We start from the raw sequence: 144,179 nt of genomic DNA on the forward strand, positions 1-144,179 counted from the left end.
GTTGGACTTTAACCTGTGTTGTGAGACTTCTTACTGTGCCCAACACAGTCATAGTTAGGGTGTAGAGAAAGATCACCTTAATATATGGTTAGTCCATTAACCGGTCAAATAACTTAGGTTAACAATAATGCTAAAGACAGGAATAAGAAATAACATGGTCACGTCAGGAACAGGCTTGTAAATTCCAGGATGTGACGTGCTTTGGGCTGTGGGAGTGGTTTAATGGGAGCGGTGGGTGACAGATTGCTTGCGAGTTGAAGGCTAGCGGGTGGAGAGTGAAGGATGTGGGTGCACTGTGTGGCTGCGCTGCTGCTGGCTTTGAGCGGAGTCTCGGCTGCCCAGAGCCGCAGCGACAGCAGCGCTTGGACCCAGGCTCACAGTGCCGCTGTAGGTGAGCATGTTGAAGGCTACAGTGGGTGGATTGCAGTTCTTTCTGGGCATCTCTTCCGCTTTGGTTGGCGTACAGCTTCCCCCTCGCCACCAACTCCTCCTCCTTAACTGCTCAAATTTGTTTTGTATTTTAAGTCGAGTCAAAAGGGATACCACTTTGTCAGCCCTCTTTATATCTGCCCCCCAATTAATTATTGATAAGTTTGTCAACTTTTTAACTTGGGGTTTGAACTTTTTGTGACTTGTTGTTTACTTTATGTAGTCTTCGTTGTTTACTTTCCACTTTATTCTTTAATCGACTGTCGTGCCTTTTGCTACACTTTTTTAAAAAGAACATGTCAGGGACTCGAGAAGAAATAACTTCTGAGCTAATTTGTAGTGAGTTTTACAACACCTGCTTTGGTAAATCTGCCCGAAGCTCAAACCTGGCAAGTTCCCATCAGGTTTTTTTTTTGTGTTAATGCCGTCAGTTCAGTCTCTGTGAACTTCCTGGGCTGGTGTAGCACACGAAGGCGAGTAATTTTGAATGTAAATTACGTGGGACGTGAATTGAATTTTTTTTTGTGAGCTCTCCTGCTTGTTTTAAAAAAGAATTGACCCTAAGCTGGTCCTACTGACAAATGTGGCTGTGATTGAAATAATGGGGAGTTGGTGGGACTTTTTTTTTTGCCGACTACTTTTGTATATCAATAGTTGCACCATTTCAGTTTTTGCATATTAAATGTTTAATAAAATAGAGTCTTGGGCACCAGTGTAACCATTCAATGGTTCATTTAGTTTAAGCCATTTTCTGCAATTAAAATTAGGCTGCAGGTGGCAGCTTATTTTTTAATGTGAACCCTGTTTTCAGGTGGATTAACAAAACTATGCTACTTTGCACAGTGCAGTGAGATCATTTGCCTGAGAGGGCAGAAGTGGCTTAGCTCAATGTGATACTGCTTCTTTGATTTGATTTATTATTGTCACATGTATTGGGTTACAGTTAAAAGTATTGTTTCTTTCAAAGTATTTTTTAAACTTTGTTTATTAGTCACAAGTAAGGCTTACATTAACATTGCAATGAAGTTATTGTGAAATTTCCCTAGTGAGCTCTTGCGCGCCATACAGACAAAACATCCTGTGCATTGATGAAAGGAGAGGGTGCAGAATGTAGTGTTACAGTCACAGCTGGGGTGTAGAGAAAGATCAACTTGATATATGGTAGGCCCATTCAAAAGTCTGATGGCAGCAGGGAAGAAGTTGTTCTTGAGTTGGTTGGTACGTGATCTCAGACTTTTGTATCTTTTTCCCAACGGAAGAAGGTGGAAGAGATTGGGTGGGATTTTATAGCCTCGCTTATCCCAAAACCGTACAATCCTGCCGGAAGTCAATGGACCTTTCCATGTTCCGCCCCTCTCCTGCTCCGATTCCTGTGGTGGGCGGGCTGGTAAAATTCCAGCTGGGATGCCTGGGGTCCCTGTTTTTCCGAGGCAGCAGGAAACAGAGATGGAGTCAATGGATGGGAGGCTGGTTTGCATGATGGACTGGGTTACGTTCACAACCTTTTGTAGTTTTTTGCGGTCTTGGACAGAGCAGGAGCCATTCCAAGCTGTGATACATCTGGAAAGGATGCTTTCTATGGTGTTTCTGTAAAAATTGGTGAGAGTCGTAGTGGATGTGCCAAATCTTCTAAGCCTCCTGAGCAAGTAAAAGCATTGCTGGGCTTTCTTAACTATAGTGTCAGCGTAGAGGAACCAGTATAATTGAGGAGTTAACCTAGATTGTGTGCTGAAATTTGGGGAGTAGTGTTTGAACCCATGGTCTTTGTCTTTGCGAGTGCTACTAATAAACCTTCCAGATTGTGAAAAGTACTTCTGCAGCCATTCTTATGAATGTAATACTGTTTAAAGCTTTGCTGTTGTCTATTTTTGTTTACTTGTGTTGGGATTTGAGATGAGAATTCCAAATTGCATTATGAAGCCAGACTAGACCATAGCAATTTTTCTATTTTAGCACAAATGTGAGGAAAGGGTGCTTCGCTCCAGGGGTGATTCCACTGACTAACTAGGGATCTTTTATCAAAACAAGCTTTTTATTCTTAACACAGTTCATGTATAACTCTAACAACATGAAGCAGCTTAACTTTTAACTGTTGTTATGGTCCAAGTCAGAAACTGCAAACTATTGTATGGAGCCCACCTGGATCATAAGTTTTGCATCTTGAATTTGGCGAGGATAGGCATGATAGGTTTCACTTCAGGTATGATTTCAAATAACGGCACTTGGGAGCATTTATCAAAGAAAGTTTATTTAAGAATATAGTTAACATGCGTAGTAAGAAAATTAGCAAGAACTTTTATCAATTACAAACAATCATAATGTATAACCTTTAACAAAGGTATCTACGATGTTCCAATCAAACCAATCCCATAGGCATAAGACCATTTTCACAGGTTTAACACAGCATAGACTTGTGCTCAAGTGATACTGGAAACTCAGAACTTTGGTTGAAGTCTGTAGTTCTCTGGATTCACTCCGAACAGTTTGAAGACAAGACAGCTTCCCAAAACACCAGAGACACTCTGGTTCTGCCCCCAACAACAGCAGATTTTCACCCTTCAGGAAAACAAGATCTAGCTAACCAACAGAATTTTTAAAACTGGGAGAGAGGGAAAACATTTTTTTAGCTTGCTGTCCCTTCTAAAACTAAAATTCAAACCTGCAGCTCCAAACTGAAATGGAAAAAACTGTCCAAAAACACACGACCGTCCTCCTAACAATGCAGGATCGTAAAACTAATCCCAGAGTAAACACAAACAACCCATTTAAGCCACTTAAGTAGCAATAAAAGGACATTTCCAGTCAAATCGGCAACAATTACATCACTGAAGCTGTGAGAGCTGCAGAAATCATGCTTTCTTCAAAAAAACCTTTGTTAAAGTTACACTGACATCACGCTGTTGAACAATGTGTCTAAAACTGAAAAGAAACAACTCTAATTTTTAATTCATCATTATTTCAATTCCAAATGAGCATTCATTTTGAAGACTTATGGTTAGCAATCACTAATATACTTCCAAAATTAATTCAGGCAGCGTTGGAGTTTTCAGAGAGAGAAAAAGCTTTCACAAGCCTGCAATGTTCTCCTAACTCAAAATAGCCAAACTCCAACTAAAAGCCCTTTTTTTTGCTACAGATCCAGGACTGTGCATAAATCACTATCACATGACCCTGTCAATCAGTCATTTGAAGTCCTAGGGGAACTTAAGTAAACAAAAGTCTATTATCACCATTTAACATAACCACTTGCAAGGTGAAATGAGTAATTATTCTGCTCTCCCAGCATCTGAGCTGCATTCCTTTCAGACATAGACTACGTATAGAAAAAAATGAACTTTCTCCTGAAACATATAAAACATTACAGCCTGATCCTTGTACGTTCTTCGATAAAGACTTGGACCAAAATAAAAGCAACTCTTAACAGTGCTGCTCGCAGTATACTCAGGTCCTGTAGCAATAATTCTTCTCTTCTTTGGTTCATGGGATACAGGCATTCCTGGCTAGATCAGCATTTATTGCCCAACCCTAAGTGCCCTCGAAGGTGGCGGTGAGCCACCACCTTGACCACCTTCATAAATCCTACACAAAATACCCTCTTATCACCAGCGCTTTTCTCATAGACTCAAATTTACCCTTCTAAACACTCTTAAATTATATTTTCAAAGACTATAGTCACTTGTCACACCATGTAATATTATCAGTAATAATTCTTACCCACAAAAGACTCGAACAACCTTTAAAATCACGTTGTGAAGACTATTTTGTGCTGTTATGTTTTGTGGTTCTAAGCTGTTATCTGCTGTGAACTATTATTACCACCCCCCCATATTTATTTTCAGATATATTTATGATTTCAACCATGTTTTCATGACTGATTCTTCCTTATTCTGGGGCAGGCAGTCATCGGTCATGTCTGCTATATTCAGCTGTTGTATGGCAAAAATTAACTTTAGCACCACCTTCTAAGAAGAAAATGTAAGTGTGTTCTACTTGTTGGCAATGTGGCAAAATAGGAAGTTTAAGTTTATTTATCAGCATCACAAGCAGGCTTACATTAACACTGCAATGAAGCTACTGTGAAAATCCCGTAGCCGCCATACTCCAGTGCCTGTTCGGGTACACTGAGGGAGAATTTAGCATTACCAATGCACCCCAATTCTCACCGTTTCTGCGTGAGTTTCCTCCGGGTGCTCCGGTTTCCTCCCACAGTTCGAAAGACGTGCTGGTTAGGTGCATTGGCCATGCTAAATTCTCCTTTAGTGTACCCGAACTGGCACCGCTGTGTGGCGACGCGGGGATTTTCACAGTAACCTCATTGCAGTGTTAATGTAAGCCTACTTGTGATACTAATAAATAAATAAACTTTATAAATCTAAGCAGCATGTCTTTCAAACCCACGCAGACACGGGGAGAATGTGCAGACTCCACACAGACAGTGACCCAAGCTGGGAATCAAACCTGGGTCCCAGGTGCTGTGAGGCAGCAGTGCTAACCACTGTGCCGCCATGCCTCCACAATCCAAGTTGTGACTAGCCTGTATAAGGAAATTAACATTGTTTACCATTGAAATACATCTTGAGAAAATATCACAACTAAAGGAATAGCGGTGATATGTTTTTCTTTTAATTCTCTCTCTGCAGGTTACGTTGGAATTCCTCTTTTGGAGCCAGTTTCAATTCTACTGGAACCTAACGAATGTAAACGCATTGTGATTACAAACATTAGTAGCCTGACCGCTTTTGTGGTTGCCGAAGTATACACTCATGCGCAGAATGTGACCGTATCCCTCTCTAAGGTAAGAAAGCATCTCTCCTAAGGGATTGGCCTCATCTGTTTGAACACCCTAAAGTGTTCACTCGCCAAGTTGAGATGGCATGAATTATCTGATGCATGTAGATTTTGGATTCACTTTTTTTAAGTAAAATAAAAGTTTTTATACTGTTCTGATACTCCAGTGAACCTTCGGAAAGTGTATGGGAGATGATCTATTGAGGGCGATCTCAATTTCCTTATTGAATTTGTGAGCAAAATACAAGTGGAACTTTTGAACCAGTTGCAATGTAAGCCAATTTGCTCAGGTTGGAGTCAGGCCTACACTGTGAATGAGTTCTCCAAACATGTGGACATCAAAATAAAATTACCAACCAACATATTCTGAAGGTTAAAGGCAAAATCCCGCGGATGCTGGAACCTGAAACAGAAACAGAACATGCTGAAGAAACTCAGCAGGTCTGACAGCATCTGTATGGAGAAAATTGGAGAGAGAATAGAGCCAAGGTTTTGAGTCAGGATCCCGACTACTCGAAACATTGGCTCTATTCTCTTTCCACAGATGCTGTCAGACCTGTTGAGTTTCTCCAGCATTAGGGGTGGCACGGTAGCACAGTGATTAGCGCTGCTGCTTCACAGCGCCAGGGACCCGGGTTCGATTCCTGGCTTGGGTCACTGTCTGTGTGGAGTTTGTACGTTCTCCCCGTGTCTCTGTGGGTTTCCTCTGGGTGCTCCGGTTTCCTCCCTCATTCTGAAAGACGTGCTGGTTAGATGCATTGACCCAAATGGGTGCCGGACTGTGGCAACGAGGGGAATTTCACGGTAACTTCATTGCAGTGTTAATGTAAACCTTACTTGTGACTAAATAAACTTTACTTTTACTTTACTTTTTCATATTCTGAAGGTTTTTGTTTGATGTCCACATCTGATGGCTGGGGACAGTTTGAATTGTATGAAGCATTCAAATTTAAGAATATTTAAATTTAATAGTGGTAGTTAATGGGGTTGTGAATCCTGCATCGCTAATTGATATTTAAGGCAGACATGTAGGGTGGAATTTTCCCGTTCTGCCGACCACGGGAATTGTAGCGGCTGGAAAATCCCTCCCGTAATGCCTACCTATCAGTTACGTATTTTAAGTTGACTTGTTTCTTTTTGTGTCTCAGTCCTTTCCTGCAGATGCATCGTATAGGAGTTCCAGTGCAGGTGTAGTGCTGATGTTGACGCCCGCATCATTCTACATTCGAGCTGGAAACGAAGTGGTGTCAGCAGTATTGCTTGCTCTCTCCTACACAGCTCCCGGTATATAAACTGGTATAACTTTCTTGTCTTCATTGTAGAAAACTGTTCAAGACTGTCCAAGCTTCTGTCTTCTTTTGAGTGTAGTTCGGACAAGTATAGAGTTACGGGCCTCATGTGGAACAGTGATGAGAGCAGCCTTTACCTTTTGAAGAAACTTCATTACACCAAATTCAGAACTGGACAAAATTGCAAGGAAGAGGGAGAAATTCACCACCTGGGCTTTTGTTTTGAGTTTGGAAAATAGCTGGTTTACTGTAGGAACCAGATGACTTTGTTCCCTCTCTGACTCGCAAGCTGCAGCAGGTCAGCTCTTCAAGCCTGACAGTGTTTTTATTTGGTTTGACTTAGTGGTATATAGTGAACAGTATTGTTTCTTGTGCATTATACAGACAAAGCATACCTTTCACAGAGAAGGAAAGGAGAGAGTGCAGAATGTGGTGTTGCAGTCATAGCTAGGGTGTAGAGAAAGATCAACTTAACGTGAGGTAGGTCCATTCAAAAGTCTGACAGCAGCAGGGAAGAAGCTGTTCTTGAGTTGGTTGGTACATGTCCTTAGACTTTTGTATCTTTTTCCCGATGGAAGAAGGTGGAAGAGAGAATGTCCGGGATGCATGGGGTCCTTAATTATGCTGGCTGCTTTTCCGAGGCAGCGGGAAGTGTAGACAGAGTCAATGGATGTGAGGCTGGTTTGAGTGATGGACTGGGCTTTGTCCACGAATGGAGTTTAAGGTACTGTTCTTGTTCTGTTCTGCAGCCTGAATTGCCATATCAGTAAGTCATTATGGGTGCATGGCTGTGCGCAAAACCCAGAAAAGGGACCCGTCGCCCATGTTCACCTAAATTCACTCTTTGCCCAATAACACGTAGAATTTCTTTTTTTTAAATCTCTGGTTTGGCTTTCTCTCTCGCTGCTTTTTAAAATACTCAAAATCTATTCCAGTGCAACATCTTATGACATTTCACGATATTAAAGGCACAAGATAAAAGTTGCTCTTTTTGAGGCTGTTTTTCCTCCAACAAAGGTGGCACAGTGGTTATCATTGCTGCCTCAGTGCCAGGGACCCAGGTTCAATTCCTGGCTTGTGAGGAGAAGTGGAGATGCCGGCGTTGGACTGGGGTAAACACAGTAAGAATCTGTGTCGATATGCGCGATCTTCTTGGAGATCCTCTCCACTTCTTATTGTGAGGAGAATATATGTCTCTCTCTCTCTCCGAAGTTGCATTGTCACCTCTGATGAGTGTGATATTTAGTCAGGGTGACTCAGGAGGGGGGGGAAAAGTCAAAGCAGCAAATCTCACAACTGTCTATTACTCACAGCAGCAGATCCTCCCAATGTCTTGGGCTGTTACCAGCAGGTAAGTGTCTCTTTAAATCCATCCTCTTGTCATGTCTCCTTCAGTTTGTGAAGCCGATGCCATTGTGTTATCTTCAGATGATTGGCTCCTAACTAAAATAATCCTGTGATGTAAGCTCCCAATTTCGATTTGTTAATGTTTCCAGTCGGCATGTTCGTCACCTCGATCAGCTATGGAGTTAAAAGGTTCTTGATTAAAAAGGGGATCAGGGGTTTATTGGGAAAAAACAGGAGAATGGGAATGAGAAAAATATCAGCCATGATTGAATGGTGGAGCAGACTCGATGGGCCGAGTGGCCTAATTCTATTCCTATATCTTATGGTCTTATGGCATTCAGTGAGTTTTCAGTGTGAAAGTGACAGCAGTTCCATGTTTAACCTCTAACCCTGGTGAGTTGGGGTAATATTGGAGCCGCGGTCTGAAATTGGCTGTAAATTTATTTTACTGTTCATGCATGTCAGTTTTATTACTGGTAACTTTTGTGCAGCTGAGTTGAGCAATGATTGCGCAAGAGCACATGAAGATATTGGCTGGGTTTTGCAGTCGGTGTAATGGTGAGGCTATCTATGCTGTTATTTATTTAATCACTGGACAGCAACTTCCAGTAACTGCATACAGTTTAAAAACCGAATTCAAGAGGTTGTTATCTGCATGTACTGCTCCTCCAAAAATCGTGCTTGAACCATGTTGTTCAACTCTTTTTTTTCAAAAACATTGATGTGGAGCACTTGCCAGAACAAGTTAGTATTTGCCCATTCCATATGCTTTAAAAGATGTGACAAGTTTTAATTAGCGCCAATCAACCTCTCTGGCACAGAAAAGTGGAGTCTCATTCCTTCAAATTTTAATTATTCATGGAGAATTTGTTACCTTTTTCCTTTTTAAAAAAATTCCGTTGATACAATCTTTCCCTTGTTTTATTTTACTTTCTATACTTAATTTGACATTGAATTCACTATTGTGTCATTTCCTGGTTTAGATACGGTGGAAAATGTCATCGATGTATCTAGTGTATAGCATCGGTTGAAGGTCCCGTGCGGTGAAGAAGTCCAACGCCAGCATCTCCACATCATTAGATACAGTGGCACAGTGGTTAGCAAAATTGCCCCTCAGCGCCAGGGATCCAGGTTCAATTCTGGTCTTGGGTGTCTGTGTGGAGTTTACGTGTTTTTCTCGTGTCTGCGTGGGTTTCCTCCAGGTGCTCTGGTTTCCTCCCACAGTCTAAAGTGTTCAACCGGCAATAAGGATACTTCAGTTGCAAGCAATATAATAACTTATTTCACAATGTAAATCAAAGAAAAAGGTTTAATAAAAGAACTTCATTACACCAACACTCAGGCCACACCCTGGGCCACCTCACAAGCTCCTCACACACCCCACCTGCTTTCTCTTTATACTGGGTCAGTTGACCATCACATCATTTTGCCATTGGTTACATTGTCTACCTGGTCTGCTGGCCTGCTGATTCTCAGCATGTTGCCATTGGTTACATTATAACAGATTCCAATATAATCATTGGTTACATTATAGCACAAAAGATGTGCAAGTTAGGTTGATTGGCTGTGACAGAGGGTGGTGGTGGATGGAAAATTTTCGGACTGGAGGCAGGTTGCTAGCGGAGTGCCGCAGGGATCGGTGCTTGGTCCTCTGCTCTTTGTGATTTTTATTAATGACTTAGAGGAGGGGGCTGAAGGGTGGATCAGTAAATTTGCTGATGACACCAAGATTGGTGGAGTAGTGGATGAGGTGGAGGGGTGTTGTAGGCTGCAAAGAGACATAGATAGGATGCAAAGCTGGGCTGAAAAATGGCAAATGGAGTTTAACCCTGATAAATGTGAGGTGATTCATTTTGGTAGGACTAATTTAAATGTGGATTACAGGGTCAAAGGTAGGGTTCTGAAGACTGTGGAGGAACAGAGAGATCTTGGGGTCCATATCCACAGATCTCCAAAGGTTGCCACTCAAGTGGATAGAGCTGTGAAGAAGGCATATAGTGTGTTAGCTTTTATTAACGGGGTTGGAGTTTAAGAGCCGTGGGGTTATGCTGCAACTGTACAGGACCTTGGTGAGACCGCATTTGGAATATTGCGTGCAGTTCTGGTCACCTCACTATAAGAAGGATGTGGAAGCGCTGGAAAGAGTGCAGAGGAGATTTACCAGGATGCTGCCTGGTTTGGAGTGTCGGTCTTATGAGGAAAGGTTGAGGGAGCTGGGGCTGTTCTCTCTGGAGCGGAGGAGATTGAGGGGAGACTTAATAGAGGTTTATAAAATGATGAAGGGGATAGATCGAGTGAACGTTCAAAGACTATTTCCTTGGGTGGATGGAGCTATTACGAGGGGGCATAACTATAGGGTTCATGGTGGGAGATATAGGAAGGATATCAGAGGTAGGTTCTTCACGCAGAGAGTGGTTGGGGTGTGGAATGGACTGCCTGCAGTGATAGTGGAGTCAGACACTTTAGGAACATTTAAGCGGTTATTGGGTAGGAACATGGAGCACACCAGGATGGTAGGGAGTGGGGTAGCTTGATCTTGGTTTCAGATGAAGGTCGGCACAACATCGTGGGCCGAAGGGCCTGTTCTGTGCTGTACTGTTCTATGTTCTATGTTCTATGTTAAATTGCTCCTTAATGTCCAAAGATGTGTAGATTAGATGGATTAGCCATGGTAATTGTGTTGTTACTGCAATAGGGTGGGGGAAAGGGCCTAGATAAGGTACTCTGTCAGAGAGAGTCAGTGCAGACTCGATGGGCCAAATGGCCTCCTCCTGCACTATAGGGATTCTGTGATTCTATGATCATTAACACTTCCTTAGTCTGGTTATAGAGTCATAGAGGTTTACAGTATGGAAACAGACCTCCGGCCCAACTTGTCCATGCCGCCCAATTGCCCACACTTGGCCCATATCCCTCTAATACCCATCTTACCCATGTATCTATCTAAATGCTTTTTAAAAGACAAAATTGTACCCACCTCTAATACTGCCTCTGGCACCTCATTCCAGACACTCACCACTCTGAGTGAAAACATTGCTGCTCTGGACACTTTTGTATCTCTCCCCTTTCACCTTAAACGTATGTCCTTTAGTTTTAGACTCCCCCACCTTTGGGAAAAGATGGTGACTATGTACCTCATCTATGCCCCTCATTATTTTATAGACCTCTATAAGATCACTCCAAAGCCTTCTACGCTCCAGGGAAAAAAAGTCCCGGTCTATCCAGTCTCTTGTAATTCAAACTATCAAGTCCCGGTAGCATCCTAGTAATTTTTTTCTGCACTCTTTCTAGTTTAATAATACCTTTCTATAATAGGGTGACCAGAACTGTACACAGTATTCCAAATGTGGTCTTACTAATGTCTTGTACAACTTCAACAAGACGTCCCAACTAATGTTCTGACCAATGAAACCAAGCATGCCGAATACCTCCTTCACCACACTGTTGCTTTTCCTGTTCACACAAGCCCCTGATTCTCTTTGGAGAGTTCTCTGCTTTTTGAACAGTTGGTTTACAGCAAGTTCCGTATTGCAAAAGCCAGTAGACAGTCTGTGAGCAAATACAAGTGTAATGAATGGTGTTAGCAGTGAACAATATATGACACTCCCTCAACTACAGTTTAAGCAGTTAAACTCAAGAGTTGCAATTAAGATTTTTTTTATTCACCCCTCACATTCCGAGTATTTTTTACGTTTGGGCAGTTAAATTGTGTTTACATTTTTATTGCTCTCTCTACTTTCCCTTTCCCCAACTGTGATAACTAATGGATGGTTCCTTGCAGGGTGTAGGATTTACTGTCAGGTTCGACCGTGCTACAATGGTTTCTTGATGGGTGATAAAACATGGTGTCTTGCTTCTGATTAGCTTCCCGATCTCGTGCTGCACAATGCAGGAATCTTTGAAGTTCTCACCCTTTTTCATATCCCTCCATGGTCTTGCTCCATCCTACATCTCCTGCACAATATCCACTTTTGTACCTTTTTTAGTCTGCTGAATGTTCTGAATTCTTTCTATTCCACTGATGGCAACTGAATTAACTTGTTCACACTCTTCAAATCTCTCTGGAATGCAACATCGACTCCACCTTTAAAAACCTCCTTGAACATCTTGGATGATACCTTTGGTCACTTCCTCTAATTTCCTCAGTAGAGTCATGGAAGTTTACAGCATGGAAACAGGCCCTTCAGAGCAACTCATACATGCCGCCCAGTTTTTACCACTAAGCTAGTCCCAATTGCCCACATTTGGCCCATATCCCTCCATATCCATCTTACCCATGTAACTATCTAAATGCTTTTCAAAAGACAAAATTGTACCCGCCTCTTGTTCCAGACACTCGCCACCCTCTGAGTGAAAAAATGCTCCTCTGGACCTTTGTATCTCTCCCCTCTCACCTTAAACCTATGCCCTCTAGTTTTAGACTCCCCTACCTTTGGGAAAAGATGTTGACTCTCTCCCTCATCTATACCCCTTATCTATTCCCTATATTAGGATGTTTTGCTACATTTAAGGTGCAGTTATAAATATAAACTTTTTTTGTCTTGCACATACTGTAATATAAGTTACTCACATTGTAACTTCAAATGGAAATGCTTGGAAGCTGATGCACTGTACAGTGAGATAAAATAGGCCTTTGGTTTACTTGTAAACTTGTTGTTCTTTGTGAGCAAAACATGATTTGGGCGACATGGTGGCACAGTGGTTAGCACTGCTGCCTCACAGCGCCAGCGACCCGGGTTCCATTCCGGTCTCGGGTGACTCTGTGTGGAGTTTGCACGTTCTCCCCGTGTCTGTGTGGGTTTCCACCAGTTTCCTCCCACACTCCAAAGATGTGCGGGTTAGGTGGATTAGCCATGCCCCTTAGTGTCAGGGGGATTAGCAGGGTCAATACGTAGGATTATAGGGATAGGGCCTGGGTGGGATTGTTGTTGGTGCAGGCTCGATGGGTTGAATGGCCGCCTTCTGCAGTGTGAAGATTCTATGACTTGTGCAATTCAACTTTGAAATATCATAAACAGCTCGTTATGCACCCTTGTCTGAAGCCATTGGAAAACAAATTTGGGTGGGGTGTATAATGAGTGTTAACAATGGCTGTTTTGCACCACGCCACAGCTGAATTTCATATCCAGTGTTGGGATTATAATTTACAAATATTCTATTTGTAGGATAATAGTGCTGATTTATCATTTTTCCCCCCCTCTGTCAGATCCTGTACCTGGTGCCTGCAACACAGAGTTTGCCCTAGAAAATGACGCAAACCTGCACTTGACGTACAATAAATATGAAACTGCTATTATGTTTGCACCAGCAAACTTGGGCTCAGTGAGGTAAGTCAGCAAGTAGGATAGATATGGATTTGTGTCTACTGAAAATGACCATTTGCTGATTATCGGTCAGTGTAGTTTTTTGCAGTACCCTTTTTCCTTTTAATGTGACTGAATTATCTTTTTGGTTTTACCAATGGGAGTGAGAAAATATTGTTGCGTTCCCTGTTAGCTACAGACTTGAGCAGTTGTGTTATGCTTCACAACTGCGTAAACGTGTTTATTCTAACCGACCTTTTCACTTGTGTAATTTTAAACTATTCTGATTATTTGGAAAGAGGTTTTGTCACATTATGTGGACTTTCTGGATTCTTCATTAGTAGATTTTAACCAAAAAAATGATTGTTCAGATATGGTTATCGCTGCCGGCCAGCTTTACTGTCCGTTCCTCATTGACTGTCTTCTCCGGACTCTGAGTTCGAATTAGTCACCTCACGGAATAAGGACTAGGAAAAGCCAGGGTGGATATCTAGAGGGGAAATCATGTTTAACTAACTTGCTGGAGTTTTTTTGAGGAGGTAACGAAGGGTTGATGAGGGGAATGGAGTTGATGTGTTGCGCATGGACTTTCAGAAGACATTCAGTACAGTGCCACACCACAGACGAGAGAACTTATAGCTCTTGGAATAAAAGGGAGAGTAGCAACATGGACATAAAATTGGCTGAATAATTGGAAGCTGTTAAGTGAAAATGTACCCTCACTAATCTAAACCAATTTGCAGTAACACTTTTTAACTTGGACGTGTTACACGCTGAGATAAACAAGGGGGAGAAGAGTCAGGTGAAGGTCCAACACAACGTTATTGAAGGCGTTATCAAAGGAAAAACAATATTCAATCTCTTTACAACACACTGCCACTCTTCCAACTTCTCTATATCTTCTTGAAGTTCTGCAATCTCCTCTTCTTTGAAGCATGTAGTAACTTGCTGTTCATATCTATTTTTACTTGCATCTGATAGGCAATTACCACCGCCTGCTTGTGATGTTAGGACAGACGTTCACACCAGATGGAGACTGACCTATGATATTTACCAGTATTTTCTACCTGAGAATGACCTCACCATGGAAAGTCTATCAAAAGGAATGAATAAAATGTCATCTGTACAAGAAATAGAAAGGAATGGAATAAAGGTAATTTAAATATAATTAACATAGGATGAAATAAACCTCAGCTTTGCAACTTCTGACTTGGCCGAAAACCACAAGTGACATGGAAGATAATTGTCACTTTTGAGCTCGATTTATCCAAAGTTATGTTTCCTTTAAAAAAATTTTTACTATCAAGACTTTAACTGGTCGCTTACACACCATCCTGTTTGTGGAACCTTGCTATGTGCAAATTAACTGTCATGTTTGCAGACAAAGATGTGCAGATTAGGTGGATTGGCCATGCTAAATTGCCCTCTAGTGTCAGGGGGACTAGCTAGGGTAAATGCATGGGGTTATGGGGATAGGGCCTGGGTGGGATTGTGGTTGGTGCAGACTCGATGGGCTGAATGGCCTCCTTCTGCACTGTAGGATTCTATGAAAATAAGTGAAAGCATTTCAAAAAGTAAATATTTATATGAAAAGTACTTGGGAGCATTCTGAGGATATGCACGGTGCTATATGAATTCAAGTCCCGAGGGGACACAAGTTAAAAGTGAGCGGTGGGAGGTTTAGGGGAGATGTGAGGAAAAACATTTTTACTCAAAGGGCGGTGACGGTCTGGAATTCACTGCCTGGGAGGGCGGTGGAGGCGAGATGCCTCACATCCTTTAAAAAGTACCTGGATGAGTACTTGGCACGCCATAACATTCAAGACTATGGGCTAAGTGCTGGCAAGTGGGATGAGGTGGGCAGGTCTGGGTCTTTCGTGCATTGGTACAGACTCAATGGGCCGAAGGACCTCTTCTGCATTGTAATATTCTGTGAAGGTATTTGCTGGTGGCAAGGGCGGACAAATGGAACACCGAGAAGTGTGCAGTGATTGATTTTGACAAGGAGAGGCAGCATGAGAGTACAATTCTAAAACGTGGTGCAGGAGTAGAGCCACAATGTATTGAAGGGATCACAGCAGGTTGAGAAAGTGGTTAATAAAACATGAGGGATCCTGTGCATAGCTAGTAGGGGCATACAGTACAAAAGCAAGGAATTTATGATGGGGGAAGCAATGGCCTTATGGTATTATCTCCAGACTATGAACCCAGAAACTCAGCTAATGTTATGGGGCCTCGGGTTCAAATCCCGCCATGGCAGATGGTGGAATTTGAATTCAATTTAAAACTGGAATTCAGAATCTGCTGATGACCATGAATCCATTGTCGATTGTTGGAAAAACCCATCTAGTTCACTAATGTCCTTTAGGGAAGGAAATCTGCTGTCCTTACCTGGTCTGGCCTATATTTGACTTCAGAGCCACAGCATTGTGGTTGACTCTCAACTGCCCTCTGAACTAGGGCAACTAGGGATGGGCAATAAATGCTGATCCCATGTCCCATGAATGATTTTTTTTTTAAAAAAACCTGTAGTAAGCACTGACCTGGGGCCTTAGTTGGAGTATTGCGTCCAGTTCTGGACACTGCACTTCAGGGTGGTGCTGAAAGAATTTGAGAGAAATTGCAGTAATTATTTATAAGAACAGTTCAAGGAATAAGGAGCTTTTTTTAACATTCATTCAAGAGATGAGGAGTTCACTGGCTAGGCCAGCATTTATTGCCCATCCCTAGTTGCCTTTGAGAAGGTGTTTGTGAGCTGCCACCTTGAATCACTGTAATCTATGTGGTGTAAGTACAACCACAGTGCTGTTAAGGAGGGAGTTCCAAGATTTTGACCCAGCAACATTGAAGGAATGGTGATATATTCCCAAATCGGGATGGTAGGTGGATTGGAGGGGAACTTCCAGGAGGTGATGTTCTCAATATCTGCTGCCCTTGTCCTTCTAGATAGTAGTGGTCATGGCTTTGGAAGATGCTGTCTCAGGAGTTCCAACAGTGAATCTTGTAGATGGTACACGTGGCTGCTACTGTGCATCAGTGTACAGTGCATCAGTGGTGGAGGGAGTAAATGTTTTGGATAAGATGCCAATCAAGCAGGCTGTTTTTTCTTGAATGGTGTTGAGCTTCTTTGGTGTTGTTGGAGCTGCAGTCATCCAGCAAGTGGCGAATACGCCATCACACTCCTGACTTGTGCCCTGTAGGTTGTGGACAGACCTTGGGCAGTCAGGAGGTAAGTTTTTTACCATAGGATTGCAGCCTTTGACCTGCGCTTGTATCCACAGTATTTATATGGTTAGTCCAATTCAGTTTCTGATCAGTGGCAACTTCCAGGATGTGGATAGAGGGGGCATTCAACAATGGTAATGCCATTGAATGTCAAGGGGTGCTGATTAGATTCTCTCTAATTGGAAATGGTCATTGCTGGGCACTTGTGTGATGTGAATGTGACTTGCCACTTAGCCCGAGCCTGGATATTGTCCAGGTCTTGCTGCGTTTGGGCATGGGCTGCTTCAGTATCTGAGGAGTTGTGAATGGTACAGTCACCCGCAAACATCCCCAGTTCTGATCTTGTGAAAGGAAGGTCGCATGTTAAGCAGCTTGAGATGGCAAATTTCTTTCCCTAAGAGATATGAGTGAACCAGATGAGTTTTTATGACAATCGATAATGGCTTCATGGGCATCAATGGACTTTTAATTCAAGATTTCTTTCTCTTGAATTCAAATTCCACCATCTGGCATGGTGGAATTCTAACCTGGGTCAGCAGAGCGTTACCCTGGATCCCTGGGTTGCTAATCCAATGATAAGATCATTGTCCCATTGCCTCCCCTGAGTTATGTAGAATATTTGAAGGAATTGGGACTCATCTTCTTGCAGATGAGAAGGTTAAGAGGAGATTTGATCGGGGTTTTCAAAATCACGAGGGGACTGGGTAGGGTAGAAAGAGAGAAATTGTTCCTATTAGTGGGAGGATTCGGAGCCAAACGGCTCAAATTTAAAGTAATTAGTAAAAGAAGCATAACGACATCAGAAAAAAAACAACCTTTTCACACAGCAAGTCATTGTGGTCTAGTGCACACTGTCTGAAAGTGTGGTGGAGATGGGTTCAACTGAGGCCTTCCAAAGAGAATTGGATAATTATCTGGAGAGCGTTTGCATGGGTAAAAGATGGGGGGAGAAGGATGGTTCTGGGACTAGATGAGAATCCTTTTTGTTTCTCTTGATAGACAAGAAGTGAAGTTTTAATGAGCAAGCAATGTGATTGAAAATGAATAGTAAAATTGTCTGCAGGTTTATTTACCCTAAACAGATCTATTGCCTACTATTCAGCATTTACATTGCAGACTGAGGCAACCTTACTGTCAAATGCAGTCCAACACCAACTTGGGGTGCTTCTTCTTAGACTTGGCACTAACCGCAGTTGGCACTGAACCCCATCCTGAACACAGTTTGAAAACAGAACTAACACCTATTTTCGAGGCAAGATAAGAAAACGTCTCTTGTATATTTATTTATTGGTATACTTGTAGACTTTAATGTACTTGCTCTTACCGCAACAGATCACCACAATAAATTCGTTCCGGCAGACAATAATCTATGGAAACTCATATATCGGCACTGGTGTGATATACAATGTTATTGTCAGGGATCCTCATTGGAAAACCTCGGCGTCTTATGTTCCTGTATCCACATATGCCTGCAGTTTGTCTTCTGAAGGAAACCTGTGTAAGAATTCAGGTAAGGGAAATACATAGTTTCAAACATAACTTTGTGCAGATAATTATTTTATCAAAAATAGTTTATGAATTGTGTAAGAATGACAAATTAAAAGGTGAATTGGTGGGAGGAGTTTGAAAGGGTAGATGGCTGGGCACGGGCCGTCTGCTCGGCTGCCCGGGTCTGGGCACGGGCCGTCTGCTCGGCTGCCCGGGTCTGGGCACGGGCCGTCTGCTCGGCTGCCCGGGTCTGGGCACGGGTCGTCTGCTCGCCTGGCCGGACAGGGGATGGGTTGTCTGTTTTGACCAGGGAATTAATCAGGATGTGGATGTTGCATGTTTCTGAGGCTGATTTCATGACCTATCCTTCGCTGTATCAAAATCCCTTGCAATAATTATACATCACCTTGTTCAGAAAGCTAATATTCTATCTGAAGTAACCTTTTATAACCTCTTTTCCCCCTTCTCACCCACTGAAGTGGCAATTTGACATCCTGGCCAATACAGCCAGTAGCAAATAGATGCTTCCATTTAACAAATTATATTTTATAACATTCCTCTCAGAATGAAAACATTTTAGTCATTCCTCACTCTTTTCATTCTGAGAGGAAAGTTATAAAATATAACTTGTTAATGGAAGAGTCTATTTGCTACTGGCTGTATTGGCCAGGATGTCAAATTGCCACTTCAGTGGTGAAGCACATCTTCTGGTATTAATTTTATTTTTCATTTGATGTTTCATGCTGATGTTAAACAGCATTATTGAAAATCTTTGACTAATTGTGGAATAACAGATTCAATCTAAAATGCATGATTATTTTTCTGTTTTACAGATAGAAATTTCATCTACATCCAGGTTTTGTGCACAGTATTAGGAGTGTATGGCTTAACTCTTTGCTTGATTGGTCACAGGATTTTCGAAGCAGGTAAAATGTTGAATAATATCTTAAAATATTCCTTCCGGCCAAATGTCATTTTTTATTTGTGTGAATTGAAGATCTTTTGCCTCCTTCCTCGAAGGGCAGCACAGTGACTAACACTGCTGCTTCACAGCTCCAAGGACCCAGGTTCAATTCTGGTCTTGGGTGACTGTGCGTGGAAATCATCATAGAAATCATAGAAACCCTACAGTACAGAAAGAGGCCATTCGGCCCATCGAGTCTGCACCGACCACAATCCCACCCAGGCCCTACCCCCATATCCCTACATATTTACCCACTAATCCCTCCAACCTATGCATCTCAGGACACTAAGGGGCAATTTTTAGCATGGCCAATCAACCTAACCCGCACATCTTTGGACTGTGGGAGGAAACCGGAGCACCCGGAGGAAACCCACGCAGACACGAGGAGAATGTGCAAACTCCACACAGACAGTGACCCAAGCCAGGAATCGAACCCAGGTCCCTGAAGCTGTAAAGCAGCAGTGCTAACCACTGTGCTACTGTGCCGCCCCGAGTTTGTATGTGGAGTTTATATGTTCTCCCCATGTCCGTGTTGGTTTCCTGCGGGTGCTCTGGTTTCCTCCCGCAGTCAAAAGATGTGCAGGTGAAGTGAATTGGCCATGCTAAATTGCCCCATGGTGTCCCAAGGTGTGTAGGTGCGATGGGCTAACCTTGGTAAATGTGTGGGGTGGTGGGGAGAGGGCCTGGGTAAGTTACTCTGTCAGCAAGTCAGTGCAATCTGCACTGTAAGGATTCTATGAAACCTATTCCTTCCTCATGATTTAAAAATCCTGTAGATTTTAAACAGTGGATTTAGTTTCAGGAAGTGTTTCCCTTGAGTTTTAAGTATAAAAGAGGATACTTGATATTCTCTGAGCAAGAAGTCTCTTGTGTGCTTGTTCACTCGCTTGCACTCCCACTCCCCCTATTGCCCAAAGGGCTAAGAGAGGTCTCTATGGTCCTGATTTTACCATTGCCCGTTTCTGGCGCGCATACGTGGTAAAGTCAGACGTGAGGCCATTAATGCGATCCGTGCCCATGCAGATGCCCACTTTACCAAGGCCTGAAAATGGCCGCAATCCGATTCGCACCCAAAACGGGCCTCTGCATGCATTTAAACTGAATTAATGGGCTGCCCGCCCAACTTTACCAGCATTTCCCCCTTTACCATCACGTTCGCGCATCCAGATTTGGCACGAAACAGACCTGGTCGGCAAAGGTCTGTTTCGGGTGCTCCAGCTTCTGAAGAGATAAGTTCAGAGCTTCCAACGGCTCTGTGACTCAGATAGGTGGTGGAGGACGGGGGGGGCAGGTCCGATCATTCTCTGGTGAGGGGGGGGTGGTGGGAGAAGAGAGACCCAATCATTTTCTGGTGGTGGGGGGTGGAGGAGGACGCGGGTCAGATGTATCTCTGGGGGTGGGGGAATGAGACCAGATTGTTGTCTGGTGGTGGGTGGGGGGGGTTGGATGGCGGTGAGGAGGGAGGCCCAATCATTCTCTGGTGGCCCGGGGGTGGGGGGGGAGGTGGAGACACACACACCGCTGCCACTCTGCGGACGATCGGTGGGGGCGAAGCGGGGGCAGAGGGTTGCGATCGGTCTGGGTAGCGGGGGAGGTGGGTGGATAAGGGGGACAGTTACGTTGTGGGGGTGGGGCAATGTCTGTGAGGGCCATCACTCCCGCTTTTTGCTCCAGGGCCGCTTTATCTGTGTTTTGTGGCGCAGGAGCGATGTGACAGGGGCATTTTTTCAAACTTTTTCTCTCACTGCGGATGAGCAGTTCAGAGCTCCGACCATTTCGGGCGAGATAAGCCCCACCCACAGCATGATTCAGACCCACGATTTTTTTTCAGGCTAAGTGCGTATGGGGGCGTCTGGGAGCAGATCTCCAAGTCCGATCTGAACTGCGCCCAATTCGTCACTTAGAATGAAAATGGTAAAATCGGGCTCTACATGTATCCTACTTATTGAGTTGAGTTGAGATTTTAAAGCTGCATTCATTAAGATTCAAGAATAATAGAAAAATGTTGGAATTACAAATAATCCACTAGCCTTTAAAAGGATAGAAAAATAAATGCTTTTTGTTGTACACTTGAAATCCTCCATGCAAAGCGCCTGCTGACATGATGATAAAGTTACTGTTTATTTCTAGCATTTTTTCTGTATTGTTTCTGCTGCGCTTGCTATTGGGTAAATGTTTAGGCCCCACATAAGCTGGTTTTGATGGTATTGCAGACTGGGTTTAGCACTGTGCGCTCTGCACCAGCTCACATTACCGTTCCTGTGATATCGTCAGTGGGTGAAATTTCCTCCACTGGATTGGATTTGTAATCATGATGTGGAGATGCCGGCGTTGGACTGGGGTAAGCACAGTAAGAAGTCTCACAACACCAGGTTAAAGTCCAACAGGTTTATTCGGTAGCAAAGGTATTTGCTACCAAATAAACCAGTTGGACTTTAACCTGGTGTTGTGAGACTTCTTATTGGATTTGTAAACCAGACTAACTTGTTTTTTTTTCAACTCTTTTGTAGAGTTTCTCTTCTTTGGATTCTTGATCTTTGGATTCATAAGCTTTGTGTTGGCAACACGGTTCTCTGCACTCAACTTTGTCCGTAAGTGTGGATTAGGAAATTTGACGTTCAGAATATTCTTTAGTTTCCAGTTTGTTCAACTAAATCCTTGATAGTACTTCTGCCTTTTTCTTCTTTGCCATATGAACTTATTGGCTAACTAATAGTAGGGAGGCTTGGGATAAGAACCTATGTTGTTGGGGGTTGTATGTTAGCATAGATAAAGGATTGGTGAGTTGGGATAAGAGGGACATTTTCAAGACGGCAACCTGTAAGTAGCGGAGTGCCACAGGGATCATAAAACATAGGAGCAGAATTAGGCCACTCGGCCCATCGAGTCTGCTCTGCCATTCAATGATGGCTGATATTTTTCTCCTCGCCGTTCTCCTGCCTTTTCCCCATAACCCCTGATCCCCTTATTAATCAAGAACCTATCTATCTCTGTCTTAAAGACACTCAATGACCTGGCCTCCACAGGCTTCTGCAGCAAAGAGTTCCACAGATTCACCACTCTCTGGCTGAAGAAATTCCTCCTCATCTCTGTTTTAAAAGATCGTCCCCTTAGCCTGAGGTTGTGCCCTCTGGTTCTAGTTTTTCCTACTAGTGGAAACATCCCCTCCATGTCCACTCTATCCAGGCCCTGCAGTATCCTGTAAGTTTCAATAAGATCCCCCCCCTCCTCCTAAACTCCAACAAGTGCAGACCCAGAGTCCTCAGCCGTTCCTCATACGACAAGCTCTTTCCAGGGATCATTCTTGTGAACCTCCTCTGGACCTTTTCTGAGGCCAGCACATCCTTCCTTAGATATGGGGCCCAAAACTGCTCACAATACTCCAAATGGGGTCTGACCAGAGCCTTATACAGCCTCAGGAGTACATCCATGCTCTTGTATTCTCGCCCTCTCGACATGAATGCTAACATTGCATTAGCGCTGGAGTCACAATTGTTTCTAAAGACTTTAATGACTTGGATGAAAGAAGTGAATGTACTGTGCCAAGTTTTTGCTGACACAAAAATAGATGGAAAGCCAAGTGGTAAGAATGACAGTATATAGAGAAGGATAGACAGGTTAAGTGAGTGGGCAAAAGTTAACAGATGGAATATAATGTAGGAAAATGTGAAGTTATGAACTTGGTAGTAAGTATAAAGGAGCTAAATATTATTTCAATGGAGAAAGGCTGCAGAAAACTGCAGAAGGATTTGGGGATCCTTGTGCATGAATCGCAAAAGGGCTAGCATGCAAATTCAGTAGGTAATAGCGAAGCTAAATGGAATGTTGTCCTTTAGTTCAAAAGAAATGGAGTATAAAAATAAGAAAATCTTGCTGAAACTTCACAAAGTACTAGTTAGACCACCCGGGTACACTGAACAGATTTGGTCCATTTATCTAAGGAAGGATATACTGGCATTGGAGTCAGCCTGGAGAAGGTTCACTAGGTTAATCCTGGGTATGGAGGGATTTCTTTTTGAGCAGAGGTTGAGTAGGTTGGGCCCGTACTCATTGGAGTTGAAAAGAATGGGAGGCGAATTTGTTGAGACATTTAGGATTCTCAAATTGCTTGACAGTGTAGTCACTGAGAGGCTTAGGTAAGGGGTCACCCAATTAAGACAGAGATGAAGAGGAATTTCTTCTGAGGGTAGTAAATCTGTGGAATTCTTTAGTGCAGTGGGCTTTAGATGTGGGTCATTAAGTATGTTCAAGGCTGAGATAGACAGATTTTTAATCAGTAAGGAAATCAAGGGTTATGGAGATAAGGTGAGAAAGTGGAGTTGGTGATATCAGATCAATTATGATATTGAATGGCTCGATGGGCTGAATGGCCTCCTGCTCCTACGTCGTGTGGCATTGCAGCAAATTTTACCTGATCGGAGAAGGGAATGCTGCATTTGCTTAAATGAACTGAAGCTGATGATGGGAAAGATGATATGTCAAATGCATGTTTTACCCTGTGAATGGATTTTTTTTGCTGCTTTCAGTGATACAACTTTGTGCCACCCCTTGATTTATCAGGCTGTTAGCAGGGGCATCTTTACATAATACCACTAACGGGTGAATGGCCAACCCCATTCTGCAAACAAATATTCATACTGTTACAACTATCTTACAGAATGTACATATTCATCAGATTTTCATTGTATGAGCAACTCTGACTTTGAAACTTACACACCAGAGACTACTGATAACATTTTTTTCCGATTTTAAATAAGGCATATATTTCAGTCATTCCCATGTGTTGTCATTTGGAATAGCAGCCTGTTAACCTTGCACTTGCTGAGGACACCACAGTCCTGTGTTTGCTATGTCTATCTACTGAAGTAGTCTCACAACAAGCAAGCTAAAAAAATATCTCATGACTAACTCGGACCAACATGGTTGAAGCATAGCCAGCTGTGACCTTTTATTTACCAACTTAATTTGAGTTGGTTTCCTTTTTATTGTCATGGGATGCAAGTGTGTCCGTGGCAAGGCCAGCATTTGTTGTCCATCCTTAGTTAATGTTAAAGATGTGGTGAGTGTCTTCCTGAAATTCTAACGGTTCACCTGGTGTGCATACGCGCGCACACACACAAACACACATGCTGTTATGGAGGGAGATCTAGGATTCTGACATGTCAAAACGTGAAGGGGCATCAATCATAAAAACCCTTCGGTGTAGAAGGTGGCCATTCGGCCCATCGAGCTTGCACTTTCAACAATCCCACCTGGGCCCTATCCCCTTAATGCCACATTTACTCTGCTAGTACCCACCATCACTAAGGGGAAATTTAGCTTGGCCAATCAACCCAACCCGCACATCTCTGGAGTGTGGGAGAAAAACCGGATCACCCGGAGGAAACCCAGAGTGACAAGTTCAATTTAATAACACACTTAAAATGAGAAGCTTGCAGAAAGCAAGTACAAGTTTAAATATCTGTTGATGTACCAAATTTAAAATGTTGTCCTAACGACTAATTTTGCACCTCATTAAACGTATTCCTATTATGACAGTTTTATGAAATAATTTGATCTGTTCCATGTTTGCTATTTTCCCCCCACAGATCGGTTAACTATTACAGTAATAGCAGGACTGCTAGGTGGTGTGGTGGTGACACTGATTAGGTGCATCTTTGGTATTCCTGTACCCTGTGTAGCATTTGTGGCAATAGTGCTGGGGTTTTTGGTGGCAGCGATCGTCTTCTTCACTCCTCTTGGTAAGTCAAAGGAGAAAATCAATAAACCTAAAAGCAAAACACTGCAGTTGCTGGAATCTGAAACAAAAATAGAAAATGCTGGAAAATCTCAGCAGGTCTGACAGCATCTGAGGAGAGAGAATAGAGCCAATGTTTCAAGTCAGGATGAGCTGATGAAGAGTCACTCTGACTCAAAACATTGACTCTCTTCTCAGAAAAAGGGCCATCCTGACTCAATGTTGGCTCTGTTCTCTCTCCACAGATGCTGTCAGACCTGCTGAGATTCTTTAGCATTTTCTGAAATCAATAAACCTGTTGGTTTTGTAGGAATAATTGTAAGCATTCTCATTTATTTGTTGACAACAGAACTGATATTCAAGACTTTTTGACGTTTTGGAAGGACGGACAAGGAAGGGAAAGGAGGTGGAGTTGTGTTAAGGGATGGGATCAGTGCAGTAGTAATGGAGGATCTTGCGTGTGAAATCTGATTGGACTTACCAAGAGGAGCCAAGGAACAGCAAGGGCCACAGACATTGGTTGAAGTTGTTTATAGGCCACCAAATAGTAATAGCAATGTAGACCATAGTATTATTCAGGAGATGAGAGAAGCTTGTAGGGGCATGGGCAATACTGTGATCATGGGTGACTTCAATTTGCACACAAACTGATTAAACCTGGTGAGCACCAACACTGAGGAAGAGAGGAGTTGCTGGAGTGTTAGGGATGGGTTTCTAGAGCAGTATTTTGAGGAGTCAACTGGATGACGGGCAGTTCTAGATCTAGTATTCAGTAATGAAAAAAGGCTAATTAATATTTCTAGTTGTAGGGATAAGTGAACACAATATGATAGAATTTTACATTACGATTAAAAGTGTGCAAGTTCAATCTGAAGCCAAGGTGTTAAAGTTGAATAAAGGGAATGATGAAGGCATTCGGGACAAATTGGCTGAGTGGATTGAGAAAATACATTAAAAGGTATGACTATGAATAGGCAATGGAAAGCCTTCAAAGAACCATTACATAGCTCACAGCACCTATACATTCCTTCAAGGTGCAAAAAGCCAGTCAACTGTGGGTGACAAAAGAAATGAAGGATTGTCTAAGATTAAAAGAAAAGGTTTATAAAGTGATCAGAAATAGTAGTAAACCTGAGGATAGGGAGGTTTTTAAGAATACAGCAAAGGAAGCCAATAAACTGATAAAGAAAGGGAGAACAGAATATGAACGTAATCGAGCAAAAAACATAAAAGACTGTAAAGCTTCTACGGGTATGTAAACAGGAAGCGTTTGCCTGAGACAAATCTGGGTCCATTACAGGCAGTGTCAGGAGAATTCTGAGAAATGGCAGAAAAGCAAAATGATTACTTTGTCTCTGTTTTCACGAAGGAAGACGTGGTTGATTCTCAACTGCCCTCCAAGGGCAACTGGGAATGGACAATAAATGTTGGCCAACCAGCGATGCCCATGTCCCACGAATGAATAAGAAAACGATGCAGGGAATCTCCCAGATGTAGAGATCCAAGGGGCTAAGAAGGTTATTACTTGCCTTTTTGAATAGCGGACTTGCATTAAGTTGTGAATCTTTGGGATTCTCTACCCCAGAGGGCAGTGGGAGCTCAGTCATTTAATGTGTTTAAAGCAGAGATCGATAGATGATTAACTATAAGGTAAAGAGTTATGAATGGAGTGGGTGTAAAAAACATTGAAGTCTCCAATTAGCCATGATTGTATTAAATGGTAGAGAAGGATCGATGGGCTGAATGGTCTACTCCTATGTAGACGGTATGGTCTACATACTGTTCCTATGTAAATATGGAGGAACAAGTCACTTGATAGACTGGACGTGTTTCCTTTTATTATTCTACCCCTCTCACCTCCCACATCCAGTTAGCTTTGGCCTTGTTACTTGGTTATACCAACTCTTTTGATTAAAGAAACAGTTTTGGCTCAGGAGATTTAGCTGATTTTCCATGTCTTTATAGGCCAGTAGTGAGATGCTGCCATTCTGTTTCTGCCTTTCTTTTTAGTAGGAACATTATTTCTAGAATTGGTTCGATTCTCGCAAGTGCTAACAATTTATTTGCAAGTCACACCTTTCTGCATTGCGAGTACGTCACTCCAGTAGAGCAGTTACTCAGTAAATATGGATCCAGGATTAGTGGGGGAAGTGAGGAGGAGTGAGGTGGCATATGATGAGAACGATGCCAGCTGTATAAATCAAGACTGGTGCAATTAAAGGAATTCTGGTAGCTTCTCAGTATAATTTTCTGCAAATTGCCAATCTACAAAATGTTTTCACAAAGCATGTTAACTGTATAAATGTGCAAGTATTATGGTACCATTAGTTGTCTAGTTATGATGAGTGCAATGCTAATTGCAAGCTGATACACTGTTGGAACAAAGCAACTATTTTGGATTGGTCCAAATTGCCAATACCTAAAATTTTACTTAATTTTCAAGAGTTGAAATGGATAAAATGCAACAATTAATAAATTTATTTTCTAATATATTATGTTATATTCCCATAAGGTTAATGAGAAAGTGGTTGCTGTGTGTCATTAATGATGTGCATGAGAACAGAGGCTTTGTTATTTCACTGAGGTGCAGTAAATGTTTTTAAATGCAATATTTTGTCTTCTGATAGAATAAAGGTTATGCCACCAGATTGTCTGTCTGTCTGTCTGTCTGTCTGTCTGTCTGTCTGTCTGTCTGTCTGTCTGTCTGTCTGTCTGTCTGTGATGACTCTGTCTGTCTGTCTGTCTGTCTGTCTGTCTGTCTGTCTGTCTGTCTGTCGTGGATGACTCTGTCTGTCTGTCTGTCGTGGATGACTCTGTCTGTCTGTCTGTCGTGGATGACTCTGTCTGTCTGTCTGTCGTGGATGACTCTGTCTGTCTGTCTGTCGTGGATGACTCTGTCTGTCTGTCTGTCGTGGATGACTCTGTCTGTCTGTCTGTCGTGGATGACTCTGTCTGTCTGTCTGTCGTGGATGACTCTGTCTGTCTGTCTGTCGTGGATGACTCTGTCTGTCTGTCTGTCTGTCGTGGATGACTCTGTCTGTCTGTCTGTCTGTCGTGGATGACTCTGTCTGTCTGTCTGTCGTGGATGACTCTGTCTGTCTGTCTGTCGTGGATGACTCTGTCTGTCTGTCTGTCTGTCGTGGATGACTCTGTCTGTCTGTCTGTCGTGGATGACTCTGTCTGTCTGTCTGTCTGTCGTGGATGACTCTGTCTGTCTGTCTGTCTGTCGTGGATGACTCTGTCTGTCTGTCTGTCGTGGATGACTCTCTGTCTGTCTGTCTGTCGTGGATGACTCTCTGTCTGTCTGTCTGTCGTGGATGACTCTCTGTCTGTCTGTCTGGCTGCTGAGACAATTGAATGCAAAGTGCCAGTGTACGAAGCAGTGAATACTATAACTGCTGGAGACAAGAAATGAAGACAGTAAGATGACGGTCCCAGATTTTGCCGTTCATAGTGAAGGAATGGCGATGCTTGCTTTCATTGCCCTTCAGCTATCCACAGATTTTTCACGGGCTTTCGAGTGGACCTTGGAGGTTGCTGTCCCATTTAATAGCAAGTGCTCATAGCCTCACTGTTACCCCTATTGTAAGCTTTAGGCTATGATGTTTTGGATCATTGCCCTCAAACACTTTAAGAACTGTAATTTCTTGTTCTGCTGCAGGTCAGTAAGACATCAGCATTTTCGGCTTTTGACCAAAAGCCCTCTTGCTGACGAGCTTGTGTGATGAAAATGGTGTCATGTATTTACACACAAGTTTGTTCCACATTGGTGGTGGACTTGTCCCTCGGTTGGTGACGTTTTTCTATTCCTTCCAAACAGCAAATTTTGACATATTTCGCAATGATGTCAACTTCTGGATTATTTTTTCCTCTGTGATGCTGCTGGTTCCGACGGTCCTGATTCTACTTCCAAGAACAGTAAGTACCCACATTTCAAATTTTGTATTTTTGAGTACAACAGTAAATTTTCTACAGCCTTAGTGGAAAAACCCCAGGGGGGGCGTGGAGGTGGCGTGGAGTAAGCTGCATGATGATATGTTCGAAGAAAACTTCCTTTTTCCAATCTTTCCCTCGCTCATTCAAACATGGATCCATCTATAAATATTAAGCATAAAACCAGTCCCCTTTGCAGTGTACACTGCAATGCAAAAGAATATCTGAAATAAGGTAAGCATGCAGGTACAGCAGGCAGTAAAGAAGGCAAATGGCATGTTGGCCTTCATTGCGAGAGGTTTCGAGTACAGGAGCAGGGATGTGTTGTTGCAATTATACAGGGCCTTCGTGAGGCCACACCTGGAGTATTGTGTGCAGTTTTGGTCTCCTTTTCTGAGGAAGGATGTTCTTGCTCTCAAGGGAGTGCAGCGAAGGTTTACCAGCGAAGGTTTACCCAGTCCAGAACCAGGGGTCACAACCTGAGGATTTGGGGTAGACCATTTAGAACTGAGGTGAGGAGACATTTTTTCACCCAAAGAGTGGTGAGCCTGTGGAATTCATTACCACAGGAAGTAGTTGATGCCAAAACATTGAATGTATTCAAGAGGCAGCTTGATATAGCACTTGGGGCAAATGGGATCAAAGGTTATGGGGAGAAAGCAGGATTAGGCTGTTGAGTTGGACGATCAGCCATGATCGTAATGAATGGCGGAGCAGGCTCGAAGGGCCGCCTCCTACTCCTATCTTCTATGTTTCTATGAAATGTTAAAGTAAGCCCTATCTGCCTGTTTGGATATATGTACAACATTCCACAGTACTGCAAGGGCAGGGGAGTTCAGCCAGCATGTGTCCCTCAGTCAAAGGCAGATTCTGGGTCAACATTTCAGCAGGTTTAATGGCAAATTCCATTGTCGAATGTATAAATCCATTAGCAACTTGCAATGGGAGGGAGATGCCCGGTGAATTACAAGTTTTGAATGATTTGCGCCACTGTGCTCCTACCCGTGTGAAAATGGCAGCTACCCCCCCAGAGTTGCTGAAATTGCTGTCTGTGTGTTAATGTCAATTAAATTCACTGCAGAAAGTTAGGATAATTAATCACGAAAGTATATTTTGAGGAGATATATGTTCCTACAATGACATTCAATCCTTCTGCCTGAAAAGTTAACAGTTTCAACAGTGGAGCCTCATTTGTATGGATACTAAATGGTTAGAGGATTTTAAAAAATGAATATTATTTCCCAGTTCTTTCTCACTCTCTCCTTTCCCCTTTTATATCTCTTTTGGCCCTTGATTTGACTCAGATCTGTTCCTGTCACTTTCTCAATGCTTAAGCCTCCTTGGTTAAGGAAATTGCTTATGGGAATGGTGTTGGTAGTGGGTCCTGTTATTCACAGATATTCTGCATGCTCTCTTGGTATTGCCCACTTGCACTTCCAACAACTTGCAGGGCAAAAACTCAGCTGGAGACTGAGGGGAAACTGTTTCACTGTTGAGATGCCCCACTCCAGCAATTTATTATCAGGGCCCATTAACTGGTAACTTTGTCTCATTGCAATCTTCGTGACTACTGCGTGCAAATTGGCTGCTGCATCTGCCTGTAAATCCATGACTATGTTTCACCATTGCCTGCCAAGTGCCTTTGGGATATCACAGATCTTCTATAATTAAGTACTTTTACACTTTTCTCTTGCTTGTTGTTGTCGTGCAGGTACTCAGATGCTGGTTGATTTGAGTTGCAGTTTGACTAATGTGTGCGAGGTGGCACAGTGGTTAGCACTGCTGCCTCACAGCGCCAGGGACCCGGGTTCAATTCCCGGCTTGGGTCACGGTCTGTGTGGTGTTTGCACGTTCTCCCCGTGTCTGCGTGGGTTTCCTCCGGGTGCTCCGGTTTCCTCCCACAGTCCGCAAGATGTGTTGGTTGGATGCATTGGCCGTGCTAAATTCTCCCTCATTGTACCTGAACAGGCGCTGGAGTGTGGTGACTAGGGGATTTTCACAGTAACTTCATTGCAACGTTAATGTAAGCCTACATGTGGCTAATAAAATAAATAAACTTTTTCAGTCAGCACATTGTAAGATTCCGCCCCCCCCTCCCTCCCGCTATCTGAAACCTAGAAGATGTTTCTGCCACTTCAATTCATTCATAGTCATGGTAACCATCAATTTTCAGAAACATTAATGGAAAAAGGCTATATTTTGCAGAATGAGTACTAAATATGTTGTTCTTAATAGTGTGTATGTATTTTTTTAACAGTTAAACATCATCACATGTGCACTGGTGGGCTCTTATGCTGTAATTATTGCTGTTGGAGTATATATCTACACCAGCCTGACTTACATAATTCTAAACGTCATGAAAAGGGCATTACACTCAGATTTTGCAATGGTGGAGAGCTATGCTCCTTTCCAGCGTAAAGGTAGGTACTTACGTTGAGGAAAGTCTTTCTCCTTGGGGGTTGAAGAACAAATGAATGTGGTTCTGTTTGGGTAGGTATGAACACATTCATTGCCTCTTTCTAACTGGGCTTAGTAAATTTGATCACTCTTTAATTTTTTGAAGTCTGTTTGCATTCATAAATGAATGATGGTGTCAGTGGGGCGGCACAGTGGTTAGCACTGCTGCCTCTCAGCGCCTGGAACCCGGGTTCGATTCCCGGCTTGGGTCACTGTGCAGAGTCTGCACATTCTCCTTGTGTCTGTGTGGGTTTCCTCCGGGTGTTCTGGTTTCCTCCCCCAGTCCGAAAGGCGTGCTTGTTAGATGCATTGGCCATTCTAAATTCTCCCTCTGTGTACCAGAACAGGCGTTGGAGTGTGGCCACTCGGGGATTTTCATGGTAACTTCATTGCAGTGTACTTGTGACACTAATACATTTTTATTATCTGTTATTTTAAATTCTGAGAATGCTGTTAATCTTTGCAATGTAACTTTGGCAAGAAGAATTTGCTGCAGTAGTTATATGCATGATTATAGGACAATGCATTTTTTGTCCTTAATTAACTGTATGAGCATAATTTGTTTGTCTTTTTGTCCATATTATGAACCCCACTGATGCTTGTTAAATTATGTTGATGTTTTAGTTTTAATTCTTTCTTCTCTAGATTTCATCCTGACGTCGATATGGGCAATGTTGTTTATTGGTGGCATAACATTCCAGTTTATTTTGGAAAGAAATAGATTGCCTTTTCCACCCTGCCTGTATGACAAATGGAAGAGGAGCAGAAACACGACGTATGGAGAATGCACGCCTCTGTTACGGCCACCTGAGATATGACCATTTACAGTGTTTTGCTTTTGTTTGCATATTTACACTTCATTCCTATGTTCATCCGACATTGATGCTGGAGTCGTCTACACTAATTATTCTTCAAAATGGAGAATTGCATTGCCCTGGTGACTTTTGAATTTTTAAGTCAGTCTCTAGTCTGTGGAAATGATCAATTTTAGAACATGCATTTGGATTGATGTTCCCCTGTAACTTTGACCATTTTTGTATTGAATCCAAATGGCATTTGACTTGATACCAGTTTATATCAATTTGTTCACGCTGATCTCCTCAGTTTCATGCTATTTTGTGGTCTTTTATAGAATTGACCCTTGGCTGATATTTTACACGTGACATTCAGTGGTGCAAACACCTGAATGGCTATAAATAAAAACTATGTGACATCTGACCATCAAAGGTGCAAATGCTCCAATCTGGAAAAAGTGGGGAAGAAAAATTCCATCAGTTTTGTGCAACATATGAAAATGACAATTGAAATTTCAGCAAGTTATATATGTTAAATTTGAGGTTTTGTGAGGAGTTCCCTGGCATATATGGAGCATCTATAGAAGGGAAAATGATCAATAGAATGAGAAACTACCATACAGCATGCATTAAAATTAACAAATAAAATCAGCACATTGAAATACACTATGTAATGATTGTATAACAGGTTTAATCTTATTATAAAGTAAATAGCAAAATCAGTTGTCCATTTTTTTTTTTTAAATTGTAAAATTTTTTGAAGTAGTGATTGTTCTGCTAAGATCTACTATCTTCAGAAACTTCATTAGGTGCATTGGCCATGCTAAATTCTCCCTCAGTGTACCCGAACAGGCAACAACCAGAGTGTGGCGACTAGGGGATTTTCACAGTAGCTTCATTGCAGTGTTAATGTAAGCCGACTTGTGACACTAATAAATAACTTAAACTTAATAAATTATGTTCAAACCATTATCCTCGTGCTCCAACATCAAAACTGAAAAAATTCACAATTCTGCCAATCTTACCCATCAAATGTTCATATTTCCTTATTTTTTAATTCCAAGCTCTTCAACAAAGAGTCCTCATTATTTAATGGTTTAGCATTTCAAATAAAGTTAAAGGGATGGTCACTTTGATTTTTTACTAACATTAGCACAGTGTTACCAAAAGTTTACACATTTATAATTTGTCTAACATCTATTTTTACATAGTTATCCTAAACATAACAATTGTACTGAATAGAAATGCATCTTTTTCCAGTTTACATCTGAATTGTACAGATTCATACTATTTTGTGGTCTTTTATAGAATTGTAATGTAAAATACCAATTGTGTGATACTGTATTTTCACTGGATTTAATTATGGTTGCTCAAAGTGCAAAAAGAAATCATAGTTAAAAGCAGATACCTTTTAATGGCTTGTCTTGCACATCAGTACTTACTCCGTCACTTTCAGATGTGTATGGCAGATGTGTGGTTACAGGTTCAATCTCTGCCCAGTGCTGACTTAATAGATCAGTATTGAAATGATGGTGCAGGAATAAGTTAGTTCATTACTGTTGGATGATAGCCAGATTATTATTAATGGTTTCTGTTACTTAGTTCAGCAATATGTAACCTACTTGCTCAACCTGACCTAGTTCATGACCATGACAAACTGATCTTGCACATGGTTGAGCGGCACAGTGATTAACAATGCTGCCTCACAGCGCCAGGGAGCCAGGGACCTGGGTTCAATTCCCAGCTTGGGGGTCTGTGTGGAATCTGCACATTCTCCCCATGTCTGCCGGTTTCCTCCCACAGTCCAGAAGATATGCTGGTTAGGTGCATCGGGCATGCTAAATTCTCTGTGTACACGAACAGGCGCCGGAGTGTGGCGACTAGGGAATTTTCACAGTAGCTTCATTGCAGTGTTAATGTAAGCCTACTTGTGACATTAATAAATAAACTTTACAACTTTGGTGCCTTTAAAAACTTTAAAGTTTAATCAGTTCTGCCCAATCTTGTCAGTTTGGACTTGGTTGCAGTAGCGAAAGGGCAGGATTTAATCCACTACATGACTCTGCTTTCTGTTTGAGATAGCTGAGATTTTTACGCATGTCTGAATGAATGTAGAATGTGAAATGCTTGTTATCAGGGTTGGGGAAGAGATGCGTGTGGGAGATGAGGCAGAATTCATGCGTCAATCTGCAAGTTCTGAGACTTACTTTCTCCCATGTCCTGAGAAAATAATATTTGGCTGCCTAATAATTGAGACAAGACCTTCAGTCAACATTGATACCAGACCTGGATGTCAGGTTATTTTTTTTTTTCAGTGTCCCCTCACTGAGACAAGAATGTTAATTTTCCCTTAATTTTGTTTGCACGAAATACAGAGAACACTCTTCTGCACGTGGTTGTGTTTTCTTTTGGGATGTTTGAAGGTTGTGCAAATGAATTCCTTTAGCTTTTAGAAATGATTTATTTTTTCTGAACCTTTTGTTGTTTGAAGTAATTTGTGTCATTTACTAAAACTGGTAAAGAACTCAAGTAACGAATCTTTGTGGACGTTCTTCAAAGAACATGTAGGAGTAGGCCATTCTTCCCCTCCATCTTGTTCAACCATTTCAAATAGGTTGTAGCTGATATGTACCTTGACATTATGGATCCATCTTTGTTCTTTATCACCACATCAACTTCCCCCAAAAGATTGTCTTTTTTTTGGTTTGTAAGTACTTCTGTCATTGTGTCAATTGAAATGGCAATGGATTGATTCCATCTTGAACCTTTCCCATGTCGATTTAGAACAACAGAGTTGAAGTGATGTATTTTATCTGCCTCGCCACCCGTTTCTCATGGTCACTGTCCCATTGTAGTAGTCTCTTTGACAGAGGGATGCATGCACATCATGCAGTCCAGACAGTCCAAGTTCTGAATGTTGGGGTTACACTCTGGAAATTGAATCAAAAATTGCTGCAGATGCATATTGGCCTCTTAAGGTTCCTTTTACAAACAAAATTAATGCATTGGGCGTTCTGCATCTGAAAAGTTAGGCTAGCTTTTCCTTTCACTGGTTCTGTCTGTCTGTGCGTGTTCTGTTTTCAAATTTCTGGAAGTTGGTTTCCAATTAAATGCACACCAATTGGTGTAAAATTGTTAGCAATGTATTATAGGCAAGTAATTGCACAAGTGAGTGATGGAATAAAGCATAACTTGATACATGCAGTATTGCACACTTTAAATTTTAATATCATTTGCAAATGACTTTTGTACATTTGAAGGGAACTTTATGAATCCAACCTTGAGTGGCTGTATTTTGACTGTACAGATGAAACTAATGTAAAACTTCAAATATGGTAACCGAACAGGTGCATACATTCATGTATGTTTGTGCAGGTTTGCTTTTATGTTTTCTAACTTGCCAAATAAGAGACTTTTATTTTCTGTACAGAAATGTATTTGGCCTTGAAGTGCGAGAGATATTTTGTTGACTTGTAAATCACGTACTTTTAATTATTCAAATTAAAGTTTCTATTCGTAATGAATGCTAGTTTTAAAATCTGTAATTCTTCTGTTTGAAAACTGGGTAACAAATTTATGCATATCCAGCTTTGTTGTCTTACTGGGCCAGACTTTGCTGAAAAAAGTGTAATCGTTGCACATCACTGCATATCTCCTAAACCTGTTGGCTGATGAAGAGGTACATCACAAATCTCTAGAACTTGCGAGCTGATTTCTGCCACTCCACCACTTATTTGGCACCAACAGTCCTTGGCTACCCCATTAGTGTAAGACCTTTTCAGGATTTGCCCTAATTGCCACTTAAATTTGGGGCAAACTCTAGTAATGATCAGGGTAAGTACTGCTAATCAACCTCTATTGCCTAGAAAGTGAATAATTTAAACAGTAGCACAGTATTATCACAGTATTTCTTTGTATGGAGCAAAGATCATGAAATCATAGAATCCCTACAGTACAGAAAGATGCCATTCAGCCCACCGAGTTTGCACCAACCACGATCCCACCCAGACCCTATCCGCATAGCCCCATGCATTTACCTTAACTAGTCCCCTTGACATAACGGGGCAATTTAGCATAGCCAATCCACCTAACCCTGCACAACTTTGGACTGTGGGAGGAAACCGGAGCACCCGGAGGAAACCCACACAGACATGGGGAGAATGTACAAACTCCACATAGACAGTCATCCAATCCAGGAATCAAACCTAGGTCCCTGGTACTGAGAGGCAGCAATGCTAACCACTATGCCACCGTGCCGCCCATTCATCGTTAAAGGCCTTTAGTCTGTTAATCGGGTAGAATGGCTTCCATACGAGTTGTGATGAAATTTCTTGATTCCAAAAACTATACTCTGGGCTTCCTTTTTCCATGTCGCAAAATCTTGTTGTATTTGCAAACATCTCACTATTTTTAAAACCAGGACTTGTCAGCTGTAATTCTGCTTAATCTTGGTTACTATCGTGTTTTTTGAGCAGTTGTTTTTCCAAATGCATGTTCTCCCTCACGTGCTTTCATGTCCATATATACGAAGGACCTGACACAGCCCACCACATGTGAAGGCGCACAGCTGGAAATGACTCCTCCGCTTCGGGTAAGTAAACTTGTTTTTACACAGCCTGCTCCCTTATTTTCTTTGCTCATTTTCTAGGAGATTTTGATTTCACTGATTTGCATTAATCGACCCGTATTACAGAGTGGCTGAGTTTTTTCTTTTCCTGCCTCTGAGTGCTCCTCTGGTCACAGTCAGTTTAAAAAAAAAATTAAGGCACAGTCCGGAGTGCTTTTTATCAATTTAAAACTTAGCGTACACCATTAGCAAAGACTAATAATCCATTTCCAATGGCCAGTTTACCGCACTTCAATTAATAGTGGAGTAGTCATCTGAAAACTAATTCTTGGACTCGAGATCCAGGTCTGAACTGTTTCTTCTGACTATTTTTACTGGAAAGTTCCTCGTCGCCAGTATTATCTTTTATGGTTACATATTAATGCTGTCACTCGGCTCACATGTACAGCAAATATAAAAGGATGAAAATGTTGCCACAAGGTGGGTTACTTAACCAGTTTGTAGAGATTTATTAGATAGAGATTGCTTGCTTACAGTCCAGGGTAGAAGAGTGGGAACATCTCCTGAATGCCTCTGCTGATGTCACCACATAATCATGTGACACACTATGCATTGGTTTACAATACGTAACAGAAGAAAAAAAATCTAAACCAATTTACAAAAACCTCTCCAAATAATTTCCCATCTGAAAATGCTTCACTATCTCCCTAACCCAACAACGTGTGGGTTAGATTGATTGGCCATGCTAAATTGTCCATCGTGCCCTGGAATGTGTAGGTTAGAGGGATTAGCAGGGTAAATGTGTGTGGTTGTGGAGATGAGGCCTGGGATGGGATTGTTGTTAGTGCAGACTTGATGGGCCAAATGGCCTTCTGCACTGTAAGGTTTCTATGATAAACTGTAGTAGATACTTCTACAAAAGGCAACAGTTCACCGACACCATTCTTTAGTGATTTGTAATTATTTCTTCCCTACCTATCAAATAACCTACCCATGAGAATAGAATCTAATCCTGGATGTGTTCAGGGAAAAGGCTACACCAATCCCTCGTGTACAGACAAATCTGTGCCTGAACTCATTTGTGCCATTCTCAAGGAACTTTTCACAAAAGTTTTGCATATAGACAAGGGCATGTACTTGGGGAAGGGGGGGGGGGGGAGTCACTGATTATTTTAATGCATTGGAATAATTTTAATGCTTATTAAAGTTAAATCTCTGTACTAAGGTAATTTCCAACCAATATGCAGTCTAGCCAAAATGAATTTCGGTATGGATTATAAAGTGAAATTGAGCTTTCTTTGCTTCAAAGAACACAACCATATTTTCTTGCAGTTTGTGCTTTCAAAAGTTGTGTTCCAAGTTCAGACAAGTCTGAAATCACATTATAAAAATTGACATCTGTTGTAAAATCCATGTATAATTAATACTTGTTTAAAGGTTATTCAAGTTATTCGGTAATGCTGCACAAACTAGCTCACATTTACTGTAATGACAGCAAAATATGTCTTTCACTAATGGCTTCCAGACATGGCAAAATTCAACACACAGTTTTTAGTTTTACAAAAATGTAAGATCTAACTGCATGATAGGCAGCTGCCCAGTTATGACATTATTGAGACACTGGTTCTATTTGACACACATGCTCCGCCTGTTTCATCAAAGTTTCCTGCACTTGAACCTGTCTTTGTCATCCATCAATTTAAGTAAATCTTTCAATACCCTTACTTATTTAATTATGTATTATTTTGCAGGGTGTGGACATTGCTGACCTGGTCAGCATTTGTTGCTCATCTGTAATCCCCCTTGAACTGAGTGACTTGTCATTTTGTTTCAGAGGGCATTCATCCAAATACACTATTTACTTTTTAATTCTAACAAACAATTTAAAGGAACTCTGCTGTATTTATTTTAAAATTAGTAATTTTGCTCAACTTTTTTTTTAACCTTCACCCTTGAGCAGGGTCAACCCAGTTTGTGTCATGAACTGATTTGATTTATTATTGTCACATGTATTGGTATACAGTGAAAAGTATTGTTTCTTGGATGCTATATAGACAAAGAATTACATACTTGGAGAATGAGAGGGTGCAGAATGTAGTGTAACAGTCATAGCTAGGGTGTAGAGAAAGATCAACTTAATACAAGGTAGGTCTATTCAAAAGTCATTGTTAGAGAGTTTAAAAGAGTTGGAATAAAGTTTTAGAAGCACAGAATGAGGGTGAAGATATAAATAGAATGCGGGTATGCTGGGCACAGCTTACAAAAGGTCACCACGTTCTGACGCCATCTTGGATGACCACACTGCATTGCACAATGCTGTAACAACTGTTGCACAGAATGACTTAAATGCTTGAGTTCTGTGTAGCCATAATGTATTTTCATTTCTTAGAAATGAAAGCACAGTGCTATGATTTGGAGAAATAATAGGGTACTGTTCCAGACCGCAACTGAGGTGATGCTCAAGAGATGCATGAGCCATGAAGCTGAAATAATTTTAAATGAATTCTATCCACTGAAATAGGTTGCTCCACAGGTATAGGCCAGTTCCAGCTATTACTTTTATAATTTTGTTCAAACACACCAGCAAATATGCAATTTGGGCAACAACGGGTAAAATAGATGGAATGCAATCACTAGGGGACCCTTAAGGAAATAAAGGGATAGTATATGGGATGTTGGCCTGTCTCACTTCAGAGAATGACTGCGACAGATACAATACATTGAGCATGATTTGTAGATTTAATTTTGGGGAGTAGGAAGGTGATTTTATTTTTAAATTGCTTTTTATTGCACCACTCTTTCATCCACCCATCATAAGTTAAAATCCAGTGTAAAGTGGGGAAGAATCTTTTTGCTAGTTGCAAATATCACTCGAGGTACGTGACCAGTCATCCCAGTTCCAGTCTCTGCTCCAAGCACAAACTCCATAATAAAAAAGAGAGACAGGGTAGGTCTATCCTGTCATGGTTGAACTCCCACATCAACTGCACGTTACTATCCTATCCTCATATCCCTTGATATCCATTGTACTGTCAAGAAAAGCTGCTGGTCTCAATATGAATAGTAGCACTAAATTAGCAACCTGTCATAAAATCCACAAGAATTATAGAAAATGGAAATGGTTGAACAAGGTGAATCAATCTGGTGATAACTAAGCTATGTAGAGTGGAACTGTGGTTAGCTCTGCTGCATCAATAGTTCCAGGGACCTGCGTTCGATTCCTGGCTCAGGTCACTGTCTGTGTGGAGTTTGCACATTCTTCCTGTGTCTGTGTGGGTTTCCTCTAGGTGCACTGGTTTCCTCCCACAGTCCAAAGATATGTGGGTTAGGTTGATTGGCTGTGCTAAATTGTCCATAGTGTCCTGGGATGTGCACGGTAACTAGTCTCATAACACCACTGGCACTCACCTGATGAAGGAACAGCGCTCCGAAAGCTCGTGCTATCAAATAAACCTGTGGACTTTAACCTGGTGTTGTGAGACGACTTGCTGTGCCTACCCCAGTCCAACGCCGGCAACTCCACATCCTGGGATGTGTAGGTTAGAGGGACTCGCGGGGTAAATGTGTGGGGTTGTGGGGATAGAGCCAGGTGGGATTGTTGTCAGTGCAGACTCGATGGGCTGAATGGCCTCCTTCTGCACTTTGGGGTTTCTATAATTTCTAGAGCAGACTAGAGGGCCCATTAACTGACGGTGTGTTCTTTTCTAAGCTGAGTGTTTCATTCTGATGTGTGCTGACCAGGTTTGGTTCCATTCTCGGGTATTCTTCAACTTGCCTACCCATCTCGCACTCATTCAAACTAACTACACTTGACATTCAAAATATGCATTGCAGGAAACTAAAATTCGGAAAGCATGACTTAAAAGTGCAGTGATTATTGTAATTGACCAGTGCAGTAGAAATAAGGTAGGAAAATTAGGTTTTTCTTTGAAAAAGAGAGCTTTTCATTGATTTAGTTAGAATATTCTAAAATATAAACTTTACAATCAGAGTGAGACTTCCTGATCGCAAACTGTACAGGAACCAACTCTGGCAGTACAGCATCATAAATTTGCAATTAGCACTCAAAAAATGTGCCAAGTCTTCCACATGCAAAGGGAAAAAAATGTACTTGCCTAAAAAAAAATCTTGTTTAGTTTGATGATCAGTACTTGTGTTGAATTTTGCCATGTCTGGAAGCCATTAGTGAAATATTTTGCTGTCATTACAGCAAATGTGAACTAGTTGATGCAGCATTACAGAATAACCTTTAAACAAGTATTAATTATGCATGGATTTTACAATAGATGTCAATTTTTATAATGTGATTTCAAACTTGTCTCTAATCTTTCCCATTACTACTGATTTGAAAGAATGCTAATGTTGTTTTCATACCATCCATAGCAGTGGTCAGTCACATGACATGCTGTACAACAGCACGTTTGATTCACTATCTCCCATTGTCCATGATCTTTCCAATGTCTTTGACACCTTTGAACATTATTTCCTTCTCCAAATTTCTCTTTACAGGGCGGCGCAGTGGTTAGCACTGCTACCTTACAGCGCCAGGGACCCGGGTTCAATGGGTCACTGTCTGTGCAGAGTCTGCACGTTCCCCTTGTGTCCATGTGGGTTTCCTCGGGGTGCACCAGTCCACTCCCACAGTCCGAAAGATGTGCAGGCCATGCTAAATTCTCCCTCAGTGTATCCGAACAGGCACCGGAGTGTGGCGATGAGGGGATTTTCTCACAACTTCATTGCAGTGTTAATATAAACCAGCTTATGACACACAAACTAAGTTGAAATATGTCCATGGCACAATCCTCTTCTAGTTCCACTCAAACCAACCTTTGAATACATTGAAATGTTTTATTGAAATTTGCCTGCACAATAATCCCATCTGCAGAACTTTGATCAATTTTATTTGTTAATTTTTATTTCATTAAGTTACAAAGCCAATGTGGATTGAACGAGCCTGAATCCATCTCCTTGCTTGCTTCAAAAACCAAATTGAAATTGAATCCAATTCATGGTCCCGACAAGAGGGACAGACAAGATTCAAGCTGACAAGAAAAGGCATTGCACCTGATCCTGATCTGAGTCAAACTTTGATCATTTTTTTCTTATTTTGCGAAATATATACTTTATTCATATGAAATCTGAAAGACACATTACTAAACATCTCATTGTTATAACAGCAAAGTGCAACAATATTCACATTTTCTCCAGAAATCACAATGCACTCTGAGGTGAGTCAGTTCAGTAATGAGAGCAGGACAAACATTTCAATCTTTTCATTTTTCTTATCTAAGGAAAGATGTACTGGCATTGGAGGCAGTACAAAGAAGGTTCACGAGGTTGATCCTGGGTATGGAGGGATTTCCTTCTGAGGAACAGTTAAGTAGGTTGGACCTGTACTCATTAGAGTTTAGAAGAAAGTGGCACGGTAGCACAGTGATTAGCACTGCTGCTTCATAGTGCCAGGGACCCAGGTTCAATTCCCAGCTTGGGTCACTGTGTGGAGTTTGCACGTTCTCCCCGTGTCTGCGTGGGTTTCTTCTGGGTGCTCCGGTTTCCTCCCACATTCTGAAAGGCGTGCTGGTTAGGTGCATTGACCCGAACAGGTGCCGGAGTGTGGCGACTAGGGGAATTTCACAGTAACTTCATTGCAGTGTTAATGCAAGCCTTGCAACTAATAAATAAACTTTATAAACTTTAAACTAAGAATGAGAGGCAACCTTATTTAGACATATAGGATTCTCAGGGAGCTTGATAGGGTAGATACTGAGAGGTTGTTTCCCCTTGTGGGACAGTCTAGGACCGGATGGCATGATCTCAGAGTAAAGGTCACCTACTTAAGGCTGGAATTTCTTTTGAGGTTATTGCATCCTTCTTCCTCACTGGGATGTATCTTTGTTGTGAGTCATGAAATATTTCCATAAATGCCTGCTATTGCTTACCAACAGTCTTTACTGCTAAACTTTTTCTCAGTCCACTCCAGACAACTCTGAATTCTTCCTCATGGCTACCTCTACCAATTTGATTTTCCCAATCCACATGAAAGGTAATGTCACCCATGATTAACGTACAGCCCTCAACATCCCTGATTACATGCCCTCAATATCCCTTGATTTATTCTCCATCCTACAAAATAGCTATTATTAGCTGCTGTTAAGAATTAGAGGAAATTAAGATTGAAATACAAAGTAAAATGGAGTTGATTTGAGGCAAATGGCTGGAGAAATGATAAGGTGTGGAGAACAAGTATTTTGCATATGTGCCTACAGGAAACAATGGAGCTATAGAGGTAACTACAAAGTGGAAAGATAAGGAAATTGATATGTACCTGCCTAAAACTGACTCCATAAGGTGAACAAAAAAGGAACAAAATAGTATAATTGTCGAACACTCACTAAGGGGAAGGGGGTGAAACAGCTAACATTAGAACTGCAGCAGCTGCAAAGATAATCTCCTGAAAGAAATAGCCATGTTCTGTCTTCACTGAACCTAAAGACTATTTCCTGGACATGGCCACCTTAACCTAGTCATTAATCTGGTAATTATTTGTTGGGTTTAACTCAGAGTTACTTAATATTGAACGTTGTTTGGGAAAAGGCCTGACTTGTAGTTCAGTTAAATGTAGGTAGTTTGGGAACCAAGGGATAGTTTTGTGTTTATTATGTCATTAGTATACTTAAGTGTCTGTCTTATCATGTGTGCGTCTTTTTTAAGTTAATAAATATTCTTTGTTAATTGTTCACACAATGACTAGACTACTTCCTCCCTGGGTTATACATAGTTCTCCTACTGTGTTTAAGTTCCAAGTAGAACTGTAGATCAGGAATCTGGTGTCAGACAGATGAGCAACTGCCATCCAGGGGAGTTGCTTTAGAGTGATCAGCATCTTGATGCTGGGCATGTTGGCCTGGAAGAGGATGTTGCTGTTGGATTACCTTTTGCCATTGGCTTTGGAGGGTAGTGTGAAGGCATTGCTGGTGATATTTCTCAAGTGCCTGTTGTAAGTTGTCCAAGTCTCTGAATCCACAGAATCCATATGGGTGAAGGTAAGAAATAACAAGGGGAAGAAGACACTGGTGGTAGTAGTCAATAGGCTCTCTTACAAACCATGCTGATATTAAATGTGTAACCCAAAACCAAGAAGGGTAAATTGGTACACCGGTTCAAAGTATACTTTTAATGGACAACAGGAACATTTTAAGGATGTCTTCAAAACATACCTGAAGGTCAGGCATTCCTACTTACTCATGGGATTCCTTCACTTGCTCACTTGCAACTAACCAAAATGGAAAAAAGTTTATTTGGAAAGGCAATGAGAACCTTCATCAGGAGCACCCTGAAGCAAAGTTGAGGCATCAGAGAAAGCACACAAACCTTCAAATAACTCATCTGCCTGACCCTCCAAACATCACATTCTCCACATATGGCAAAGGCTGCAGATTGGACAGAACTCTCAGCCCTCCAGAACTTAAGTGTGAAAGCAACTCTCCTTCAATCACGAGACTGCCTAAGATATGCATTTGAAACACATTATAACCAATTGTGTTGCATTGTTGTACTGTTTATCTTGTCAACTTTAACTATGTTAAGATCTGAACGGTTGACTATCCACCCTTTTGCAATTTGAGAGTTATGTGATAATTTATGAAACCACAGATATAGTAACATAACAGTTGGAGCTAGTATTGTAAAATCAAAATAAATCCTTGAGCAAGGACAATTGTGTTGGGCGATTGCTCCTGTTGATTGATCCAGACTGATTAGAAGTTACTTTACAATGTGGGACAATTGATACCAATTCTGTTTCGTGTGTTAAGCTAGCAGATCAGAAACCCCAAGATATATTATGAAGCCAGACTACACCTGAACAATTTTCTATTTTGGCATTAACGCAAGGATAAGATGTTTCACTCCAGGTGCAATTCTACTGACAAACTGAGAAGCTTTTATCAAAACATACTGTATTTAACAACACAGTTTAACCATAACAAATGAATTAGCTTAGCTTTTAACACTTGCACAATTCTTAAACGTGACACGATACAAGTCTTAACTGCTAACCAATCGCTATGAGTTCCAATTCGAGCAAAATTCCTCTTATGGACTTAAACCTCCTCTTTAAAATTGCTGGCAAAGCACAGGCATACTTGCAGTGACTTAGGTTACCAACCTGGAGCTCTGAGGCCTTTACAGGGAGAGAGACTGCTTCCTTCTGGCAGTCCAGACAGCAACTCCCTTTGTTTGTAAAATGAAACTGAAGGCAGTATTTCTTTCCTGCAAGCATAGCTACGAAGAAGGAAGGGTCGAGAGCTTCAAGTTTTTAGGTGTCCAAATCACCAACAACCTGTTCTTGTCCCCACATGCCAACATTATATTTAAGAAAGCCCACCACCGCCTCTACTTTCTCAGAAGACTAAGGAAATTTGGCATATCATCTACGACTCTCACCAACTTTTACAGATGCACCATAGAAAGCAATTTTTCTGGTTGTATCACAGCCTGGTATGGCTAATTCTAAACATCCCTCTTACAAGAAACATGTCAACATCCCCCTTACAAGAAACATATCAACATGTTGCCTAAAGGCACAGTATCCTCATACATAATTCTGTTGGCAAATATCACAAGGCACTGCAGAACAGGGAGCAAGGTCAATCGAGAGTAACCATTAAAAGTTCTTTATGGACATCAAGCACTAATGTTCTGTTTATAGACACTTTTTCCCAGTTGGGATTAATGATAAGATGACACTGATCCCAGTTGTTAAAAGTCTCTACATTGCAGTAGAAACAAAATGGTGAAGTGGTGTATGGAGATCTGCTGCATTGGTTTTCCAATGAAGAATGAATAGGAAATTGTGGGAATTTGCCTTGAATTCAATAAAGTGAAGATATAACATATGCGGCAAGTGAAAATAGGGTGATATATTTGTGAACTTACTAACAGGACTGAACAAGGAATATATATTTCATAAAAGGATGCAAGTATTAGAATGTTGTGGAGTCCAGTACAAATTCAATGCACTTATACAAGCCTGGTGGCGGAAAAAGGTTAAATTTTTTCAGAATGTTTTGCTTAAATAGTATTAGTAAACTGTTAGCTTCTGTGTAGAAGTTAATATCTGGTGGTTATTTAGAAATGAATACAAATATGGAATAGAGAGTAACTAAGTCGAATAATGTTCCTCGTGAACATAGATGTTATGGGACATAATGTGGAATTTTGTACCAAGGAGTTCACCCTATTTCTGAGATCAAAATAAAACATTATAGAGTCATTGAATGATAAAGATTGATAAAATTGTAAACATATTTTGCTTACGGAATAAGAATCAATGTGCCCTACAACGCAACAGCTTTGTTTGTCATTTCAGTTTTAGAGTTAAAATGTATTTCTGTCCAGCGCCTTTCTCTTCTACGCGACGGCCAAAGTCGAATGATTTCGAAACTTGATTTTCTAGGGAAAAAAAACCTGACATGCCAAGCAGCTCGGGGGTTCATTTCACCATTCCCCGTTCCTTTTCTCCCATCTGCAGTCATTTGCCATTTGGGCAGTGTCAGTCTGAGCCACCAGGCGGAGTCGTGGACTAGAACCAGTCAGCTTTCAATCAACCATTGTCACTCCAGATCACTGGTGCTGCAACATGTTTGATTTTATGGTCTAGCATTTTAAAGTTTTAGACCTTGCATCAAGCCACGAGAAGGCAAACTCGACTTTTCTCTATTAAAAGAAAATTATGATGCGGGGCTTTTTTTTTATAGGTGCCTAATAGGTTTTGCTCTAAATGTCAGACCTGTTCAAATCAGTGCATGTTGGTCTCAGGGGGATCATGTTGAATATCTGAAAAAAATACTATTTATATGTAGAAAAGAGAACTGTATAGTGTGCTGTATTGCGTAATAACCATCTTATCTATGCAAAAGACGTCTGTGATCTTGATTTTTTTTAAAAAAGAAAAGGACAGGGAGAGACCAATGAAGGTGTACTTAAGTCTTGATACCTATTTAATAAATTAACAGGGAGAGGAGCCCAGACACATTCAGGGTTAAGAATGAACGCCTTACGTCAGCAAGGGGAAAACACAGAATTGCGGGAGAAACTTGTCGATTTTTAATAAACTCCCAAGCTCGGCGCAGCCTGGAAACCTGTGGCGAGATGATCGAATCTCTGATGCCGTTTCCATAGCATCCACCGACCCGAGAAAGAGCCTGGTGACGGTGAGGGATTTGCTGAAATCCTGTTCAAATCCCAGAGAAAGTTGGCGCGACACCCACACACCCTCTGGTCCCATTGCACTCTGCGTTGCGCACTGCCGCTGTCCAAGGTGCTGAAAGAACCAGCAGCCACTACAACCGGTCTAAACTCTCCCCCCCCCCCCCCCGCCCCCCCCCCCTCCACAATAATCGATGATGCCAGCTAAGTCTCTGCTTGCGATTGAGAGAAAAGTCATGCCAATGTATAGACTTTATTAGCCGAGATCTACATCTGAGGATTTTCGATTTAAAAAAGAAATTCCAGCAGCATTGCATTTCTGAAGCAGAATTCTCCAAACATCATGGCTGTTTCCAAATCTTCAGTGGTTGGGCGCGGGCGGCCAAATAAGACTTTCTCATTTCCTCTTTGAACTTCGAATCGCAGCAGCATATCAGTTCTTATGTAGGTGTCGCACGCTCCTCTGTAGCTCGAGAGTACCACATCGCTCCACCGAATTAATTCTAATGAACAATCATTATCTCTAGCATGAGACTTTCATAAGAGAATACACCTTGAGCGCCTTCTGAACGGGTATGAATACTGTTAAGGAACGGGTTTTTGCTCCGAGCAAAGAGGGGCTCAAAAATTTTGCCGGGAAATCTCTTGGCCACCTGTACAGGTAAGACAACTAACAATATTTGCCAATCTGTTGTTCATTTTTTTTAAAATAAAGGTTTTAAACTACCCTGGATTAATATCATTGTACAAGAGGGTTTCTGATTTTTTGGGGGAATCGTTTAATGTAAATATTGTTAAATATGTAATTATTAAGACGGTAGAATAATCAGAAATCCTACTGATCCAATTCAGGCCACATAGATGTACATATTTGACATCTTACCACCCAACACTCTCGCTCTTTCCTCTTCTTCCTACTTAATCATTTAGCTTTTCTCATCTAATAGGGCTCATATAATCAGTTAAATATGGCTGCTTACAATTTTGTTCCATTAAATCAGGATTGCTGCCATGTCTACCATGAGCGGTTACAATGCTAAAGGTGTTTTCTTTTAGATTTGCCAAGAAGGAACTGTGGCAATTGAGAGGTTTTTTTTCCTTTGAAAAATCGACTCTTGTGGCATTACATTCCTGATGTGGAGTTTCTGTGTCTGCTCTCCTCCACCTTAGAAATCAGCCAGGAAACCTGTAAATAATTAATATCAGAAGGGATGTCTGTTTCTGCATTTGGCGGGGTTTTTTTTGTGCAGTGATCTACCGGGCTGCCTACATATCAAGCTGTTTAGTAACATATTCACCGCTCTGCCCGTCCAGCAAAACGACAATGATATTATATAATGCATAATTTCAGATCAAGGATTATTTTAATGTAGACTTTCGTGGCATAACTAGTCAAAGCTTTCCATAAAACAACTAAAGTTAATTCAGCACATATACCTAATTCGGTGTATAGAGTGTGCATAAGTACAGCGACTTGGATGCATTCACATTTAAAATAAATATTGGCTGAATAAATGTATGCATTTAAAACACTGCTGTCCTAGATTGGTTTACTAATCGATTATTGTCAGGTGTTTTTTTTTGCTTTATAACATCTAATGTTGTTATATTTTAATTCATATTTGGCTATACTTTGGCCAGTAAGTAAATTGATGGACAATAACTTAGATACTCAAATATGAGTTGTATTGTTAGATGGGCTAAAGCTCACTACAGTTAAACAGAGCAACAGCTTTGGATGTTAACATTTTCATTTGGTGTTTTTCCCGTCATAAATATTAGTTACATTTTAATCAGAAATATTATTCCCTCTATAATGAAACAAAAATAGATCAGGGTTTACACATTTGATTTTTCTCTTCGTGTTATTATCAAGGTCTATTTTATTTCAGATGGGTTTTTATCAGTGATCTATGTTTCCATTCTGGCAACGCTATATCATGCTTACTTTCCACCAAAGGAAGGCATTTATTTGATAAAAGCACATATGCAGCGCGCACTGAAATACACATAAGCTTCTCACTGTTAGGTGGACATTTATTAAAAGAAACAACCCTAGTAGTAACTGGAGCTACTATCCTCATTCACATATAGTTTGTTTTCTGGACTTGTGCCTGACCATATATTACACCGACATATTGTAGGCGAAGATTTTATTACTTCTCGCCTTGATGTATATTTTAAGGATATCTAACGGCAACAAAATAATGATATATAAAAGTATCTAATGTCAATGCACCTAGACTGCGGATTGCAAAAGCGTAAAGGTAGCAGAACAGAGGGATGTGTGTTTATTTAATGTCACAAATGGTAGACGCAAGCGGTAGTGAGGAATTTAAAGGAAGGTTTCTATTCGGGCGATTGTGTTTATCTCCCCCCCTGCTGCAGAGTTCTAGAGAAGAGGCAACAGCCTGGGGAAAACATCGAGTTGACGGAAGATGGAAGGGTGCAGAATGTCCGGCCGAGCAAGCCGCCGCTCTGCGATTGTACCTGCTTTGGGCTACCTCGCAGGTACATCATCGCCATCATGAGTGGCTTGGGCTTCTGTATCTCCTTCGGGATCAGGTGTAATCTTGGCGTAGCCATCGTGGACATGGTGAACAATAGCACCATCCATCACGGGAATACAATCATTAAGAAGGTGAGGAAGGCACGCCTTTGGTCTCGCATCTAAATCTCCGCGAATTTAACTAAATCTCCCAAACTAAACCCTTCCGCAATCTTCTCTCTCCAGTCTGGTCAATTTGGGTGACTGGTCCCAGATTTGTAAAAAATAAAGTATTGGAAAAAGAGGTTTAATCGCGTAATCCTCATGGCTTGTGTTTTTAATTTGTTTTATTTCTAAGAAAAGCAGAGTAAATTTAGAACATGCCAACACGATTATATCTGGGCCCAATTTAGCCCTCCCCGTTCGCCCCTTACAATAAACTGAACAGATCCCAAATCATTGAATAAATTCAACCCTAATGTTAAAACACTTGTTCCATCATTTGGTAACTACACCGTCTCTGTCTGTGAATATAAACTGCAGGATTTATTCCAGTGTCATCTATGATATAACCTGACCTGCATTCCCTTCCTTTCTCTTTCTTTCTCCCTCTCGCCCTCTCCCTCTCGCAAGAAAGCGACGTTTAACTGGGACCCCGAGACTGTGGGGATGATCCACGGTTCTTTTTTCTGGGGATATATTGTCACTCAGATCCCCGGAGGTTACATAGCGTCCAGACTAGCAGCAAACAGGTAAGCTCACTAACCCTTGAAAGAATGTTGCTGCATTTTGGCAGGGCTCCTGAGGCAGCAGTCACTTATACTCGAACACTTATTTTACCCAAAGCTGGCTGATTTCAAACCAAACATCTCGAATTATTCGAAGCAGGTCGTTAAGCACAAAGTGCTGGACGGAAAATGCGTTAAGTTTAAATGTTATTTCGGGGGAATACTGAGAAGAACTCGACAATTTGCACCGCATACCACCCTAGGGTTTTCTTTTATAATAAATTGAATCCTTATTTAACGAATTAATGTCGACCATCGGTGTTATTTGTCTTTTAACATTTCTGGCACAGCTTATTGGCAAAACAATAGAATGATCCTAAACAATTCCGAGCTTCCTTGGAGATGGTACCAACAGTCTGGGTGGGAAAATGAGGGCAGATAATTGAGATCTGGTTTATTTTATATATACAATGTTTCCCCCAGCTTTCAAAGCATATTTTAGTCACATAATGGAATAGCAAAATCATACAATAGAATGGTATGATCCAAAATCATTTTATTTGTATTTACGTGGGCACAAAGTGAATAATTTAAACAAATCATATTCATACCAATACATTTGTGAATGAGCCAAATGGTGGATTTTCAGACAATTGCGGCGGCCGACCAGTATTTACATTGCATTTAAGAGATAATGATGTGTGCGAAAGACATGTAAAATTCCAAACGTTGTGTCAAAGGGTTCGGCGAGTTGAGAAGCAGGTTGTGGACGCTCCGTTTGTGTGGAGCCTGCTGATATTTCGGTTCATGGTGGAGGAAGGGGGGATGTGGTGGTTCCATCCAACCTGTTAATTAGGTCCCCTGAGATCCAAACCTAGTTCATCTCAATCCGAGTCACGCACTTGTGCCGATTGGATCCTAGCGCCCGTCCAATTCGTTCCGAGCCAGTCGGAAGCGTGTGCCCATTTTAACTGTTAGCGCACGACCCCATGACACTTCAGCTGCAGGGGAACGTGTTCGAGTGCCAATGTTACCAGGGTGCGCGGTGATTGGAATAGTAATGGGCCAAGATCGACCTCCCCCCCCCCCCCCCCGATAATTAACGGGGAGAGACCAAGCGGTTTTAAAGTTGTTGTGGTTGGAAAGGGATTGTGAGTGGACGCATCTCCCACAAGTTGCACTGTGCACGGTGTTAGGTCACGTTCCTCTCTCGCCTGATGATTAAAACCCTGTTCAAATGACTCATTTCCATTACTGTTGTCTCATAACCCCCTCATAACTAGGAAACTAGGATTTCCAATCAGCAGTCTGCACTGCAGATTCATTTATAAGCCTGCGGTTTGCAGAGTCTGCAATTATACTTGGTGACAATACAACCCAGGAGAAGTGAGCTTTACACTGAGACACGAATGTCTGTGTCCTGGGAATTGCCAGCGAACAAATAGAAACGGTGGTTCGAACATTCGTCTGAATGACACATGGGAAATACTCGGAGGCACAAGGATAAGAATACAGGCGCAGATTTAGTACAACGCCGGCCTCAAAAGTTGGCCTAAGCCGTTAACCTATCTAACTATATTTAATAGTTTCTTAAGACCGAGTCTTCCCATGCGGTTTAACCGCTTTAACACCATCTCCATGCCGTTTTTTTTCGAAACTAGAAGCAGGAGTAGGCCCTTCGAACCTGCTTCACCATTCATTATGATCAGCAAATTCAATATCCTGATCCCCTCTTTCCCCCATAACCATTGATCCCTTTAGCCCCAAGAGCTATATCTAATTTCTTCTTGAAATCAGACCATGTTTTGGCCTCAACTACTTTCTGTGGTAGTGAATTCCACACATTCACCACCCTCTGGGTGAAGAAATTTCTCCTCACCTCAGTCCTGAAAGGCTTATCCTCAATCTATGCCCCCTAGTTTGTACTCTCCCACCATTGGGAACATTCTTTCTGTGTTTACCTTGTCTAACCCTGTTAGAATTTTATAAGTTTCTATGAAACCCCCTCTCACTCTTCTAAACTCCAGTGAATATAATCCTAACCGATTTAGTCTCTCCTCATATGACAGACCTGGTCTAACCGCTTTATATCATACAACACCATCTCCCAGTCTTGGAATGAAGGTGCTATTGGAATGTCTTTTGTTGATCTTTTAGCGTTAAAGCCCGCTACTCATCCCGTAAGTTCACGATTAAATTGACGCTATTTTTTACACATACAGTTGGCTTCACTTTCAGAATAGCCGCAGAATAGCCGCAGAGGGTGGTAAATGTATGGAATTCACTACCACCGAATGTAGTTGAGGCCGAAACGTTGTCTACTTTCAAGAAGAAATTAGATATAGCTCTTGGGGCAAACTTATGTGTGTCTCTACATAATTGACACGGTTTATTTGACTTCTATTCTAATTTACTGGCCCGTTCCGCCAGGATCTGCTCGGAACTACTTATGTAAGTGTCAGAAGGGACTTTCGGGTGTCTAACGAATTAGGGAACTTGAAAAGATCCTTTGTAACGATGAGTTCAAAGAGAAGGTGAATGTACAGGGAAGGGGGGGGGGGGGGGGGAGAGAATGTTTTCCTGCAGCTAGGACACAGTAATTCCGAGGACAGTTCGTTTTTCGCCTCATAGAAACTGTGGCAAAATATGAGGGGGAAGATTTGGGATTGTTTTCAATGCTACCTTCCTCTACGAGAAAGCATTCGGGCAGAATTGATCAACTGAAATATGAAAACAACGGGTTCCTGTCTGTTATCTGCAATGGGGTTGGGTTCAGGGAGGAATATTCACTGTATTTTACTTTGGCGAGGTTTATCAGTCCGTCTCGATTTGCAGGAAGCCTTTTGTAACACACTGCCAGATTACTGAATGGGTCCCCGTTGTGGTGCCCGTTGAGATTCACGCCAAGAGCGACGGTGAGTCGGCGAGCGGAAGCAAGTTTCTTGGTGACAGTGTGCGTAGGATTCACCCGATAGCCTAGTCCAGGAGTTAATAATGGACCAATTTTGTTCGTGTCATGATGTGCAAGGTCCTGTTGGCTTTGTTCGAGCGAAAACAGAGGATGGGGGAGTATTGATATCCGCCAGACTCTATTACGGAAATCAACAGCATGTTAGAAGCAAGAGTTGCTAACAATATGGGGCAAACCCCGCTGGCGTCTGCACATTTCCAAATTTGAGTCTGTAGCGAATTGTCTGCAAATAACATCAGCCAACAACTATTTTTTGCGCTGCTAATGCTCGGGTGCTTGAGGTTTAGATATGCTTTCCATGTCTATTCCAATAGCTGGTCCAATGTGGCATTTAATCCTTCCCCGCGTTCCTACAGGAATTGAGGGGAAAAAAAACTCTACAGAGAGTTTATCACATGAGATAGCACCTTACCTGTTGAAATGAAGTACCTCGAATTGTAAACGGCAAACTGCCGTTGAATCTTCACAATTAATCTTTTTTGCGGGGATTTACAGCTATAGAAAAAAATGTTTCAACGAAGCAAAATTCATAGACGGTTCCCAACATGTCCAAGTCTATATCCCTACAGATACTCCACACAAACCAAATGCGTCAATCATGAATAATCTGTCATCTTTTGGTTATGTTTAGTTCCTGCATACTCACCCAAACATTTTACTGGAGATTTTTAGGCACTTGGAGATTGTCAAAAGAATATATATATCGCTTGATTTTAACATTAATTACTTAGCTTATATTTGGCAGTTGGTCGCGTGTAATTAATCAGAATATAAATATAACAGATCTACCATTTGATATCAGTCATTTTACAAGTGAGATTCAATTTAGGAACAATAGGTAGAAAATTAGCTTTTAGATAATCGAAGTAACAAACGCCTCTGTTTAGATTTGCCGCTGGCTAAGCCCTATTGTTCATGGTTGCTTTTTCCCAATGGTTATGGGATGTCTCGCCGCCATGGTCTATTCTTCCGGTATAGTTTGTACGTGAGATCGCGTGACAATATTTATCTGCTGAGAAAAATAATGCAAAGTGAAATAAATGTACGATTTCCATCATGAATTGGTCTTTCAAAGAGTGTGGTTTCCATTGTGCGCCTTATGTCTGTTTATAACACAAGGGCAATTATCACATGTTGAGCATGATATTTAAAGGCGTACATGATGCATTAGTATTAATGACTTGTTCAAATTTCGGATCGATCAATTCCCAACAGGCAAAACCTTGTTTTTGTAAATTTACATTAGTCACTTCCATGCGAATTTCACCGCTGTGCTAACAATACTGACAATGGAATCTTACAAATGAGTTCATTCATAAACCATTGATATGTTGTAATCTTCTTCCTCTTAAGTACCTTCATTTCCTCAAGAGGTAAAAATAATGTTTTGATCAATTTTAAAAGTCAAAATATTCCGCCTTTGAATCCGAATCACTCCAATCCGAAGTGACCCCCCCTCCCCTCTTTTAAGACGTTATCCATGATGCAGTGCATCATTATCCAATCACTAACTTCCAATGAGCCGTTTCCGGTTTCTAGGTGAGAATGATTGCATTTCATTTCCGCCTCCTGGTTAAGAAGTGAAGAGAGTGGGTAATTGAGCAACGCACAGAGAGCGACTAACCGTCATTAGCGCTTCCAATGCTCTTACAAGAAGTCTTCCTTCTGGAAAAGCACTTTGTATTGTATATGAACAAGCGCCAATGAGGAGAGAAGTTGTGGAGGAAAATCACCCATGTAAAATAGATCCATCAGATGTACAAGCACACCTTCAGAGGAAACAATCTGTGCTCTCAGCGTTAACCAGATCCCCAAAGGTTCATTCTCTGAACTAGCACGTTTCGGATCAGAAGCGCAGCATTTAAAACTTAAATAGTTCGATCAAACTTAATTCAGAATACATTAAGTTTATTTATAGCTAGAAATTTGTTATTGTATCTGACATCCGAATTAATTACATGGAGAATGATGGACAATATGAGGTCGGTAGCAGACTGTAATCCAAATTGAAAGTTCCAAGTGATATAAACCGCAAACGCACAGTTGAGTTAGTTAGAAAGACGAAATAGCATTTTCATCCGGAAATCATTCCAATGACATTTCGAGTCATAGAATCCCCACAGTACAGAAGGAGGCCATTCGGCCCATCAATTCTGTACCAACCACAATCCCACCCAGGCCTATTCCCGTAACACCACACATTTGCCCTGCTAATCCCCCTGACCCAAGGGTCAATTTAACATGGCCAATCAACCTAACCCACACATCTTTGGACTGTGGGAGGAAACCGGAGCACCCGGAGGAAACCCACGCAGACATGGGGAGAATGTACAAACTCCATACAGCCAATGACCCGAGGCCGGAATTGAACCTGGGATCCTGGCACTGTGAGGCAGTAGTGCTAACCACCGTGCCACCCTTATGTTCATCTGTTTCTTTAAAAATAGTTGACAACTTTTTGTTTGTTGTTGCTTGGGTTGGGTTTCTCCTGGTGGGGATTCCAGTGAGATCATTTTGTGCAGTTGTTTTGTGATGAGTCTTCAGACATTAATAAATATTACATAATCACATCACTATGTAATTATTTGTACCAATCTATTGGTAACAACGAAATAACAGAGCCTGTCATGCACAAAATGTCACTGAGATACATTGAGATAATATGTGACATGTTAAAAAGTTGAAGGGGCTGGAAAGAAAGTTTATAGCGTAGGTTCTGTTTTCCTGTGGACAATTTTAAGAAATATTAAGTTTTGGGAATTGTGATCAAACTCGAGTCACTCACTTCAAGCAGTTGAATAGCTAGTAGATTAGCATAAATTTAGCCAGTTGTGGCTTGGGCATTATTTATTGATACAAGTTTAATGCTACTATATGGAATTTCAATGTGACTTTTGTAAGAATTCCCTGACCACTTTCTGGAGTTTGCGGTTGAATAAGCTAAAACCCAGGTGACATTGTTCCTTGAAAACATTACAATTTCATTCCTCATCTTGTAAAATTGGGAGATTGTTTCTGGAAGAAGAAAAGCCAGCACCTACCAACCGTCCTGTACCAATACCTACTAACCATTCTGTGCCAATACCTACTAACCGTCCTGTGCCAATACCTACTTACCATTCTGTGCCAATACCTACTAACCGTCCTGTGCCAATACCTACTAACCATTCTGTGCCAATACCTACCAACCATCCTGTGTCAATACCTACTAGCCATCTTGTGCCAAAAGCTACTAATCATCCTGTGCCAGTACCTACTAACTGTCCTGTGCTGATACCTACTAACCATCCTGTGCCAATCCTCCATCACAGACTTGGCCCAATAAAATCAGTAAACAACAGTGCTTTGATTTGCTACTTTTCTAAACAAAGACAAAATCTGTTGATTGAATTACTTCTTGAGAAAATGACAATGCGATAAGAATATATTTGAGATATTTGGACAAATAACAAACGAACTTGTTGAAGCATCACTCAAATGTTTCATTGTGCTTTAATAATTAACTTCATATATCTAAAAAAACAATCATTTATGCTGACATTCATCATAAATGAGGAGCATTCTTTTACAGACACCTCTCCCCCACAAAATCTTTTGAAAAATGAGTGAGCAAGTATGTAAGTTGATGAATGAATGTACACTGCATGTTAAAATAGGAAGATGCACATTATTTTTATTGTGGAAACTTCAGATCTGCAGGTTTGAAGGGAAGAGACAACAAAACACTTGGAATCTGAATTTAGACTGAAATAATAGGCATTACAGCTCACATCTTTATTGGAACAGAGGCACCAAACCATTTATAATAAATTATTAACACCTCCATTAAAATGTGCAGGGAGAAATTTCAGATAAATGTATTAAAGCAGTTGTGCTACAATCCTATTTTGTGGCTTAAAACATCATTTAGATTTCCAACTCCTTCCTGCCATACACACAGCCATCAACAGACAACATACCAACACACAACACAGACATGTAGAAGCTCACAGATGCATAAAAAAACATGCTTGCATATGTGACTAGTTTTAAATATTTAATCAATTTTTTTGGCTGTTGAGTGAGCAGTGTCTTTCTCTTTTAATTTTTTAAATTTATTTTGTTCTGATGCTTCTTTCTGATCATGCCGTTGTACCCAAAGGCAGTCAAAAACCTTTAAAAGATGCTCTACCCTTTGCTCTCCTGCTTTTCTTTCTCCCAAGAGAGATTTCCTTTTCTTATGTTGTTTTATGTTTTGCAACCACAATACTAAATTATTGATCAAGATCCCAGGTTTATACTTTAACATTTATTGCTCCCAAAATATTCATTTTTTGTTGCTAGCAAATCCTGTCTTATCAAAGACAACCAATCTAAATATGTCAAGCCAATTACACAATACTCACCCTGTCATTCCTTCACCCTGCAGTATAAATATCTCTCACTTTCTATGTCTTTTAGCTTCGACAAAGGGTCATCTGAACTCGAAACATCAGCTCTTCTCTCTCCTTACCGGTGCTGCCAGACCCGCTGAGCTTTTCTAGCATTTTCTCTTCGGGTACACAATACTCACATTGACACTCATCTTACGCAATTATTTGCCTTTTCCCACACACTAAAATAATGAAACTAACTGCATCTCTATCCAAACTGTTGGGCTATAATGATAACATCTGGCAATGTAGAAATTTTTCTTGTCCAGGAAAAGCAGGACAAATACAATCCAAACAGTCGCTGCCCCATCAATCTACTTTCAACCATTTAGCAAAATGATGGAAGGTGTCATTGACAATGCTATCAAGCAGCACTTATTCAATAATAACTTGTTTAGTGATGCTCAGTTTGGATTCTGTTCAGGTCACTTGGCTCCTGACTTCATTGTGCCTTAGTCTAAACATGGATAAAGGAGCTGAATTCTGGAGGTGAGGTGAAAATGACTACAAGGCCACATTTAACCAAGTGTGGCATTAATGAGCTCTGGCAAAATTGAAGTCAAGGGAATGAGGAGGAAAACTCTCCAGTGACTGGTGTCATATTGGGCATTTTGTGATATAGTGGTGATTGATGTACACCAATTATATTAGCCATAGGGGGTTGCTGCAGGAGTTCTTAAGTGTAGCATCCAAGGCCCAACCATCTTCAGCTGTTTCATCAATGACATTACCCCTTGCCATAAAGTCAAAAGTGGAAATAGTCACTTTTGTGTTCAGTACCTTCAGACACTGAAGCAGTCCATGCCCACATGTAACCAGACCTTGGCAACATTCAGGCTTGGCTGATAGGTGGCAATAACATTTGTGCCACAAAGGTACCAAGAAATGACCATTTCCAATAAGAGCCTACCTAACCATCTCTTCAGTGATTGTAAGGTTATTGAACTTCAAGAAGGTCAAGGTCATTCCCCACCATAATCATCCAAGGATAACCTCTGATCAGAAACGTAGCTGGACCAACCATATACATACTGTGAATACAAAAGCAGGTGAGAGGCTGGGAGCTCTGCAGTGAGTAACTCATCTTCACATTTCACAAAGTTGGTCCACCATTTGTGCGTGATGTGTGTGATGGAATACTCTCCAATTGCCTGAATGGGAACACTCAAGAAGTTCAACACCATCCAGGCCGAAGCAGTTCACTTGATCAACACTCCATTCATCACATTAAACATTCAATCCCTCCACCACGGACACAAAGTGGCAGCAGTGTGCCCCATCTACCAGATGCAGCAGCTCCTCAATTTCCTGCGACAGCATCTCCCAATCCCATGAGTTCTACCACCTAGAAGAACAAGAACAGCAGACACACGGGAACACCATCACCTGCAAGTTCCTCACCAAGAGACACACCACCAGGACTTGAACTATGTCGTTGTTCCTTCTTTGTCACTGGGTCGGAAAACAGGAACTCCAACCCAGACATGACACTCGATGGACTGCGGTAGTTCAAGAAGGCAGTTCACCACCACCACCTTACCAAGACCAATTAAGGTGGGCAACAAATGTTGTTTCCAGGCAAGGCACAAAATGAATTAAAAAGCCTCTCATATCCCGGTAACATGCTAATTCCATATTAACATAAATACTGGAAAAGAACAAAATTCCCTATTAGATTCTTATTTAGTAATTTCATTTTCATTTTGTCAAGCACCACTTTCCTCATTCTAACCAGTTATCCTCTGAGCATGTCTTCCCTGTTCATTTCAATCTTCTCCCCGTGCCTTTGCTATATTTTCTAATATAGGTGTTTCTCACTAAAGTAAGCAGGCATCCGTTCACCCTCCCCAAATCTAAAGTTGAACTACGGAATCGTTTTCTTCCCCCTCACAATAGTTGGAAGCCGCGGTGGTTATAGGAGACTACGACGAATTGCAAAGATTAATTCCGCCATCCTCATGACATGCACACGAATGTTTGATGTACTTGCGAAATCCAATAAAATGAAGCTAAAATACTGAGGAATAACTAAGTTAGTGCCAGTCCAGCTCCACGCTCATTTTACGAGGAAACTGACTAAAATGAACATTTATGTTGAAATCCCCAAACCTAAAATTACAGACACCCTTCAGACAATCTCCTCCGATTTTGAATTTGGGTTATTCCTCCAGATGCCACAATGCACAATCCATCTGCATCCACTTTTAACAAAGATAATAGGCTGGCTGTCACCACCGACACTGAATCAATTTATCTGCCTACCTACCTACATGTGTTCCCTATGGCGTGAATTATGCTTGCCCTGAGGGAGGATTTCCTCTGACACCGGCCGCGGTGAGGACCAGCAGTGTTGCACAGTGAGTGAAGGGACTCTTAGTCGCCTTGGAATGACTGCACCGCAATAACTGTATAACGCAGACTGCTTAGTTTAAAACGAGAGGCGCTGGAAAATTAGATTCAATAGACATGATCAAATCCTTTAAAATAAAACAAAAAACATACTGGAAAAAAAAATCGATTTTGTAATATTAAAAATGTACATAATTTTTGCTAATTTAAATTTAAACATTTGTTTTAATGCCATGGTTTTGATCAGATAAATAGTTTATAAAGCTTGATCAGAGAATCCCTACATTGCAAAAGGAGGCCATTCGGCCCTTCGGGACTGCACTGATAACAATCCCACCCAGGCCCTATCCCCGTAATCCCAGGTATTTCCACTACTAATCCCCCGACACTAAGGATCAATTTAGCATGGCCTAACCGCCTAATCCTTTGGATTTGATAATTTAAATAGTTTTGAGAATTCATGGCAAAAAGGTTGACCTTTTGAACAGGATTTCTCAGGTTATTTCCTTAAAAATAATCTGAGTAAATGTAATGACATTTTCCTGTTAAACATTATTTTCTTAAAAATAATCCTGTTCTGTACAATTTCACAAGTGGGAAATTTTCAAATACATTCCAATAATTTCATCGACTCATTTCTCCATCTACTTCATTGAGAAACAGGTCAAACGGAAACGCTGCTCAAATACCAATACCTCGGATAGCTCAGCTAGAGGATGTACTAGTTGTGGAAGACAATGGAATTCAAACGGATTGATAGCAAATCAAGGTTCGTTTCTGTATGGACGATCACAGCCATGTGAAAGTTCTTCGCATGTTTGCTAAACGAGCGATTGTTTGGAGGAGAGGGGAGAGACAGTATAACTCCAGTCCAACTGACGCACTATGCATCTGTACATCTACCGGTGCCACACTTTGAGTGAACTGACGAGAAGGGCCATCTAGACTCCAAACGTTGGCTCTATTCTCTCTCCACAGATGCTGTCAGACCTGCTGAGATTTTCCAGAATTTTGTGTTTTTGTTTCAGATTCCAGCATCCGCAATAATTTGCTTTTATCATACAATTAAAGCCGAAGAGGGTTAAAAGATAACTTAGCTGTGTGGTAAAGATAAAATTGCATTTATTCTAAAAGCCTTTTTGATTCCATTCAATTAAATGAAAAATTCACTATAATAGGGGCTTTTAATACTTTTATTTACTATGTTTTTATAGCCTAATGAGTTGGATGATCAGCCAGGATCAAAATGAGTTTATTTATTAGTCACAAGTAGGTTCACATTAACACTGCAATAAAGTTACTGTGAAAATCCCCTAGTCGCCACACTCTGGAGGAAACCCACGCAACATGCAGATTCCGCAGAGACAGTGATCCAAGCATGGGAATCGAACCCGGGCCTTTGGCGCTGTGAGGCAGCAGTGCTAACCACTGTGCCACCGCAGGCTCAAAGGGCCGAATGGCCTGACCTACTCCTATTTTCTATGTTTCTAATAGTAATGTAAGCGATCTTGGACTTTGCGATTACATCCGCGGAGGTAACAGCCCTTCATCCAGTGAAGGTTCCGATACAAACCAGAACACATAGATCATCAACTGCAACAATGTTCCCACACTGGCATTCCAGTGTAAATGTACAGAATTACTGCCATGTCCCGAAGCTGCTCCAGATGGTATTAAGTGTAGCATAATATACGTACAAGAGTTCTTCACGTCGGCATACCTATAATCCTGCATAGTGTCAGATGTGCGCTCACGTAAGACCCGATGTAATGTTTTGACCCTTTGAAATTATTGCCATGTTACCAATTCCAACACTGGGGCAATGGAGCGATTATTAGAATTCTCTCCTCCCGCCAGTATATATTATAGAACCGGAACTCATTTTGATGGTTTTGGCATTGTAAACCTCAACAAGGTCACAGGAGGACGAGAATATATTTAAAATTTTTTAAAAAGGTTAGAACACCACAATACCACTGCATTTCTTCTATTTGTTGTCTGGCCAAGTCTAGAGATGGAACAGCCGCAGTCCCGAATCACCAATGAATGTGATTTATATTTCCATTCATTACCAATTTAGCCATTGGCGCAAAGCTTTAGTGTTTACTGACGACAACAAAGTATTTGCATAATTACTGGATATTTTAAAATTTCATCAATCAATGAGAATGAACTGCCAGGGACAGAAGGCAATTTCTTTGTCTACAGAATAGAGATTCTGTCAAAATTCGTTTCCCAGATTTTCAGTATTCTACCTTTATAAAAACTTGCAAAATAAATGTAAATCAAAAATTCATTTTTTAAACAATTCGTTCAGTGTGTAAGGGATTGTCTAGTTTCCCCTCGTATTCTCCATTTGACCATTTGAGGGGCTAGGGTTTGAAAGCTTTTTGCTTTAATTTACCCTGGAAACAGGCTGTAATTGGGAAGTTTGTGATGGAGACTGTCTCGGGAGACTGCAATCTGCCCCCAAAGCTCAAAGGGACGAGGACAGAATGTTTTCACCCGTCCCTTTATTTGATCCGATTGTCGCCTCTGCCACCTTTGTCGGTAACAGTGCAGTTCCCCACAGGGGATACTGAGTGTGGAAGCATCTCTCAGCATCTCCAGTGGCCACACGGCAGTCTCCACTTCCCCGTGGTAGAGGCTTGATGTGGACAGGTAAAGCGGCACACGCTGCGCCAATATTTAAACGTCCACTTTAATTAAAGTTACTGGTCAGCAAAACAAACTGAGCACTGGCGTTAAACACATAATAGCTCAAATTAAAGTATTTGGCTCGATGAATATCATTAAATGAGTGCTAAACCTCATTAAAGAATGTGTGAAATTTTGTCAGGACAATCTAAAGTTTAAAGTTTATTTATTAGCGTCACAGGTTGGCTTACATTAAAATTGCAATGATGTTACCGTGAAAATTCCCTAATCGCCACAATCGGGCGCCTGTTCGGATACACTGAGGGAGAATGTAGCATAGCCAAAGCACCTAACCAGCATGTCTTTAGAACTGTGGGGAGGAAACCAGAGCACCCGGAGGAAACGCACGCAGACACGGGGAGAATGTGCAGACTCCGCACAGACAGTGACCCAACCTAGGAATCGAACCCAGATCCCTGGTGCTGTGAGGCAGCAGTGCTAACCACTGTGCCACTGTGCTGCCCATTGCCCCTGCCACCTGTTCACTCTCTTGACTATTTGTTTCCAGATTATTCTGGTGATTGTCCCTTTCAGGGCATCACAGGTCAAATGACCCTTACCCTACCATGTTGCCCTTAAAGGGACAACCACCTGATTTGTTACTTGGCTTATTCACAAATTAAACTTCTCAATTAACGATTCAATCAAAGCCAACTCAATTTTAACCGATTGTGATTGTACAGTTGAATACGTTCAAACAATAGCACCGAACATCCAAATCACAGAACGATGGCTGCCAGAAGGAGGCCATTCGCCCCATCATCTCTGTGCTGTCTCTGTGAAGGAGCATCTCACTCAATGCCATTCTCCCAGCCTTACCCTGCAGCCTTGCCCATCTCAGCTAATGATATAGGTAAGAGGTAACAATGGGGATTAAGCTGCGGCATTGGGTTTTGTTGCTGAGAATGGGTAGGATTTGGGATGGATATGTTTCAGATTTGACTGTACTTGAGTGAAAATGAAATACGCTAGGGTAGCCTTTACGTGCTTCCCCTTTGCATGGACAGTTGACAGGAATTTGAATCATCTGCCACTCAATTCTGATTGACCAATAAATACCAAGTTTGTAATGTGTTATATTCAATAACATTATTTATATATTAAAACCCATCTGTCCCTCAATTCACCTTTTGTGCATTTCATATAAAGGCTCTGTTGGGCAGTTAAAAATACATCCCTGTTGCACAGATTAGACATCTAGGATCTTTAAGTTTCCATTCTCTGCACCTGACGTGTCCTTATTTGTAGTATTGCCACGACATATGTTCGAAGCCCCTCCAATTTACATTTCAGATAATGAGATTGTGTTCACAATTTGAAGGATTTACTCGAAGATTTGTTTTTGAGGGGAAGGGGATTGGGTTGTAGAATGAAGTGTTCGCCAGTGATCACAGCTGTGGCAAAGAATAAAGCTCTACTGGGCACTGATTTGAAATGAATATTTGCAGGAACCCTGCTTGAACTCAGCGCGGGGTTTGCAATAGTGACCTGATCACTGAGAACAATTATAGGCTGAAGCCTTCCCCTCACACCCACAGCACTCAAATCCGTGTGGTCAGACAAAATCAAATGAAAAGCCGTGTGTAATTCATTACTGCAATATTTAATCATTAATTATTTTGATAGTTATTAATCGAACAGTAACCCGGATAACACGTGTAAGCATCAGTGTTACACCTTTCAAAAAAATAATTTAATCATTCCTGCTTCTGAGTCTCTCGGCTAAAGCCAGCATTTATTGCCCATCCCTAATTACCCTTGAGAAGGTGGTAGTGAACAGCCTTCTTGAACCGCTGTAGTCCATGTGGTGTAGGTACACCCAGAGTGCTGTTAGGGAGGGATTTTAATTCAGTGACTCTGAGGGAACAGCGATACATTTCCAATTCGGAATGGTGTGTGACCTGGAAAGAAATTTGTAGGTGGTGCTGGTCCCTTGCTTCGAAGGTCGAGTGTGAGGATTTGGAAGATGCTGTTAAAGGAACCTTGGTGAGTTGCTGCAGTGCACGTCGTAGGTGGCAGTGTTGCCTCTCAGCGCCAGTGACCCGGGTTCGATTCTGGCCTGTGTGGAATTTGCACATTCTTCCCGTGTCTGTGTGTGGTTCCTCTGGGTGCTCCGGTTTCCTCCTACAGTCCGAAGAAGTGTAGATTAGGTGGTTTAGCCATGGGGAATTTTCCCTTAGTGTCCCAAGGTCTGTAGGTTTGGTGGATTAGCCATGGTAAATGCGCGGGGGCTATGGGGATAGGGTGGGGAGGGGACTGGGAATGATGCTCTTTCAGAGCGTTGGTGCAGACTCAATGGGCCAGATGGCCTCCTTCTTCACTGTAGGGATTCTATAGATTGACGCAAGTCACCAATAACCAGACTGCTTTCCAGAAAGGAATGCCTGCTCCAAGAGATTTTTGGAGGTTCTACAAGAGTGACCTCTTGTGCATGGGTCATTTGTTAAAAATATGGAAAACCATTTTTTCTCCAACTGCTTTGCAATTATTTAAATATGTTATAAAGATTTTTATTTAAGGAAAGAAAGGATAAATGATTGGATGATGACATTGTTAAAGTGCACAGGTGATAGGCATTGTTTGATTAAGGACTTAGAGCACCTAACCAAAGAATGGCTGAGGCAAAGATAGCAGTTAGGAGGCAGATATCCTGTCAGTAAACCTACTATCAAGAAAAGGACCTGTGCCTTGTTTCATGAATGGTGTGCTCAGTAACAAGAATGGATACTAGATATTTCAACTGCCTTGATAAAGTGGCTTACCCCAACTTTTCTGCATGGAATCACAACTGTTTTCAAACCTTAAGATGTTGTCATCTCTGAACCTGAAACAAGTAGAACGTTCATATTCTGTGACCTTACTTCTACCTTTATTACTGACGGAATGTAAATCACATTTCAGCCAATCCATTCCACATGCTGTCAATGTACAACCATGGTCCATCACAGCTCAATTAAATGAATATGTGACCAGTACATGCCTGGTATGTGGGAAGCTTTTAAAGGCCAATTGATTGAAGTGCAGGACAGGCATGTCCCCGCAAAAATGAAGGATAGAAATGGCAGGATTCGGGAACCATGGATGACAGGGGAAATTGTAAGCTTAGTCAAAAGGAAAAAGGAAGCATTTGATAGGCCTAGGCATCTAAAAACTGATGAAGCCTTTGAAGAGTACAGTGAAAGTAGAAAGGAACTGTACTAGTGCCATGTTTAAGTAGGAACTTAAACGTGGCACTAGGAGGGCTAAAAGGGGCCAGGAAATGTCTTTAGCAAACAGGGTCAAGGAGAATCCCAAGGCTTTTTATGCATATATTGGGAGCAAGAGGGTAGCAAGAGAACAAATAGACCCACTCAAATACAATGGAGGGAAGTTATGCGTGGAACCACAAGAAGTGGGTGAAATCCTTAATGAGTACTTTGTATTGGTGTCACCAAGGAGAAGGACATGATAGATGCTGAGGTCAGGGATAGGTGTGTGAACACTATAGAGAACATCAATATATCAAAGGAGGAAGTGTTGAGTATCCTAAATTGTATTAAAATAGACAAGTCCCTGGGGCTGGATGGGACCTATCCCAGGTTATTGGGGGAGGCAAGAAGAGAAATAGCTGGGATCTTAACAGATATCTTCACATCCTCTTTGACCACAGGCGAGGTTCCAAGGGACTGGAGAGTAGCCAATGTTGTTCCCTTGTTCAAGAAAGGAAGCAGGGATCATCCAGCAAATTATAGGCCGGTGAGCCTGATGTCATGGTGGGGAAGCTTTTGGAGAAGATACTGAGGGACAGGATATATGCACATTTGGAGGAAAATGGACCAGTTAGTGACAGACTGCATGGTTTTTTTATGGGTAAGGTCATGTCTCATTAACTTGATTAAGTTCTTTGAAGAGGTGACAAAGAAAATTGATGAGCGAAGGGCTGTGGATGTAGTTTATATGGACTTTAGTAAGGCGTTTGACAAGGTTCCACATGGCAGACTGGTACAAAAACTAAAATCACATTGGATCCGGGGTGGGACTGGCTAGATGGATACAGGACAGGCTTGGTTATAGAAAACAGAGGATAGCAGTGGAAGGGTGTTTTTCAGAATGGAGATCTGTAGCTAATGGTGTTCCGCAGGGATCAGTGCTGGGACCTTTGTTGTTTGTAGTACATATAAGTGATCTGGAGGAAAATGTGGGTGGTCTGATTATTAAGTTTGTGGATGACACAAAGATTGGCAGCGTTACTGATAGTGCCAAGGATTGTCAGAGGATACAACAGGATATAGATAGTTTGGAGACTTGGGCACAGATATGGCAGATGGAGTTCAATCCGGACAAATGCAAGATGATGTATTTTGGAAGATCAAATTTAGGTATGAATTATATATACTGTAAATGGCAGAACTCTTAGGAACATTGCCTTCATCAGCTGGGGCATTGAGTACAGGAGTTGGGAAATTATGTTGCAGCTATATAAAACCTTGATTAGGCCGCATTTGGAGTATTGGAGTATTGAGTGCAGTTCTGGTCACCACACAACCAGAAGGACGTGGAAGCTTTGGAAAGAATGCAAAAAAGATTCACCAAGATGTTGCTTGGTCTTGAAGGTGTTGGGTATCAGGAGAGATTGAATAAACTAGGAATGTTTTCACTGGAAAGACGGAGGTTGAGGGGAAACCTGATAAAGGTCTACAAAATTATGAGAGGCATAGATAGAGTGGATAGTTAGAGGCTTTTTCCAAGGGTGGCAGTGTCAATTACATGGGGGCACAGGTTCAAGGTGAGAGGAGGAAAGCTTAAGGGAGATGTGGGGAGGAAGTTTTTCATGCAGAGAGTGGTGGGTGCCTGGAACGTGCAGCCAGAGGATGTGGTGGAAACTGGCACATTAGCAACATTTAAGGGGAATCTGGACTGGTACATGAATAGGGAGGAAATAGAGGGACATGGTCCGAGTAAGGGTAGAAGGGTGTTTTTTTTAGCTAGGGCATCATGATCGGCACAGGCTTGGAGGGCTGAAGGGCCTGTTCCTGTGATGTACTTTTCTTCTTACACATTACCAGACTGAAGCGTCTTCTGTCCAGTACAATTTCCTCAGACTGATCAGTATCATCATCTTCCACTTTTGAACCTTGTGCGTCACCTTGGAAACCCTGTTGTTCTAATTTGGGTAATTTAATGCTTGATGATATTTCAAATGACATCTGTAACACCTGTTAATAATTCCCCAGGTATTCCTGGGGTTCATTCTTCCGTTTTTATTACTCCATTCTGTCAGACCTGCCTATAAGGTTTCCAACCTCATATCTTTTGACTGCGATTCTTCTGTTGTATTGACTTCTTCACCCCATATCCTAAATCATGAATTGTCTCAAGTGTTGACTCCTCCATCTTTCGCACACCGCCGAAATGTCTCATTTGTACAACAAAGGCTCCTGGAAATGACTAATTTCCCAGAAACATTTTTTAAAGTCTCAGACATCTGATCCAAAAGCATGCTTCTTTTTGAGAATTTAAATCCAGTTCAGAACTGGTGCCTTTGTGATGCTTTAACACAATCCAACAATTTGAAAGCAAGCTCCAGACCAGGTATTTTCAAATGGAGTTACTGCAATCCTGTCTTTTGTTTTTATTCATTCGTGGGACATGGGCATCGCTGGCTGGCCAGCATTCGTTGCCCATCCCTAGTTGCCCGAGGGTAGTTGAGAGTCAACCACATTGCTGTTGCTCTGGAGTCACATGTAGGCCAGACCAGGTAAGGACAGAGATTTCCTTCCCTAAAGGACATTAGTGAACCAGATGGGTTTTTCCAGCAATCGACAATGGTTTCATGGTCATCAGTAGATTCTTAATTCCAGATTTTTTATTATTGAATTCAAATTCCACTATCTGACGTGGTGGGATTCAAACCTGAGTCCCCAGAACATTAGTAAAGTTTATTTATTAGTCACAAGTAAGGCTTACATTAATACTGCAATGAAGTTACTGTGAAATTTCCCCTCGTTGCCACACTCTGGTGTCTGTTCGGGTCAATGCACCTAACCAGCACATCTCTCAGACTGTGGGAGGAAACCAGAGCATCTGGAGGAAACCCACCAGACACGGGGAGAACGTGCAAACTCCACACAGACAGTGACCCAAGCCAGGAATCGAACCCAGATCCCTGGCACTGTGAAGCAGCAGTGCTAATCACTGTGCTACTGTGCCGTCCCTAGCTGAATTTCTAAATTAATAGTCTATCGATAATACCACGAAGGCATAACCTCCCCTAGTATATGATCTATTAAATCCCATGATATATTGCTCTGCGAAATAACCATCCATCTTTCTAAATCTAACAAAGTCTGATCATGTCTTGTAGGCATTTACATCACCTTTCTTATACATTTTATGCATGAATTATGCAATAATAGAATACACAAACCTTCATCGATATCCAACTGGTAAGCAGCCAATCTTTAGAAAGAATTGGCTCCTGATTCTGCTTTTGTTTGGAAGTGACAATCCTAAGGTCATAACTTTGATTTGATTTATTATTGTCACATGTATTGGGATACAGTGAAAAGTATTATTTCTTGCACGCTATACAGACAAAACATGATGTTCATAGAGTACATAGGTGAGAAGGAAAGGAGAGGGTGCAGAATATAGTGTTGTAGTCATAGCTAGCTTAATATATGATAGTCCATTCAAAAGTCTGATGGCAACAAGGAAGAAGCTGCCTTGAGTTGGTTAGTACGTGATCTCAGACTTTTGTATATTGCGTTGTATCTTTGGTAAAGCTGTGATCTGTGTCCACATATCTACTCTATTTTTCCATTGGTTATAAGGTTCTGATTCAGGGAATAGCAGTGGGTAATCATACTTGGTTAACTGCTCAATATACTGAGCGGTTGTACTTGGTTTCATCATTCTTCTCAAAAGTAATTCTGATTACAATCTACTGTCTTGAAAAACAATCTTTAGTTTCTGATCCTCAACTTTCAGTAACCATCCTCTGCAACCAAGTTATACTTTTTAAAATTCATTCATGGTTCATGGGCGTCGCGGGCTGGCCAGCATTTATTGTCCATCCCTAGTTGCAGTTGAGAGTCAACCACATTGCTGTGGCTCTGGAGTCACATGTGGGCCAGACCAGGTAAGGGCGGCAGATTTCCTCCCCTAAAGGACATTAGTGAACCAGATGGGTTTTTCCGTCAATTGACAATGGTTTCATGGTCATCAGTAGATTCTTAATTCCAGATATTTTGTATTGAATTTAAATCCCACCACCTGCCATGGTGAGATTCAAACCCAGGTCCCCAGAATGTTAGCTGAGTTTCTGGATTAATAGTCTAGCGATAATACCACTAGGCCATTGCCTCCCCCACACTAGATGGCAAAGCACAAAACAAGACACAGATCTTTTCATTGATAATAGATTTATTTGGAGGATCCCTGCCTCCTAACTGTGAACTCAGTGTCCAGGCCATCCATCTTTATTCCTACTTTTGAATAAATCAAATAACCACATCTCAGTGCCGAAACAAACTATATCCATCGCCTATGTATCATTAATTAGATAATCAACTAACCATTTACAATTTTAACTTGCATATAGATCGGGATAATAAACCTACCTCTTGTGGGAAAGGCAATAAATTTATTGAATGTGTTCAGAATAGTTTTCTTGCAATATTGGGCCAGATCTTTTGGTACAATAAGATACACTAAGGGACCCCTCGGAAGTCTCAATGCAAGGACTCCAAAGGAATTTCTCAAGACGTTTGAGCTTCCAATAGACAATTCCCTTTCTCCCTGGACTCTCTGAAAGTCTTTAACTCTGAGTTAGAGGTTGGAATTTTACTGGCACGCCCGCCCTGCGAGCTCACAGAGCGACATTCTCCATTGGCCTCGGGCGGGATCTTACGAGCCTTGGGCGGGCGAGGTGATAAAATTCCGGCAAGAGTCAGAGATTCCGCACTGTTCTGACTAACTTACCTGTGTAATTACCTAGGAAATGATAGACAGAAAAAAGCATTGTCTACTTCTTAGGTAACTATACAAATGAACCCCCATGAATCACTCAAACTGTCTCCCCCTTCAACTACCTGACTACCCCAACCTCCCAGACCCTCTGACTCCCCCGAGCTGACCCCACCCCACCACATTGGCATCCCCTGAAAAATTGACAACCCTGACCCCCAACCCCCCGACCTGTCCTGACTCCACCACACGGCTCCCTCGATGATTCACCAATTACTTCCCTACTCACCCTGACTCCCTTGTGACCCAAGCTGCCTACACCCTCCATCTCCCATCCACCCTACTAACTGCTAATGCTGCCACCCTACCTGTCAGCTTTCAACCCAACCTACCTATCACCCTACCCACCTGCCACAATTACAACCTAATCTATTGGGCGAATGTTCATGCACCATTAGGCTATTAATTAAATCTAACTCATTAATCATTACTGAATATTATATGGCAAATCCCCTTATTGGATCTATGCACCTACCCCCTTACCCAGCTACCTTATCCACCCTTCCCCCTCATCAACCCTACTTAGCTAACCCGCCCTACCTTCTTACAAACCCTGAACCCTCACTCACCCTACCCCATTAGCCACTCTACCTCCTCATCCCATCTTACCCCTCATCCACCATAACCTCCTTACCCATCGAGCCCCTCACCCACATGACCCCCTTATCCATCCTACACACCCCTCCCACCCTACCACTTACCCACATACATTATCTACCCGACCCCCTCATTCACGTACCTTACCCAGTTACCTTCCTTTCATAGCTTTTCAAAGAAGCTTCAGGCCAATTGAACTCTATGCTTAACAGATTATGGCAGCCAATGCCTTTAAAAAAGGGCTGAGACTTCTGCGCTTGTTCTCTGCGTTGCTCTGTCTGAGGTTTGCTGCACTGAGTTGGTTCTGCAGATCCTCTCTCAGATTAACCAAAAATATTGCAGGAAAGTTTTTTTAATTGCCTGGTCAGGGTGGGTAACAGGATTTCTAATCCCGATTGGAAGATTTGGGCTAATATGTCTTAGATTCAACAAGGGGATTTGCCATATGATATTCAGTAATGATTAATGAGCTGGATTTAATTAATAGCCTTATGGTGCATGAACATTCGCCCAATAGCAATTACAATGTGGTCAAGAGTTTAGTGGGAGGCAGTGGTGTGGTGGTATTGTTGCTGGATTAGTAATCCAGAGACCCAGGATAATGCTCTGGGGACCTGCGTTCAAATCCCACCATGGCAGATGGTGAAATTTGAATTCAATAAAAAATGGGGACTTAAAAGTCTAAAGATGACTGTGATACGATTGTCGTAAAAACACATCTGGTTCACAAATGTCCTTTAGAGAAATAAATCTGTCATCCTTCCCTGGCCTGGCCTTTGCGTAACTTCAGATACATAATGTGGTTGACTCTTAAATGCCCTCAGGGATGGGCAGTAAATGTTGGTCCAGCCAGTGATGACCACATCCCATCAGTTAATTTAAAAAAAGAGAGAAATGCAAAAGAGGTGAAGATTCAAAATTTAGTTAAGTTTAGTCAGTGTGATGAAAATCTGTTAATAAGTAATATTGAAGGAAACCACTATTCAAAAGTGAATCAAAGTAATACAGAAGCAATTTATTCCCCTAGAAATAAATGCTCTGCTTGTTAAAATGAAAGGCCGTGAGCAACATAAAATTAAAAGATTTTTAAAAAAGCATATATTTCCTGGAAATTGAAAGGAATGTCAAAGTCAATATACTACATTCTGCACTCTCCTTTCCTTCTCTAGGAACAATATGCTTTGATTTGATTTGATTTATCATTGTCACATGTATTAACATACAATGAAGAGTTCCTTGAGCGCTATACAGACAAAGCATACCATTCATAGAGAAAGAAACGAGAGAGTGTAGAATGTAGTGTTACAGTCATAGCTAGGGTGTAGAGAAAGATCAACTTAATGCAAGGTAAGTCCATTCAAAAGTCTGACAGCAGCAGGGAAGAAGTTGTTCTTGAGTTGGTTGGTATGAGACCTCTGACTTTTGTATCTTTTTCCCGTTGGAAGAAGATGGAAGAGAGAATGTCCAGGGTGTGTGGGGTCCTTAATTATGCTGGTTGCTTTTCCGAGGCAGCGGGAAGTGTAGACAGAGTTAATGGATGGGAGGCTGGTTTGCGTGATGGATTGGGCTACATTTGTAGTTCCTTGCGGTCTTGGGCAAAGCAGGAGCCATACCAAGCCTGTATAATGTGCAAATTACTTTCCTGCAATATTTTTGGTTAATCTTCTGAGAGAGGATCTGCAGAACCAACTCAGTGCAGCAAACCTCAGACAGAGCAACGCAGAGAACAAGCGCAGATATCTCAGCCCTTTTTTGAAACAATACGTTTCACTGTATACCAATACAAGTGACAATAATAAATCAAATCAAATCAATAATTCTTTTGAACTTTTATTTAATATTAGGCAATTTTTAATTAATATTAGTCTGCGTGCATTTCCTCTGGGTGCTCTGGTTTCCTCCCACTCACAAAAGACCTGCAGCTTAGGTAGATTGGCCATGATAAATTGACCCCTATTGTCAGGGGGATTAACAGAATAAATACGGGGAGTTTACAGGGATAGGGCCTGGGTGGGATTGTTGTCATTGCAGGCTTGATGGCCGAATGGCCTCCTTCTGCACTGAAGGGATTCTATGATTCCGTCAAAATCTGGATGGGCTGAAGCAATGTGAGAAATTTGAGGTCGGAGAATGGTGATATAAATTAACATAAGGAAATGGCACACAGGTTGTCCTAGCCTCAGAGGAAGAGGGTAGCATGGCAGACATCTCAATGAACAGCAACTTACCAAAAATAATGTAAGCAAAATCACAGTAATGAAGAAAGCAGTGGTATGAAAGAGCAACAGGGCGGCACGGTACCACAGTGGTTAGCACTGCTGCTTCACAGCTCCAGGGACCTGGGTTCGATTCCCGGCTTGGGTCACCGTCTGCATGGAGTTTGCACATTCTCCTCGTGTCTGCGTGGGTTTCCTCCGGGTGCTCCGGTTTCCTCCCACAGTCCAAAGATGTGCGGGTTAGGTTGATTGGCCATGCTAAAATTGCCCCTTAGTGTCCTGAGATGCTTAGATTAGAGGGATTGGCGGGTAAAATATGTAGGGATATGGGGCTAGGGCCTGGGTGGGATTGTGGTCGGTGCAGACCCGATGGGCCAAATGGCCTCTTTCTGCACTGTAGGGTTTCTATGATGATGAAATCCCAATGATCAGATCAGTCATATTCTCATTGAAAGCCAGGGGTTAAATGACCTACTCCAGTACCTATGTTCAGGTGAATTTTTTCCAAGGTGTTTAAAGGATGAAAATGAGAACATTGCCGATGCCCGAACTATAATCTACCAATGTTCCTTTGATTCAGGAAAATTGCAAATGTCACTTCACAATGCAAGAGAATGCACAATGTCAGACTTTAACCTAGTGTTGTGAGACCTCTTTCAGTGCAAGAAAAGTGAGTGAAAGAAACTGGGAGATGATAGACCAGTTGGCCTAACACCTGTTGTCTGGATATTGCTAGAGTTTAAAATTAATAATAGTTTGAATGAATACTTTGAAACACATTGATCTCGGCAGATCTGGCAGCATCTGTAAGGAGAGAAAAGAGCTAACATTTTGAGTCCAAATAACCCTTTGTCAAAGCTAGATTCTAGCATCCGCAGTAATTTGCTTTTATGGATTTGCAAAGGGTCTTTGTCAGACCTGCAAAACGTGAATAACGTCTGCCTCGCTTCACCATTTGTAAAGGATATGTCATGCCTGACAAACCTGATTGGAATTTTTTGAAGAGATATGTAAAGTTGTGGACACAGGAAAGCCTATGGATATTATTAAGCTGGACTTCTAGAAGGCATAAGAAGTCGAAGCTTATAGAATTGATGGCAAATTATTAACCTAGTTAGGTCATTCTTTGACTGAGTGGTAGGAGTCAGAGAGTAGGGATAATGGACAAGTACTCAGATTGGCAGGATGTAAGCAGTGGTATCCTGCAAAGATCTATGTTGGGGTCTCAATCTTTCATCATATTTATTAACAACATAGATATTGAAAGCCACACACCCAAGTTTGCTGATGGCACAAAGATAGGTGACATTATACATAGTTTAGATGGGAGCATCAAATTATAAACAGATATTTGTGGATTAAGTGAAGGAGCAAAAATATGGTAAGTTATTTTCAATCTCAGCAAAAGTAAGGTAATTCACCTTCGATCTAAAATGGATAGAACTTTCTAAATGATGAAAAGCCAGAGCCAGTGGATGTCCAGAGTGTTAATGGGCTAAATGTTATCAGACCTTTGGGGAGGGGCTGGGAGGTGGACAGGAGGGTAAAATGGTGATGGAAAGCATCATAGAATCATAGAATCCCTACAGTGCAGAAGGAGGCCATTTGGCCCATTGAGCCTGCACCGACAACAATCCCACCCCACTTATTTATCCTGCTAGTCCCCCTGACACTAAGGGGAATTTAGCATGGCCAATCCACCTAACCTTTGGAGTGTGGGAAGAAACCGGGGCACCCGGAGGGAATCCACACAGACATGGGGCGAACACGGGAATCTGGACATATTCCAGCCACTACAGATTATTATCGAAGGTGGGAAAGGCAGCAGCATGGTGACATGCAGATTGGAGGCACATGGCCTATTAAGTCACTGAATTAGCCTACTGATGGCCATTTTATGGCCTCACTGGGATCTTACTGGCATCAGAATGACCCGTGTCACATGCTGCATTCATCAGATTCACTGAAGTAGTCTTCCAGTGGCTTCCTTTGGGTTTGAGGCTTCACGGCCCACCGAGGGGTCTCCTCAATGGCAATGGTTGCTCCAATGGCTCCAATACCACAGCTGAAAATTTACCATTCTGAATCGCACCAGCGCATATTTTTCTTTTTTGTTGTCCTTTTGAGTGTGCCTCAGTGTGTAGGCTCCCACTCCTCCCTGCACACCAGGACTGCCCACCCTGTGTCAGTGGCGCTGCTCAGACTGCAGATTTTTTGGCCCAGGAAGGCAGGTCGCCATCCTTAATGGAACTCCGTCCCCGTGCATCTTCCTCATAGTATCACAGAATTCCTACAATACAGAAGGAAGCCATTCGGCCCATCGAGTCTGTACCGACCACAATTCCACCCAGGCCCTATCCTTGTAACTCCAACTATTTACCCTGATAATCCCCTTGACACTAAGGGCAATTTTTAGCATGGCCAATCAACCTAACCCGCACATCTTTGGTGTGTGGGAGGAGACCAGAGCACCCGGAGGAAACCCACGCAGCCACAGGGAGAATGTGCAAACTTCATACAGACAGTCACCTAAGACTGGAATTGAATGCAGGTCCCTGGTGCTGTGAGACAGCAGTGTTAATAAACTTTAAAATTTAATTTAGGGATGGCACAGCGGCACAATGGTTAGCATTGCTGCCTCACAGCTCCAGGGACCCGGGTTCAATTGCTGGCTTGGGTCACTGTCTGTGTGGAGTTTGCACATTCTCCCTGTGTCTGCATGGGTTTCCTCCGAGTGCTCCGGTTTCCTCCCACAGTCCACAGATGAACGGGTTAGGTGCATTGGCCATGCTAAATTGCCCTTTAGTGTTCCAGGATGTGTAGGTTAGAGGAATTAGTGGGGTAAATATGTGTGGTTCGGACCTGGGTGGGATTGTGGTTGGTGCAGACTCAATGGGTCAAATGTCCTCCTTCTGCACTGTGGCGATTCTATGGCAATAAATGTCCTTGATGCCCACATCATCTGAACATGTAAAAAAAGCACAACAGTCTCAATGGTTAAATTACCTCCTCCTGCTCCTATTAATTTGGCAAGGTTGAAACTTTGGGTGAAAGGAATAATTGGACTCAGTTAAAGATGCTTTGGTCCAATTCTGGTCTCTGGGTAATTCAAAAACGGTGCAAGGCCTGAACATATTCCTTTTGTTTGCCGAGAACAGGTACTTGTTTGCATTTCTTCCAGAAATATGTCTACTGTGAGATGTGTTTTTGCAATTGGGCAATGCTTGCTGAATAATTCTGAGTGTGCTAATAGCTACACTAAAACCAGTTTACAATCAGCCGAGTTTGTAACATGGGGGGCTTAATAATGCTTGCTCGAAATGACGTACATCTGTACGCAAGGACCCGTTCCCTGCAATAAAAGCAACATGCCCAAGCCTTGCACGTTTGTTGAATTATCCAGGAGCTTGCGGACCCTACAGTTCCCAATTGCTTTCTCCTTAGCAGTGCCTCAGACAATCAGAGTCAACTTTCCAACCAATCAGCACCCCTTTTCCCCTGTAGAACCAGTTGTCATGATCATTTGAAATTTGTTATTCTTGCATTTGTCCCAATGAGTGCAAGGCAAACAGCATTGACAACGTGTCTCCCTTTATAAGTTCTGTACTACCAAGTGATTGCTCATCCACAGTATCCACAGAATAGTGAAACATTGTCAAATCTTACCTAATTGCTCTGCCTTTCTGGGGGATAACAGCAGCACTCTTCATCATCCTGCCCTAAGGTGCAATGTGCAAGGAGTTTATGAAAACATTAATTACGAGGAGTAACTGAGTGGAATATCTTTACCGGAGAGCATATCTCAGAGACTAATATTGGAAAGGAGACTGTGTACAATGTAAAATGTTTCTGGTGCTGTGTTTCAGAGTATTTGGCGCTGCCATCTTTCTCACCTCCACACTCAATATGCTCATCCCATCTGCAGCTAAGGTGCACTATGGTTTCGTGATGTTCGTCAGGATCCTGCAGGGACTGGTAGAGGTACGTCTGTCTCTCCTGGGGTACGGGAGCAATGCTGATTAATTCACAGAATCCCACAGGGCACTCACAATACATTGCAGTAATCTCTGAAAAACCTACACTTCCCTCTGACATTCTCCATCACGTCCTTTATGCGTTATCCATTTAAACTGATGGAAACTGCACTCCTCTCACACCATGACCTGTTCCCTCCTTGCAGATGTTTGTCGATCTATTTATTGTGTGTTTTCAACCTTTACTATTTCCATTTCTCACAGTTGCAATCTTTCTTTTTCTTAAATTTACCTTCGAATTGTTAATGTTTTACTCCAGATTATATCGTGTCATGTTTCTGAAGCTAATTGCTGTAACCAGCAATTTTAATTTTAATTAGTACTACAATTCATTTGGCTGTTGCAGAATGTTTTGTAGCAATACAGATATCTGGTTATGCAGAGGTCTGCTTTAACAAAAAGGAGAAAGGTAACCTTGATATGAGCTATGTTATTGTTTGGAAATATAACAGTAACTGAACTGCAAGATACATTCACACCTCTCAAAATTCTTGAACATTGCTTTCTCCATGTTGTCGCCATCAATATTTTAAAACGAATAAAACGTGTTGATGTTTACTTAGATGACTGATAAATTACAGACCTGCTTGGTGCTCTGTGTAAAAACATAACTGATGTATGTTTGCAGGGAGTCACGTACCCAGCCTGCCATGGCATTTGGAGTAAATGGGCTCCACCACTAGAGAGAAGCAGGCTGGCAACCACCTCATTTTGTGGTAATTAGCATTTTTTTTTCCCTGTAAGTTATTTTTTTTTAAACGCATCAAATGTTGTAATGCAACCTTTGAATGGGACCTCACTTGCATCCTGATTGCGCACTGTTCTTCCCGCAGGTTCATATGCTGGAGCCGTCGTTGCTATGCCTTTAGCTGGGATTCTAGTGCAATACACTGGATGGCCTTCTGTGTTTTATGTGTACGGTAGGTTCTACATTTCCGTGACGCAGGTGATTTTTGGGCAGCCTGCCTTAGGTACAATCCGCCCATGAGCTTCAATACTTTCTTACTTATTTATTGTCACAAGTAGGCTTACATTAACACTGCAATGAAGTTACTGTGAAAATCCCCTAGTAGTCACACCGGGGTGGCATGGTGCCACAGTGGTTAGCACTGCTGCCTCACAGCACCAGGGACCCGGGTTTGATTCCCGGATTGGGTCCCTACTGTCTGTGTGGAGTTTGCACATTCTCTGCGTGTCTGCGTGGATTTCCTCTGGGTGCTCTGGTTTCCTCGCACAGTCCAAAGATGTGCGGGTTAGGTGCATTGGCCATGCTAAATTGCTCCTTAGTGTCAGGGGGACTAGCTAGAGTAAATGCATGGGGTTATGGGGATAGGGCCTAGGTGGGATTGTGGTCGGTCAAATGGCCTCCTTCTGTACTATAGGATTCTATGATTTTATGACTGCGGCGCCTGTTCGGGTACACTGAGGGAGAATTTAGCATTTCCAATGCATCTAACCAGCACGTCTTTCGGACTGTGGAAGGAAACCGGAGCACCTGGAGGTAACCCACGCAGGGAGAACGTGCAGACTTCACACGGACAGTGACCCACTGGGAATGGAACCCAGGTCCCTGGCGCTGTGAGGCAGCAGTGCTAACCACTGTGCCACCGTGCCACCCAGAACACAAAAGGGTACTTGCTTCTGTATTTATTCAAGGCTGGGTTAGGTAGATTTTTGACTGACAAGGGATTCAAGGGCGATGGGGTGGTGGGGCAGCTTTACCGGGTGGACAGGAAAGTGGAGTTGAGACCACAATCAGATCAGCCATGATCTAAGCAAACAGTGGAGTAGGTTTAAAGAGCTGATTGACCTATTCCTGCTTCTAGATCCTGTTTTCCTGTTTCTAAACTTTCTGCATTTAAAACAATGGAAGGAAAATTAGGGCATTTCCATAATGGATCCATCCTCAGCAACAATAGATTTACTTCTTGCTAGTAAGTTGAAAGTAACTCCCACAGCTCTTTGAATGTTGTTCAAACTAAGAAACTTTACATGTAAATCTGAAGTCAGGAGCAACTCCCTAATATAGCAGTTATTTTTGATTTAAAATGTAAATATCATAACCTGGAGTGTGATTTTGCGTAGAAACATACTTCAAAATCTCACTGGCATTTCTGGTGGTGGGATCTTACGGTCCCACTGATGGCGCACCCCCACCGTGGGTTTCCCGACAGCGAGGGGTGTGTTCAATGTGAGACCCCATTGACAACAGCGGGAACCATACGATCTCACCGCCAACGAGCGGAGCACTGCTTCCCACCGATGCAAAACACATAGCGGAGGGGGAGGAAAATCCCACCCATTGAAAATAGGAGCAGGCGAAGGCCATTCGGCCTGCTCTGTGATTGGGTGTGATAATGGCTGGTCATCCTGCCTTTTACAACACATGCTGGCAGTGGGTGATGTTTCCATCTCCAATACATAATCAGAATATTGTCCTGGGATATTGTTAGAGTATGTCAATCAATATGCATAGTAATAGAGTCATAGAGGTATACAGCATGGAAACAGGCCCTTCACCCAACTTGTCCATGCTGACCAGGTTTCCTAAACTGAGCTAGTCCCATTTGCCTACATTTGGAGCATGTCCCTCTAAACCTTTCCCATCCATGTACCTGTCCAAATGTCTTTTCAGTGTTGTAATTGTACCCGCCTCTACCACCTCCTCTGGCAGCTCATTCCATACACACACCACTCTCTATGTGCAAAAGTTACCCCTCGAGTCCCTTTTAAACCTTTCCCCTCTCAGTTTGAACCTATACCCTCTAGTTTTGGACTCCCCTACCCCTGGGGAAAAGACCTTGGGTATTCATCTTATCTATACCCCTCATGATTTTATAAACATCTATAAGGTCACTATTTTCTATGTTCTAGGAAAAAATCTCCCAGCCTATTCAGCCTATCCTTATAATTCAAACCTTCCAGTCCCAGTACCATCCTTGTAAATCTTTTTTGCACCCTTTCCAGTTTAATATTTTTGTAATTGGGCTAGATGACATTTTATGGTATCAAGGGCAACACATGACTGGTACAAAATGACAGGTGTAGCAATATGATATCAAATATAATTTGAATATTGAATTCCTACACGAGAATAGGTTATTGCAATTTCAGATATATTGATTGGGTGATATTATCATTACACACTAGGGGATTTTCACAGTAACTTCAATGCAGTGTTAAGGTAAGCCTACTTGTGGCACTAATAAATAAACATTTTTAAAAACTTAGGGCAAGATTTTCTGGCTGCACTCACCCCAAAACCGGAAAATCCCACCCGTTGTTAATGGACATTTCCATGGTTCACCCCTCACCTGCTATGATTCCCGTGGCGGGCGGAGTGGGAAAATTCGCCCCTTAATTTAAGATAAGATGTTGAGAGGCATAGATCGGGTGGACTCTCAGAGGACACAGGTTTAAGGTGCTGGGGGTAGGTACAGGGGCGATGTCAGGGGTAAGCTTTTCACACAGAGGGTGTGGGCGAGTGGAATCGGCTGCCGTCAGGGGTGGTGGAGACAAACTCAATAGGGTCTTTTAAGAGACTCCTGGATGAGTACATGGAGCTTAATAGGATGGAGGGTTATAGGTAGGTCTAGAAGGTAGGGATGTGTTCGGCACAACTTGTGGGCCGAAGGGCCTGTTTGTGCTGTAGTTTTTCTATGTTTCTATGTTTCTAATTTCAGTATCAGATATTGAATAGGGTCACAATAAGTAGTAAAATATATAGTTGAGAACTAAAAGTCACCTGAGATGTTAAGAGTTAGTAGTTATGAACCACATGCATATCTGGTCCAACTGAGGGACCACTGGTTAACTAAAGCTTCAATCTCAATTTTAATTTGGCATAGCATTCTGAAACTTCCAGAAGATTTGGCCATTAATGCAAAATGTAGTTTATTCTTTTGAAAAATGTGTTCTTGTTTGGCAAAAATAGCAGTGAGATAAGTGGTACGTTATGCTGATTTGTTTCTGAAATTATCATCATCTTGATACTGCTCCTGTATTTATTAAGTACATACATTACAAAAACAAACAAATGTTTTAAATAAATCTGTGGAGAATATTGCTCAGGAGTGCTTTGTAGTTCCATCAATGGAAAATGGGCTAGTATTTACTGTCTCAGAAGCCAGGCAAACATTTGCACTCAATAGGTTCAATATTCCTGAGTGCATGCCTCTTGTCTACAATTTTCAACTTTCACGTTGTGTGAGCTATCTTGCCAATGTATAAGGTTTGAGACAATCTACCCTTAAAATATTAAACTTAAAGTTTAAAACTAAGTTAAAGCTTATTTATTAGGGGCAGCACAGTAGCACAGTGGTTAGCACTGCTGCTTCACAGCGCCAGGGACCCAGGTTCGATTCCTAGCTTGGGTCACTGTCTGCGTGGAGTTTGCATGTTCTCCCCGTGTCTGCGTGGGTTTCCTCCAGGTGCTCCGGTTTCCTCCCACATCCTGAAAGACGTTCTGGTTAGGTGCATTGACCCGAACAGGTGCTGGGCTGTGTCGACTAGGGGAATTTCATAGTAACTTCATTGCAGTGTTAATGTAAGCCTTACTTGTGACTAATAAATAAACTTTAAAAAGTAGGCTTGCATCAACACTGCAATGAAGTTACTGTGAAAATCCCCGAGTCGCACCTGTTCGGGTACACTGAGAGAAAATTTAAGCATGGCCAATGCATCTAACCAGCACGTCTTTTGGACTGTGGGAGAAAACCGGAGCGCCCGGAGGAAACCCACGCAGACACCAGGAGAACGTGCGGACTCCGCACAAACAATGACCCAAGCCGGGAATCGAACCCAGGTCCCCGCGCTGTGAGACAGCAGTGCTAACTACTGTGCAACTGTGCCGGCCTTACTACTATTCCGCTTTCAGATAGTGGGTGCCTGGCTGTGCACTTCTAGCATTTTGTGTGCTTATTTCAGGTGTCCGATTTTCATATTTTCTTTCCACATTACATGATTTTTTTTGTCGATGTTAACAATTTGCACAAATAGTTACCAAATAACAAGATATTAAATAACTAACAGTTGACCTAGTGATATTTTATATAATAGCATCCAATTTCTGCACTTACATAGTTTATTTCATGTTTCTTGCTTTATTCTGTTTTGAATCAGGGTCATTTGGAATGCTGTGGTATATGTTCTGGATTCTGGTATCGTATGAAAGTCCTGCAACACATCCGACTATCACAGATGAGGAGCGCATCTACATTGAAGAAAGCATTGGTGAAAGTGCCAAACTTATTGGAGGAATAGATGTATGGACTTTCTAGATACACTTTATTTTTTTAGAACATTTCAGTTAATTGTACGCAAATACAGCTCTGGGTAAATGCAAACATATGCTCAAAGCTCTGTGCATGCATAACCACATTTATTGATCATGCACATATCAGCCCCTTTAAGTCTAAACCTATGCATGTAAACTTTGTTCCTATATTCTGAAACATGGGCATAATGTTATCCTAAATTACATGTAAGAACTCTACTCTTGCATATCATTAGAATCATAGAACCCCTACAGTACAGAAAGAGGCGAGCGGCCCATCAAGTCTGCACCAACAACAATCTCACTGCTCTATCACCGTAACCCCACATATTTAGCCTGCTAATCTCTGTGAAACTAAGGGGCAATTTGGCATGACCAGTCCACCCAACCCGTACATCTTTGGGCACGAAGAGGTAATTTACCATGGTCAATCCACCTAACCCATACATCTTTGGACTGTGGGAGGAAACCGGAGCATCCGGAGGAATCCCACACAGACATGGGTAGAACATGCAAACTCCACACAGTCACCTGAGGTTGGAATTGAAACTGGGTCCCTGACGCAGTGACGCAGCAGTGCTATTCACTGTGCCACCGTGCCACCCATACTGCGTATGTGCACCAAGCATCCATACTTAAATTCATACATTAACTGGACTTACACAATTGCAATTCTGCTTGCTGGCTCTTGAAGTTTTGATAAGAAGAAAATACTTTTCCCATTAGTACTTTTTTGTAGCATTAGAAACTAGAGCAACAGATTGTTTGTACATTTTTGTTTTAAAAACTTTAGCGTATATGTTTAAAATGTTGCAGTGGCTGGCGAATGTGACTTTTAAAAAATTGTGAGAGTTGATCCTCCTCAAGGTGGTTTGTATTCTGGTGTAAGATACCAAACATGCAGATCTTGTTGCTCCAATAATAGAACTGCCACATTATAACTCAAAATGCACAGGTGTTACATTTCCTTTTGCAAAGAAATAGAAAATAGGCATTTCTGAGTCTTAACCATTGTTTTAGCAGAATGCAAAGTAGAATCATAGAATCCCTACAGTGCAGGAGCAGGCCATTCAGCCCATTGAATCCACACCAAATCTCTGAACAAGCATCTTACCCAGACCCTATGCCCGTAACCCCACATATTTACCCAGCTAATCCCCCTAATTTACACATCTTTGCATGCCAAGGGATAATTTAGCATGGTCAATCAACCTAACCTGGACTGTGGGAGGAAACTGGAGCATCCGGAGGAAACCCACACAGACAAGGGGAGAACGTGCAAACACCAAACGGACAGTCCCTCTGGGACATCCTCTTTCTCCAGCATTGCAATGATCTCCCTGACCAATACTGCCACGCCTCCCCATTTCCTATCTTTTCTAAACACCCTGCACCCAGAAATATTGAACACTCAGTCATGCCCTTCCCTTAGCCAGGACCCTGTTCTTGTCCCAACATCATATTTCCTGCAATGCAATCTGCACCTGTAACTACCCAATTTTATTTACTATACCATGCATTTACATACATAATAACCCTGATTTAGACTTCATTACTTTCTCCCTAGCTCCGACTTCACTAATGAACTTATTATCCTCCATACCAGTGCTTTCTGTTCAACCCAATATTTTGTGCATCCTGATATTCCTCTCTAATATTTCCTATTGGTTCCCACAGCCTGCTGAGTTATTTCAAAGGCCTCCTGACAGTAAGAGCAAAACGTCCCAGCTCTGTTCAGGTGCAACCTGTCCAGCTTCTACAGATGCCAACTCCTCCAGAGTCAGTCCCAGTGTCGGTGGAATCTAAAACCCTTCCTCCTGTACCATCCTTGCAGCCACACATTCTTCTGCCTTATCTTCCTATTTTTTGTTTTATTCAATGTGGGACATGGCCAGCATTTATTGCCCATTCCTAGTTGCCCTTGAAGGGCAGTTGAGAGTCAACCACAGTGATGTGGCTCTGGAGTCACATATAGGCCAGACTGGATAAGGACAGCAGATTTCCTTCCCTAAAGCACATCAGTGAACCAGATAGTTTTTTCTGACAATCGACAATGGTTTCATGGCCATCAGTAGGTTATTAATTCCAGATTTTTTTAAATTGAATTCAAATTCCATCATCTGCCGTGGCGGGATTTGAACCCAAGTTTGCAGAACATTAGCTGAGTTCCTGTATTAATAGTCTAGCGATAATACCACTAGGCCATCGCCTTTCTGACTTCACTTTCACTTGACACTGAGCGTAATCAAGAGATCACTACATTTGGGGTCCTGCTTGTGAGCTTTCTGCCTAGCTCCCTAAATTCTGATTGCCGGACCTCATCCCTCTTCCTACCTAAGTCATTGGTACCAATGTGCCCCATCCCTCTTCCTATTGGTACCAATGTGGACCATGACCTCTGGTTGTTCACTCTTCACAAGAAGCATGTCCTGCAGCCACTCCGTGACATCCCTGACCCTGCCACCAGGGAGGCAACATACTGTCCTGCTTGTTCCCCTAACCAGCAAATTCCCTATTGCTATTGCTCTCCCTTTCTTCTTCCTCTCCTCCTGTGCAGCTGAGCCATTTCATGGTGCCACCAACCAGCCTCTGCCTGAATTCTTCCGAGGAGCCAATGTCTTCACCAGCTTTCCAAATGGAAAACCACTTTCTGAGCAGACCCGAGGGAACTCCTTCACTACCTGCCTAGTTTGTTCGGACTGCCTGCAGGTCATCCATTCCCTTTCAGCTTCCACGCCCTTAAGCTGTGATGTGACCACCTCTCTGAATGTGCTATCCACAGAGCTCTCAGCCTCACGGTTGTGCCACAACAATTCCAGCCGCTGCTGTTCTAGCTCTGAAAGCTGAGCCCACTTTTCTGAAGCTGGCAGCACTTCCTGCACCTCTGATTGCCTCGGGCACTGGTAGCATCCAGGACTTCACACATATTACAGGATATGCATTCCTTTCGACTGAGCTGCACTACCATGTCTTAACTTTACTTCTCTAGCATTAACTCTATTCTATTTTGGATTACTTGTGACAATACCACTATACCTTATCTTACTATATAGGCTGTAATTTCCCTTTGTTCCAGACATTAGTTTTTCACGCACTGCTCTTTACATTGAGCACTTACTGGCCAGTCTGCTTACCAGTTTCCCGTGACAGGTTGTAGTTTTTTCCAACAGTTGCCTCACAGTAGCTGGAAAAAAAAATCACCAAATAAACAGCTCCTTCTCTTGCAGCAGGGCAAGGCCACTTTCTGAAGGATGAAAAGGTTAGAAAGCAAAAAGCAAAAGAGCACCTCTTTCCCATTTGCACCAAATTCCCACTTGGATCCACATTTCCAAATGTACTCAATTGGAGTGTGTCTCACTCAGGATGAAACTTCCCCCACTGTTAATGCTTAGAAAAATGATGATAAATCACAACTCCAGAACGAATTAAATGAAATGCCCCAAAATATGTTTTTCTTATTGAGCGCAGGTTATGAAAATAGGCAAACCTTTTACAATTTGTCTTCAATTAGATGATTTGCACACCATAGAACCATTTCGGTTCCTCCCAAAATAACTTGGAAATAGTGAAATCTAAAACTAGTTGAGAAAGCAGTGCTGCATGATCGATTACTATTGATATTATTGATTCTTCACCTGTTATAAATGATAATATAGTGCGGACCAGCTGATAATGAAATAGTTATGTTCCAAATTTTAAAAATAGTACATTTTTGGGTAAATTGGATGTTCATCAAATGACACGTCCCTTCAGCAACAAATACTTAACACTTTGTTTTACCAAAAAACTGATTAGTTAAATGTATTAAAGGGGAGGCAGTGGTGTAGTGGTATTGTCACTTGACTGGTAATCCAGAGACCCAGGGTAATTCACTGGGGACCAGGGTTCAAAGCCCACTACAGCAGTTGGTGAAATATGAATTCACTAAAAAAAAATCTGGAATTAAAATGGTGGCACGGTGGCACGATGGTTAGCACTGCTGCCTCACAGTGCCAGGGACCCGGGTTTGATCCCAGCTCGGGTCACTGTCTGTGCGGAGTCTGCATGTTCTCCCCCTGTCTGCGTGGGTTTCCTCCAGGTGCTCCGGGTTCCTCCCACACTCCAAAGTTGTGTGGGTTAGGTGCATTGGCCATGCTATATTTCCCCTTTGTGTACCGGGATGCGTAGGTAAGAGGGATTCGTGGGGTAAATATGTGGGTTGCAGGGATGGGTAGGATTGTTGTCGGTGCATATTCGATGGGCTGAATGGCCTCTTTCTGCACTGCAGGGATTCTATGATTCTATGAAAAGTCTAATGGGAACTATGAAACCATTGTCGATTGCCGTAAAAACCCATCTGGTTCACTAATGTCCCTTGGGGAAGGAAATCTGCCACCCTTACCTGGTCTGACCTACATGTGACTCCAGAGCCACAACAATGTGGTTGACTCTCAACTGCCCCCTCAATTAGGGATGGACAATGAACGCTGGCCTTGCCAGTGATGCCCAAATCCCATAAAAGAATAAAGAAAGCAAAACTATTTCATGGCTAGAATTTCACGCTGGGCGTCTGTGTATGATTGGAAGAGGGTGTAATATGCGCTTCCTGCTACAATCAGACCCCGACTCTGATTTCATGCTGGCGACCCAATTAACTGGCATCCAGGGAGGAATGCGTGCTGAGTAAGGCTCAGCATTGCCCAGTGGTGTGCGGGATGTTGTGGGGGTGGGGTGTGGGCGTGCAGGAAGAGGACAGATATTGAGCAAAGTGTGGCTGAGGGTGGGCATTTCCATCGAGCTGCCTGAAGGCTGATTGCCGATATGTCGTTCCCTCAGGGAGCTGCAGGATTTTTCCAGTGAAATGTGGGCAAAGAGTGCCACGAACTCTCTCTCTGTAATGCAACTTCCAACAACCGACAGCATAACACACAACATCTCAACCCTCAACAATCTTCCTTTATTTTATTTCATCCTGGAGACATTTTGCAGCAGAGGCAACGGCCTAGTGGCATTATCGCCAGACAATTATCCAGAAACTCGGCTAATGTTCTGGGCACCAGGGTTTGAATCCCGCCATGGCAGATGGTGGAATTTGAATTCAATAATGAATATCTGGAATTAAGAATCTACCGCTGACCATGAAACCATTGTCGGAAAAAAATCATCTGGTTCCTTTAGGGAAGGAAATCTGCCGTCCTTACCCGGTCTGGCCAACATGTGACTCCAGAGCCACAGCAATGTGGTTGACTCTCAACTGCCTTGGGCAATGAGGGATGGGCAATAAATGCTGGGTAGCCGGTGACGCCCGTGTCCCATGAATGAGTAAAAAAATACAAATTTCACACCAACCTTGATCGAGTGTGAGTCAAGAACGCGAAGACTAAGTTAAAAGTGAGGAATGGGAGGTTTAGGGGGGATTTAAGGAAAAACCTTTCTACTCAGAGGGTGGTGACGATCTGGAATGCACTGCCTGGGAGGGTGGTGGAGGCGGGATGCCTCACATCCTTTAAAAATGACCTGGATGAGTAACTGGCACGCCATAACATTCAAGGCTATGGGTCAAGTGCTGGCAAGTGGGATTAGATGGGCAGGTCAGGGCATTTCATGCATCAATGCAGACTCGATGGGCCGAAGGGCCTCGTCTGCACTGTAGTGTTCTGTGATTCTGTGACCACCTGCCGACTAGCCTGTCCGCTAACTGTAAAAGTGCATGGGCCCCGCCAAAGTCCTAATAATTGGCTCCTTAATGGGCTTAATTTCCTGCTTAATTGTTGGTGGGTCCGCTTCTGACTCTCACATGTGTCTGTCAACTGCAATGTTATGCTCAGATGCAACTAACACTATGTCATGTGATTGGAGGTCGGGCTCACACTTACTCATTCAATTCTGGCCCGTGTGTAATAGGTTTATGGTTGTGATACGATTTTCTGATGTTTATTATAGCAAATTGAGTTTGATTTCTAAATGGACTTGATGCAATAAAATTGACTCACCCGCACCCTCATGTAATTCGATTTGTCTCTTTTTTTTAGAAATACAAGACGCCATGGAAAAAGTTCTTTACCTCTATGCCAGTCTATGCAATAATTGTGGCAAACTTCTGTAGAAGTTGGACTTTCTACTTGCTGCTGATTAGCCAACCTGCCTATTTTGAAGAAGTGTTTGGATTTGAAATCAGCAAGGTAACTTGAGTTCCAAGGGAGTGTGTTCACAACGAGGCAGACAATTTGCCTCGTTCTGATTTGTGCAATCATTTTACACAGCAGACTGTTGGGTTATGGGGATAAGGCAGGAAAGTGGAGTTGAGAATCATCACATCAGATCCGTCATGATCTCATTGAATGGCAGAGCAGAGTCGATGGGCCGAATGGCCCAAAGGTGTTCAGGTTAGCTGGATTGGCCATGCTAAATTGCTCCTTAGTGTCCCAAGATTAGGGGGATTAGCAGAGTAAATACATGGGGTTACACAGATAGGACAGGGGCTGGGCTTGGGTAGGATGCTCTGTCCTTCCACAGTCCAAAGGTGTGCGGGGTAGGTTGATTGGCCATGATAAATTGACCCTCGTGTGAGGGGGATTCGTAGTGTAAATATGCGGGGTTATGGGGATAGGGCCTGGGTGGGATTGTGGTCGGTGCAGATTTGATGGGCCGAATGGCCTCCTTCTGCACTGTAGGGATTCTATGATTCTATGGTCCACTTCTGCTCTATTTCTTATGATCTTAATGTTGTTAGAGCAATGCTATTAATCTCCACATTCCGGGTTTAAACCTATGTGAATGCTTTGAAGAAATCCCTTTTCGCCAATGCAAATACGACATTTATCATATCTCCTCTCAAGAATACCTTGCTCACACTACAAATGAGGAATGCCTTGTGTGCATTCCTGCCACCCAGGTTTGCTACATTTGTGAAGGAAGGCATTATTTAAAATTTAAAGAACTGTATCTCAGCCAGTGCAGTTAAACACATTGGCCAGAATGCCACCACCATTCACGCCGGCAGGATTTTCCCATTCGGCTGCAGTGAATGGAGAATTGGCTGGGTGCCAAATTCTCTGACCTTGCTGCAGTGGGGTCGTGGTGTGAACGGCTGGTAAGATTGCGCCCATTGACTAAGACAGATGAATGGGGATTTTACCTTTTTTTCCTAAGTGCCGGACGGACTTGAAAATGGGAGAGTTTCAGATCCGTCTTTTGGGCGTGTTTCCTGGCTCCCCCCATATGGACTCTGCATGCATAATTCTCAGCAAGCTTATTGCTTGCTGAAGAAGCCTGTTGGCAGGGCTTAACACGCCCGAAAGCCTGCAAAGGGAGGCAGTGCACATGTGCAGTCCTCTGATGCTTTATGCCCCACTTTACCACTGCATTGTGCCCGAAAAAAGGCGCAATGCGATGGTAAAATTGCCCTATGGACTTTTTGAAGATTGAGGCCAGTTCTGGAGGCTTCCAGCCAAGCTGTGATAGGTACTTGAGGCATCCATTTCCCTCCCATAAAGGTACCTTGACAAAAGCAGGAATGACAACACCAGGTTAAAGTCCAACAGGTTTATTTGGTAGCAAAAGCCACACAAGCTTTCGGAGCTGCAAGCCCCTTCTTCAGGTGAGTGGGAATTCTGTTCACAAACAGAGCATATAAAGACACAAACTCAATTTACATGAACATAGAACATAGAAAGCCACAGCACAAACAGGCCCTTCGGCCCACAAGTTGCGCCGATCACATCCCCACCTCTAGGCCTATCTATAGCCCTCAATCCCATTAAATCCCATGTACTCATCCAGAAGTCTCTTAAAAGACCCCAACGAGTTTGCCTCCACCACCACCGACGTCAGCCGATTCCACTCACCCACCACCCTCTGAGTGAAAAACTTACCCCTGACATCCCCCCTGTACCTACCCCCCAGCACCTTAAACCTGTGTCCTCTCGTAGCAACCATTTCAGCCCTTGGAAATAGCCTCTGAGAGTCCACCCTATCCAGACCCCTCAACATCTTGTAAACCTCTATCAGGTCACCTCTCATCCTTCGTCTCTCCAGGGAGAAGAGACCAAGCTCCCTCAACCTATCCTCATAAGGCATGCCCCCCAATCCAGGCAACATCCTTGTAAATCTCCTCTGCACCCTTTCAATGGCTTCAACATCTTTCCTGTAATGAGGTGACCAGAACTGCGCGCAGTACTCCAAGTGGGGTCTAACCAGGGTCCTATAAAGCTGCAGCATTATCTCCCGACTCCTAAACTCAATCCCTCGATTAATGAAGGCTAGTACGCCATACGCCTTCTTGACCGCATCCTCCACCTGCGAGGCCGATTTAAGAGTCCTATGGACCCGGACCCCAAGGTCCCTCTGATCCTCTACACTGCTAAGAATGGTACCCTTCATTTTATACTGCTGCTCCATCCCATTGGATCTGCCAAAATGGATCACCACACACTTATCCGGGTTGAAGTCCATCTGCCACTTCTCCGCCCAGTCCTGCATTCTATCTATGTCTCGCTGCAACTTCTGACATCCCTCCAAACTATCCACAACACCACCTACCTTGGTGTCGTCAGCAAACTTACCAACCCATCCCTCCACTTCCTCATCCAGGTCATTTATGAAAATGACAAACAGCAAGGGTCCCAGAACAGATCCCTGGGGCACTCCACTGGTCACTGACCTCCATGCAGAGAAAGACCCCTCCACAGCCACTCTCTGCCTTCTGCAGGCAAGCCAGTTCTGGATCCACAAGGCAACAGCCCCTTGGATCCCATGCCCTCTCACTTTCTCAAGAAGTCTTGCATGGGGGACCTTATCGAACGCTTTGCTGAAGTCCATATAGACCACATCCACCGCTCTTCCTTCGTCAATGTGCTTGGTCACATTTTCAAAGAACTCAACCAGGCTCGTAAGGCACGACCTGCCCCTGACAAAGCCGTGCTGACTACTTTTGATCATACTAAACTTCTCTAGATGATCATAAATCCTGTCTCTCAGGATCCTCTCCATCAACTTACCAACCACTGAGGTTAGACTCACCGGTCGGTAATTTCCCGGGCTGTCCCTGTTCCCTTTCTTGAATATAGGGACCACATCCGCAATCCTCCAATCCTCCGGAACCTCTCCCGTCTCCATCGACGATGCAAAGATCATCGCCAAAGGCTCCGCAATCTCCTCCCTCGCCTCCCACAGTAACCTGGGGTACATCCCATCCGGTCCCGGCGACTTACCAACCTTGATGCCATTCAATAGTTCCAACGCATCCTCTTTCTTTATGTCCACATGCTCGATCCTTTCTGTCCTCCGCAATCCAGAAGTACAACCACCCAGATCCCTTTCCACCGTGAATACCGAGGTAAAGTATTCATTAAGCACCTCCGCCATTTCTAACGGTTCCGCACAAACTTTTCCCCCTTCACCTTTTAAGGGTCCTATGCCTTCACATGAGTCATGTTGTTTTGTTTCTTAAAGACTTGATTAGTTGTAAGTATTCGCATTCCAACCATTATTCATGTAAATTGAGTTTGTGTCTTTATATGCTCTGTTTGTGAACAGAATTCCCACTCACCTGAAGAAGGGGCTTGCAGCTCCGAAAGCTTGTGTGGCTTTTGCTACCAAATAAACCTGTTGGACTTTAACCTGGTGTTGTTAAACCTCTTACTGTGTTTACCCCAGTCCAACGCCGGCATCTCCACATCAAAAGCAGGAATCCCAGGATGAACTACCTCACATAGATGTGTGCCATGGTTAAGTGGTAGCACTCTCACCTCTGAGCCAAGAAAGTTGTGGGTTCAAGTCCCATTCCAGAGACATGAGCAGATAACCCAAGGTGACTCTACCTTAGGGAGAGCTGCACTATCGAAGGAGCCACCTTTCAGATTAAATGCTGAAGCAGGGCCGTGCTTGTTTGCTCAAAAGGATGTAAATAAAAGTCCTATGACATCAAATGAAGAAGCGTAGGGGGTGGTTTCCTCGTGTGCTGGCCCATTTATCTCTCAGGCATCATCCTTAAATGTCATTATATTATTGACGTCATTGACCGCACAGTGGCACAGAGGTTAGCACTGCTGCCTCACAGCGCCAAGGACCCGGGTTCAATTCAGGTCTTGGGTCACTGTGTGTGGGGTTTGCACGTTCTCCCCGCATCTGCGCAGGTTTCCTATGGGTGCTCCGGTTTCCTCCCACACTCCAAAGATGTGTAGGTTTGATGGATTGGCCATGCTAAATTGTCCCTTAGTGTCAGGAGAATAATAGGGTAAATACATGAGGTTATGGGGATTGTTGTCAGTGCAGCCTCAATGGGCTGAATGGCCTCCTTCTGCACTGTAGGGATTCTATGTTTTTGGATCTTGCTATTTGCAAATTGTCTGCCACGTAGCACTTTCCTGTCACGGTAGCACAGTGGTTAGCACTGTTGCTTCACAGCTCCAGGGACCTGGGTTCGATTCCCAGCTTGGGTCACTGTCTGTGTGGAGTTTGCACATTCTCCTCATGTCTGCGTGGGTTTCCTCCGGGTGCTCCGGTTTCCTCCCACAGTCCAAAGATGTGCAGGTTAGGCTGATTGGCCATGTTAAAATTGCCCCTTAGTGTCCTAGGATGCGTAGATTAGTGGGTAAAATATGTAGAGTATGGGGGTAGGGCCTGGGTGGGATTGTGGTCGGTGCAGACTTGATGGGCCGAATGGCCTCTTTCTGTACTGTAGGGTTTCTATGATTCTATGATTACAACAAGAAGACTAACAACTCGAGGTTAAAGTCCAACAGGTTTATTTGGAATCACGAGCTTTCAGAGTGCAGCTCCTTCATCAGGTGAATGATACATTACAACAGTAACTGCTTTTCATAATTTCTTCATTTGGGCTGTGCTGAGATCACTAATCACTGAGATCACTGAGATCAGGCACTCACCTGATGAAGGAGCAGTGCTTCGAAAGCTCGCGCTACCAAATAAACCTGTTGGACTTTAATCTGGTGTTGTGAGACTACTTACTGTGCCTACCCCAGTCCAATGCCGGCAACTCCACATCAAGATCACTAAAGGTGATATATAAATGTACGTTCTGTCCTTGTCTAAAATATATTAATTACTCAGAAAATCCAGGTAAGGATTTGGCCACTGGAGCAGACAGAATTCCTGTTCTGTCAAGATTCCATCAGAATTCCAGCAAAACAGGAAGTCTTGGGGGCAAATCTTCCCGTTCCACTCACCACGGGAATCATAGCGGGGGAGGGGCAAACCATGCAAAGGTCCGTTGACCAGGGTGGAATTGTCTGGTTTTGGGGCAAGCGCGGGCGGAAAATCCCACCCCTGATACGGACACTGTTTTCTCACTGAGATACCTTTTTGATTAATCCCAAATCTTTTCTTAAAGTTTCCTATTCAATTTTTATGCCACCTTGTTGCAAGTTCCTAACTGCCATCAGTTTCTACGTGAAGTGCTCGTCCTACGCACTGAACACTTAATACATCCTTAATAATAACATATTAGTGAGTGTCGGAGATGAGGTCTGAATATGACTTTTGGAAACTGGTAACTCATTATTATTTAACTACTGGCTCATTATGTTGAATGTTTTAATGTACATGTAAGCTCTGTAGGAAAGCAATTTACACTTGGATAATTCTGTCATACATAATTATAAATTTAATTACAGCAATACAGCTGAACTGAACATTTTTAATTTTGTGTTTAAGTTTGCATGGCTTTTGCTTTTCAGTTCTTCCAAGCCTGAAGCAAACACAGATATTCATAACTTAGTCTGAATGTACTACACATCAAAATCTCTGGAGGATTCCTGTAATAGGCAACAAGTGCTATACCCTTTAGAATTTATCCACCTTTCAACTTTGCCCTTCCTTCTTTTCCTCTACAGCAGTTAGTGAAGTTAGAGACTGTTGATTTTTTTAAACTCGATGTATGAGATTTTTCTCCCACTCTGCGGCGTGTCTCATGGCGATGGGAGGCGGTGCACCTCTCGCTGGAGGTGGCATCTTATGGTCCCGCCATTGTCAATGGGGTTTCCCTTTGACTGCACCCCTTGCCACCAGGAAACCCATAGCGGGGATATGCCATCGACAACACCGTAAGCTCCCACTGACATAAACTTGATTTGATTTGATTTATTATTGTCACATGTATTAACATACAGTGAAAAGTATTGTTTCTTACACGCTATACAGACAAAACATACCGTTCATAGAGAAGGAAATGAGAGTGCAGAATGTAGCGTTACAGTCATAGCTAAGGTGTAGAGAAAGATCAACTTAATGCAAGGTAAGTCCATTCAAAAGTCTGACAGCAGCAGGGAAGAAGCTGTTCTTGAGTCGGTTGGTACGTGAACTCAGATGTTTTTACCTTTTTCCCGAAGGAAGAAGGTGGAAGAGAGAATATCCAGGGTGCGTGGGGTCCTTAATTATACTGGCTGCTTTGCTGAGGCAGCAGGAAGTGTATACAGAGTCAACAGATGGGAGGCTGGCTTGCATGATGGACTGGGCTACATTCACAACCTTTTGTAGTTCCTTGTAGTCTTGGGCAGAGCAGGAGCCATACCAAGCTGTGATACAACCAGAAAGAATGCTTTCTATGGTAGCAAGATTTCAGTGATACTATGAAATTAACATTTTTGCCGTTCTTTAGCATTGCATTATTTTTGCCAAGATGTAAGATCCAATTAAAAGTCGCATGCAGTTTAAGCAAAATATTTTGGTATGTTCATTTGTGGTAAGATTGTGGCTATGTCTTAGCTATTTTGGACTTGATATCGGATAATGTTTTGCCTTACTTTATGCCTTTCGCAGGATACAGCATGCGAATCATTTTCCTTGTTGCCTTTAACTATTTTATTTTTACAGGTGGGGATTCTATCAGCATTGCCCCATCTTGTCATGACGATTGTGGTACCCATTGGTGGGCAGATTGCTGACTACCTCAGAAGTAAGAGGATACTTTCAACCACAAATGTCAGGAAGATAATGAACTGCGGAGGTGTGTCTCCTTTTTTTTAGATTTTGTGATCATGCTTATACATTTTTAAACAATATCATTCAAGCCTCCAATGTAGTGGCAGGTGCAGTCATTGGAATGCATACCTAAATAGTACTTTATAATTCTTGATACGTGATAGAGGAGGCAATGGCCTAATAGTATGGTCGCTAGACTGTTATTCCAAATAATAAATTCCAAATTCCAAAAATAATTCCAAATAATAATTCCAAATAATAATTCCAAATTCTCAGCTAATGTTCTGGGGACCCGGGTTCGAATCCTGCCAGGGAAGATGGTGGAATTTGAATTTTTAAAAAATCTGGAATTAAGAATCTGCTGGTGACCATGGGCAGAATTTTACTGGCACATCCACCCAAGGATCATACAATCCCGCCCGATGCCAACGGAGAATGCCTTTCTCCGAGCCTCGTCCACCTCTGGAATCTGCCCATGAAACCATTGTTGGTTGTTGGAAAAACCCATCTGGTTCACAAATATCCTCGGGAAGGAAATCTGACATCCTTGGGCGGCACGGTAGCACAGTGGTTAGCACTGCTGCTTCACAGCTCCAGGGACCTGGGTTCAATTCCCGGCTTGGGTCGCTGTCTGTGTGGAGTTTGCACATTCTCCTCGTGTCTGCGTGGGTTTCCTCCGGGTACTCCGGTTTCCTCCCACAGTCCAAAGATGTGCGGGTCAGGTTGATTGGCCATGCTAAAATTGCCCTTAGTGTCCTGAGATGTGTAGGTTAGAGGGATTAGTGGGTAAATATGTAGGGAGAGGGGGGTGGGGCCTGGGTGGGATTGTGGTCGGTGCAGACTCGATGGGCTGAAGGGCCTCTTTCTGTACTGTAGGGTTTCTATGATTTCTTACCTGGTCTGGCCTACATGTGACTGACGGGCCACAGCAATGTGGTTGACTCTCAACTGCCCTCCAAGGGCAACTAGGGATGGCTAATAAATACTCACCAGCCAGCGACGCCCATGTCCCCATGAATACATTTTTAAAAAGCACAGGAATTTAACATGGCCAATCTAGCAGACCCGCACATCTTTGGAGGAAACCGGAGCACCCGGAGGAAACCTACACAGACATGAGGAGGTGATGGCCCAGTGGTATTACCGCTAGACTATTAATCCAGAAACTCAGCTAATGTTCTGGGGCCTGAGTTTGAATCTCGCCACGGCGGAATTAAATTCAATAAAAAAATCCAGAATTAATAATCTACTGTTGGCCATGAAAGATTGTTGGAAAAACCCATCTGGTTCACAAATCTCCTTTAGGGAAGGAAATCTGCCGTCCTTACCTGGTCTGGCCCACATGTGACTCCAGAGCCGCAGCAATGTGATTAATTCTCAACTGCCTTCCAAGGGCAACTAGAGATGGGTAAAGAATGCTGGCCAGCCAGCGATGCCCATGATCCACGAATGAATAAAAAAACACTGTTGCAAAAATTATACAATAATTTATATTTATATAGCACCTTTAACGTAATAAAATATCATAAAGCACTTCACAAGAACATTGTATATTAAATGATTCTGAAACACATATGGAGATTGGGTCAGATGACCAAAAGCTTGGTCAAAGAGGTAGGTTACAAGAAGTGTCTTTAAAGGAGGAAAGTGAGACGGAGAGGTAGAAGTGTAGGGAGGGCATTCCAAGGCTTCGTACCTAGACAGCTGGAAGTGCCATCACCAATGGTGGAGTGATTAAACTTGGGGAGGTCAGAATTAGAGGAGCACAGATATCTCGTGGAAATGTAGAACTGGAGAAGGTTGTAAAGATTATGCTGGCTGCTTTGCCGAGGCAGCGGGAAGTGTAGACAGAGTCAATGAATGGGAGGCTGGTTTGCATGGTGGATTGGGATACATTCATGGCCTTTTGTAGTTCCTTGCAGTCTTGGGCAGAGCAGGAGCCATACCAAGCTTTGATACAACTTGAAAGAATGCTTTCTATGGTACATCTGGTAAAAGTTGGTGAGAATCGTGGCTGACACGCCAAATTTCCTTAGTGTTCTGAGAAAGTAGAGGCGTTGGTGGACTTTCTTAACTATAGTGTCAGCATGGGGGGACCAGGACAGGTTGTTGGTGATCTGGACACGTAAAAACCTGAAGCTCTCGACCCCTTCTACTTTTTCCCCTTGATGTAGACAGGGGCATGTTCTCCTCTACGTTTCTGAAGTTGATGACTATTTCCTGCATTTTGTTGACATTGAGGAAGAGATTATTGTCGCCGCACCAGTTCGCCAGACTCTCTACCTCATTCTTATACTCTGTCTCGTCATTATTTGAGATCCGACCCATTACTGTGGTGTCGTCAGCAAACTTGAAAATCAAATTGGAGGGGAATTTGGCCACACAGTCATAGATGTATAAGGAGTATAGTAGGAGGTTGAGAACACAGCCTTGTGGGGCACTGGTGTTGAGGATGATCGTGGAGGAGGTTGCCTATCCTTACTGATTGTGGTCTGTGGGTTCAGAAGTTCAGGATCCAGTCGCAGAGGGAGGAGTCGAGGCATTGCTTGATCATGAGCCAATGCAGGTCAGTGGGCACAGGGCTAACAGGGAAACGGGACTTGGTGCGAGTTAAGACATGGACAGCAGAACTTTGGATTTATGGAGGGTAGAGTTAGGCGGACCAGCCAAGAGTGCTTTGAAACAGTTAAGTTAATCATATGGAATGATTGATTTATGTCAGAAATTTCCTTAGAGGTTATTTGAATTGCTGCATAATGTGCACTGTTATAAGTCAGGAGGTGAATTACTCGCCGCAGGACTCTGACCCTCTGACCTGCTCTGGTAGCCACAGTTTTTATATGGTTAGACCAGTTCAGTTTCCGGTCAATGGTAACTCCCAGGATGTTGATAGCGGTAGATTCAGCGATGGTAATACCATTGAATGTGAAGGAGTGATAGTTAGATTCTCTCTTGTTAGAGACGGCCATTGCCTGACACTCATGTGTTGCATATGATACTTGCTACTTTTTATCCCACGCCTGGATTTGTCCAAGTCTTGCTATGTTTGTACATGGAATGCTTTAGTATATGAGGAGTCATGAATTGTGTAGACCATTGTGTAGTCATCAGCAAACATCCTCACTTCTGACCTTACGATGGAACAGAGGTCATTGATGAAGCAACTGAAGATGGTTGGTGTAATAAGTCCTCAGAGATAGAAGCCCCTTCACCCAAATCCCTTTATTTACAAGTCTGACAACAACAGAAAGAGTGCTGTCAGTTAGCAGTCTACACCAGGAGCCCCAGAGGAACTGACACTCCTGATTAAGTACAAAGCAAGCGACTCCCTGATTGGTCCATCTAATTGGCGGTCCTTAATCAGGGAGTTCACATTCTAATAGACTGACTTCAATTGCCTGATTAAAGTCATTATAGTTGGGCCTAGGACACTACCCTGAGGAACTTCTACAGTGATGTCCTGGAGCTGAAATTATTGACCTCCACCACCACAACCATCCTCCTTTGAGCCAGGTGTGACTCCAACCAGTGGGGAGGTTTCCCTCAGATTCCCGTTGATTCCAACTTAACTAGGGCCACACTCAGTCAAATGATGCCTTGATGTCAAGAGCAGTCACCCTCACCTTACCTCTGGCATTCAGCTCTTTTGTCCATGTTTGAACCAAGGCTGTAATGAGGTCAGGAGCTGAGTGTTCTTGGCAGAAACCAAACTGAGCCAAATTTATTAATTATAAAATGCTTTGGGATATTCAAAGGACAGACAACATACTGGATGAATGGAAGTTTGTTTCCTTTTCAAGCAACTCATTATTATGTGTATCCCTTTTATTTGGGCAGGAATTTTGCCCAATAGGGTGGCAAGAATAATAAGGGCAAGTGCATAATTTGACGCCACTGGTGGACCGGCTGATTTACTGGCTCCATTGATCCCTGAATTTAAATACAATTTCAATGTGATTAGCGTGCCCGGGACTGAAGTCTCCCCATGAGAAACAGAATGCCCTCCCAGCCATAAGCAGTTGATAGCTTGTTAATTAAAAGGTCAATTAAGGTCACTGATCACAAGTGACTGGAATTTTCCTGTAGGCCCCGTTGTGTCAAGAGCATGGTCAGTGCCTCGGGCTGTCCTTCCGGTGACAGACTCAGGGGCCAATTCTCCAGGAAGACAGTGAGTCTGTCCCTACAACGCACTAGCCAGGTGCAGCCACAGGCTCCCCACAATAATGGCCCATTTTTTGTTTCGGGTTTTTAAAGTTGCCTCGAGGCAATTCTTCCATGTCTGTGATGGAAGAATGCAGCTTCTTCCCCGTTGGAAGGCTTCCTATTGATCGTAGAAAGATCAGAGAAACTCTACAGTGCAGAAGGAGGCCATTCAGCCCATCGAGTCTGCACTGACCACAACCCCACCCAGGACCTATCTCTGTAACTCCATTATTTACTCTAGCTAGTCCCCCTGACACTTAGGAGCAATTTAGCGTGGCCAATCCACCTAACCCGCACACCTTTGGACTGTGGGAGGAAACCAGATTACCCAGAGGAAACCCACGTAGGCACGGGGAGAACGTGCAAACTCCACACAGATAGTGAGCCAAGCCGGGAATCGAACCCGGGTCCCTGGCACTCTTAGGCAGCAGTGCTAACCACTGTGCCACTGTGCCACCCCTATTGGTTTCCCTGCTTCAAAGCCTATCTTAATTGGATGACAAAACCAAAAAAGAACATGCTGGAAAATTTCAACAGGTCTGGCGGCATCTGTAAGGAGAGAAAAGAGCTGATGTTTCGACCCTTGTTCATAAAAACTTGTGTTTCACTTGACCTTTTGTCAAAGCTCTTTTTTTTTAGGGTGAGGGAATGAAAGATGAGTCATAGCCACAAAAACAAGGGGAAAGGCTAAGAGGTGCTAATGGCGGCCCATAGAGAGAATAGAAGGTGTGAATGGCCAAATGGCAGAGAAGCTGAAATCAGAAGATAAACTGTGACAGACGAAGATGTGGGGGGGAGGGGGAAGATGGGTGGGAGAAATTGAGAAAAAGGAGGAAAAGGGAAGCAAAGGGGGAGAAAAGGGGGAAAGAGGGGGAAAGAAAAATAAAGAAAGACAATAAAAAAATAAAAGGTGGAGATGACAAACTTGGCTTCTGGCCATTAACTGGCTGTCCCAGACAAGATCCATGTCAAACAACAGTTCCCAAAATGGTTCAGGGGTTACGACCTGCAATTGACCCTGTCAGGGTTGGGGCCCAATTTCAAAATCCTGCCCCTCAGCTCAGGATGTGGGCAACTATGGAAAAGCACATTTATTTCCTCTGGTTCGTTGCTCTGAGAAGGTGGTAGGCAACCTTCTTGAACTGCTGTGGAGTAAATGGTGATGGCACTCACATAATGGTGTTCGGTAGGGGTTTCCAGATTTGTGAGCCAGGTCCAATGAAAGAATAATGCTCCAAGTTTGGATGATGCGTGGATTGGTTGGAAACTTGCAGGCAAACATGACCTCATAGCCTCCCTTCTTCTTAATGGAGCTGCAAATTGTGAACAAAGTAAATTTGACAAGGTGTTTAAAGGTTAAGTTTATTTATTATTTACAAGTAGACTTCCATGCAGTTACTGTGAAAATCCCCTAGTCAACACTCCGACACCTGTTCGGGTCCACTGAGGGAGAATTTAGTATGGCCAATGAACCTCGCCAGCACGTCTTTCGGACTGTGGGAAGAAACCAGTGCACCTGGAGGAAACCCATGCAGACATGGGGAGAACATGCAGACTCTGCACAGATAGTCATCCAAGCTGGGAATCAAACCCTGGTCCTTGGCATTGTGAGGCAGCAGTGCTAACCACTGTGCCACCGTGCCTTCAATGCATCCTGTAGATTATGCATACTGTTGGCATGGGGTGCTGGAAGGGATTGATATTGAATTCATGGACAAGGGCTCCAACCAAGTGAATTGTTTTGTCCTGCATGGAGTTAATTTTCTTGCGTATTGTTGCAGCTCTACAACTCTAGAGAAGTGATGATTATTCTATCATTCTTCGACTGAAGCTACATGCTGTTGTTATAAACAGTGGGGAGGCATCTTGGTATCAGGAAATAAGCCATTTATACAATGTGTTAATCACGAATGTCATAACCCCAGAATTATGAACAGTTCTGTCCTGGAATGTAACCACATGTATTTCATTTTCCTAAAGGGTTTGGTCTGGAAGCCACATTCCTCCTTGTGGTAGGCTATTCACACACCAAAGGGGTTGCAATTTCATTCCTTGTCATGGCTGTTGGATTTAGTGGTTTTGCTATATCAGGTAAGACAGTATTGGAAAAAAGCTTGATAAAGTTCGCTAATCAATGGTCAGCCAGACTTTTTCTATCTTTAACAATGCTAGTTATATTACAGATTTCTAGCATCTGTAGGATTTTTATAACTATTTTTAACCTTTACAGTTTATTCGACATTTTCTGAATACATTGTAGTAGATACCAGGAACTATCTCATTCGGTGGGAGTAGAGGGTCCCGCTGCCACTATGCACTCGGCAGTGATTGGGACTGGACATTGGGGTGGGGTTCAGGCTTGGGGGGGTTGTGGGGGGGTGTCGGGGCTGCCGGTGGGGGTTGCGGGAGGATCGGAACAGCTGGGATGGGGGTGGGGTGGGGGAGATTGAGGTGGGCCGGTGGTGTGGGCATTGAGGCTGGCGCAGACACGTCTGGGGGTGGGGGGTGGGGGGCAATGATTGGGGGATGAGAGGGTCGCAAGGCCAGTGATGCAGGTTAGCGGGGCTGGCCAGCATTCGGGAGGCTTGTAGTGCAGGGCTACTGTGCATGTGCTGATCTCCGCTATGGCAGATCGGCACATGCACAGTGGCCCACTCAGCGCTATGATGCCGGCTTCTCCAGCAGGAATAGACCCCATGCACCTATTTTTCACGAGATTCACACCAGTGCGCTCTGCAGTGCACAGAGTGTGGGGGATTCATTACGAAAGTCCCACTCAAAGAAACAATGGGATTTACTCCAGTTTTTAGGCAAATTTGGCACTTAGAATTTTTTTGGGTGAATCCCACCCAACTTGTATCAATACAAACTCATTTCACAGGACAACTGGCAAAGAGGGGATAATTTGATTCCATTAATCTTTGATAGATTGAAATTCAACTGTTGATTCTGGTTAGAATGCAGAACAGATAAAAATAATGCCAGTTGTAAATTTTCTTTTGGGCATTCTGTATGAACTGTTGAGATATGGTTGCGACAGTTTATTTAAAAAAATTACAGCTGCACATGGTAGATTTGATTATTAGTTTAACAATTCTTTTAAATTTCCATTCATCATTAGATATGAACTCAGGTCATAGTTCATTGTCTGACTAGAACCAGAGGGCACAACCTCAAGCTAAAGGGACGATCCTTTAAAACAGAGATAAGGAGGAATTTCTTCAGCCAGAGAGTGGTGAATCTGTGGAACTCTTTGCCGCAGAAGGCTGCGGAGGCCAGGTCATTGAGTGTCTTTAAGACAGAGATAGATAGGTTCTTGATTAATAAGGGAATCAGGGGTTATGGGGCAAAGGCAGGAGAATGGGGATGAGAAAAAAAAATCAGCCATGATTGAATGGCGGAGCAGACTCGATGGGCCGAGTGGCCTAATTCTGCTCCTATGCCTTACGGTCTTATGGACTTCCCAATTGCAACAAAGGCTGGAACTCATAACTCATTTTTAAATTTTTTTAAGTTTAGGTTTCAATGTCAACCATTTGGATATAGCACCAAGATATGCCAGTATTCTCATGGGAATTTCCAATGGTGTGGGAACACTCTCTGGAATGGTGTGCCCATTGATTGTCGGAGCAATGACAAAAAACAAGGTACAACATCTGTTTTATCAATGATTATGGAACGCACTAGAGTAGGGTTTCCTCACCCCTTCCAGGATTTAAACATGGAATTGTAGCTCACCTTTAGTGCAGGATATTTCAGTATTTTCTACTTCAATAATTCGCCAATCATATTATGCAAAATTCCCATCCACACCTCTTCCCCTCCCCTCATCCACCCCAGTCTCCTTTTGCTGTGTAATTGTTTTGCAGCATTTTTTATGACAGTCCTTCTTATGGTTAAAGTTGATGCCAATTTGTTTTCAATAACAATTCTAAATTTTTGCCCAAAATTTAAATCCAGCAGGTGCCACAGGCAAAATTTATGGGCAAAATATTTTACGTTCCTTTTCAATTTTCCGAGACCACTGAAATCAATGGACTTTTGAAGTGCTTTCCGCATTTTATGATCCTGTCCCCATGCCAATGGGGCATAAAACTTTCACCCTGTGTGTTTCCTTTTATTCCCTATGATCAGTATATGCGTATGTAAGAATTGAGTGTTTTCCTACCCTGAGTGAGTGGGCGGAATTTCCCGTCCCACCCGTCATGGGAATCGTAGCGAGCTGGACAGGATCATGCATGCCATGTCGACTTCGGATGGGATTTTCCGGGCTTGGGGTGAATGCGGCTGGAAAATCCTGCCCAGTGTCCCATTTTGGGCGGCACGGTGGCACAATGGTTAGCACTATTGTCTCACAGTGCCTTGGGTCACAGTCTGTGTGGAGTTTGCACATTCTCCCCATGCCCGCATGGGTTTCCTCCAGGTGCTTCGGTTTCGTCCCACAGTCCAAAGATGTGCAGGTTAGGTTGATTAGCCATAATAAATTGACCCTAGTGTCAGAGGGATTAGCAGGGTAAATACGGGAATAGGACCTGGGTGAGATTGCGGTGGGTACAGACTTGATGAGCCAAATGGCCTCCTTCTGTATTGTAGGGATTCTATGATAAAAGTAAAAGTTTATTTATTAGTCACAAGTAGGCTTACGTTCACACTGCAATGAAGTTACTGTGAAAATCCCCTCGTCGCCACAATCCGGCGCTGTTCGGGTACACTGAGGGAGAATTTAGCATGGCCAATTCACCTAACATGCACGCCTTTGGACTGTGGGAGGAAACCGGAGCACCTGGAGGAAGCCCACACAGACAAGGAGAGAATGTGCAAACTCCACACAGACAGTGACCCAAGCCAGGAATCGAACATGGGTCCCTGGTGCTGTGAGGCAGCAGTTCTAACCACTGTGCCATGATTCTATGATTCTTAACTAATTCCAGCAGCAAGCATCTTGTGAGTTCAAAAATAAAGAGTAGTTATCATCACACACTTACCCAGAATTTAACACATTTCACTCACTGACCTCACACATACTCTCACACACACACAATGATTCGATACAAAGAAAGGGAATATACTGTTACAAATAATAATTGGCAGTCTCTTTTGTCGCAGGCCTGTGGTTTCTTGGATTGGGTGGATGTTTTAGTTGAAGTGAATGCCTTGTAAAACATAGGATTTAATTGTGGACAGTGCGGTTTTTGTATTTGAGGTAGTTTCTCAGGTGAACTTTAACTGAAACAGGTTGGGGGAGTCCTCCACTCATTTGGAATCTCCCAAAGTCAAGATGCTTGCTGTTGGTTACTTTTGCTGTTTGATGGCTTGCAACTAATTCATTGGCTTTTGGTAGAACTCCCTGTTCAATTATCTTCTTGCTAATTTTTAAAAACAGAAAGAAAATGGCTACCTCATCATGTAATTTCCACAAGTTCAAAGTCCTTTTTTTCCAAACTCGAGGGGTGGTATGGCTGCTGATTTCAATCATCCTGTGTTATCTTTTGGCCCCACCTGAGAGTTTCAGACAGCCAGGCTCTATGGGCTGAATGTTCCGTTACTTGCAGAGTGTTGGCTAAGGCGAGAAGACCAGTATACAGCTCGCAGGCTGCACAGCCTGCTTTTCTCACCACATTTTGCAGCATTCTGCACAGAAGAAATCTCCCTGCATGGCCTACACTGTCACAATGGCGGGTCACGGCCTAATAGAGCCAGCAGCAGCAGCTCCACAGAGATTGGGCTGTCCTTCTTAAAGGGGGCCTTGATCTGTGATTAAACAAAAACATCCTCCCCATGGATAAAGGGAACTTCCCCCCAATACACAAATGGACAACCCTGACCTCACATGTAACTGAAGCCACCACCCCCCCACCCCGCCCCCAATGGAGCTCCCAGATGGCCTCCATACCAGGGGGCGGTGCCTGAGTACTGCCCAAGCATGTCCCTCTTCTCCCAAGGGCAATACTTACCTGTGTACTCCCATGAGCTCCCTTTGCCTCATTCATCTTCTGAGTGGTTGCAAACCTCGCTGACGAGGTGCGGGGGGGGGGGGGGGGGGGGTGTACCAAATGTGGGACAAGCAATATGACAGGCACATCCTTTAATGAGATTATAATTTATTGAAATTAGATTCTCGACCTCATCTCGCTGGTGAGATTCTGAGCCTTGTAAGATTTTCCGCCCACATCATTGTTGGCGCTCGCAGTGAACATGGGCACAAAGTCGTGGCATTTGTCTTTCAATTACCTATTGGACTTGAGAATACCCTTCTGGATTAGTCACAGGAAAGGCCATTGATTCAGCAACAGTCTGGAATGTTCCTTTTGTTCCCTCTTGAGACAGGGCAGTGGTTTCAATTCACAAAAGACAACAGGTTAACCTCAGGCAGCCATCGTGTGCAACCATGTGTGGTCTCATTTAAAACATAAAAAGTAGTTTGAAATTCTGATGCATTGGGGCATGGCACAGGGCAAATCCTGGCATTCACCTCGGGGCAGTCAGGCTCAGCTTTAGAGGTCAGTGTGTACCTAGGGTGGTGGCCAGTGTCAAAACTTAGGGCAAGAGGAGATGCCACATTGAAGTTTGGAGTGTATAACAGTGGAGGTTTTGGGGAGGAAGGGGAGGTGGTTCAATCCCCCCGCCCACTCCCAACCAATCCCAAAGAATTAAACAATGCGTAGGAATGGATGGAATTGAACATTGCTTCAAAGTACTGACTGTTCTATGCTCAGAGAGGACTACTAATACAATTCTGAACGCTGGGGTTTCTATCCACCAACTGTCAATGCAGCCCTCTTCCATAGAACCATAGAAAATTACAGCTCAGAAACAGGCCTTTTGGCCCTTCTTGTCTGTGCCGAACCATTTTTTGCCAAGTCCCACTGACCTGCACTTGGACCATATCCCTTCACACCCCTCTCATCCATGAACCCGTCCAAGTTTTTCTTAAATGTTAAAAGCATTGACCACTTTATCCGGCAGCTCATTCCACACTCCCACCACTCTCTGCGTGAAGAAGCCCCCCCTAATATTCTCTTTAAACTTTTCTCCTTTCACCCTTAACCCATGCCCTCTGGTTTTTTTCTCCCCTAGCCTCAGCGGAAAAAGCCTGCTTGCATTCACTCTATCTATACCCATCAAAATCTTATACACCTCTATCAAATCTCCCCTCAATCTTCTACGCTCCAGGGAATAAAGTCCCAACCTATTCAATCTCTCTCTGTAACTCAGCTTCTCAAGTCCCGGCAACATCCTTGTGAACCTTCTCTGCACTCTTTCAACCTTATTTACATCCTTCCTGTAACTAGATGACCAAAATTGTACACAATATTCCAAATTCGGCCTCACCAATGCCTTATATAACCTTACCATAACACTCCATTCCTGTGTACCTCATGAACGGTCAGTCAAATTTGCCGTCCCAGCTTGTGAAATCTATCCAAATCTGATGGAGATTGCCACTCTGAGGAAATTATCTTTAGTTGTAATTACTGAGTTGTATTGAAACATAGAACCTCGGAGCAGAAGCAGGCCATTTGACCCTTTGAGGCTGCTTTGCCATTCCATAAAATCATATCTGGTCAGATTATGGTCTTATCTTCACTTTCCTGTCTTCCCCCCTGCACCTCCATAACCTTTGACTGTCCATTATCAAATATCTGTCTAACTCTGCCTTCAATCAATTCAGTGATCCAACCTCCATGGCTTTGAAGGGAAGATAATTCCATATAACTAAAGACCTTCCAAGAGAAAAACAGCTCTGTTTTAAAAGGGAAACCTTTTATTCTTAATCCGTGTTTCCAAGTTCTCGTCTCCCCGACAAGTGGAAACTGCCACCCTTGTATTTACCCTATCAAGATCCCTCAGAATTTTCTATGTTTTGATAAGATCACCACTCATTCTTCAAAAGGCCAATGGTTTTGGCCAAACCTGTTCAACCTTTCTTAATATGATAACCGCTTCATCCCAGAAATGAGTTGTTTGAATGTAGGAAGTAACATTTGGGAAAATCGGCAATTCTAAGGGTGGACTTTCTTAACTTGAGACTGAGATTTTACAGCAGTGGATATTCATAACACCGCAAGCCTACATTATTCCAGCAAACATAGAAACTAGATGCAGGAGGAGGCCATTCAGCCTTTCCAGCCTGCTCCGCCATTCATTTTGATCATGGTTAATCATCAAATTCAATATCCTGATCCCACCTTCTCCTCCCTCCCCCCCCACTGCACACCCCCCTATCCCTTGATCCCTTTAGCCCCAAGAGCTATACCTAATTTCTTCTTGAAATCACACAATGTTGTGGCCTCAACTATCGAAACGTAGGGCGGGATTTTACAGTCTCGCTCGGGCAAGAAATTCCCGCCTAAGGTCAATGGAGATTTCCATTATCGAACCTTTGCCTGCTCCGATTCCATGCTGGGTGAGGTGGTAGAGTTCTGGCCATAGAAGCTAGAATCAGGAGGAAGCCATTCGGCCCTTCGAGCCTGCTCCGCCATTCATTTTGATCATGGCTGATCATCGAATTCAGTATCCTCATCCCACTTTCCCCGGCTGTATCCCTTGATCCCTTTAGCTTCAAGAGCTATATCTAATTTCTTCTTGAAATCAGACAACGCTTTGGCCTCAACTATGGAAACTAGAAGCAGGAGCAGGCCATTCGGCAAATCGTCAATGGGCAAAATGGATTTCATTGTGCTTTTTTCTGTTCACAGAGTCAGAATGAGTGGCAGTACGTCTTTCTGATTGCAGCCCTGGTGCACTACGCAGGTGTCATCTTTTACGCGATATTTGCATCTGGTGAAAAGCAGCCTTGGGCCGACCCTGAACAGACGAGCGATGAAAAGTGTGGTTTTATACACGAAGATGAACTGGCAGAAGAAACCGGGGACATTTCTCAGAATTATAGCACAACAAAGTCGTACGGGGCCACCACCTACAGCAATGGCGGCTGGCCGGACGGCTGGGAGAAAAAGGAAGAGTTTGTACAAGAGGAAGTCAAAGATTCTTACTACTATAAAGAACACGGAGAAGGAGACTATTCATAACAGGGAGAATATTTTAAAAGAAAAAAGTCTATTCGATATTTTGTAGTGTTTGTGTCCAAGATTCATTGTGATTGTTTGCACAGAAATATGTGGTGTGAATGTCCACACATAAGAATGACAATTGTTAACAGTGTACAAACTAACAAAGCAGCATTTGAGTGCAATCTGTACAAAATGGTGGTGTGCATCATCTCAATCCAGGCTTTACCATTTTCAGAATGATTAATTGGGCTTTTTTGGGGGGGGGAGGGGTGGGTGGGGGGTGGGTGGGTGGGGGGAGGTCTGCTGGGTGACCAGTAAACTATCAGGAGGCTCAAGCAGGAAAGAAAAAATGTTCAAATGATTTAGTCATTCGGGAGAAGAAGCTTTTGACTGATCAAGTAAACGGATGAATTCCAACTTAAGCGCTTAAGGGAGGCTTAGGTTGTGAACTGTTTTGTTGAGTTTAAGACGTTAAAGTGAAATTCAAAGAGTTCCAGTGAATCTGAGCCAAAGTTTAATGCATATCACATGGATATTCAGAAATTCGTCAAGGTCTCCCATAAGTGATCAGGAAATTAAAAACACAATGCTCTGTGTACTTCCCAAAATATGCATTTTTCTTAAATGAATAATGTTACCAAGAAAATCCCACTGAATCAATACAGTTATATCCTGGTTAGACACTATTCGCTTGATAGCCAAAATGCATGTGTCATTATGTCCATCTTGGCTGTGTAACAAGATTGCCTTCGATTTTCCACTGAGCCGAACCAACAGTTTATACTTTACAAGTCTCGCCATTACTACGAAAAGAAGTATGCAAGAAAGATTTGCTATAGAGCACATATACTAATAATTTAATGCAAATTATTGATATTCTAGAGAAGTAATTAGCTTTTATAATGATAAAAAAATGTCTCATATTTAAGAAGTATCTGCATTTGAATACTGTTAGCACTCCAGAGAAAGAGGTTATTTATGGACTACTGAAACCACGAAGCATTCGTTACTTCACAAATTTTTAATTTATTGTAAAAAAATCTTGAACAGAAATTTATCTTGACCCCCAGATGTAGGATTTGCATCAATATATTCGAATGAAAAATCAGGAAAAAAGAGGTTGGAGTGGCAATCCTCATCAATAACCAAAGGTGGCATGTCTCATCAAGTTTGGGTGTAGCATCACTCGATGTCCTTACTGGCTACGACCATTTCCCCTCCACATTATTGGACTCACCAAGGACTGCAGCATTTGTGTACAAAGCAATAAATACACATAATAACCCGCATTGTCTTATATTCTTAAATGTGCTCCACTAATGTAGTTTGATATAGCTTTTGGTTGTAGGTAACAATTATGCTGGATTCAGCTCGAGACAGGCCACACTTCTGATTGAACTTATGCTCCACAGATGATCACAGTCTTACTGACTATTGGTACAGTTCCCAAAATGTGACAACTATTTGCTGCTATACTGTGCATTTCAGGTGGGTGTAGGGGAGTGGGTTGTTTCTCTTTGTTGGCTATGCCGTAATAGTGGATGGAGGCTGTTTTGGTGTCTGTTGTCCCAGTATACAAGTCAAGAATGTCTTCTATTACTAAAGGGGGAAACCTACTTAGCCTGAAGGTATTGCCCTAACTTTGTGCCTCAAAGTGCTGTGAAATGTGATCATGCCGTTGCTGTGTACTTTGGAAAGATGTGGACTGTGTCACTTTTGTTGCTGCAAGAAGTGTTAATAAAAAGCTCTATCTATACTTTTATACAAAAGTTATGTTCTTCAAGCAAGTAGTTTAAATACATTTTCACTTGGCAGGAGAATCACTGGGGAGGTGATGGCCGAGTGGTATTATTTAAGTTTAAGCTTTTAAGTTTATTTATGAGTATCACAAATAAGCTTACATTAACACTGCAATCAAGTTACTGTGAAAATCCCCTAGTCGTCACCCTCCGGCGCCTGTTCAGGTACACTGAGGCAGAATTTAGCATGGAAAATACTAAGCACATCTTTCGGACTGTAGGAGGAAACCTTAGCACCCATGAGGAAACCCACGCAGATACGGGGAGAATGTGCAGACTCCGCACAGACACAAAGGAAGACATGAATAATGTACCAGACGTTCTGAGAGAAACAAGCTTTAGTGAGGAGCTGAAGGAAATCAGCATTAGTAGAGAAATGGTTTTGGGGAAATTGATGGGACTAAAGGTAGATAAATCTCCAGGTCCTGATAATCTTCATCCCAGAGTACTTAAGGGTGTGACTCTGGAAATAGGGGACCAATGGATGGTTATTTTCCAAAATTCCTTGGACTCGGGACTGGTTCCTACAGATTGGGCGGTAGCTAATGTAAACGCTAATGTAAATGGAAGTAGAGAGAAAACAGGGAACTATAGACCAGTGAGCCTAACGTCGGTACTGGGGAAGTTGCTAGAGTCCATTATCAAGGATTTCATAACTCAGCATTTGGAAGGCAGTGGTATAATCAGACAAAGTCAGCATGGATTTACAAAAGGGAAATCATGCTTGATGAATCTATAGGAAAGCATCCTCAAAGGATGTAACTAGTAGAGTTGACTGAGGAGAACCAGTGGCTGTGGTTTAGACTTTCAGAAGGCTTTCGACAAGATATCACATAACAGACTACTATGTTAAGTTGAAGCACATGGGATTGCAGATAATGTCTTGAGATGGATAGAAATCTGGTTACCAGATAGGAAGCAAAGTGTTGGCATAAATGGGTCTTTTTCTGATTGGCAGTCAGTTACTAGTGGGGTTCTGCAGTGATCTGTGCTAGGGCCTCAACTGTTCACATTATATATTAATGATTTGGAAGAGGGAACTGAATGTATTATCTCCAAATTTGCAGATGATACAAAGTTGGGTGGGAGGGTGAGCTGTGAGGAGGATGCAGAGGTGCTTCAGCGTGATTTGGACAGGCTGAGTGTGTGGGCATCTGCATGGCAGATGCAGTATAATGTGGATAAATGTGAGGTTATCCACTTTGGTAACAATAATAGGAAGTCAGATTATTACTTGAATGGGTGTAAATTGAGAGAGGTGGATACTCAACATGACCTTGGTGTCCTTGTGCATCAGTCGCTGAAAGTAAGCGCGCAGGTACAGCAGGCAGTAAAGAAGGCAAATGGTATGTTGGCCTTCAGAGTGAGAGGATTTGAGTATAAGGATAGGGATATTTTACTGCAATTGTATAGGGCCTTGGTGAGGCCACACCTGGAATATTGTGTGCAGTTTTGGTGTCATTGCTGTAGAAGGAATACAGCGAAGGTTACTAGGCTGATCCTTGGGATGAGTCTGTCATGTAAGGAGAGACTAAGACGGTTAGGATTATATTTACTGTAGTTTAGAAGAGTGAGAGGGGATCTCATAGAAACTTATAAAATTCTAACAGGTTAGACAGGGTAGATTCAGAAAGAATGTTCCTAATGGTGGGGTGGTCCAGAACTAGGGGTCATAGTTTGAGGATAAGAGATAAACCTTTTTGGACTGAGGTGAGGAGAAATTTCTTCACCCAGAGGGTGGTGAATGTGTGGAATTCATTACCACAGAATGCAGTTGAGGCCAACACATTGTCTGATTTCAAGAAGAAGTTAGATATAGCTCATGAGGCTAAAGGGATCACGGGATATGAGGGGAAGGGGGGATCAGGATATTGAATTTGATGATCAGCCATGATCAAAATGAATGGTGGAGCAGGCTCGAAGGGCTGAATGGACTATTCCTGCTTCTAGTTTCTATGTTTCGATGTTTCAGATAGTCACCCCAGCCAGGAATCAAACTCGGTTCTCTGGTGATCTGAGGCAGCAGTCCTAACCATTGTGCCACCATGCCGTATTATCGCTACATTATTAATCCTGAAACTCAGCGAATGTTCCGGGAACCTGAGTTCGAATCCTGCAACAGCAGATGGTGGAATTTGAATTCAATAAAAAGTATCTGGAATCAAGAATCTACTGATGACCATGAAACCATTGTCGATTGTCGGAAAAACCCATCTGGTTCACTAATCTCCTTTAGGGAAGGAAATCTGCCGTCCTTACCTGGTCTGGCTGACATGTGACTCCAGGTCCACAGCAATGTGGTTGACTCTCAACTGCCCTCTGAAATAGTCTAGCAAGCCTTTGGATCAATCGCTCAAGAAGGCAGCTCACCACCGCCTTCTCAAGGGCAACTAGGGATGGGCAATAAATGCTGGCCAGACAGTGATGCCCATGCCCCACGAACAAATAAAAAAAAATCACAAACAACATGAGACAGCATCAGCGACATTGGGTGTTGTAAGTTCATCATGACAGTTTTAAGATCATCATGAGAGTTTTGACCAGGAGGTTTGGAAGGCATTAGGATGCTAATATCATTAGATCCTATTGAAAATTGAACATTTTTGTAAAACTTTTATACAATTATGTTTAATAATCATCTCTGCAGTTGTGTTTTTACCCCTGAGAATAAGCCTGATTTTGAAGTGTTGTAGGCGATGCAGCATATATACCAACATACAAGTAAGGAACAGGAGTAGGCCTTTCAGCCCCTGCTCTGCCATTTAATATCATCCTGGCTGATCTGATAGTAACCTCGAATCTGCATCCCACCTATCCTCGATAACCTATTTCTCCCCCCTGCTTACCAACAATCTATCCAACTCTGCCTTAAGAATATTCAAAGGGTCTGGGCACGACAGGCCCAGCCTCTCCCTCCTCCGCAGGGCACTGTTCCTGGCCAGGTGCTACGGCACTGTGATGTCTCTGCTGCTGCTTCATCTCTGCGAGTTTGAACTCAGCTGATTTGGCACTGTAGCCTAGCTTCATTCTTGTTTCATTCTTTGGCCCCCTTGAACTGTTTAAACATGGCACACAACAAGTCAACAAACACTCCTCAGTCCATTACAACGTCTCCTTTCCCTACACGGTTCACAAAATCTGTTACCAGTGCTCGAAGAAACATCTGAGCACCAATCCTCTTCCAAATAAAGAACGAAGAAAAACAAAGAACAGTACAGCACAGGAACAGGCCCTTTGACCCACCAGGTCTGTGCTAACACAGATGCTTCTCTAATATTTTCTTGCCTCTACATGGTCCATATCCATTGTGAAACACTGCTCATCACAGATCTCCAGTTAGAAAAGTACCCTTCCACTGCTACTCTCTACTCCCAAGCCAGTTTTGTATTCATCGTACCAGCTCACCTCAGATCCTATATGACTTCACAAAAACAACAAAGACCAAAGAATAATACAGCACAGGAACAGGCCCTTTGGCCCTCCAAGCCCGCGCCGCTCCCTGGTCCAAACTAGACCATTCTTTTGTATCCCTCCATTCCCACTCCGTTCATATGGCTATCTAGATAAGTCTTAAACGTTCCCAGTGTGTCCACCTCCACCACCTTGCCCGGCAGTGCATTCCAGGCCCCCACCACCCTCTGTGTAAAATACGCCCTTCTGATATCCGTGTTAAACCTCCCCCCCTCACATTGAACCTATGACCCCTCGTGAACGTCACCACTGACCTGGGAACAAGCTTCCCACCATTCACCCTATCTATGCTTTCATAATTTTATACACCTCTATTAGGTCACCCCTCATCCTTCGTCTTTCCAGTGAGAACAACCCCAGTTTATCCAATCTCTCCTCATAACTAAGCCCTTCCATACCAGGCAACATCCTGGTAAACCTCCTTTGCACTCTCTCTAAAGCCTCCACATCCTTCTGGTAGTGTGGCGACCAGAACTGGGCGCAGTATTCCAAATGCGGCCGAACCAACGTTCTATACAACTGCAACATCAGACCCCAACTTTTATACTCTATGCCCCGTCCTATAAAGGCAAGTTTGCCATATGCCTTATTCACTACCTTCTCCACCTGTGACGTCACCTTCAAGGATCTGTGGACTTGCACACCCAGGTCCCCCTGCGTATCTACACCCTTTATGGTTCTGCCATTTATCATATAGCTCCCCCCTACATTAGTTCTACCAAAATGCATCACTTCGCATTTATCTGGATTGAACTCCATCTGCCATTTCTTTGCCCAAATTTCCAGCCTATCTATATCCTTCTGTAGCCTCTGACAATGTTCCTCACTATCTGCAAGTCCAGCCATTTTTGTGTCGTCCGCAAACTTACTGATCACCCCAGTTACACCTTCTTCCAGATCGTTTATATAAATCACAAACAGCAGAGGTCCCAATACAGAGCCCTGCGGAACACCACTAGTCACAGGCATCCAGCCGGAAAAAGACCCTTCCACTACCACCCTCTGTCTTCTGTGACCAAGCCAGTTCTCCACCCATCTAGCCACCTCCTCCTTTATCCCATGAAATCCAACCTTTTGCACCAACCTACCATGAGGGACTTTGTCAAACACTTTACTAAAGTCCATATAGACGACATCCACGGCCCTTCCCTCGTCAACCATTCTAGTCACTTCTTCAAAAATCTCCACCAGGTTAGTGAGGCATGACCTCCCTCTCACAAAACCATGCTGACTATCGTTAATGAGTTTATTCCTTTCTAAATGCGCATACATCCTATCTCTAAGAATCCTCTCCAACAACTTCCCTAACACGGACGTCAAGCTCACCGGCCTATAATTTCCCGGGTTATCCTTCCTACCCTTCTTAAATAACGGGACCACATTAGCTATCCTCCAAGCTATTCACCTTCTGTATCTGCCTGCCATGACGAACCTTATCGAAGGCTTTACTAAAGTCCATGTATACAACAGCCACTGCCCTGCCCTGGTCAATTTTTTTATCACTTCCTCAAAGAACTCAATCAAGTTTGTGAGACACAACCTCCCCTTCACAAAACTATGCTACCTATCGCTAATAAACCCATTCTCTTCCATAAACCCATTCTCTTCCAAATGTGAGTGCATCCCGTCCCTAAGAACCTTCTCCAATAATTTCCTCACCACTGATGTAAGGCTCACAGGCCTGTAATGTCCCAGATTGTCTCTTCTGCCCTTCTTACACAGACGAACAATATTAGCTACTCTCCAATCCTCTGGTACCTCACCTGTAGCTAAAGAGGATACAAAGATTTTGGCCAAGGCCTCAGCAATTTCTTCCCTCACCTCTCTCAGTATTCTGGGATTAACCCTATCTGACCCTGGGGACTTGTCCATCTTAATGTTTTTCAAAATCTCTTATACCCCCTCCCTTTTTATCTCAACATGTCCTAGAATGTCAACATCTTCCTTTCTACAATCACCATCCACCACACCCTTCTCTGTGAATACAGATGCAAAGTTCTCATTAAGGACCTCATCCACTTCATCTAGTTCCACACACAAATTACCTCTACTGTCCTTGAGTGGACCTACCCTTTCCTTAGCTACCCTCTTCCTCATTATATATGCATAAAAAGCCTTGGGATTCTCCTTAATTTTGCTCACCAAGGGCATTTCATGTCCCCTTTTTTGCCTTCCTAAGTCCTGTTTAAGCTCTTTCCTATCTTTAGAAATAGAGAGAGAATACAATGACAAGTGATGTGTTTGTGCTGAATTTAATGCAACAATCCGGCCTTGCGGTTCCAGTGGATTGTAATGAAATTCTTTCTTCAGGCATATCTTTCTTTACCTTGAGCGGCATGGTGGCACAGTGGTTAGCACTGCTGCCTCACAGTGTCAGGGGGCCAGGTTCGATTCCTGGCTTGGCTCACTATCTGTGCGGAGTTTGCACATTCTCCCCATATCTACGTGGGTTTCCTCCGGGTGCTCCGGTTTCCTCCCACAGTCCAAAGATGTGCGGGTTAGGTGTATTGGCCATGCTAAATTGCCCCTTAGTGTCAGGGGTCTACCAAGGGTAAACGCATGGGGTGATGGGGATAGGGCCTGGGTGGGATTGTGGTTGGTGCAGGCTGAATGGCCTCCTTCTGCACTGTAGGATTCTATGATTTTATTTCCACAATTGTTCATGTTGCTGACCTTGTGTTCAAATACAGATGGATAGGCAACTTTTAGTTTTGCAAATCACAATTCCCTCAACTCAGCAGAATTTTCAAAACATGATTCGAAACAAGTTCAGAGCATATTTCATCGGCTTTCTACCTTATATGCAGAGACCAAAGTGGATTATTTCACACCTTCCCACATTATACTCCATTTGTCAGATCTTTGGCCCCTCACTTCCTTATGTCCATTTCACAACTTACTTTCCTACCTATCTTTGTGTCATTAGCAAATTTTGCAAACATCCCTTCAATCCTTCCTCCAACTCATTTATAAAAATTGTAAACAGGTGAGGTTCCAACACTTATCCCTATCATACAGCACTTGTAGCATCATGCCAACCTAATAAAGAATCATTTATGCCCACTCTCTGTTTCCTGTTATCCCCATTGAGTTCAATCAGCAAGTGTTGCAATATGGTTTGGAGAACTATTTCAGTCTCCACCCCTTACGTGTTTGATCGAAACAGGCCAAAATTTTAAGTTCAAAATGTTGATGAAGACACAAAGTGGCTTTTTGGTGTCCATGCAATTTCCTGTCCAGTGTTTCTAAAGTTCACTGTAACACCAATTCAGACATACGAAACAGCTGTTGATATTTGCTAGTTGCTACATTGGAAATCATAGATATGTCGCTGCAACATGATAGTTATTATACTGTAGACCATGTCACGTACAGGGAGATGTGATAAGATACGTAGATTCATAGAATTCCTACATTGCAGAAAGAGACCATTCGGCCCATCGAGCCTGTACTGACAACAATCCCAACCAGGCTCTATTCCTGTAACCCCACATATTTACCCTGCTAATCCCCCTGAACCTAGGGACAATTTATCACGGCCAATCAACTAACCAGCACATCTTTGGACTGTGGGAGGAAACCGGATCACCCAGAGGAAACCCACGCAGACACAGGGAGAATGTGAAAACTCCACATAGACAGTGATATTGAACCTGAGTCCCTGGCGCAGTGAGGCAGCAATGTTAACCACTGTGCCACTGTGCTGCCCTTACTTACCCACCTTTTCCTTCACCTCTCAGTTGTTCAGAACAAGTTATTTTGGGCCATATGGGCTCCAGGGCTGCGTATCTGGGAATACCCCAAAGAGGTTCCTCCATAAGAATTACATGGCAATTGACCAAGAAGTATGAACTTCCAATTGATAATTGCCCTGCAAGAGGAACCATCTCAAAATGAGATTTAAATCATAAACTTCATATGGTTTTAATAAAAGCAAATTACTGCGGATGCTGGAATCTGAAACCAAAAGAGAAAATGCTGGGAAATCTTAGCAGGTCTGGCAGCATCCGTAAATAAAGAAAAGGGCTGATGTTTCGAGTCCAGATGATCCTTTGTCAAAGCTCTGACAAAAGGTCACCTGGACTCAAAACGTCAGCCCTTTTCACTCCTTACAGATGCTGCCAGACCTGCTAAGATTTTCCAGCATTTTCTCTATTTATGTGGTTCTGACTGTGTTACAGAAATAGCTATCCAGAAAAGGTTAGAAGAATTAAAATCACTTCTACCTTCTGGGTAACTATAGCACTAATCCTCTGAGCCCCCACTCAACTCTGCTCACCTCCCTGAACACCATGGGACCCTCCATTCCTCCATCCCAAACAACCCTCCGGCTATCCCCACAATTGAATTCCCTCAACCTTGCCACAGGAGCCTCTCCAGCTCCCCATACCTGCGCTACCACCCTCTCCCTGACCAGGCCCAATCCTCCCCAACACATGGCCTGACTCCCAAATTCTAACTCCCCAACACCCAATGACCAGACTCCCCTTTGCAAGCCCAAATCCTGACTCCCGACTATTCCCCCCACCCTTCCAGGCCCCCTGCCTCCTGACGCCCCCCTCAAGGCCTGACTCTAAACCCCCTCTCCTCTAGTCTCCATCCCGAAGTCCCACACATTACACCCTCAAGCGTGACTCCTGACCACCTGCCCAAGGCCTGACCACCAACCCCCCCCTGCCCCACACACACACACACACACACACATAAATCTGGCCCATTTACCTTTTGTACTTACTTTCTTGCTGGCTTGTCAAAGATCTTTTAACCTGGAAAGACCTTTAACCTTACCTGGTTTATGGTGCTGGCGCCCCCATAGAGTGTTGCACTGCACAGATCACATCGGCATGAGTCGGAAGGTGGGACGAGACAAGATCACCAGGTAAGTAATTTCAAGCAGAGTGGAAATCCGACTTAATTGCCACACGATTAGAGGTCACGTCCCATTGTTTTAGATGGAGAGGGTGATCTTACCAAAAAAATTCCAAGTCCCAAATGACCATGAAAACGGGAGACTTTCAGATCCAGTTTTTTGGTGAGACAAGTCCAATCTTATGCCAGTCAAAAAAAATGCTACAGCTTTTTCCTGCCAGTAGGGGTAGGGGGCAGAGCCTAAGCTCTCTGGAAAGCTGGTAGCTGACAGTACAGAGCGTAATTGTGCATTTGCAGATCTCTCTGCTCTATGCAACAGCACAGAGATCTGTCAGTCATCTCCACCCCCGCCCCCCCCCGCCGTATAGCGCCCGCTTTCCTCCATCTGATTCCTGGCTTTGTGGCCGATCCCGCCCCCCACTCCCTCCATCCTTGCGTTCGCTGGTCTCCGTGGCTGATTGCCCCCCCCTGTACAATTGATGGCCACCACAGCCCATCGCCCCCCCACCCCCCCTCCCCCGGCCCACTCTGGTTCAACGCTGCTCCCCCCAGGGTCGATTGCGGGTTGCAGATTACGCAGGGTACTTCCCTCCCCAAACCTGGTTGCATAGAGTGCAGCTTCCCCCCCCCTCCCACCATCCCAGTTACAGAGTGTGCAGCTCTCCCCCACCTCCTCTTAGGCCCTCCCCCCACCAGACTCCCTCCCCTCCCCACAGGCCCTCACACCCTTGGCACTGCCTGGTGGGCTCTTCTAGTTTGCCAGGCTGTCAGTGCCAGGGTACCCAGTGGGCAGTGCCAGCATGCCAGGCACTGTGACCCCCTGCCCCCAATCTCACCAGGGGGACCTCAATGGCCACAGGTCCTACCATCAAGGCCATCATGACAGATTCCCATTGATGGGGGTCATACGTGATCCTAGCCAGTGAGGACTTTCTGACATTCCAGTCATTTAGCATTACCAGCCATGAAACAAAGTGTTTGCTAATGAACTGTTCGAACACTCCCCCCATCCCTCTAATTTAATATTGACTTTTCTTTCATTTCATTTTTGCCTGGTGTTCATTACACCCTCTCCTCTATCATTCTTGCCAAAATCTTGTAGTAAGTTGAAATACATATGTCACTTGTTTTTAAGCAGCTGCACCCTGTTAACTTTTACCCACACTCTGATTTGCCAGTCTCCTGATTAGTCTATTTCCCTGCACGCGATGCCAAGGGAGCTGTGCATAATTATACTGGTGGACTACCCAGGAAAATTGTGTGCAATCAACACACATTGGAGGTAATTTCAACTTGTGCTGAGGGTGTAAAGTAGGCAGTCTCACATGGGTGTATCACATTGTACACCCTGTCTGGTTTTCCTTTGCATTGTATACAAGTAGAACTACAGAATATTCCAAGCCAATGATTTCTTGACAATATGATAAACTGGTAAATTACAGTGCAATGCATTATGATTTCCTTTGGCAGAATCCAAGGCTACTTGATATGTATGATTAGGAGACTTGGTCAATCTGTTGATAACTTTGAATTAGTGGATACCCTGCAGAAGGATGAAAAGTAAGATTGAATAAATCAGAGATAATCCCTCCTCTTAGAAGCTTGAAAGAGTTAATTAACTTGGATAGAATTACTGTTCTTCAAGATTAATAGAACTTCAAATCCACTTTAAAGTTGGCTAAAGTGAATTAAACTGCAAGATGAGAATCAGAAATATTGAGGAATATTAAGCAGATGTTAAGTTGTCAGACAAACGCAAGGACAAATATTGCGTAGTTATGGATGGAGTGTTACAGTCTTGAATTAAGACACCATTAAACTGCAAAAAAGTGATATGGGTATTGAAGTTACCCCACTGAACTTTGGACTAGCCATGAACAAGGGTGTAGCCCCATGGCAGTAGCAAATCTTCTTCAAAGCATGATGGGAAATTAGCTAACCTCACGAAAAGCTGAGTTTACGGTTCAGTCTACAGCAAGAAGAAAACGAGAAGTGAAACCAGACTGCTAGCCGAGCAAGCCCCTGGAATAGGGGTCATTTGACCTTTGTGGTTGCAAAGGTGATATGGAACAATGGAACAGGTGTGTCTTGTTTGCATGACCCTTAGACGAATGATCTCAACACTGGGAGGGCCTTGGACAGACATACATCATCAGCATTTTGGAGCAGGAACAGTATAAAGGTAGGAGACTCAAGGCATTGGCAGTGACAGCCCAGGATGAACCATCCTGAAAGAAAACTCGGAATTCGGAATTCAGAGAAGATGACAGCCCAGCGGAATGAACCTGGCCAGTTCATCACGGAGGGTGGTATTTTAAGTCCAAGTTGTGAGTCTTGCAACCTGTCATAGCTAAGCGCTAATGTAGAGTTGTAAGCTACACTGATCTTTAAGAAGCAAGGTATATTGAGTAGTTGTGTGTTTTGTGTGTTCAAGTAATATTAATAAACTGTAAATTTAAGCAGTTTATTTGTCCGATATGAGAATTAGAAACTAAACAGTTGATGTCCTCAAAAGACAGGAAGGGTCAACGAGGGGGATAGGCATGCCTTGAAGAAATCAAACATTGTGATGTGCATGTAAGCATCATGAAGAAAGCATCGACACAAGACCTAATGCAATGGATTGGATTTTATGTTCTTCCACCAGCAGGTTTGTGGGCAAGAGTGATCATAAAGTGCAGCACGTGGCCTTCCTACCACAATCCCACCCAACCCCAAGCTGTCTCCTATTTAATGGGGAATGGTGGATGCATCAGGTGGCCTTACCGCCCTTTGGCCTATTGAGGAGAGTCTCATGACAGGAAGGGGAAGTGATGCCAGTGGTGTTGGGAAAAGGAGGGGGGGGGGCGGTTAGGGGTCAATACAGAGGCATGGGAGGGAGGGAGGGAACACCAATTCGGGGCAGACATTGGAAGGGATGTCTGATGTGTACAGGTCACTGAGGAGCTAAAGCCCAAGCTGGGTGACCTGTTGGGTTTCTCCTGCAGTTGAACCCCTCCCTCCAGCCTCAAAATTGAGGCCTGGAGGGAAGTTCTCCTTAAGCGACCAATAATTGGGTGACGATGCGTAGTTTGAGTGGTGATACGAATATGAGGCCAAAAACCCACCTGTGCGTGAAAGTGGCACCAACGTTGAGAAGAGGCTGGATTAGTCTCAGTGGTTGCCTAGGAGACGGATGGAGTCAGTCGCTAAGAAGAGAACATTTTGGAGTCATAACCCATCACTAACAGGAGTTGAATTTGGAAACTAAACAGGGGAAAATTTTTTTATTAGTTATTCTTTGCTATTTTCATCTTAATGTAATATTTAATTTGAACAGAAACATTTCCTCTGTGACCCCAGTGATGCGCACCATCTGTGCCGTCAGCAGCATCACCCAATCCAGCAAATGTCAGCTTTGCTCCCAGTGCCAACATTGAAAAAGGCGAGATGTGAATTTACTTAACTGCTTATCTGGTCTCTCACTAATAACCCAAAGTCCGTCACACTGAAACACTTTGTAGTAGAGGGATTATTGATCAGCGTGCAATTTAGCCACTTACCTGTCTGTACACAGCAAGATTTCAGAACCTGCTCAACTGGTTGTCGTGTGTCATGAAGGCCGCCTTGGAGAACGCTTACCCGAAGATGAGAGGCTGAATGCCCGTGACTGCTGAAGGGACAAGAAGGGAACACTCCTGCCTGGTGAGGCCAAGGAGGCCTTCACGACACACGACAGCGCAGAATCGCTGAGCAGAAACTGATAGCCAAGCTGCGCACACATGAGGACAGCCTCAACCAGGATCTTGGGTTCATGTCACACTATCTGTAACCCCCACGACTTGCCTGGGCTTGCAAAGTTGCACTAACTGTCCTGGCTGGAGACAATTCACACCTCTTTAACTTGTGCTTAACCCTGTCTCCACACACATTGTCTGCACCTGAAAAGACTTGATTACCTGTTAAGACTAGCATTCCAACCATTATCTTGTAATTGAGTCTGTGTCTATATATGCCCTGTTTGTGAACCGAACTCTTCACTCACCTGATGAAGGGGCAATGCTCCGAAAGCTTGTGCTACCAAATAAACCTGTTGGACTTTAACCTGGTGTTGTGAGACTACTTACTGTGCCTATCCCAGTCCAACGCTGGCAATTCCACATCATGAGAAAGTAGAGGCATTGGTGAGCTTTCTTAACTAAAGTGTTGGCATGGGGGAACCAGGACAGGTTGTTGGTGATCTGGACCCCCAAAACATGAAGCTCTCCACCATTTCTACACAGTATTCAAGTGCCACTTGTGGATGCACTCACTTCTCAGAAACACATGGGGAAATTGATCTTTCACTAAACATCTGGAAAACTAAGGTCCTCTCTTCCAAACAGCTCCCACAGTGAAAAGTCACCTCCTGTTGATTGCAAACAATAATGAGATCTTGGAAAATATGAACCATTTTCCATATCTTGGGAGTTTCATCTTGATGAAGGCAAACATAGGCAATTAAATTCATCAACTCCAGCACTGGAGAACAACAAAATAATAATCACAAGGTGAGATATTTCTCAAAGCAGTCCCAACACATTTTTGATGGAAGCACACACATCAGGAAGGAGGGGCACAGTCAGAGTTGGTTAAGAGAGAGGCTATGGAAAAGAAAAAGTGAAACAACCCAAGGATGGTTGAAATTTTAACGTTCCAACATAGGTTTAAATAAATTCAAGACTATTAAATCACATCATTCCAAAAGAAAAAAATCTTAAAGTGTTGACTTGAGGCCAAAATGGCAGTTTTTTGAAAAAGCAAGATGGCAGCCAACTGAGGGGAACATTCCACAAAATTCCTACACAACCACCCTACTGACCTCTGCTAGGGATGTGTAGGTGTGGACTGTAATGCCCTAACTATTGTTAGGGGTGATGCGCGATATAACACACGAGAGGCTGGATGTACTCGGGAAATAAAGGCTTTTATTGCCAACAATAACAGAGCTACCATATACAGTATACGATCCCAGACTAAAGGGTCACCAGGCAGAGCAGTGACCTTTATACCTCTCCCAGGAGGCGGAGCCGACTGGGGTGTACCATAAGGACTATATTAACAGGTAGAACAGCCCAACCCTAACCCCAACAGTAACATATATACAGACTCATAGTACTGGCCAGACCATGGCTCAGCACTGCCTGGTGGGAACCAACAATGGTTCACCACAAGGGGTGTGGGTTTTAACAGAAAGAATGTCACCCAAAAGGTTTTATTGAAGAGCTGATCTCCATACTGCACCAGTTACAGAACTGAAGATAAAACAGCAGCCTGCAACACCCGAATGGCATCATCGTCAAATCATGTGATCAGCTCTTAAAGCATCCTGCACACCTTTTTAAAGATATAACATGGATGCTAGGTGGAAAGAAGGTCAGACTTGGAGAACATTTTCTATATTCAAATAGCCTGCCAGAACTTCTGGTTTTATCACAGCTGGGTATGGCTCCTGCTCTGTCCAAGACCACAAGCAACTACAAAGGGTCATGAACAAAGCCCAGTCCATTACATAAACCAGCCTCCCATCCACTGACTCAGTCTACACTTCACACTGCCTCGGAAAAGCAGCCAGCATAATCAGGGATTCCAAGCACCCCAGACATTCTCTGGGGTGAAAAAGATACAAAAGTCTGAGGTCACGTACCAACAGACTCAAGGACAGCTTTTTCCCTGCTGCCATCAGACTTTTGAATGGACCTACCTTATGTTAAGTTGATCTTTCTCGACACCCTAGCTATGACTGTAATATTACATTCTGCACCCTCTCTGTTCCTTCTCTATGAACAGTGTGTTTTGTCTGTATAGTGCGCAAGAAACAAAAGTTTTCACTGTATGTTAATACATGTGACAATAATAAATCAAATCAAAATAAATTATTATTGGGACTCATAATTGAAAAGGTGACGCTCTTGACTGGTGTTTGTGCTTTAAGGGCAGGAAGGTAAGGGATTAAGTTGGAGAGAGAATAGCATATCGCTTGTGACCTTTCAAAGCTTTTCTAAAACTAGCTAACAGCTATGTGTGGACAGAATTATGGAGACAATTATGTTACAAAACACCATCATAGATATTGAAGAAAGTGGAACATAGCATTTTAACTGCAAGCATCTCCCATGGAAAACAGGAAACAGTTGTCAATTCAATTTTGGCGTAGAGAGGTAGGCAAAGATTTAGTCAGGTTATAAAGTTACCAGCATAAATGCGGTTAACGCAATGAGAGGAACAACAATCATCTGTCTTTATTCCCTGATAAGAAACAGGAATGATACCTTTTGCTTATTTATCAGGGGGCTATTGCCTAAACCTAAACTGCAACGGAAACAAATGCCACAAAAGCACTTAGGAGAGTTATTGATGCAGGAAACTCTTTACTGGCAAGATTTGCAAAATGTTTGTGGTTTTTCTGACAAGAGGTTTTCTCCCTTTGGGGATCACCCTCAGGATAGTATTTCGCTTATAGGTTTATTTCAGACAGCTGAGAGGAAACAGTGATTTGCCATGAATTGAACAAAGAACAAAGAACAATACAGCACAGGAACAGGCCCTTCGGCCCTCCAAGCCCGCGCCGCTCCCCGGTCCAGGATTGAATCCTGAATCCAGGATCCCCGCCCAATTTTCCAGCCTATCTCCATACCAATATCCTATCCACCGAGCTGTCCCTCACAGCTACGATGCTTTGTTCATCACAACCTATTAACTCACCCCCACCCCCCCATTCCAGACCATGTGATCTCCAGGGAGAGGCGAAAACCCAGAGTGAAAACCCCAGGGCCAATATGGGGAAAAAAAAATCTGGGAAATTCCTCTCCGACCCCCTGAGGCGATCGAAACGAGTCCAGGAGATCACACTGGCCCTGATCGGAAAATACTTCCCAACCCTAGTCATTTCCACTTCCACGAACACCATATGAATTCCCTGCCCCCGAGACAGGTTCCCAACTATCCGCAGACTGGCAGATCATAGAATGAAGCCTTGAAACGAGAAACAAGGAACAATTAGCCCGCGCCGCTCCCTGGTCCAAACTAGACCACTCTTTTGTATCCCTCCATTCCCACTCCGTTCATATAGCTGTCTAGATAAGTCTTAAACGTTCCCAGTGTGTCCGCCTCCACCACCTTGCCCGGCAACACATTCCAGGCCCCCACGACCCTCTGTGTAAAATATGTCCTTCTGATATCTGTGTTCAACCTCCCCCCCTTCACCTTGAACCTATGACCCCTCGTGAACGTCACCACCGACCCGGGGAAAAGCTTCCCACCGTTCACCCTATCTATGCCTTTCATAATTTTATACACCTCTATTAAGTCTCCCCTCATCCTCCGTCTTTCCAAGGAGAACAACCCCAGTTTCCCCAATCTCTCCTCATAACCAAGCCCCTCCATACCAGGCAACATCCTGGTAAACCTCCTCTGTACTCTCTCCAAAGCCTCCACGTCCTTCTGGTAGTGTGGCGGTGTGGCGATCAGAACTGGACGCAGTATTCCAAATGCGGCCGAACCAACGTTCTATACATCTGCAACATCAGACCCGAACTCTTATACTCTATGCCCCGTCCTATAAAGGCAAGCATGCCATATGCCTTCTTCACCACCTTCTCCACCTGTGACGTCACCTTCAAAGATCTGTGGACTTGCACACCCAGGTCCCTCTGCGTCTCTACACCCTTTATGGTTCTTCCATTTATCGTGTAGCTCCTCCCTACATTATTCCCACCAAAATGCATCACTTCGCATTTATCAGGATTGAACTCCATCTGCCATTTCCTTGCCCAAATTTCCAGCCTATCTATATCCTTCTGTAGCCTCTGACAATGTTCCTCATTATCTGCAAGTTGCTTTCCTTCTATACGTACCTAAACAATACCTCTGTGTTTAGATGCATCATAAGAACATAAGAACTAGGAGCAGGAGTAGGCCATTTGGCCCCTCGAGCCCGCTCCACCATTCAATAAGATCATGGCTGATCTTTTCATAGACTCAGCCCCACTTACCCACCCGCTCACCCTTAATTCCTTTACTGTTCAAAAATGTATCTATCCTTGCCTTAAAAACATTCAATGAGGTAGCCTCAACTGCTTCACTGGGCAGGGAATTCCACAGATTCACAACCCTTTGTGTGAAGCAGTTCCTCCTCAACTCAGTCCTAAATCTGCTCCCCCTTATTTTGAGGCCATGCCCCTTAGTTCTAGTTTCACTTGCCAGTGGAAACAACTTCCCTGCTTTTATCTGAACTATTCCCTTCATAATCTTATATGTTTCCATAGGATCTCCCCTCATTCTTCTGAATTCCAATGAGTTTGGCCCCAGTCTACTCAGTCTCTCCTCATAAGCCAACCCTCTCAACTCCGAAATCAACCTAGTGAATCTCCTTTGCACCCCCTCCAGTGCCAGGATATCCTTTCTCAAGTAAGGAGACCAAAAGGAGACCAAACACAGTACTCCAGGTGTGGCCTCACCAGCACCTTATACAGCTGCAAGATAACATCACTGTTTTTAAACTCCATCCCGCTAGCAATGAAGGACAAAATTCCATTTGCCTTCTTAATTACCTGCTGCACCTGCAAACCAACTCCTTGAGATTCTTGCACAAGGACACCCAGGTCCCTCTGCACAGCAGCATGCTGCAATTATTTACCATTTAAATAATAGTCCATTTTGCTGTTATTCGTACCAAAATGGATGACCTTACATTTACCAATATTGTACTCCATCTGCCAGATCCTCACCCACTCACTTAGACTATCTATATCCCTTTGCAGACTTTCAGCATCCTTGGCACTCTTTGCTCTGCCACTCATCTTAGTGTTATCTGCGAATTTTGACACACTACACTTGGTCCCCAACTCCAAATCATCTATGTAAATCGTAAACAATTGCGGTCCCAACACTGATCCCTGAGGCACACCACTAGTCACTGATCATCAACCAGAAAAACACCTATTTACCCCCATTCTTTGCTTTCTGTTCGTTAACCAATCTTCTTTCTATGCTAGTACATTATCCGTAACACCGTGCACCTTTATCTTATGTAGTAGTCTTTGGTGCGGCACCTTGTCAAATGCCTTCTGGAAATCCAGATATGCCACAAGCACAGGTTCCCCATTGTCCACTGCACATGTAATGTTCTCAAAGAATTCCACCAAATTAGTCAAACATGACCTTCCCTTCATGAACCCATGCTGCGTCTTTCCAATGGGACAATTTATATCCAGATGTCTCGCTATTTCTTCCTTAATCAAGCATTTTCCCTACTACAGAAGTTAAGCTAACTGGCCTATAGTTACCCGCCTTTTGTCTACCTCCTTTTTTAAACAGTGGCATCACATTTACTGTTTTCCAATCTGTGGGAACCACCCCAGAGTCCAGCGAATTTTGGTAAATTACCACTAGTGCATTTGCTATTTCTCCCGCCATCTCTTTATTACCCTGGGATGCATTCCATCAGGACCAGGAGACTTGTCTACCTTTAGCTCCATTAACTTGCCCAACACTACCCCTTTCGTGATAATGATAGTTTCTAGGTCCTCATCTGCCATAGCCTTCCTGTCATCAATTTTTGGCATGTTATTTGTGTCTTCCACTGTGAAGACTGACACAAAATATCTGTTCAATGCCACAGCCATTTTCTCATTTCCAGTTATTACGTCCCCTTTCTCACCCTCTAAAGGACCAATGTTTACTTTAGCCACTCTTCTTCATTGTATATCGACAACTCATTAGTTCTTAAAGACGATAGAATGCATTTTCTTTGCGTATGGATGGATCTGTGCTTCGAAAGCAGCTCTTGTAAGCTCTATTACATATCATATGCTACCTTGCTTTGTTAACCCTGACATTACCTTGACAGAACCAAAAGTAGAACAAGTTTCCCTGTTTCAATCCCTTTTCCCCCTTTTTTCTCAATTTTACCTCTCTCCTACCCATCTTCTCCATCCCCCCACATCTGCATCTGTCACTATTTATCCTCCAATTTCGGCTTCTCTGCCGTTTGATCATTCACATCTTTTATTTTCTTGATTTTGATTTTTTTGATTTGATTGTTTATTGTCACATGTATTGGTAGACAGTGAAAAGTATTGTTTCTTGCACAGACAATGCATACTGTACATAGAGAAGGAAAGAAGAGGGTGCAGAAGATAATGTTACAGTCATTGCTAGGATGTAGAGAAAGATAAACTTAATATAAGGTAGGTCCATTCAAAAATCTGATGGCAGCAGGGAAGAAGCTGTTCTTGAGTAGGTTGGTATATGAATGTGTGCAATGACATCTTTTTCCCAATGGAAGAAGGTGGAACAGAGTATATCCGGGGTGTTTGGGGTCTTTGGTTATGATGGCTGCTTTTCTGAGGCAGCGGGAAATGTAGACAGAGTCAATGGATGGGAGGCTGGTTTGCGTGATGGACTGGGCTTCGTCCACCACCCTTTGTAGATTCTTGCGGTCTTGGTCAGAGCAGGAGCCATACCAAGCTATGCTGCGGCCAAAATGGATGCTTTCTATGGTGCATCTGCAAACATTGGTGAGAGTCATAGCTGACATGCCAAATTTCCTTAGCCTCCTGAGAAAGTAGAGGCATTGTGGGCTTTCTTAACTATAGTGTCAGGGTGGAGGGACCAGGATAAGTTGTTGCTGATCTGGACACCTAGAAACTTGAAGCTCTCGACCATTCCCACTTCATCCCCTGCTAATGTAGACAGGTGCATGACCTTCATTACGCTTTCTGAAGTTGATGACTATCTCCTTTGTTTTACTGACATTGAGGGAGAAATTATTGTCATCGCACGCATTCACCCAGGTTCTCTATCGCTTTTCTGTACAATTGAAGTTGGCCAACAAATACTGGCTTAACCAGAGATGGGCACATTCCATGAATGAAGATAAACGTTTCATGTCTCATCTGATTTTGTGGAAGAATTTCACAATTGACTCTGTCCCCATACATATTTGAAATCCTGGGCCCAATCCTCCCATTGCAACCCACAACTTTTCTGGCGGGTCGGGTCAGGAAATGTGCGTGTCGGCCATTTTGCGGGTTCCTCTGCGAGTGTTTATGACCCCCCGCGCATCTCCCAACTGGAAGAAAATGGCGCCGCCGGGAACATGCAGAAAACCGGCAGCAAGTGAGTATGTTTTACATATATTTTAAATGTATTTTAAATGTGATTATCGGGCCCAGCACGAAACTTGTCGGACCCGATAGCATCTCCCACCCCGCCAGGAGTACTTCATTCCGATGGGGGTAAGACTAGCTCCCCACGTTCGGGGAACTAGCGGGAGACCCTGCTGGGGTGAAGGGGGGCAATCGGAACCCCTCGGCAGATTGGGCAGTGGGGGGGGGGTGGTATCCCCTGGGCATGCTCAAGGGGCAAAGTGCCCATGCCCAAGGGACACCTTGGCACTGCACATCAGAGCATTCAGTCTCTGAACTTCGGGTAAGCGTTCTCCAAGACGGCCTTCACAACACACGACAACGCAGAATCGCTGAGCAGAAACTGATAGCCAAGATCCGCACACATGAGGACGGCCTCAACTGGGATCTTGGGTTCATGTCACACTATCTGTGACCCCCTCGACTTGCCTGGACTTGCAAAATCTCACTAACTGTCCTGGCTGGAGACAATACACATCTCTTTAACCTGTGCTTAACCCTCTCTCCACTCACATTGTCTGTACCTTTAAGACTTGATTACCTGTAAAGACTCGCATTCCAACCATTATTTTGTAAATTGAGTTTGTGGGCCTGATTTTACCATTTAGAGACTGAGTGCCGGGTGCGGGCGTCAAATAGATCTGAGCAGTTCGGAAAAAATCTGACAGAACGTGCCCGGGCGCGAAAAAAATATCAGAGAGTGGAGAGAGCCTCTCTGCCGTTCACCCTCTGGTCGGGGGGGAGGGGTGGGAGGGGAGGGGGTGTGGCTTATCATCCCCTGGGGGGGTGGGAGGGGAGGGGGGGTGATGTCTCATCCCCTCGGGGGGGGGGGGGGGGTGGGGGGTGGGGAGGGGGGGGTGGGGGGTGGGGGGGGGGGGGGGGGGGAGGAGGTGTGACGTCTCATCCTCTGGTCGGGGGGGATTCCGCTGCGTGTCTGCGGCCGATCCCTCCTGGCACCATCACTGGGACACTACCAGCCACAGCCATCTCTCCCGCTCTCTCGCACCTGCAGGGAAGAGTAATCTGTGGCTGGTAGTGTACCAGTGATGGTGCCAGGAGGGATCGGCCGCAGACACGCAGCGGAACCCCCCCCGACTAGAAGATGATACGTCACACCCCCTCCACACCCCCCACCCCCCCTCCCCCAGAGGATGAGACATCACTCCCCCTCCCCTCCCACCCCCCAGAGGACAAGACGTCACACCCGCTTCCCTTCCGCCCCCCAGAGGATGAGACATCACACCCCCCCTCGCCTCCCCCCTCCCCCCCCCCCCCCAAGAGGGCGACGTGGGCCCGCCCCTCTCCTCATTCCCCCCCCCACCAGAGTTCCAACTGGGTCCACCCCCCCTCCTCCGGCAGACGCCAGCGGACCTGTGTGAAGCCCGGTCATTTCAGCTGTGGCTCGAAGTCAGTGTCCAGGAATGTGCTGAAGGCTGTCGAAGGACTGAAGGTGAGCGGGAAGGATGGTGGAGGGAGACCATGATCGAGGTAGGTTAGGGGTGTGCTCTGCCAGGGGGCCTGCCTCCCAGAGGGGTCCGATCTCCGGGTGGGGGGGGCCTGCCTCCCAGAGGGGTCCGATCCCGGGGGGGGGGGGGGGGGGGGCGGTTCCCAGAGGGGTCCAATCCCAGGGTGGGGGGGGTGTCTGCTGGGGTGGTTAGAGGGGGTGTCCGTGAAGGATGCGCCTCGGCGATTCCCCTGCCGAATAAAAGTACAAGTTGGACTTTTATTTATCAGGTCGGTAAAGGCGCATCCGCGAATTGGGCCGAATGCTGGTAAAGGGGGAATTGATGGTAAAGTTGGGCGCGCGCTTCATTAAGTCGATTTAAATGCATGCAAATGCATTTAAATCGTCGCGCCGGCCGATTTGGGCGCGCACCGGAACGGCGCCCGAATCGGCCGTTGGTAAAGGCACGATCCGCTCGGAATCGGGTGCGGATCGCGGCATAGGCCCAATGCCCAACTTTACCGCCATTTCGCGCCCGAAATGGGGCCACACCTTGAGTATTGTGTGCAGTTTTGGTCTCCTAGTCTGAGGAAGGACATTCTTGCTATTGAGGGAGTTCAGCGAAGATTTTCCAGACTGATTCCTGGAATGGCAGGACTGACATATGAAGAGAGACTGGATTGACTGGGCTTGAACTCACTGGAATTTAGAAGAATGAGTGGGGATCTCATAGAAATGTATAAAATCCTGATGGAACTGGACAGGCTAGATGTGGGAAGAATGTTCCCGATGTTGGGGAAGAGCAGAATGAGGGGTCACAGTCTAAGAATAAGGGCTAAGCCATTCAGGACTGAGATGAGGAAAAACTTCTTCACTCAGAGAGTTGTGAACCTGTGGAATTCTCTACCACAGAAAGCTGTTGGAGCCAGTTCGTTAGATGTGTTCAAGAGGGAGCTGGGCATAGCCCTTGTGGCGAAAAGGATCAAGGGGTCTGAAGAGAAAGCAGGAGTGGGATACTGAAAGTGCATGATCAGCCATGATCATATTGAATGGTGGAGCAGGCTCAAAGGGCCGAATGGCCTACTGTTGCACCTATTTTCTATGTTTCTATGTTTCTAATATCTCAATACAATGAATAAATAGGTGGTTTGTAATGCACACATTGTCACTACGGCATATTATGTTAATCAACCAGTGCTGTGATCCTTATTTGAACACTACACTGATAGAATTACAGTGGAGCCCCGATTTTACGCGCCCCAATTTAGCGCGAAATCGGATATTACGCGATCGCGCGATGGACCCTTTTTTTTTACTATTTCCGGTTCAGTGAATTAGCGCGACCCCGATAACATTCGCGATCACATTTTATGGACCCCAACCATCGCATTAAAACGGGGCTCCACTGTATCAACTTATTTTACTTAAGGAGACCTTTGGGCGGCACGGTGACACAGTGGTTAGCACTGCTGCCTCACAGGACCCGGGTTCAATTCCGGCCTCGAGTCACTGTCTGTGTGGAGTTTGCACATTTTCCCCGTGTCTGCATGGGTTTCCTCCGGTTTCCTCCCACAGTCCAAAGATGTGCGGGTTAGGTGGATTGGCCATGCTAAATTGCCCTTTAGGTGTCAGGCAGACTAGGTAGAGTAAATGCATGGGCTTATGTGGATAAGGTTTGGGTGGGATTGTGGTCAGTGCATACTTGATGGGCTGAATAGCCTCCTTCTGCACTGTTGGGATTCTATGATTCTATGATCTATCAATGGAGTTTGTTGTATATTTTTGCTTTGTGAATGGTGGCACAGCTATCCGAGAATGTGAACTCATCAGCATCCCAGATCATTCATTGGAAACAGTAACTGCTGAAATTGCTCATTCTCCCTCCTGGATTAATCAGCTACATTTACTGGCCTTAAGATCCCCAAAGATGCAGCTTGAATGGTACAGATGGAAAATAAAGCTTTAGGGATGAGATAATGAGGTTAGCACATCTATTAAATATTTATATTCTTGGCCAAACCATCTTCAACTGCTTCATTAATGATGTTTCCTCCATAATAAGGTTAGAAGTGGGGATATTTGCTGGTGATTGCAAATTGTTCAGCACCAATTGTGACTCTTCAGATACTGAAACAGTCTATGTCCAAATGCAACAACACCTGGATAATATCCAGGCTTGGGCTGACAAGTGGCAATTAACATTCGCACCACGCGAGTGCCAGACAATGACCATCTCCAACAAGAGAGGGTCTAATATCGCCCCTTGACATTCAATCCCCCCATATCAACATCCTGACCAGAAACTGAACTGGACTAGTCATATGAATACTGTGGTGACTACAACAGGTCAGAGGCTAGGAATCTTGTGGTGAGTAACACACTTCCTGACTCCCAACGTCTGTCCACCATCTATGAGGCACAAGTCAAACAGTTTAATGGAATACTCTCCATTTCCTTGGTGGGCAGAGCTTGGAATGGGGCTGGAGGGGCCATAGGGGTGGATGGAAGGATAGATCTTTTCATAGGGCGCACGAAGGGCCATGGGGGGCATAACTTGCCATGGGGACATGGGTAGATCTTTTGAACTTACATTTTTGAAAGGTCCCTTCAAGTTTACGAGGGGCCATGGCTCCTCTGAGGGACTCCATGAAAATTGCCCAGGAGTAGGAGATACCCTACCCTGCAATGGTGGGTCAATTCTGAAGTGCTGGGTGTGGGCTTTTGAGAGGAACCAGTCCGCACCCTTTAAAGACACCCCCAAGAATCAGACATCCTGAGAATGGGGTTGGGAAATCCTGGAATTGGAACCCGCTGTTATGACGAGAACCCAGGTGAGTTTCCCCAAATGTGTTTACCTGGGTGAGATATCTCAACTTGTAACTGTCTGGCTGGGATACCCCCGAATGTTTATGCCCTGGGTAAGGAGGGATGAACTGGCTCCCTTTCTTCATCTAACCTCCTCTGCTGATCACAATAAAAGTAATCAGAAGAAAAGATCCCCTTTCACGGATATCTTTTCCCAGTCCCAATCATTGTGTTTTAAGAGGAATCAATTTTAACCCAGCTCTCTTGAATTAAAGATAGAGTGAATTTCTTAACTACTAAAGGCAAGAAAATGGTAAAACACACACACACACACACACACACACCCACACACGTGCGTTCATACAGATTAGAAGTGAGAACTGAGTCCAGAGTAATTAGGACTTCAACAGCCGATTGGACTGTTTCAAGATTCCAATGTTCTCCATTTTAACTGAGGAGCTTCCTTTATTATTATGGAACCACAGAATAGAATCCCTACAGTGCAGAAGGAGGCCATTTGGCCCATTGAATCCACACCGACTCTCTGAAAGAGCATCTTACTCAGGCCCAGTGCACCCCCCCCCCCACCCCTCCACCCCTCCACCCCTTTACCCCCCCACCCTCCCACCCCTCCAACCCCCCACCCCGCACCCCTCCACCCCCCCTCCACCCCCCCTCCACCCCCCCTCCACCCCCCCTCCACCCTCCACTCCCCCACCCCTCCACCCCACCCACCACCCCAACACCCTCCAAACACCCCCCCACCACCCCAACACCCCCCCACCCCCACCACCCCCTCCCCACCCCCTCCCCACCACCAGCCCCACCCCACCCTCCCCACCCCACCACGCCCCCTCCACACCTCCCCCACACCCCACCACACCTCCCCCCCACACCCCCCCCCCCACACCCCCCGCCCCCCCGTCCCCTGGCTCCCCAATAATTCTGTGCAGTTACCTCGGCTAATCCACCTAATCTACAAATCTGGGGACACTAAAGGGCAATTTAGCATGGCCAATTCACCGAACCTACACATCTTTGGGCTGTGGGAGGAAACCTGAGCACCCCGAAGGAAACCCACGCAGACATGGGGAGAATGTGCAAATGCCAGACAGACAGCCACCCAAGGCCAGAATCGAACCCAGGTCCTTGGCGCTGCGAGGCAGTGGTGCTAACCGCCGTGCCATCTGACACGACCCACCATTTCTAAAGGTGAAAATCCATGCCAGTGGCACTTCCTAGTCCATAGCAGGAGCAGAAAGTAGTGGAAGATGAAGATAATTGGCTTCTTGTGAGATTCAATTGCAAGAAGTTAAAAACCAATCCCGGCAGAGCAGGCAACAGGTGCATAAAAAGCTGTTCGGCAAAACGTTTGTTCACACAGACTGCAAAGACAGGGCTGTCGACGGAGTAATTGGATCTCTTTTATTTCTTGTCATCATATTCTCTGTCCCCAAATTAAAAACATAATGATTGGCTTGTAAAATACCCCTTCATGAAAATGGTGTGACTTTTAAGGGGCGTCTTGACAAATACATGAATAGGATGGGAATTGGGGAACATGGTCCCCGGAAGGGTAGGGGGTTTTAGTTAAGTCGGGCAGCATGGTCGGTGCAGGCTTGGAGGATCGAAGGGCCTGTTCCTGTGCTGTAATTTCTTTTGTTCTTTGTTAAAGTTCCTATTGATAAAATTCATTTAAATATAAAATATCTGTTAGAAACCGAACAATGTCTCACTGGAACGACGGAGGTTGAGGGGTGACCTGATAGAAGTCTACAAGATTATGAGGGGCATGGACAGAGTGGATAGTCAGAAGCTTTTTCCCCAGGGTGGAAGAGTCAATTACTAGGGGATACAGGTTTAAGGGGCGAGGTTTAAAGGAGATGTACGAGGCAGATTTTTTACACAGAGGGTGGTGGGTGCCTGGAACCCGCTGCCGGGGGAGGTAGTGGAAGCAGGTACAATAGTGACTTTTAAGGGATGTCTTGACAAATACATGTATAGGATGGGAATAGAGAGATATGGGGTTTTAGTTCAGTCGGGCAGTATGGTCGGTGCAGGCTGTGCTGTAATTTTCTTTATTTTTTGTTTAATTTCTCAACATTTAAATGTTCAACTATTTCTGAAAACATGCATTTGCTAAAATAGTTGATGGAATTGGTTCACTTTTTGATGCAAGCCACGAAGCAGATTTTGAGAGACTGACAGTGCAGCAGATGCTTACCGCCTCCACAGCAAATTCCAAATCGGAGTAATTATGCTTCTCATTCTTTCATTTGCCCTCAGCCCAAAACAAAATCCGTGGAAAGTGGAAGATCTTCATTGTAGTGCATGTTTTGCAGTCGTGGAGGTGCAGCTCTATGGGGCTTTCATAGCGAAGAAGGCCAGGTACCGTCAAGGTGACGGGCATAGAAGACAGAGCACAATAAAAGCATTTGTGAATCCAGTAGATTGGCTTATGTTCATGCTGCACCAAAGCTACTCAAAGTAACTCATAATTCATTCAACAATGAGCTTTTCAGTCCAAGGTCACTCTGTTTATTGGAACTGAACTGCATTGAAATCTTTTCATTAACAGTGAAGGACAGCACATACTGGGGGTGCATTTAGAAGCAGTGTAGGTGGCGAGATTCAATGATTAGTCATGGGCCACAGAACTGACTGAGACAAAGGAAATACATTACGTCTATACGATCTGGAACACAGTGTGTTACCCTGCATCAAGGATGCTTTACTTCGTGCAAGTACATGCTTTCTGTTTGTGATACCTTATTTTGCTCACTGTTATGGATATGTTACCTTTATGTGCTGTAAGACTTACGAACAATGTTGCGCCAATAGCAAATCACGGCACATCTGTTTAGTTCATTGTAGTTTGGTGACCTGGATATTACAGGAGGGGATACATGGTACACTGTCAGATTTCATTGTTATTAGTCCTCAGAAACCAAGCGCAAACTTAGGATGCATAGACATGCACAGAATCGCGTGGAACTCCTGAGGCTGAAGCTTGTTGATCAGAGTTCCAACACAGGCTGCCTTCATAGAATCCCTACAGTGCAGAAGGAGGCCATTTGGTCCATCGAGCCTGCACCGACAACAATCCCACCCAGGCCCTATCCCTGTAATCCCATGTATTTACCCTAGCTAGTTCCCCTGACACTAATGGGCAATTTGGGTGGACAATCAACCTAACCTGCACATCTTTGGAGCATGGGAGGAAACCGCAGCACCCAGAGGAAACCCATGCAGACACGGGGAGAACGTGCAAACTTTACACACACACAGGTCGGAATTGAAACTGAGTCCCTGGCGTTGTGAGGCAGCAGGGCTAACCAAAGAATAAAGAGCAAAGAACAAAGAAAAGTACAGCACAGGAACAGGCCCTTCAGCCCTCCAAGCCCGTGCCGATCATGGTGCCCTAACTAAGTTAAAAAAAATCTTCCTGCCCTTACTCACTATTCCCTCCCTATTCATGTTCCCATCCGGATGCCTCTTAAATGTTGCTAATGTGCCTGCTTCCACCATCTCCTCTGGCAGCGCATTCCCGGCACTCACCACTCTCTGTGTGTGTGGGGCGGCACAGTGGTACTGTGGTTAGCACTGCTGCCTCACAGTGCTAGGGACCCAGGTTCGATTCCCAGCTTGGGTCACTGTCTGTGCGGAGTTTGCACGTTGTCTGCATGGGTTTCATCCACGTGCTCCAGTTTCCTCCCACAGTCTGAAAGATGTGCTGGTTAGGTGCATTGACCCGAACAGGCGCCGGAGTGTGGCGACGAGGGCAATTTCACAGTTACTTCATTGCAGTGTTAATGTAAGCCTTACTTGTGACCAATAAATAAACTTTGACTTTAACTTTAAAAACTTTCCCCTGCACATCTCCCTTAAACTTTCCCCCTCTCACCTTGAACCTGTGCCCCCTTGTAATTGACACTTCCACCCTTGGAAAAAGCCTCTGACTATCCACCCTGTCTATGCCACTCATAATTGTGCAGACCTCTATCAGCCTCCATCTTTCCAGTGAAAACAATTCTAGTTTATTCAACCTCTCCTCATAGCCAACACCCTTGGATCTCTGTGCCACCGTGCCGCCAATCCTCTTCAGAACCAGCAATCATGAAATCAGAGAGAATTCAACCCTGGCTGCTTCCACAGAACCATTATAAACCTTGAGGGCAATTCTCCCAGCCCGCTGTGCTGCTTTTGTAGTGCAGCGGGCTCGGAGACTCAAGCACAGGTCATTTAGTGGGCTCCCAGCTGGTGCCACGGCCTCCGTGTGCCTGAAATCGGTGCAGAGCTGCATAATTTATCCAAATCCTCATTTTAATGTATCTTACATCTGATTAGCGGGCCCGGGATTGAAGTCTCAGGGCCCACTAGAATCTACCCCACCTTGCCAGGAGTGTTTCACTCCAGTGGGGTTTATTATAGCTCCTCACTTGCAGGAGCTAGCGGCCCAACCCCGCTGGAGTGCAGGAGGGCCATTGAGGCCCCCCAGTGGGTTGAGGGTAAGCGGGGTGCCCCTTGGGCATTGCCAGCATAGCCCCCTGGCACTGCCCTCGGGGCAAAGTGCTAATGCCCAGGGGGCATCTTGGCATTGCCTACTGGGCAGCAGGCAGTGCCAAAGGGGCAGGGCCTAATGGGGTGGGCCCTAATGGGGGGGTGTGGCCTCATGGGGTGGGGCCTCTGTAAGGAGATCGGTGTGGGGTCCCGTTGCCACTCTGCACTCAGGCTGAGTGACAGAGGGAGGGAGGCCAGCAATCGGGATTGGGTATTGGGGTTGGGTGGGGGTGGTCGGGACTGCAGGGGGAGCCGCAGTCAGGACGGCGGAGGGCTGTCGGCAGTGCTGGGGGGAGAGTGGGAGATCGAAGCGGGCCGTGTGTGGGGGGAGGATGTTGAGGCTTGCTGGACATGTTCAGGTGACCATCGATCAGGCTGTGTGGGAAACAAAAAGCCAGCGATGAGAGGTCGCGGTGCTGGCCAGCGATCGGGAGGCCGGCAGATCGGAGCCACTGCACATGCGTCAATCCCGGCACTGACAGATCAGCGCATGCACAGTGACCCACTCAGCGCTATGCTACCGGCCTCTCCAGTGAAAATAGCCCCCGCCCACTAATTTTTCACGAGGTTTAAGCTAGTGCACTGTACAGTGCACAGAGTGTGGGAGATTCATTTTGAAAATCCCACTGAAAAAACCAGCGTAGTTTACTCCAGTTTTTACACGAATTCGACACTTAGAATTTATTTTGATTTGATTTGATTTATTATTGTCACATGTATTAACATACAGTGAAAAGTATTGTTTCTTGCGCACTATACAGACAAAGCATACCGTTCATCGAGAAGGAAATGAGAGAGTGCAGAATGTAGCGTTACAGTCATAGCTAGGGTGTAGAGAAAGATCAACTTAATGCGAGGTAGGTCCATTCAAAAGTCTAACAGCAGCAGCAGGGAAGAAACAGTTCTTGAGTCGGTTGGTACGTGACCTCCCGATGGAAGAAAGAATGTCCGGGGTGCATTGGCTCCTTGATTAGGCTGGTTGCTTTGCCAAGGCAGTGGGAAGTGTAGACAGAGACAATGGATGGGAGGCTGGTTTGCGTGATGGATTGGGCTACATTTACGACCTTTTGTAGTTCCTTGCAGTCTTGGGCAGAGCAGGAGCCAGACCAAGCTGTGATACAACCAGAAAGAATGCTTTCTATGGTGCATCCATAAATGTTGGTGAGAGTCGTAGCTGACATGCCAAATTTCCTCAGTCTTCTGAGAAAGTAGAGGCGTTGGTGGGGCTTTCTTAACTATCGTGTCGGCATGGGGGGGTCAGGACAGGTTGTTGGTGATCTGGACACCTAGAAACCTGAAGCTCTCGGCCCTTTCTACTTCGTCCCTGTTGATGTAGACAGGGGCATGTTCCCCTTTACGCTTCCTGAAGTCGATGACAATCTTCATTTGGGAGAATCACCCCACCTTGTTCAGTCAGATATAACTGTGCCTGAAAAAATTACTCTTACAATCATGGACTGCTGTTAAATGATTAATAGGTAGGTTTCCAAGCTAAATAATAATTTTAAAAAATGTTATTTTCAAACCAGTTGAAGCCCTAGCTTCACCCCTTGTTTATTTATGCCAATCTTGAATTATTCAATATGAACATTTTAAAAATTATTTGATTTTACTGCTTTTTCTTTCCTGGTTACGTATCTTTGAAAGCCCTTTGATTCTTATCACTGAGTGGTCCCAATCCCCCCTACCTTGGATTATTTGTAGCTGCTGCAATGTTGTGAGAATAAACTGGATATTATTTGCACTGAATTCTCAAACTTTCACACCTTGTCCATCTATATGCAAATTTTTTGTTATGTTTCCAAAAAAAAAGGAAAGGAAGCCAACAGTTTGCCACATGCAGAGAAACATCCTGAGCAGCAGGAGACACTTAACTCACACAGGAGTGTGAAACAGAGGCATGAATATCTGTAGCTGCTCACTCCCTCAACTTCCCCATCTCCATTTCCACCTCTACCCCTCTTCCTTCTCCTGCCCCATTTCCTTCCCTTTCTATTCTCTCTCTCTCTCCTCTCTCTTTTCCTGCCCTTGCCCTCCTCCCCTTTCCAGGTTCCTTCTCCATTCCTGTCTCTTCTTTCTCACTTTCCCCTTCTACCAGCATCTCCATCTTTTCTTCTTTTCTATCCCCTCTTCTCTATCTTTATCCTTCTCCCCTTCCATGTCAGGGCTCTCTCAGTCTGACGTGTCCCCCTTTTCTCTCTCTCTCTAACTCTCACTCATCCCATTCTTCCTCACCCTATCTGCTTCCCACTTCCTCTCTTTTCCTTCTTATTTTTCCTTCATTTAGTCCTCTTCTATCACCAACCTCTTCCTCTTGTTTTATTCCCCTCTACTCTTTTTCTTCATTTAGGTCCAATTATCCTGTAGTAACTTGGGGTGACTCATTGTGGCAAGTAACAAACTAAAGGATTTATTGACTGAGAGGAACTATGTACAGTTATGGGTTTAGCAGCACAATGGTACTGCTACTGACAATGCCCTGGCTACAACTGAAGACTTCCAGCCTCAGGAATGCATACCCTGGCTCCTGATTGGCCCTGGTTTACGCTCTTGCACTCCATTGGTTCTGGCCCGGTCATGTGGCTTGCGAAGGATCGCCCATTAAAGGGGCCACGCTAGCCTTCTGTCATCCAACCTCACTTGACCTCAATGCTATACCGTTATGTCACAATACAGAGGGAGGCAGAACTATCAGAACTGGTAGCAGCCTCAATTATAGATATAATGAGATCCACGTCGATGAGGAACATTGTGATGCATTTTTCAATGAATCAGTCAAAAAGATAGTGTGAATCACCCAAAATTCGGAATAAGCTCCCATGTTTTTATTAGTGGCTTCCACTACAGGCCTTGCTGAAAGCTTATTGGTACAGAAGCTACTCATTGGTTAGGACACTGGTTAGCACTGCTGATTCACAGCATCAGGGACATGGGTTCAATTCCGGTCTTGGGTCACTGTCAGTGTGGAGTTTGCACGTACTCCCCGTGTCTGCGTGGGTTTCCTTCGTGTGCTCCGGTTTCCTCCCACAGTCCAAAGATGTGTGGGTTAGGTGGATTGGCTGTGCTAAATTGCTCCTTAGTGTCAGGGGGGCTAGCTAGGATAAACGCATGGGGTTATGGGGATAGGGCCTTGGTGGGATCGTTGTCGGTGCAGACTCGATGGGCTGAATGGCCTCCTCCTGCACTGTAGGAATTCTATTATCCAGTATATTTCAAATAAACTGCAGTAGTAACTTAATTAAATGTATGTTGTTGCAGTAACAAAGCAGCAGCACCGATATAAGTTTATTTCTATTCATATATGTGATAAGTCTTCAGAGGCAGAAGTCCCTTCATCAAAATCCCTTTATTTACAAACTCTAACAGCAGTACACAGAGTGCTAGCAGTTAGCAGTCTCTCTCTGGGGCTGTCAGAGGAATTAACACTCCCATTAAGTACAAGGCAAAGACTTCTTGATTGGCCCATCAATTGGATTCTTCATCAGGGACATCTTTCATTGTCCAACCAAATAAACAAAATCAAATTAACTTAGGAACAACTCAAAAGAAGCAGCTCCCTTAAAGGAAGGGAACCGCCCGAAACAAAAGACAAAGTGGAAAGGAAACTTAAAACATTAAATTAAAATGTGATTAAAGGGGTCAATAATAAACCCCAGTCCCTGCGGTGCCCAGCGGGCACGTAAGGCATCAACTGTGCCCTCGGACACCGCATGCTCCCTCTCCAGGGACACCCGGCCGCAAATATAGCCGCGGTAGAGGGGCAGACAGTCGGGTTGGGCGACCCCCTCGATCGCCCGCTGCCTGGACCTGTAGATGGGATTCTTAATCAGGGAGTTCATACTCCAATAGGCCAACCTCAATGGCCTGACTGAAGTCATTACAATATCCATGAAGTTGGTTAAATGCGTATCATACCCATGTGATTTTAACTTGGTCGGTCATTTTAAGAACTGCCTTGGATTGTACTGCAGCATGAGAGAGTTCTGTTTTACAAACTGTTAAAACAAAGCTTTTGTTTGAATAATTAGTTTACACTAACAAAAGTCTTTGTTTTCTGCAGGATTACAACAGTTATATAGACTTTGTGACATTTTATGCTGATCAACAGGCTGGCAACAGTGCTGGCAATGTACTCTCAGGAGCACAGCTTGTTTATGGATCCCATATGGAGCTAAGCAGCAGCCTGTTGTGTTCTCTGAGTAAGTTCTGATATTCCTCTTTATAACCACTCTTCACTTGTTAAAATGAAGAGTGTCAACAACCGCTCAAATTGAGTTATATTGATACTAGTCAGAACTCTTTGGTTGGGTTGTGATGAGTTGTTTCAGTTGATATCTTGTGCGGCAAATATTTCAAGAATCATTTAATGGAATGATTAGAAAAGCATGTCCGCCAATCTACTGGAGGCACAGTGGTTAGCACTGCTGCCTCACATCTCCAGGAACCATAAGACCATAAGATATAGGAGCGGTATTAGGCCATTTGGCCCATCGAGTCTGCTCCGCCATTCAATCATGGCTGATATGATTCTCGTCTCCATTCTCCTGCCTTTTCCCCATAACCCTTGGTCCCCTTATTGATCAAGAACCTATCTATCTCTGTCTTAAAGACACTCAATGACCTGGCCACCACAGCCCTCTGTGGCAATAAGTTCCACGGATTCACCACCCTCTGGCTGAAGAAATTCCTCCTCATCTCAGTTTTAAAGGAGCATCCCTTTACTCTGAGGTTGTGCCCTCGAGTTCTAATCTCTCCCACTGGTGGAAACATCCTCTCCATGTCCACTCTATCTAGGCCTCACAGTATCCTGTAAGTTTCAATTAGATCCCCTTTCATCCTTCAGAACTCCATCGAGTATAGTCCCAGACTCCTCAACTGTTCCTCATACGACAAACCCTTCATTCCTGGGATCATTCTTGTGAACATCCTATGGATCCCCTCCAAGGCCAGCACATCCTACCTTTGATGTAGGGCCCAAAACTGCTGACAATATTCCAAATGGGGTCTGACCAGAGCCTTATACAGCCTTATACAGCCTCAGGAGTACATCCCTGGTCTTGTATTCTAGCCCTCTCGACATGAACGCTAACATTGAATTTGCTTTCCTAACTGCCAACTGAACTTGCATGTTAACCTTAAGAGAGCCCTGAACCAGGACTCCCAAGTCCCTTTGTGCTTCAGATTTCTGAAGCCTTTCTCCATTTAGAAAATAGTCTACGCCTCTATTCTTCCTACCAAAGTGCAAAGATCCGGGTTCAATTCCGGCCTTGGGTCACTGTCTGTGTGGAGGTTACACATTCTCCTGTGTCTCCCTATTTCCTCCGGGTGCTCCAATTTCATCCCACAGTCCAAAGTTATGCAGGTTAGGTGGACTGGGGTAAAAATTTCCCCTTTGTGTCCCAAGATTTGTAGGTTAGATGGATTATCCATGGTAAATGTGTGGGGGAGAGGGCTTGGATAAAATACTCTGTCCAGAGAGTTGATGAAGACTCAATGAGCCGAATGGGCTCCTTCTGCACTGTAGGGATTCTATGTAATCTATGTACATTGTTCACGCAAAGCGAGATCACCCTAACTGCAATGAGATGAATGACAAGGTGATTTGTTTTTTGTTTTCTCTG

General features: G+C 43.6%; 2 protein-coding genes across 2 annotated transcripts; both read left to right on the forward strand.

Annotated features, from left to right (window-relative positions):
• The first annotated feature begins 218 nt into the window (after window positions 1-218).
• LOC144498982 (transmembrane 7 superfamily member 3-like) lies at window positions 219-32,487 on the forward strand. The gene is made up of 12 exons (XM_078221000.1): window positions 219-391; window positions 5,070-5,224; window positions 6,366-6,501; window positions 13,060-13,180; window positions 14,138-14,309; window positions 17,714-17,891; window positions 18,703-18,795; window positions 21,344-21,424; window positions 24,422-24,574; window positions 28,391-28,488; window positions 30,761-30,923; window positions 31,606-32,487. Exons 1-12 carry the CDS (start codon window positions 283-285, stop codon window positions 31,776-31,778), a joined length of 1,632 nt encoding a protein of 543 aa, XP_078077126.1. The 5' UTR covers window positions 219-282; the 3' UTR covers window positions 31,779-32,487.
• A 14,618-nt stretch (window positions 32,488-47,105) lies between these two features.
• On the forward strand, window positions 47,106-108,460 carry LOC144499288 (vesicular glutamate transporter 2). The gene is made up of 12 exons (XM_078221403.1): window positions 47,106-47,191; window positions 48,919-49,171; window positions 49,652-49,770; window positions 76,862-76,976; window positions 77,658-77,745; window positions 77,863-77,949; window positions 82,151-82,293; window positions 88,316-88,465; window positions 95,118-95,250; window positions 101,409-101,519; window positions 102,948-103,075; window positions 108,128-108,460. The coding sequence occupies exons 1-12, from the start codon at window positions 47,106-47,108 to the stop codon at window positions 108,458-108,460; spliced, it is 1,746 nt and encodes a 581-aa protein (XP_078077529.1).
• The last annotated feature ends 35,719 nt before the right edge of the window (window positions 108,461-144,179 follow it).

Source organism: Mustelus asterias, chromosome 9, assembly GCF_964213995.1.
Source record: "Mustelus asterias chromosome 9, sMusAst1.hap1.1, whole genome shotgun sequence".
In the NCBI taxonomy this organism is placed as follows: domain Eukaryota; kingdom Metazoa; phylum Chordata; class Chondrichthyes; order Carcharhiniformes; family Triakidae; genus Mustelus; species Mustelus asterias.

What these genes read in the sequence shown, in the direction of transcription:
- LOC144498982 (XM_078221000.1), top strand. Translation starts at nt 283, where the DNA reads ATGTGGGTGCACTGTGTGGCTGCGCTGCTGCTGGCTTTGAGCGGAGTC. An exon ending in GGCTCACAGTGCCGCTGTAG is followed by an intron (nt 392 to 5,069) that starts GTGAGCATGTTG and finishes CTCTCTCTGCAG; the next exon opens with GTTACGTTGGAATTCCTCTT. An exon ending in TGCTCCTTTCCAGCGTAAAG is followed by an intron (nt 30,924 to 31,605) that starts GTAGGTACTTAC and finishes TTTCTTCTCTAG; the next exon opens with ATTTCATCCTGACGTCGATA.
- LOC144499288 (XM_078221403.1), top strand. Translation starts at nt 47,106, where the DNA reads ATGAATACTGTTAAGGAACGGGTTTTTGCTCCGAGCAAAGAGGGGCTC. An exon ending in GAAGATAATGAACTGCGGAG is followed by an intron (nt 95,251 to 101,408) that starts GTGTGTCTCCTT and finishes ATTTTCCTAAAG; the next exon opens with GGTTTGGTCTGGAAGCCACA. An exon ending in GAGCAATGACAAAAAACAAG is followed by an intron (nt 103,076 to 108,127) that starts GTACAACATCTG and finishes TTCTGTTCACAG; the next exon opens with AGTCAGAATGAGTGGCAGTA.